The 144,179-nt window shown below is 41.7% G+C and overlaps 1 protein-coding gene across 1 annotated transcript; it reads left to right on the top strand.

Annotated features, from left to right (window-relative positions):
* Positions 1–2,333: 2,333 nt before the first annotated feature.
* On the top strand, positions 2,334–73,500 carry LOC134347590 (coiled-coil domain-containing protein 122-like). The gene is made up of 5 exons (XM_063049942.1): positions 2,334–2,379; positions 10,552–10,670; positions 24,451–24,849; positions 35,155–35,271; positions 73,351–73,500. The coding sequence occupies exons 2-5, from the start codon at positions 10,554–10,556 to the stop codon at positions 73,498–73,500; spliced, it is 783 nt and encodes a 260-aa protein (XP_062906012.1). The 5' UTR covers positions 2,334–2,379; positions 10,552–10,553.
* The last annotated feature ends 70,679 nt before the right edge of the window (positions 73,501–144,179 follow it).

The following is a 144,179-nucleotide window of genomic DNA, read 5'->3' on the forward strand; positions in this document are numbered from 1 at the left end:
TTGCAGAGATATGTTGGAAATGGAAGCAACGTTTTCAGTGCTTTCGTGGCTATCTCAGAATATTCAGCCTTGACTTTGATCCAGAATGCCGGCAGAGATGTTATGTCAAACAGACTTTTCAGCCCACCGTCATTTGCAAGCTCGAGGAGTTGATCTCCTTCCCGCGCTGACATGGATGACGCGCGGGTAATGACCTTGTGTGCGTTCAAGCTCAATAGTGGGCGTGACAGGGAATGAGGAAAGGTGCAGCTGACCCACATCGTTTCCTCGCGGCCTGGTAGCACATGCTTTGCGGCCTGGTGGTTGGTGACCGCTGGCCTACAAGATGTCTTTTTACTGCAGTTTGTCTTTGAGGCTACTAGGGGATCAGCTATACTGGATTGGGTGCTATGTAATCAACTGGAGGCGATTAGGGAGCTTAAGGTAAAGGAGCCTTTAGGAGGCAGTGATTACAATATGATTGAGTTCAACTTGAAATTTGATAGTGATAAAGTAAAAGTCTGATATAGCAGTATTTCAGCAGAGTAAACAAAATTACAGTGGTATGAGAGAAGAGCTGGCCAAGGTAAATTGGAAGGAGATGTTGGCAGGGATGACAGCAGAGCAACAACAGCTTGAGTTTCTAGGGGAAAAAAATGAGAAAGGTGCAGGATAGATGTATTCCAAAAATAAAGAAATACTCAAACGGCAGAATAGTATAACTGTGGCTGACCAGAGACGTCAAAGCTAATGTAAAAGCAAAAGACAGGGCATACAACAAAGTGAAAATTAGCAGAAAGGTAGAGGATTGGGAAGCTTTTAAAAACCTACAGACAGTAACTCAAAGAATCATTAGGAGGGAAAAGATGAAATATAAAAGCAAACCAGCAAACAATATCAAGGTGGATAGAAAAAGCTTTTTCAAGTATATAAAAAGAGAAATGAGAGTGGATATGGGATCATTAGAAAATGATGCTGGAGAAATAACAGAGGACAAGGAGATGGCAGGTGAACCAAATGAATATTTTGCATCAAACTTCACTGTGGAAGACACTAGCAGTGTGCCAGGTGTTGAAGGGTGTAAGGGAAGAGAAGTGATTGCAGTTACAAGGGAGAAGGTGCTGAAAGACCTAATGGTGTGCAAGTCACCCAGACCAGATGAACTGCAGTTTAGGGTTCTGAATGAGGTAGCAGTAGAGATTGTGGAGGCATTAGTAATGATCTTTCAAGAATAATTGGACTCTGGCATGGTTCCAAAGGAATGGAAAATTGCAAATGTCACTCCACTCTTTAAGAAGGGAGGGAGGGAGGCAGCAGAAAGGAAATTTTAGACCAGTTAGCCTGATCTCACTGGTTGGGAAGATGTTGGAGTCAATTGTTAAGGGTGAGGTTATGGAGTACTTTGTGACACAGGACAAAATAGGACAAAGTCAGCATGGCTCCTTAAGGAAAATCTTGCCTGACAAACCTGATGGAATTCTTTGAGATTACAAGTAGGTTAGATAAAGGAGTGTTCGTGTTACCTTCCATATTCCAGAGATGTGCTTGTAGATTAATTGGCTGCTTTAAACTGCACATGATTTAATGACAGGAGGAATCACAGGTGAGTTATGGGCACCTGTGAGAGACAACGGGCAGTAGGTCTGCAGAGAAAGAATGAGGGGAAACGGGATTGTTTCCTTGAAAGCTGGCATCAACTTCCAAGTACCCTTCTTTTATTCTTAATAGGCCTATTGAGAAAAAATGTAAACCAAGATAATTCCCATAGATTTATGCATAAGATCCAAATTTTGGCAAAGAAACCAGCCGACAGGACCAAACATTAATCAGTGAACACGGGTCCACAACAAGCATAACTCCGGTTGCCTCACATTAACAAATAAACATATTTCGACGAAGAAATCAAACCGTGGGAATCAGACAGACAAATACAGTCACCGCCATGAAACAAGTTCACACTATGAAAAGCGGTAACCACTAAGGCGAGTTGAAAAGTACCAGCAATCACTACAACTCAACAACTAGTTTAAACTACAAGAGTTCCTTCCCTCCAAACACGACCCCACCTCCGGCCCCGTCACTCCAACCAAATGCCACTGAAACCACGGCCACCACGCCAGCCCCGTCCCTCCGGCCGCGACACCACACCACTCCGCCCCTCCAACCACGCCTTCCCCCCATCCTCGCACCCGCAACCTCATCCCAGGGAGAGCCTGCATCCCTGAGCAGCAGGCGCGGTGACAAAGCCCCGGCCGTGATTCAGGTAGACGGCAGCAGTGCGCGCCTAAAGGTCGGGACCTTCCCCGTTCCTCTCCCTGCGCCTGCGCACCAGCCACGCCGCGGAGAGGCGGCAAGGACCCGCCGTCCGTCCGATCGCGGAGCGTGTGGGGAAACTCGTTGGTAAGTTATCGTTACCCGAGCAAATTCGCGACTGAAAATTAACTGTTCCCAAACCGACGAAATTGATTAAAGCATGTCCTATTACATGGATTGTCGAGATGGGAATACACATACTAGTGGAATACTTATCATTTTAAACGTGAGCAGTCTTAACTTCCTGATTCGTTATCGTTTCTTATTCTTTGCTTGCGGACTGTTTAATTCCTTCACAGATGCTGCCTGTCCAACTGAGTTTTTGTGGCATTTTCTATCTGATGCCATATTTCCAATGTTGAATTGATGATTCTGAGATCTATCATCTGTTTGCTTTTTACCCCCAGTTGGATAATTCTTAATATATTTCTGTTTATCAGTGTTTATGGTCAGCTTTATGTGCCACCCAACCATCGACATATGGCACCAAGCCACAGAACTCCACTAAAGCAGCTCTCAGAGCCGTTTTCCCCAATGTCCTGAGTCTTAGAGTTGTGACTCCAGTGGGAATCTCCAAAACTTTTCTTACATCAAGGAACAAAACACGGATAATCACCTATACACCAGTGGCAATTTACAGCAGCCTTTGGACAAGAATGTCTTTAGGATGTGGGAGGAAACAGAAGCACGTAGAGAAAACCCACATGGCTATAGAGAACATGTAAACTCTATCTACAGACAGTACTAATGGTCAGGATTTGTGATGCAATGGCTCTACTAGCTGCTTCACTGTTTTGCTTATCTTGGAAATTAATACAGTATATAAAAATGACAACTGTAATCAATCCGTCTAATGCTGCCGCCTTTGAGAACTGCAGTACACACTGGGTACCTTTCCTTAATTCTCAGAAGGCAACATCAGTAAAACTGACAGGCAAGATCTGTTAATCAACAGTTACTTTTAGAAAACCAGTGAACAATGTCTCTGGATGGAATAAGTTGCGACAACAGGGGTAAGTTTTTTACGCAGAGAGTGGTGAGTGTGTGGAATGGGCTGCCAATGACGGTGGTGGAGGCAGATATGATAGGGTCTTCTAAGAGACTCCTGGACAGGTACATGGAGCTCAGAAAAATAGAGGGCTATGGGTAACCCTAGGTAATTTCTAAGGGTTGGACATGTTTGGCACAGCCGAAGGGTCTGTATTCTGCTGTAGGTTTTCTATGTTTCTATATTTAAAAAACACAGTAGTTACCATGGTTCCATGAATTCTTTAGAATAAATTAGCTGCATTCTCCTATATTTTTTTCTGTCTTTCAGGGTAGCAATAATTTTTTTTGGAAAGCACAAGAATTAAAGAGTGAGTTTATTGAAACATTTGAAAGTAGAAAGTGCGATGAAATTCTGTCAGGGCATCCAGGAAACTGTGCAGTTAAGTCTGATATCTTAAGTCAGAGGAGTGCTTGCTTTCTTCTGACTCAGAAGGAGACCAGTTATCAGATCCATGCTAGCTCCCAGCACAGTAATTCTTTCAGTCCCACTTCCCCTTTTCTTGTATCTCTACAACTTAATCTTTCTCAAATCCCTATCAGTTACCTTTTGAATTGTTTGCCACTTTTACTGGAGTGATTTACAGTAGCTAATTAAACTACCTTTGTGATCTGGGAGAAACTTAAAACACTGGGGACATGTGCTATTTCATGAAGAACATCATCATCATCATGTGCCACACTCTGCCAGAGCCTCAGCGACCACTTTTTTCCACTGCGATCTGTCGGCAGTAAAACCTCTTGCATCTCTGGCGGTGAGGCTGGTCCACTTCTTGATGTTGTCGATCCAGGTTGTCCTCTGTCTGCCTCGGGAGCGGCTTCCTTCTACTCTGTCTTCAAGCACAGTGCGTTCCAGTGTGTCATCAGTTTTTGAGATGTGTCCAAAATAGCGAAGTTTCCTTTGGATAATGGCTTCCAGAAGTATTGGTTTTGTGCCAATTTTTTCTAGGATGAAATTGTTGGATCACCTTTCAATGTATGATACCCTGAGGATCCATCTGTATGTCCACATTTCAACTTCTTTTCATCAGCTGCTTTTAGGGTCCATGTTTCACAGCCATATAGGGTTACTGGCCAGATGAGACTCTTGAGGAGGTGTATCTTGGTGTCAGTGCTCACAGATCTGTAGCCTGATTTATACTTCTGCGTGAACTGGACACCGTAACCTACGCAAGTGACTTACGCGCATTGTGAGCATTTATACTTGTGCGTTGGTGGGTCTGCGCCACTCTGCAATTCGCGCACGTCATGCATGTGCACTCACCTGCCCACGCAAGGCTTCATGGTCATGGTAGTCTCGGGGTAAACAAGACGCGAGTGTTTTTTTTTCATAAAAGCAAAATGTGTCCTCCATAATTTCGGAAGTCTGTAAAGCTTTATGGAAAGCATTGCAGCCAGAGTTCCTTCCCTGCCCTTCAGTCGCCCAATGGGAAGCTATTGCAGCGTAGGAGGAAATGCGATGCTACCAAGCGGACCAATCACAGTTGTTGCGTTCTGCATTGCCGCGACGTGCGGTTACATTTTGGGAGAGGTGCGGGTCGCAGCAACGCAAGCTCTCGTGTAGGGTTTGCGGCGACGCGTTGACACAGAAGTATAAATCAGCCTTGTCTTTCCAGATGTTCCAGAGTTTGGGAGTGCTTGTCCGTGCCATTGCTAACCTTGGCCTTATTTCCCTGCTGCATTCATTTGAGTCATTTAGTTCTGCACCAAGGTATATAAAGGAGGACATTGTTCGATCTTGTCATTTCTGATGTAGATGTCAGCTTGAATTGCAGTTTTGCTTATCACCATAACTTTGGTCTTTTTGCCATTTATCAGCAATCCAAATTCAGCAGAGACTTTTGCAACATTATTGAGTAGTGCTTGTAGGTCTTCTGTTGTGGCTGGCAGGGCTGTGTCATCTGCGTATCTTAAGTTACTGATGGTCCTTCCTCCTATTTTAATTCCAGTGTTGTCTGCAATTGCCAGTCTCATGATCATCTCAGTGTAGATGTTAAAAAGGTGTGGAGAAAGGATGCAGCCTAGGCAGACTCCTTTCCCATTGTAGAATGATTCGGTCTCACTAGATGTGGTCCGAAGGCTGGAGGATTGCGTAGCATACAGTGTTTCTAGAAGAGCCACTAGGTGTGGTGCCATGCCCTGTTGAATCATTGTCGTCCACAGTTTGGTGTATTGGACACGGTCAAATGCCTTTGAGTAGTGTATGAAGCAGATGTACGGGGGGGGGGAATGGGGGGGCGGGTGGTATTGACCTCTCTCATTTTCTCCATTATTAGGCGCATGTTGAAGAGCTGGTCCCTGGTACCTCGGCCACTCTTGAAACCAGCCTGTTCGAGTGCAATTTCTCTATTACGTAGTTCTCTAATCTCTCGGAGATGATTATGAGTAGAACCTTGCTGGCGTGTGATATCAGTGCAATTGTTCTGTAATTACTGCACTGCAGGAGGTCTCCTTTCTTGGGAATTGGAATGTAGACAGATCCGCACCAGTCTGTTGGCCATTTGCCAGTCTTCCAAATGGCTCAGACAATGCGATGCAAGATGTGGGCCATTGAGGTACCTGTTGCTTTCAGTAGTTCTGCTGGTATGTTGTCTGCACCAGGTGCTTTACTCTTTTTAATCTTCTCGATTGCTCCTTCTACTTCTGCCAGTAGTGGCTCTGGTTCTAGTGTTGTCCAGTCAATGGCTTTGTCACGGTTTTCATTCTCGTGATTTTCATAAGAGTTTCTTGGTATACTTGAGCCACCTTTCCCTCACATCTGCAACTCCTGTCAGAATTTTTCCTTCGTCATTTTTGATTGCACCAATTCTTGCTGTGAAGGTGCCGGTAAATTCTTTTACTGCAGCATAAACTATCTTGCTGATGCCTTTGTTGGCCTCATTTTCCATGTTGGAGCAGATGCGTTGTAGGTATGCCTCTTTGTCAAGCCTGCAGCGTCGTCGTACTTCACGCTTCAGCTCCTTGTATTCCTTACTTGTTCCTTTCTGACCTTTCACCAATCTCTTCTTTTCTACTGCATACAGCGTTTCATTTGTGATCCATTCTGTGCCTTTGTGCTTGCGTCGCTTTGGAATGTGTTTCTCCGCTGGTGTTGTCAATGCATCTCTTGTTGCGCTCCAAAGTTCTTCTGGTTCGACCTCTTCTTGTAAGTTCAGCAGGGCTTCAAAACTGTTGCAAACCTCTATGCTGAAAGAGTTTGATATGTCTGAGAGGTCATATCTGACTGGTGGTTTTGCTTGTTTTACGTTCTTAACCCTGAGCTTCATCTTGGCCAACAGCAGTTGATGATCAGTATCACAGTCAGCTCCTGGATATGTCCTGTATTTCAGAATATTTGATTTCTAACTTTTGTTGGTGAGGATATAATCAATCTGGTTCCTGGTTTTACCATCAGGAGCTGTCCATGTGTATTTGCGCCAAGGGTATTGATCAAACATTGTGTTCATTATACAGAGGTGGTTTTCTTGACAGAACTCAACTAGCCATGTCCCCCGTTCAACTGCTGTTCCTAAACTGTTGTTTCCCATGACTTCCTTATTCAGAGATGTTTGACCTACTTTTGCATTGAAATCAGCCAGAATGAACACATCAGATTTCAGAGTATCATCAATGAGGCCTTGCAGGTTGTTGTTGTGTCCCTCAAGCTCTTCCTCCTCTGCATCGCTAGTTGGTGAGTAGTTGACAATGAGTGTGATTGGGAAAGCCTTGCATTGTATGCGGATGGACATTTGTCGTTCGTTCAATGGGTTGTAGCCTAGTACTGCTTTAGCTAATGCTTGCTTCAAGATGAATGCAACACCTGCTCTTCCTCCTTTCTCAGATCCAGAGTAGTACATTGTGTAGCTGTTCTTTGTTGTAAAATGACCTATCAGACTATCTGATCTCTGTTATTCCAATGATATCGCAGCCGTCAATGAGAAGGTGAAGTTTCCCTGTGCTTCTTAAAGTGCGAACATTCCAAGTGCCAATATTGATATAATGTTTGTCTTCTTCCAGCACTGTTTGTGTCAGATTCTGGGGTTCCTGGAGGAGAATTTCCCCCAGAGTCGTCATTATGACCAGAGGTACTTGAAGTGCCGTCAGCATCTTCCCCAGTAGCATTGTTACCATGATACAACCTGCGGGTCCCACTGCCCATAGAAAGGTTTTTGTCATTCATTGGTCCTGTCATAGAGTGAAAGTGGTTGTCTTGGAGGAAAGAGGGTTCTGTGAGTGGTCCCCCACGGCCTTCTCACAGCGCAGTGGTCACTCACTGACTAAATTGCCCAGCCATTGATGCCATTATGGCGTTCTTCCACCTGAACAGTTGACATTATTGGCGTTGACCTGCTGAGTTCCTCCACCAATGCTGTCATCCAACACCCTGCTGCCAGTGTCTTCACCCTGGTAAGGGAGGCTGACAGGTGCTAGTCCTTCCCCAAAGGACACCTGGGGGTACCAGCTGCGGTTAGGAGGCACTCCATCATTGTCATAGCCCTTGCAGACCCCTGTGCCTGGATGCAGTTTTACATCTTGCCCAGGAACCATGAAGAACATGCAGATTCCAAATTGAGGATTACACCTGGGTCACTAGAACTGGGAGAAATATGACTGGCATTTTAAGTAGGGACAAAAAGAGCTACTTTTTTGTCCTATAGTAGATTTGAATCAAAATTCATTTGAAAATGAGAGTGAGAGAGATGAGCTGCACATCAGAAATAGATTTCAAATCTTTATCTTCCTTCTTCTTCCAATAGATGCTGCCTGCACAATGAAAATTAAAGATTCCCAGCATCCTCTGTAAAAATTTAGAATTGGGTGTTGACAGTTAGCTGGTAACACAAATCTCAGGAATGTATTAGAACTATGAGAATATGTATTCAAAAGTTTCACTATTTTCGTATCAGAAATTCTAACTTATATTATCTGGTATTTGGAGAAGTTAAATCTCAAAACTTAGTCCAAATTATCCAGAGTGCAAGTATAAAATACAAGGAAGCAAAAATTAGTGGGAAGACAGAGGATTGGGAAGTTTTTAAAACCTTACAAAAGGAAACCAAGAAGGTCATTAAGAGGGAAAAGATTAACTATGAAAGGAAGCTAACAAATAATATCAAAGAGGATATTAAAAGCTTTTTCAAGTATATAAAGAGTAAAAGATAGGTGGGAATAGATATAGGACCGATAGAAAATGATGCTGGAGAAATTGTAATGGGAGATAAGGAGATGGCAGAGGAACTGAATGAGTATTTTGCATCAGTCTTCACTGAGGAAGACATCAGCAGTATACCGGACACTCAAGGGTGGCAGGGAAGAGAAGTGTGCGCAGTCACAATTATGACAGAGAAAGTACTCAGGAAACTGAATAGTCTAAAGGTAGATAAATCTCCTGGACCAGATGGAATGCACCCGCGTGTTCTGAAGGAAGTAGCTGTGGAAATTGCGGAGGCACTAGCGATGATCTTTCAAAAGTGGATAGATTCTGGCATGGTTCCGGAGGACTGGAAGATGGCAAATGTCACTCTGCTATTTAAGAAGGGGGCAAGGAAGCAAAAAGGAAATTATAGACCTGTTAGCTTGACATCGGTGGTTGGGAATGTGTTGGAGTCGATTGTCAAGGATGAGGTTACAGAGTACCTGGAGGCATATGACAAGATGGGCAGAAGGCAGCATGGATTCATTAAAGGAAAATCCTGCCTGACAAACCTATTACAATTTTTTGAGGAAATTACCAGTATGCTAGACGAGGAAGATGCAGTGGATGTTGTATATTTGGATTTTCAGAAGGCCTTTGACAAGGTGCCACACGAGGCTACTTAACAAGATAAGAGCCCATGGAATTACGGGAAAGTTACGTACGTGGATAAAGCATTGGCTGATTGGCAGGAAACAGAGAGTGGGAATAAAGGGATCCTATTCTGGTTGGCTGCCGGTTACCAGTGGTGTTCCACAGGGGTCCGTGTTGGGGCCGCTTCTTTTTACGTTGTACATCAACGATTTAGATTATGGAATAGATGGCTTTGTGGCTAAGTTTGCTGACGATACGAAGATAGGTAGAGGGGCCGGTAGTGCTGAGGAAACGGAGAGTCTGCAGAGAGACTTGGATAGATTGGAAGAATGGGCAGAGAAGTGGCAAATGAAGTACAATGTTGGAAAGTATATGGTTACGCACTTTGGCAGAAGAAATAAATGGGCAGTCTATTATTTAAATGGGGAAAGAATCCTCGTACAGGATACCCTTAAAGTTAACCTCCAGGTTGAGTCAGTAGTGAAGAAGGCGAATGCAATGTTGGCATTCATTTCTAGAGGAATAGAGTATAGGAGCAGGGATGTGATGTTGAGGCTCTATAAGGTGCTGGTGAGACCTCACTTGGAGTACTGTGGGCAGTTTTGGTCTCCTTATTTAAGAAAGGATGTGCTGACATTGGAGAGGGTACAGAGAAGATTCACTAGAATGATTCCGGGAATGAGAGCAATAACATATGAGGAACGTTTGTCCACTCTTGGACTGTATTCCTTGGAGTTTAGAAGAATGAGGGGAGACCACCTGAGAAACATTTCGAATGTTGAAAGGCATGGACAGAGTGGATGTGGCAAAGTTGTTTCCCATGATCGGGGAGTTTAGTACGAGAGGGCATGACTTAAGGATTGAAGGGCGCCCATTCAGGACAGAGATGCGAAGAAATTTTTTTAGTCAGAGGGTGGTGAATCTATGGAATTTGTTGCCACGGGCAGCAGTGGAGGCCAAGTCATTGGGTGTATGTAAGGCAGAGATTGATAGGTATCTGAGTAGCCAGGGCATCAAAGGTTATGGTGAGAAGGCGGGGGAGTGGGACTAGATGGAAGAATGGATCAGCTCATGATAAAATGGCGGAGCAGACTCAATGGGCCAAATGGCCGACTTCTGCTCCTTTGTCTTATGGTCTAAAATGCCTGCAGGTGCCGCACCATTGGTTCTTCAACAAGTACATGAAAATTAAGCTATGCAATAAGCATTTACGGTAAAGTCAGAAACCAAAGAAAAAGTAAAGGAGTGTTTTAAAGGCAAGGTGTGCACATTTTCCAACATGAAATTCATCACCATACAAATCTCCTGTTCTGTTTAACAGTATTAATATACAAAAACTGGAGAGGAAATCAAACCTTTCTTACGAGTTCAGTATTTTGCTTATTGATGAATTTAGCTTAATTTCTAAATACTATTAATATTTGCTATGTCTTTTGCTTTTTAAGGTATGGCTGTCCAGAACACAGAACTTTCTCTTTCAGAAATAGTTAAAGAAGTGACACAACAACAGCAACAACAAGCAGCCGAAGCAGACAAAAATAAGGTCATTCTTAGTCACTTGCAGGTATTGGTTTATTTTGCATTACGAGATCAAGGATATATGTTAATTAAAAGAAAGATGTCAAAAGTACACGCTTTGAATACTGATCATAGTCTTCAGTACTTACTCATTTCTTACATAGAATCATAATCAGAAAACATACTGAGAGGGAAAGGAAAGATGTGCCTGGTCATAGAATCTCATTGAAAGTGTTGGAAATTCTGAAGGATCTGTTGAATGTGGAGGCTGAAGGCATGCAAGGTGAGGATAAGGAAAAGGCTAATCTTGCTCTGGCAGGAAGAAGACAATGTGAGAGCACAGTGCAAGAAATATAGGAGAGAGTTGAGAAATTTTCAACTCCCAAATATCTGGGTATATGCAAGTTCCCATGGACGTTCCTTTGATTCAGACATTTTTAGAGAAAATAAGTGGACATGAAGAAGAAGTTATTGAATGAAAGAACAAATGTAACCAATCAAATGATTATGGTGATAGAGGAGAAATGGTTGGATCTCCATCAAAGGGAGAAATGAAAAGCCCTCAGACCATCCTCATGTGGAATGAAACAGGAATTCGAATATAAAGGACTAAACAATAGGAGAAAGGATTAAGTTAATGTGGTAAAAACAAGCTGACAAGATTACCCACACTAGCTGGCTACTAGATTCTGGGGAGGTGATAGAAATGGGATGTATTTAGTTGTGGAATAAGGGAAGATTTCTAGAGGAGGTAAGGTTAGTGATATGATAGAGTTCCAGAGGAGGTGTGAGAATTATCTGAGGGATGACATTGTGTCTGTGCCAATTTGCCAAGCTATAATGGGTTTGATAACAATACCTGTATTGGAGTTGGATGACCTTTAGTGAACAGTGTGCTGCAAGTTCAGGAGTAGGACTGAGGCAGTCAATTTTATACTGGCAATTAGCAATAAATAGATCAAGTGAGGAAGCCAGGAAGGAGAGAAAGAGACCTCTTGTCTTGAGATGAGAAGGGGTCCACAATCTTGGGGGGAGGAGTCCTGACAAGAAGAAAAGACTGAGTATGGAAGTAAAGGCAGCAAAAATGCTCATTGTCGCATTGACCCCGAGTCCTGCTTGAAGATCCTCCTCCAAGACTGATCTGCCTTGAAGCAGCTTAACACTGCTGTGTACGTACATCTATTGATGCTTCTGGACACATCTTCAGTGATGTTCCTGGAATCATCGGGTGTTTTGGGTCTTTCAACATCATACACCCTCCTCCAGGTGACCCAGCTGGGGCTGATCAGACCCCAGCTTGTGTCCAGATGGCTAGCTACTTATGACTCCATGGCTCCCCTCTTTTGAGCCATTGCCATCTTGAGGCCCTCTTTGCTGCATCGGTGGTACCGGATGGCTCTCCTCTTCCTCTCTCCCTCGATGCCCAAAATGCTGAAGGCTCTAACTAAAGAACGGTCTATGAATCCCCTACAACCAACCTCCACTGGGAGACACCTCGCTCTCCATCCAGCCTGCTGACAGTTGCTGACCAGTCCTGCGTACTTGGAGAGCTTCCTTTCAAAGGCCTCCTCCAAGCTATCTTCCCATGGGACTGTCAGCTCCAGCAGCACCACTTGCTTAGTAGACTCAGACACTAGGATAATGTCTGGTCGCAGGGTGGTGGCTGTGATATGGTTGGGGAACTTCAGCTGCCCTTCGAGGTCCACCAACAGCTGCCAGTCCCTTGCAGAGGTCAGAATGCCTGCAGATGTTCTTTTGGCAGGTGCTGCTCCCCAGCTCTGACAAAGGCAATGGTCTGCTTGGAGGGTCAGGACCGCTTCGCCTACTCAACTCCTGCGCTGACGGCTTCAGCGATGGTCTTCAGGACCAGAGAACCTGAAACAAATTAAGGAAAAACATTGTCTGGGTGAGAAGCCAGAAGGGCAAGATTTCTTCTCCCAACTCACATTTATGTGCCATGACAGTTGCTTTCCCCAGTCCATCTTAATCTCTTTTTGTGTTTTTCTGACCCAGGCTATCTTCAGCCTCGAGCAACCATAATAAAACTAGTGAACTGTTACTAATAAAGAACAGAACTTGGCACAGGAGATTTGAAAAAGCACACCCTGAAGTACTATCAATCATTGACTTCCACTGGCGTTTTTAAAAACAAGTGGAACCTCAATGATGTTTTGACATAAATATGAAACTTTAATTTATTTGGTGCCTTTTGACAGAGACCATTTCATATATACTTCAGAGAGAAATCAGAGGACAATAAGAGATAACTTGTCTCCTAAGACGTGCAACTTTGATAGAGAAATGTACAGCACAAGAACAAGCCTTTTCTGCTCTTCCTGCAGGCTGATTGATGCCTATCTACAATAATCCTATTTGCCCATTTTAGACCCATATCATTCTCTGCCTTTCCAATCCAAGAGTCTGTCCAAAGGCCTTTTAAAAGCTATAATTGTATCAATTTCCACTGGCAGCTCCTAGATATATTCACCATGCTCTCTGTGGGAAATGTACACTTCAGATATCCTTTAAACTTCTCCCTCTCACGGTAAACCTCTGTGCTCTAGTTGTAAACGCTCCTGCCCTGGTTGGGGGGGGGGGAGGAGGGGAGCCTTCTGAGTATCTATCCTCCATGTAAATTTCTGTGACATCACCCCTCAGCAGTGAGCTTTAGAACACCAGCAATTACCGATTTGGTTCAATTTCCACAGCTTTCTGTAAGAAGTTTGTATGTTCTACCTGTAACCACATGGATTTTTCCAGATTTCCTCCCACATTCCAAAGAGTTAGTAAGTTAGAGTTAGTAAGTTCTGGGCAAGTTATGTTGGTGCCAGAGGCATGGCAACTCTTGCAGGCTGCCTCCAGCACATTCTCAGACTATGTTAGTTGTTGTGTTATAAGACCATAAGACATAGGAACAGAATTAGGCCATTTGGCCCATCAAATCTCCTCCGCTATTTCATCATGATTGATCCATTTTTCCTCTCAGCCCAATCTCTTGCCTTCTCCGCATATCCCTTCGTGCCTTGCCCAGTCAAGACCCTGTCAACCCCTGCCTTAAATATACATAAACACTTGTCCTCCACAGCTGCGTATGGCAAAGAATTCCACAGATACACCACTCTCTGGCTAAAGAAGTTCTTCCTCATTTATGTTCTAAAAAAATGCCTCTCTATTCGGAGGCTATATTCTCTGGTGTTAGACTCTCCCACTACAGCAAACATCCCCCTCACGTCCACACTATCAAAGCGTTTCATCGATAGGTTTCAATGAGGTCACCCCTCATTCTCCTGGATTCCAGCGAATACAGGCCCAGAGCCATCAAATGCTCTTCATATAACAAGCCATTCAAACCTGTAATCATTTCGTGAACCTCTTTGAACCTCTCCAATTTCATCACATCCTTTCTAAGATAAGGGACTCAGAACTGCTCACAGTACTCCAAGTGAGGCCTCAGTTTAAACTAGAATTGCTAGGGTTTTGGGAACCGAACTGAAGAAGGAAGATGTGGTTGGCTCACAAATAGAGAAAGCTTGGAGACCGTGCGAAAGGAAGGATAGGCAGATGATAGAGAAGGGACGCGTTCAGGTCCGATGGTTTGAGATGTGTCTATTTTAATACGAGGAGTACCATGAATAAAGCGGATGAGCTTAGAGCGTGGATCAGCACTTGGAGCTATGATGTTGTGGCCATTACAGAGACTTGGATGGTGCAGGGGCAGGAATGGCTACTTCAAGTGCCAGGCTTTAGATGTTTCAGAAAGGACAGGGAGGGAGGCAAAAGAGGTGGGGGCGTGGCACTGTTGATCAGAGATATTGTCACGGCTGCAGAAAAGGAGGAAGTCATGGAGGGGTGGTCTACGGAGTCTCTGGGTGGAAGTTAGGACTAGGAATGGGTCAATAACTCTGCTGGGTGTTTCTTATAGACCACCCAATAGCAACAGGGACATCGAGGAGCAGGTGAGGAGACAGATTCTGGAAAGGAATAATAATAACAGGGCTGTTGTGGTGGGAGATTTTAATTTCCCAGATATAGATTGGCATCTCCCTAGAGTGAGGGGTTTAGATGGGGTAGAGTTTGTTAGGTGTGTTCAGGAAGGTTTCTTGACACAATATATAGATAAGCCTACAAGAGGAGAGGCTGTACTTGATCTGGTATTGGGAATTGAACCTGGTCAGGTGTCAGATCTCAGTGGGAGAGCATTTTGGGGAGAATGATCACAATTCTGTCTCCTTTACCAGAGCATTGGAGACGGATAGGAACAGACAAGTTGGGGAAATGTGTAATTGGAGTAAGAGGAAATATGAGGTTATCAGGCGGGAACTTGGAAGCATAAATTGGAAACATGTTCTCGGGGAAACATACGGAAGAAATGTGGCAAGCGTTCAGGGGATATTTGTGTGGGGTTCTGAATAGGTACGTTCCAATGAGACATGGAAAGGATGGTAGGGTACAAGATCCGTGGTGTACAAAGGCTGTTGTAAATCTAGTCAAGAAGAAAAGAAGAGCTTACAAAAGGTTCAAAAAGCTAGGTAATGATAGGAATCTAGAAGATTATAAGCCTAGCAGGAAGGAGCTTAAGAATGAAATTAGGAGAGCCAGAAGGGTCCTTGGCAGACAGGATTAAGAAAAACCCCAAAGCATTCTACCAGTATGTGAAGAGCAAGAGGATAAGACTTGAGAGAATAGGACCAATCAAGTGTGACAGTGGAAAAGTGCGTATGGAACCAGAGGAAATAACGGAGGTACTTAATGAATACTTTGCTTCAGTATTCACTACAGAAAAAGATCTTGGCAATTGTGGTGATGACTTTCAGTGGACTGAAAAGCTTGAGCATGTAGATATTAAGGGAGAGGATGTGCTGAGCTTTTGGAAAGCATCAAGTTGGATAAGTCACTGGGACTGGACAGGATGTACCCCAGGCTACTGTGGGAAGCAAGGGAGCAGATTGCTGAGCCTCTGGCAATGATTTTTGCACCATCAATGAGGATGGGAGAGGTTCTGGAGGATTGGAGGGTTGCAGATGTTGTTCCCTTATTCAAGAAAGGGAGTAGGGATAGCCCAGGAAATTATAGGCCTGTGAATCTTACTTCAGTGGTTGGTAAGTTGATGGAGAAGATTCTGAGAGGCAGGATTTATGAACATTTGGAAGGCATAGTATGATTAGGAATAGTCAGCAAGGTTTTGTCAAAGGCAGGTCGTGCCTTACAAGCCTGATTGAATTTTTTTGAGGATGTGACTACACACGTTGATGAAAGTAGAGCCATAGATGTATTGTATATGGATTTTAGCAAGGCATTTGACAAGGTACCCCATGCAAGGCTTATTGAGAAAGTAAGGAGGCATGGGATCCAAGGGGACATTGCTTTGTGGATCCAGAACTGGCGTGCCCACAGAAGGCAAAGAGTGGTTGTAGACGGGTCATATTCTGCATGGAAGTCAATGGCCAGTGGTATGCCTCAGGGATCTGTTCTGGGTTCCCTACCCTTTGTGATTTTTATAAATGACTTGGGTGAGGAAGTGGAAGGATGTGTTAGTAAATTTGCCGATGACACAAAGGTTGGGGTGTTGTGGATAGTGTGGAGGGCTGTCAGAGGTTACAACGGGACATTGATAGGATGCAAAACTGGGCTGAGAAGTGGCAGATGGAGTTCAACCCAGAAGCGTGAGGTGGTTCATTTTGGTAGGTCAAATATGATGGTAGACTATAGCATTAATGGTAAAACTTTTGTCAGTGTGGAGGATCAGAGGGATCTTGGGGTCTGAGTCCATAGGACACTCAAAGCTGCTACGCAGGTTGACTCTGTGATTAAGAAGGCATACATTGGCCTTCATCAATCGTTGGATTGGGTTTAAGAGCCGAGAAGTAATGTTGCAGCTATATTGGACCCTGGTCAGGCCTCACTTGGAGTACTGTGCTCAGTTCTGGTTGCCTCACTACAGGAAGAATGTGGAAACCATAGAAAGGGTGCAGAGGAGATTTACAAGGATGTTGCCTGGATTGGGGAGCATGCCTTATGAGAATAGGTTGAGTGAACTTGACCTTTTTTCCTTGGAGCGCCGGAAGATGAGAGGTGACCTGATAGAGGTGTTCAAAATAATGAGAGGCATTAATCGTGCAGATAGTCAGAGGCTTTTACCCAGGGCTGAAATGGCTAGCACGAGAGGGCATAGTTTTAAGGTGCTTAGAAGTAGGTACAGAGGAGATGTCAGGAGTAAGTTTTTTACGCAGAGAGTGGTGAGTGCGTGGAATGGGCTGCCGGCGGCGGTGGTGGAGGCGGAAACGATAGGGTCTTTTAAGAGACTCCTGGATGGCTACATGGAGCTCAGAAAAACAGAGGGCTATGGGTAAAGCCAAGGTAGTTCTAAGGTCGGGACATGTTCGGCACAGCTTTGTGGGCCAAAGGGCCTGTATTGTGCTGTAGGTTTTCTGTGTTTTTATGTTTCACCGGTGCTCTATAAAGTCTCAACCTTATACCCTTGCTTTTATATTCTAGTCCTCTTGAAGTGAATGCTAAATTCATATTTGCCTTCCTCACCACAGACTCAACCTGCAAATTAACCTCCGGAAAATCCTGCACAAGGACTCTCAAGTCCCTTTGCACCTCAGGTTTTTGTATTTTCTCTCCATTTAGAAAATAGTCAACCCTTTCATTTCTTCAACCAAAGTGCATGACCATACACTTATCAACACTGCATTGCATCTGTCACTGCTTTGCACATTCTTCTAATCTGTTTAAGTCCTCCTGTAGCCTCTCTACTTCCTCAAAACTACCTGCCCCTCCAACTTTCTTCATATCATCTGCAAACTTTGCAACAAAGCCATCAATTCCATCATCTAAATTATTAATGTATAACATTTAAAAATCGGTTCTAACACAGATCCCTGTGGAACACCAACAGTCACTGGCAGCCAATCAGAAAAGGCCCGCTTTATTCCTTCTCTTTGCCTCTTGCCAGTCAGCCACTGCTTTATCCATGTACAGTCTTCCCTGTAATACCATGGGCTTGTTAAGCAGGCTCATGTATGGCATCTTGTCAAAGGTCTGAAAATCCAAACACACAACATCAACCAATTCTCCTTTGTCTATCCTGCTTGTTATTTCTTCAAAGAATTCCAAAGATTTGTCAGGCAAGATTTTCCCTTGAGGAAATCATGCTGACTACCCCCTATTTTATCATGAGCCTCCAATTGAGTGGAGTGACATTTGCAAATTTTCCAGTCTTTCAAAACCATTCCAGAATCTAGTGATTCTTGAAAGATCATTACCAATCCCTCCACAATCTGAGAACGCTGGGGTTTACACCATCTGGTCCAGGTGATTTGTCTACCTTCAGACCTTTCAGTTTCCCAAGAACTTTCTCCAAAGAAATGGTAACTTCACAAACTTCATGGCTCCTAACACCTGGAACTCCACAATACTGCTGGAGTCTTCCACAGTGAAGACTGATGCAAGGTGCTTTTACAGTTTCCGCCATTTCCTTGTCCCCCATTATTGTTTCCAGTATTGTTTTCCAGCAGTCCGATATCCACTCTCACCACTCTTTTACACTTTGTATTTGAAGAAACTTTTGCTATCCTTTTTAATATTATTGGCTAGATGCTGTCGTATTCCATCTTTAGAATCAGAATCAGAATCGGGTTTATTATCAACATGAAATTTGTTAACTTAGCAACAGCAGTTCAATGCAACACATAATATAGAAGAGAAAAAAATAATAAATAAAATAAAAATAATAATTAATAAATCAATTACAGTATACGTATATTGAATAGATTTTTTAAAACGTGCAAAAAACAGAAATGCTGTATATTTTTTAAAAAGTGAGGTAGTGTCCAAGGGTTCAATGTCCATTTAGGAATTGGATAGCAGAGGGGAAGAGGCTGTTTCTGAATTGCTGAGTGTGTGCCTTCAGGCTTCTGTATCTCCTACCTGATGGTAACAGTGAGAAAAGGGCATGCCCTGGGTGCTGGAGGTCTTTAATAATGAACGCTGCCTTTCTGAGACACTGCTCCCTGAAGTTATCCTGAGTGCTTTGTAGGCTAGTGCCCAAGATGGAACTGAGTAGATTTACAACCCTCTGCAGCTTCTTTGGGTCCTGTGCAGCAGCCCCCCCCCTCCATACTAGACAGTTATGCAGCCTATCAGAATGCTCTCCATGGTACATCTATAGAAGTTTTTGAGTATATTTGGTGACATGCCAAATCTCTTAAACTCCTAATGAAGTATAGCCGCTGTCTTGCCTTCTTTATAACTGCATCGATATGTTGGGAATAGGTTAGATCCTCAGAGATCTTGACTCCCAGGAACTTGAAACTGCTCACTGTCTCCACTTCTGATCCCTCTATGAGGATTGGTATGTGTTCCTTCATCTTACCCTTCCTGAAGTCCACAATCAGCTCTTTCATCTTACTGACGTTGCTGCGGCAGCATTTCACTAGTTGGCATATCTCACTCCTGTACACCCTCTCGTCACCACCTGAGATTCTACAAATCGTCAGCAAATTTATAGATGGTATTTGAGCCATGTCTAGCCACACAGTTGTGTGTATATAGAGAGTAGAGCAGTGGGCTAAGCACACGCCCCTCAGGTGCACCAGTGTTGATCGTCAACGAGGAGGATATGTTACCACCAATCTGCACAGATTGTGGTCTTCCGGTTAGGAAGTCGAGGGTCTAATTGCAGAGAGAGGTACAAAGGCCCAGGTTCTTCAACTTCTCAATCAGGATTGTGGGAATGATGGTATTAAATGCTGAGCTATAGTCGATGAACAGCATCCTGACATAGGTGTTTGTATTGTCCAAGTGGTCTAAAGCTGTGTGGAGAGCCATTGAGGTTACGTCTGCCGTTGACTTATTGGAATAGGTCCAGGTCCTTGCTGAGGCAGGAGTTCAGTCTAGTCATGACCAACCTCTCAAAGCATTTCATCACTGTTGATATGAGTGCTACCAGGCAATAGTCATTAAGGCAGCTCACATTATTCTTCTTAGGCACTGGTATAAATGTTTTTACCTTTTTAATGACCTTTTAGTTGCCTCTTATTGGTATTTAAAAGCAGAAATTGCAGCCTTTGCTGCTCTGTTGTCATCCCTGCAAGTGTTCTTTTCCAATCTGTTCTGGCCAACTTCTCACTCATACCTCTGTAATTCCCTTTAATCCACTGTAATATTGATACATCTGACTTCAGCTTCTCCTCAGAATTGAAGGTGAATTCAATCATATTATGATCAGTTGCCCCTCAGGCAAGTGGCTCAACCACGAACTGCTCTAAAAAGCCATCTCATGGGCATTCTAGAAATTCCCTTTCTCCTGGAATCCAGCATCAACCTGATTTTCCCAATCTACCTGCATCTTATCTGGATAAAGCTTTTTTCTTCACTCTTCTATTAAAAAAATGTATTTTTGTAAATTTGCTGCTAATTTCCACCTTTCTCACTTTGTTTTCTGGTCCATAGCTATCTTATTCCTAATTTCCTTTTACTTTCTATTCATTTTTTCAGAATATGTCATCAGTGAATATCTGTTATGAACCCAGACTCCCAGAATTATTTTAATTACTCTTTCCATCCTACTTTCTGTAGAACCCCTTCTTTTATCTCAGTTTCTCCATGTCTATCACAATTGTTCTGACAACTGCACAGTCTGTGCTATTACTTCCAATCTGTTGCTCTCTTGACCTACAGGAGGGTCATTTCACCACACTGGCATTAGCAGGGAAGCATCACTGGAAGCAAGGAAGAAGAGCCAGTGCTTTGGTTAGGTTAAGATAGTGCGAAATTCGGCTGCTACTTCCTAGCAAACTCCTGGCCAACGTACAATCTCTGGACGTCAACCTTTCAGGCTGCCTAGAGAATACACGTCTGTTATTATTACAGCTATGTACATCCCACCACAGGCCGATACCAACCTGGCTCTCAATGAACTTTGTGAAACCGTCAATACCCATGAAACCACACACCCAGAGGCTGCTTTCATCCTTGCCCGAGACTTTAACCAAGCATCACTGACTAGAGTTTACCCAAAGTTCTGCCAACACATCGAGGGGAGCACATGGGGAAGAAGCATACTCGACCACTGCTACTCTCCCTTCCACAAAGCCTACAAAGCACTTCTCCGCCCTCCGTTTGGAGAGTTTGACCTTTCCTCCATCTTGCTCCTGCCCTCCTACAGGCAGAAACTGAAACAGGAAACGGCCGTAGTGAAAACCATCTACTGCTGGTCCAACCAATCAGACCCAATGTTACAAGACTGCTTTGACAGTGTCACCTGGGTGGTATTTCAAGCTGAGAACATCTACGAATACATAGAAGTGGTCACAAGCTTCATTTGGAAGTGCATTGATGATATTGTACCCCAAAACTTGGTCCGGGTCTACCCAAACCACAAGCCTTGGTAAAAAGTTCAGTGTGTGTTGCTCTTGGCACAAGGGATAAGGCCTTCGCCTCCGGAGACCAACAGGAGCTCAAGAGATGCCACTATGATTTACATAGAGCCATCAAGATGGCAAAATGGCAACACAGACAAAATCCAATGACAACTCTGTGACAATGACACATGTAATGTATGGCAAGAACTGCACACCATCATGGGCTTCAAGAGGAAACACAGCAGTACAACCAAAATTGCCGCCTTGCTCCCGGACAAGCTAAATGTTTTTATGCTCGATTTGAAGTTGGTAGGACTGAACCCCTAATGAGAGCCGCTGACAAGACCTGCACCTTGGTCATCTCTGAAGCTGAGGTACATAGAACTCACTCACTCACTGTTACGTACCCCGTAACTGGGTTGCCAAACCAGCAGAAATGGATCACTCAGTTGGAGTCTGGATTACTAGAACTAAGAAAGTTTTATTAAAGAAACAAGCAACACAGTAATCGAAAGGATAATAAATGCAACAGTTCAGCGATGATAAACACACATGTGCACAGAATTAAGATAACAGCATCAATCAAGCTCTATCGTTGTCTAGGGGTAAATGACCAAATTTCAAAGTGACTCAAAGTTCAGTCCAGTTTAGTAGTTCAGTTCGCAGTAATCGTTGCCATGGCGATGTACAACGTGGGGGGAGAGAGAGAGAGAACAGGAACAACTGATCATTCAGACACGGCTTCACTCACAGACCGGCGAGGTGGCTCACAAGCAGCTTTTGGGCGGGTCCTTGGTGATGTCACCTGAGGTCACCGACTGTGACCCCTCCTCCAGATGCGGTCGATCCTCTGCAGTGAACCCAGCACCCAGGCAAGGGCGGACACACACCGGGTTCCTGCTGATCGTACCTTTCCACCCTGGCCGTTGTCTGGTACTTCCCACCAACTCGTGAGAAGCGTACCGCTTCCAGGGTCTCATTACCTCGGGTGGCGTGTGTCCTGCCTTAGCGAACCTGTCCCTTTTTATCCCCCTGCTGGGGTATCGCCTGTCCATCACTTCAAACAGTTCAGGGTTCAAAGGGGGAGCCGCTCCAGACAGCTCTCTCTCCCACGTCCCTTCATTACACATCTCCAGACGCTGCTCCATTGTTCCTTATCTCTCCTTCCCCTGAGGGCAGGTGGCAGACCACTTGCTGATGTCACTGATGCTAACCCAGGCCAGCAAACATCTTAATTTTATGTGTATTCTCGTCACATCACACGTCGCACTCAAATGCTTTGAGAGACTGGTTAAGGACTATATCTGTAGGCATGCTACCACCCACACTGGACCTCCTATAATTTGCCTAATAATGGAACAGATCTACTGATGAAGCCATAGCCACAGCACTACACACCATCCAAATGTGGAGAAGAGGAATGCATACGTTAGAATTCTGTTCCCAGACAACAGTTCAGCATTCAACACCATAATTCCCTCCAGACTCGACAGGAAGCTCAGAGACGTTGGCCTGCACCCTGCCTTGTGCAGCTGGATCCTAGACTCCCTGTTGGATCACTGACACTGATGGGCTCCCTCACCTCTGACCCTCAACACAGGTGCCCCCCAGAGTTGTGTTCTAAGTCCCCTCCCCTACTCCCATTACACCCAAAACTGTGCTACCACATACAGTTCCAACCTGCAGATGACACAGCATTGATTGGCCTTATTTCTAGCGGTGACGAGACAGCCTATGGAGGAGAGATTAACACCCTGACATGGTGGTGCCAAGATAACAAACTCTCCCTCATTTTCCAAAAAGCAAAAGAACTGATCGTGGATTACAGGAGGAACAGAGACAGGCTCACCCTAATCAACATCAATGGAACTGAAGTTTCAAGTTCCTTGGTATGCATGTTACCAAAAATCTCACCTGGATTGTACACACCAGCTGTGTGGCAAAAGAAAAGCACCTCTTCCATCTCAGGCGATTGAAGAAATTTAGCATGGGCCCCCAAATCCTCAAGAACTTCTACAGGGGCACCATTGATAGCATCCTGACTGATTGTATCACCACCTAGTAAGGGAACTGCGCTAACCTTGATCACTGCAGAGAGTGGTATGGACAGCCCAGCACATCTGTGGATATGCACTTGTATGCACTCTGTAGCGGACATTTACAGCAGTAGATGCGTAAAGAAGGCCTGAAAGATCATCCGGGACACCAGTCACCCCAACCATAAACTGTTTCTGCTGCTTCCGTTTGGTAAATGGTACCACAACATTAAAGCCAGGACCAACAGGCTTCAGGATAGCTTTTTGTCTACAAGCCATTAGACTTATAAATTCATATGTCTGTACATTGCGACTGAGTCATAACACAAAGGTTTTTACCCCCTCATGTTGTGGGACAGATGTAAGATTTAAATAAATTCAAATTCAAAATCCTTTCTTTTGCCTTGTCCAGTGATTTTCCTTCACTATGTCTATGTCATTTTCTGTAATTCTACCTTCACTGGTCAGTTCAAGATGGTGTTGGTGAAGCACAGCACTGACTTGCTAGCGGCAAACAAAACTATTAACTACTTTATTAATCACACCTCTCAGAAATGATCGCTGCAATCAATAACCTGTAACTTCCCTTTTAGAGTTGAACTTTTGACCCACCTGTACAACCTGGTATAGTTGTGGTGTGAACTGAAGTCTCAAAGATACAGGACTGTTGTGGCGTGGTAGGTACAAGCTGAATTAAGGTGGCAGAGCCCAAGCCCAAGAGCACGGAATGAGCCAATATTTGGCCATGGCTAGAACTGACTTGGGGGTGGTTTGAAGTGACAGAACTGAGGCAAAGCAGAGTTGAGGTGCCAGGTTCCAATCCCTGCTGTTTGGCTGATTACATTTTCCAACAAATATATGTAATATTGGATAATTTTTCTCGATAAATAACTGAACAAGTACAATGGTTTTTGTGTTATTTATTTAACTGGGTTCTCTTTAACTAGCTTTAGGACTTGTGTGAAGATCTGATCACATTTTAGGTCATCTTTATGCAGAAATAGAGAAAATTCTACAGGGTTCACAATCTTTCTAGCACCACTGCATACTTACTCATGGGGCAGACTTGGGGAGTAAAATCCAGAGCTGGAGTCCCTGAGGTAGTCCTATGTTGACTTCAACACTGAATGTCAACTCCTGCAATACCGCTAGTGCCAAACTTTATCAGTCTCTGCCATTCCTTTGGATTCATTAGCTGTGTGGAGAGGGGAGCCTGGTACATGGGCAACAAACAGCTTGCTCTCCATATCATACTGCCCAGACTTGCATATCACGTAGACAACTGGAACACAACAACTATGGTTGACTCTGACTAACAAAGGGCCTCATTACAAAATAACACTGAAATAATCTAAGGTATGTTTGCTTTGTTGATAACTAAATGGCTGACAATTCAAATATAAATTCACATTTTTTTTCTCAGGCCAAATTGTTTGAAATGGAGAAAGACAATAAATCTATTCTTAAAGAACTTACAGTAACCGAGAATCAGACATGCCAGTTACAAAATGAATTGGAGAATCGCCAACAAAGCTGCGCTGAACTGGAGGCCCAACTCTGGAGTCTTAATGCAAGCAATTTGCAACTTAAGTTTGCTATACAAGAGGAAGAACAAAAATATTTGAAGTTGTTGTCTGAAAATGAAAAATATCGTAAAAAAATGTTGGTTCACAAAGAAATGACAAGTCAGCTAGAAAATAGAACTCCAATCATGATGCAGCTGGAAGAAAAACTACAGATGGTCAAAGATTTAAAAGCAAAGAAAGAAGAACTAATAATAGATCTTATGAATCCTGAAGGGAATACAATAAAACAAGTACAGGTCTGAAAATTTCTTCCAAAATATTAAATAATATATTATACTTTTTTGTTATTTACCTTTTTTATCTTTTGTATATTGCTTTTATAATGAGCCTCTAGACCTCATATCTTTAAATATTGGCTCTTCCTTTGAGATCTAAACTTTCAATAATATTACTAGAAATTGAACTGTTGATGCAATCTGGTAATTACTTTAAGACGCTAGATATACTATATTCTTCTCTCTGAAACTTAGCCATAGTCATTGAAACTAATAGGGCAACATATCAGATTTGTTTTAAGTTTTAAATAGCAAAATATAAGCAGGTATATAGAAAAAGTCATATATCACTGTATCAGACTTCCTTCCAGCTACGTTCTTGAATTAAAAATAAGCTGAAAAGATTGGAGTGACTTCACCCCTTCAACAAAACAGAAATTGGATAGATGTACAATTAAAATCATCAAAGTCACATATTCCTGAGACGAGAAACTGACCTGCCATTATTTAGCCTGCTGCACTGAGCAGGAGCCAAAACACTCAGTTAAATATGACCATGTACTTCTTAGCATTTGTATGTTGAACCTCAAAGAATCATTAAATTCTCTCCTCTACCATCGGGCAGAAGATACAAAAGCCTGAAAGCACGTACCACAGACTCAAGAATGGCTATCACCCTGCTGTTATAAGACTACTGAATGGTTGCTAGTATGATAAAATGAGCTATTGACCTCAGTCGACTGTGTTATGACCTCGCGCCTTATTGTCTACCGGTAGTGGACTTCCTCTGTAAGTGTTACATTTCATTCTGCATTCTGTCATTGCTTTACCCTGTACTATGTCAGTGCACTGCATAATGCATATATCTCTGTAGTGAGTTTGAAAGAGTTGCGACATTCAAGATAAAGTAAGGATGCTTAAACTGGTGTCCATGTTGACACTGCTTCCATAGTACATAGACCATTGCTACAGTAAAGGTCAGTGATTTGTGATCACTGTCTCTGAAATGTTCACCCACCAAGAGATTTGTCACCTGACCAGGTTCATTGCTTAGAACTAGATCCAGTATGGCCTCTCCTTTAATTGTCTTAATTACATATTGTGTCAGGAATCCTTCCTGGACACGCCTAACAAATTCTGCCCCATCCAAAACAGTTGCATTAAGGAAGTACCATTCAATATTAAGGAAATTGAAATCAAATATAACAACAACCTTGTTATTGTTGCACCTTTCCAAAATCATCCTCATGATCTGCTGCTCAGTGTTTCTGTTGCTATGGCGGAAGGATGGCGGGGTTTCCATAGAATACTCTCAATAGGGTAATTGCTTCCTTCCTGCTTCTGGCTTCCACCTATGCTGATTCAGTAGATGATATCTCCATGATATCCTCCCTTTCTGCAGCTGTGATACTATCCCTGATTGGCAATCCACTCCTCCACCCCTCTTACCACTATCCCTGTCTTTTTTGAAACACTTGCACCCCAGAACATTTACCAGCCATTCTTCCCCTTGTGACACCCAAGTCTCTAATGGTAACAGTGTTGTAGTTCCATGTACTGACTCGTGCTCTAAGTTCAGTACCCTTGTTCCTGATCTCTCTCTCTCTGGCTATCCACCCCATAGGATGATGATGGTTCCTTTCAGTCAGTTAGTGGGGTTTGATATGTGCGTCTTGGAGTGGCTGTAAAGGCCGATGCTTCACAGGCACTACTCGCCACATACCTGGTAGGTGAGGCCTGGAGGGGCAGCAGGGGCAGAAGCTCTGTTGTGGCGCTTCCTGTGCTTTTCCTCTGTTGCCTAGTTGAGCTTGTTCTTTTCTGATGGCATCCCTCCACTGTGAGCGATCTTGAGCCAGATCCTCCCACGTTGATGGGGCAATGTCAGCTTTCCTGAGGCTCCTGTGCAGAACATCCTTGTACTGTAGTCGCTGGCATCCTCGTTTTCGGGTACCACTGGATAGTTGGCTGTACAAGATGTCCTTGGGCAGTCGTCCATCAGGCATTCTGACAACATGGCCTGCCCAGCGCAGTTGGGCTGACATCACCTAGGTTGGAACTGCTGGCATTCCGGCTCGAGAGAGGACCTCAGTATTGGAGACCTTGTCTCACCAGGTGATCTTCATCAGAGAATGTAGGTGACACTGCTGCAGTTGGTCAAGCTGGCGTAAGTGTCTCTGACATGTCTCACATCCGTATAACAAGGTTGATATGACAACGGCCCTGTATACCTTGCACTTGGTGGCCAACCTGATGTTCTGTGACCAAACTCGATCTTCCAGCTGACCAAAGGCAAAGCAGACTTTTCTGGTTCTTGACTCAATCTCTACATCCAGAGAGGCTGTGGATGTTATTATGCCGCCCAGGTAGCAAAACTTGTTGACAGCATCGAGGCGACTGTCATCAATGAGGACAGTTGGTTCTTCATAGCTTGAGCCAGGAGCCATTTGGTACAAAACTTCCATCTTTTTCAGGCTGATTGTCAGTCCAAAGCTTTTGGCTGCACTGGCAAAGCAACTGGTGATCTACTGTAAGTCTTCAAGAGAGTGGGCAACCAGTGCACAGTCATCAGCAAACTGTAGCTCATGCGCCACAATGTCCCTGACTTTTATTTTTGCTCTCAATCTTGCGAGGTTGGGGAGCCCGCCATCAACCCTCGTTTGTAGGAAGACCCCTAACTTCAGGTTTGATGTGGCATCCTGAAGAACAGCAGTGAAGAATAGTCCAAACAGAGTAGGAGCCAGAGTCCTGACGAAAGGTCTCGGCCTGAAACGTCGACTGTACCTTCTCCTAGAGATGCTGCCTGGCCTGCTGCGTTCACCAGCAACTTTGCTGTGTGTTGGAGCCAGAACGCAACCCTGTTTTACGCTGTTGCTGATGGAAAATGGGTCTGACAACTCACCACACATGTTGATGCGACCTTCCATGCCTTCGTGGAACTGACGGATTGTCAGACCCTTGTTCCTGATACTAATTGCATTAAAAAAGTCACACTTCAACCCATCCAACTGACTGCAATTATGCCTTTTCTACTGCCTATCTTTCTTTATTGTCTCTACATGCTGCACCAACTGCCTCATCCATTATCCTATCACTCTGGTTCCCTCCCCCTGCCAAACTAGTTTAAACCCTTACAAATAGCTCCAGCAAACCTGCCCACAAGGATTTTGGTCCCCCTCAAGTTCAGATGTAACACTTCCTTTGTAGAAGTCATACCTTTCTCAGAAGATATCCTAATGATCCACAAATCTGAAACCCTGCCTCCTACGCTAAGTTATTACCCACCAATTCATCTGCCAAATCATTCTATTATCCTTAGTGGCATGTGGCACAAACAGCAATCCAGAGATTACAACCCTGGAGGTCCTGCTTTTCAGCTTCCTAACTTGCTCCCTATATTCACTTTTCAGGATCTCCATCTCTTTTCCTGTATATGTCGTTGGTACCAATATGGACCACGACTTCTAGGTATTCACCCTTCCCCTTAAGAATGCTGTGGACCTGATCTGAGATGCCCTGACCCTGGTAGCTGGGAGGCAACATCCAGCAGACTCTTTCATGTCCACAGAAACTCTTGTCTGGTCCCCTAACTATTGAATCCCTTATCACTACCACTTTCCTCTTCCCCTCTCCCCTTCATTTCTGATCCACATAACCAGGCAATGCCAGCTTTCCCCTGGTAGGTAGTTCCCCATCAGTATCCAAAGCAGTATACTTGTTATTGAGGGGAATGACCACAGGGTACTCTGCACTATCTGCTTATTTCCTTTCCCTCTCCTGACAGTCTTGCAGCTACCTTCCTCCTATAACCTTCTGCTACTGCCTGTAAGGAGTTTGTACATTCTCCCCGTGACCGCATCAGTTTCCTCCCACAGTCCAAAGCCATACCGGTTGGCAGGTTAATTGATCATTGTAAATTGTCCCGTGATTGGGCTAAAATTAATATTGGGAGATTGCTGGCCAGCGTGGCTCGAAGGGCTGGAAAGGCTAATTTCACGCTGTATCTCAATAAATAAATAGATGGGTGTGACTGTCTCCCTGCAGCTCTTATCTATCACCACCTCTTTCTCCCATATGAGCTGAAGGTCATCCAGTTCCATCTCAGTTCCCTAACACAGTCTGTAAGGAGTTGCACCTAGGTGCACCTCTTGCAGAAGTAGAGATCATGGTGACTAGAGGTTGCCAGGATCTCCCACATCCTGCATCACCGACCTGGGATCTATTCTCACTACTCTAGCTGGGCATTTATTTAAAAAAAATAACAAAAATCTCAACCTAGCCTCTGCCACTTCTCACCAAAGCCTCAGCTCCCCATACTAATTCTGACACACTCCCACAATGACTGCCTCACTTCTTTTATTGGCCCACGCCAAGTGCTCAGTAACTCAAGCTCCGCAGAAAGTCCTAACAGGCCTCACACACTTTTTGAATGTGGGTCTAAACCCCACAAGCAATAACTTCTGCGATTTCAAGCTCCCTTTGATCATCTATTAATTGCCAGATACAGTACTTTTCCTCAGCATATGGATGAAGAACCTTGCTGCCACTGCAAGGAAGACAAGGCTAAAGGCTAAGCAATATGTCAGAATCTACATCCTGCACTCTGGATTTAGTGCAACAAATGCTTAAACAACCTAACCAGCTAAAATAGTTAAATACAATTTATATTTACCTCTATCCAACTATGCACATTTCCCCATCTTATCGATGTGTTGTCACACATATTTTCTGTACCAGCCCAATCCTCTTTTTGTGAACTTTCTGCAATCATCCTCTCATCAAACCATTCACCACTACGACTACTCTACAAGCAATTGTAAGCATTCTGCTAAGCCAGTGTTATTATACACAGACACCTGTATTCTTGTTGCAGGAGATAAGAGGTAAACATAAGGGAGATAAAGATATCTAGAGGTCCATCTCCTTGCATTTGGAGATCAATGGAGCTTAAGTATCTCCCAGCATTGGTTCTCTGCATTTAGTAATCAGGGAAACAATGTGAATGAGGAGTGGGGGGGTGTCTCTCACTTCCATTATGACACAAACATTCATGACCCGAATGTCAAATAGCACTCAGGTATTAATTTGGCCCACCAAATGGCCCACCATTGTTTAGCATTTTATCTAGCGCACTGTAACCATTCTCGTGATCATAGCTGGGACTACCATGCTGAAACTTGCCCGGTCCCACATTTGGTGGAGATGTAACACTCATATCAGTACTAGTGTTTTTCACTATTGTCATAAGGCATGTCTATATTGTAATTCCCACAAGGGATGTCTACTGTAAATTTGCAGTAAAAACATAGCTGCATGAAAATACTTGTATACACAACTTTGGAGCTTGCACATTTATAGAAACACTCACAGTTGGTGAATGCTCCTTGAGGTTCTAAGGGTGCATAAATTGCAATAAGTCCTGACAATGGAAGACTGACAAAAATTCAAGGCTAAGGATCCCTTAATTTGACCTGAGTACCATCCATAAGCAATTAATATGGGAAGCCCAGAAAGGATTTAGACCACAGAAAGGTAATGGCATTACTTTAAAAGCCAATAATAATGCTTGGACAGTGAGTCCAAGACTATTGCCTGAAGTGATGCCTTGAGACATATTCATATTTCTTTGGGATATCAACCCTCTATCCATACACACTGTTTTTCATGGCTATATAGTTTTCAAGCTGCATCTCTGCTGTTGGCTCCATTTTTGAAATATTAATTTTTCCAAACACAGTCTACTATTTGTTTTTGAACATTGTTTGGAAATAATATTGGATTCCATTATGACTGCACATAAAGCTGAATAATGTAAAATGTTTTGTAGCTATGAAAAATTAGTTTCTGGTCTATATCCACAGGTTACTGGCACAAGGATAGTCATATTTAGCACCTTCAAAACAAGGAGTGAATCAATCACACACACACACACACACACACACACACACACAAAAAACATTGGAGGAACTCAGCAGCCCAGACAGCATCTATGAAAATGAATAAACAGTCAATATTTTAGGCTAAGACTCTTCATCAGGACTGGAAAGGAAGGGGGAGGATGCCAGTATAAAAAAAGTGGGGGAAGGGGAAGGAGGATAGTTGGAAGGTGATAGGTGAAGTTACGTAGGTAGGAAAGGTAAAGGGCTGGAGAAGAAGGAATCTAATCGGAGAAAAGAGTGGACTGTAGGAAAAAGAGAAGGAGGAGGGGACGTCAGAAGAGGTAAGAAGCCTGAGTGGGAAATAGAAGAAGAGGGGAGGGAGAGGAAAATATTTTTTTACCAGAAGGGGAAATTGATTTTCATGCCATCAGGTTGAATAGCACACTCCTGTCATTCTTAAGAGTATGTCTTACAGTGCAAATTGGAAGAGGCTTGCTATAAGGGATTAGAGGCTAGCTTTTTGTTAAAATTATGCTCTGTTTCAACTTCTGAGGTAGTGAAATTGAAAACAGCCCCTTTCTCGAAGTTTTGAGCAGCCTTTAAAAACTGAAAATTCATCAGAGGTACTCCTGGTTTTCCGCTAAAACTTTGTCAGATTTATGACAGAAATTCTAATTATCTGCATACAAAGGATTTTCTACAACGCACTGTACTGTAGCCGCAAAGCACATATTTCATATCACATAAACCCGTTTCTGATTCTGAAGAAATTGCAAGTTGTACGTTCATTCAGAAGTGCTATCTAAAATACTTTAGTAAACATATTTTCCCATAAAGATCATGTGCATTGCATAGTTCTGATCATGTAGATTGCCTGAAGAGTATTTTATCCAATTATAACTCTAACCCATTAACCACGACTTCTGATGGAATTGGAAGGCAAAGGTAGTAAGGCATTGTTGAAGGTATCACCCAGAAAGCAGTATTAATGCATAAGAAAGTTGATCTTATCCTGACAAATATGCATTTTGGATGAACGGAAATAATTAAAAGGAGCATTATTCCTTTTAATAATATCTAAGCACAAGGGCATGAACTTACATTTATTTAATATGTACAGATTATTCTTTGGTTAATTAAATTTGAAATAGTTTGTTGAGATGTGGATTCAGTTCTGCTAGAATTCTGGTGCTGATTACAAAAATTCCCATTTTCGGCTTGCTGATCAGTGGCACTTCCTACAGAACCCAATAATGAGCTAGAAATAGAATGAGAATAGAGAAAATTGAGTTGGCTATTGATTCAGTGACTTTTTTTTGTGTAAGATTGCTGGTGGTACTTTTATTACTCAAGCATTGGTTGTGGGATCTCTTGAAAGACCAGCATTTATTTTCTATACTGTCCTATTTGAAGCTGTTTTTGGTTTGTCAGTCTTATCAATGATGACATCTACAGGTTTGTGTTAGACGAAGTTCAGAGTATTCACAATTCTTTTTGTATAAGACTTTTGATTGATTAAGCTATGCGAAGGTTCACAGAGTTTTGACACCTTGTCAGATATATGTGAGGAGGGTTTTCTTTGGATGACTGGGCTTATTTTTATCTTTCTCACTTTCATTGCCTTCGTCAATATGCCATTGACTCTGATGAAGTTAGTATATTTTGTAGTAGCAGTTTGGTACAACGGATTAGCTTGCTTGGCAAATTCAGAGGCCAGTTGAGAATCATCCACAATGCTGGTTAAACTTAGTACATTTGAACAACAAGCAGCAGACCGAAAGAGAAAATACATTGCATCATATCCAGAAAGATTGTGATATTGCTCATCTACAAGACCATTTATCTGTGCATTACACAAATCACACATATCTGAGGAAGGAGTGGCTGAGTTGTGACTTCTTGTGACTTCAGTAGAAAAGTAATTCAAGTTCAGCACATTTCTGCTCTTGACTCATGAAAGTGATTGTAAAATCAATGGAACTGATTTCAGAAGTCAAGCATGCTGTACGGGTGCCACTTTTAGTGCTGCTGACTGAGGGCAAATTTTCATTTGATGGATTTTTAAGCTTCAGGGTCATTGCAAACTGTCATTGAAAATTCAATGTAAATGTGCCATTCTGTGCTACAACAATATGCCCTTAATGCATATAGGATTCCAGTATGTATCAGTGATTTATATTTGTATGGCACAATCTTAGTGTAATATTTAGAATAAAAGAATTCTATTTATACAGTGCCTAGTATGACCTCAGGATATCACAAAGTGCTTTAGAGCAAGTTAAACTTTTCCAATGTTTTCATTGTCGGGGCACAATAATTATACACAAGTTTTATAAGAAAGAGTACAGGTAGAACAAAAAGAACAGAGTCAATTTTAGTTCAAAGTGGTCAAAGCATTGCTAAGCAGTAGCATCCTCCAGTACTTTCATGATTATTCCTGAAGTGGGACTTAAATTCACACTACGAGGGGTGCATGATAAGTTTGTAGCCTAAGATAGAAGAAGATGAATTATTCAGCTCTCGTTACATGCACATGCAGTTCAACTCTTTGAGTGTTTATGCAGAAAGTTTGAAGTTAATAACTCATCTCCCTCTACCTTAGGCCACGAACTTATTAATCACCCCTCGTATTTTTCATATTTTCCGTTCTAGGGAAACTGAGTTAATTTGGAGTAAAGAAGATGTTTAAGGTCTTTACAACTATTGTCTCATATAGGATAGTATTTCCTCAGGACCTAATTGGAGGTGAGATGAATGACAGTTTGAGTTATAGAGGATTTTTAATGCCAAAGGTAAGTTGAATTACATTTAAATGGTCATTCAATCGCTTTTGCATTTTTGTGGGTGTTGGAGATGGCATTGATCCTCTGCCAGTTCAGTACACATGACTACACAATTCCACCATAAAACATAGAAATTTACAGCAAATTACAGGCCCTTTGGCCCACAATGTTGTGCCAACCATATAACCTACTCTAGAGACTGCCTAGAATTTCCCTAGCACATAGCCCTCTATTTTTCTAGGTTGGGAAATCCAGAGGAGGGTTCCCAATCTGGCTTCCATGAAGCTCTTGGTAAGGGTCCACGGCATAAAAAAGATTGGGATCCCAGCACTAGAGTGCTTTCAGATTTCAGCACATGGTGTCCTCTGCTCCTCAGTTTAACCAGATGTTAATCTTTCAGATACTGCTGCAAGGCCGACATGTGGGCATCCTTCAAAAGGTGAACGGAGTCAGGCAAATTCTCCAGTGAAACTACTATTATTGGATGAATGAATCAGCATACAGAAATGAGAAGGATCTTGGCCAGAAACATTTATTCTCTTCCATAGATGCTGCCTGACCTGCTGAGTTCCTCCAGTACTTTGTGTGTGTTCCTCAAGATTTCCAGAATCTGCAGAATCCCTTCTGGTTGAAAGGTGCCACAACAGCAATATCTCGTGCAGTACAGTAAAACTAAAGAACTGATCGACTTCAGAAAGGGGAAGGAGGATGAAAGAGACAACAGCTTTAAAATCCTTGGCCTTAACATATCAGATGGCCTTCACTGGACTTAGTACATAGGTGCAATGACAAGGGAAGCATTCCAGTACATTTACTTTCCTAGGATATTAAGAAGATTCATTTTATCACTGAACAGTAACAGATTTATATGGCTGTATTCTTGAAAGTATCCTGACTGATTGGGATCTGGTACAGCAATTCAAATATATAGGAGTGTATATATAAGCTGCAGAGAGCAGTGGAGTCTGCCCAATACATCACTGGCACATTCCTCCCCACCAACAGGAGGTGCTGCTTCAAGAAGGCAACATCACTGTCAAAGATCCCCACCATCCAGGCCACACAGCTACCATTGGGCAGGAGGTATAGAAGCCTGAAGTCACACATCATACTTACCTTGGACCATTTGGTTCTAGAACCAACCAGAATAGCTTTGATCCCTTCATTTTAGTAACGCTATGACCACTTTGATCACTTTGCACTCAAAGGACTTTTTGTTTTAATTCTGTTCGATCTTGAAAAAAATTGTGTATAATTTATGTTTTTCTTGTGAATGTTGCTTATTTGACGCTATGTGCCTGTGATGTTCCTCAATAAGTTTCTCACCTGTGCACACAAGCATGTGACAATAACCTCAACTTTCTTCTGCTTGCTACTTAGATAACAATTCAGTGCATGATATTAGCAGTTTGGAATTGCTGGAATGTACAAAGATTCTCAGTTCAAATTCAGGCACTCCTAGTATGCTATGTTTACATTTTGATAGTTGAATGGACAGAATTATTTTCTAAAACAACATAATAGATAGAAACCTTAATAATTGTTGATAGAGTATTTTTATATATGTACTAACTTTTCCCTTGCTGCAAAATTAAAGAAATTGGAATGTTTTAGGATTTTCAAAATTCAATTAATGTCTATTAAAAGGATTTTTTTTATTTAAACAGGGAGAAATTATAGAATTAAAGGCTAAAATATCAGAAATAAAAGTTGTGATTAATGAAAAATCAATTCAATTAAACAAGGAACAAGAAAATCAGATTCATCTTAAGAAAGAAATTGAGGTAAGCTAGGGTACATGGAAACTAATTTTCAGGTTGATGGGTTGGAGCATGTTGAAAGAGTCTGATACAAATTAAACATTGTGAAATGCAGTGCCAGTCTGCCAGTTGTACTCCTTCAGATATGTGTTTGCAGTGGCTGATAATAATATCTGGCCAGGTCCTATTCTCAACAGGTGGGTTACCAAGGACCTCAGGCTTAGTTAGTAATATCTTGTATTTCCAAAGGTTAGCTCGTAGCATTTCTAACACAGGTGATGCTGAAACAAAGTAAAAATATTTAAGATTAAGCAACCACAGCCTGGCCAAATTTGAACTTCCTATGAAACAGAACATAAAGCATTGTAAACATGTTAATATTGGCTCTGATATTCAGTTTTGGAGAGCCCAACATCTTTTTGCCCTTACAACCAAATGTTAAGTTTCCTTTTCTCTTTCTCCGTAAAGTTTATAAACAGTAACTCAAGGATGATGTTCTGTGTGCTAATCAGGCAAAAAATGGGAACGAGGTGCAGTTAAATATGTGGCTTAAGAGCTGATGCAGGAGAGAGGGTTTCAGGTACACAGATCATTGGACTCTCTCACATGACATGTGGAATCTGTAGAAAAAGGACTGGTTGCAACTAAACAAGAAGGACACAAATATCGCTGCAGGGAAGTTCGCGAATGCTGCTTGGGAGGGTTTAAACTAGCATGGCAGAGGTGTGGGAACCAGAGCAACAAGTCAGTAGGTGGAGAGTTTACGGGGAAAGTAGGGGGTTAAATCTGTTCCTGTGCTGTATATTCTTGTAATTTTATAATAAATAATGCCTAACAATGGGGGATATATATTGAATTTGAACATGGTATTTGTATACAGGTGGTAAGTGAGTTGAAGGTTAGCAATCACTATTATAGGTATCTGAAAGCAGAGTTGTGTGTTAATACGTCTTGAATATAAATGAAATATATGCTTACAGAATGCTTAAAAAGATACAAGATATAATCCTGTTTCTTTTGAGATATTTATAATTGGATGCAAATCTTTACAATATGTAAATATGATATTGATGCAACCCATTACACAGAGCCTTCATTCAAGAGCAATAATTAATTGACACCAAAATTATTACAAATTCATAGCAGAGTAGTCTAAAACTTAAGTTATGCTACCTCTTTAGATAGAAATAATAAATAGATCTCTAACTATCATAGCCTAAATAAGGAATAGGGATGGATTTTCAATCAGTTGAGAGAAACCTACACAAATTAGTGACACAAACATGAGAAAATCTGCAGATGCTGGAAATTCAAGTGTTACGAGAATACACATAAAATTAAGATGTTTGCTGGCCTGGGCTAGCATCAGTGGCATCAGCAGTTGGTCTGCCACCTGCCCTCAGGGGAAGGAGAGATAAGGAACAATGGAGCAGCGTCTGGAGATGTGTAATGAAGGGATGTGGGAGGAAGAGATGTCTGGAGCAGCTCCCCCCCTTTGAACCCTGAACTGTTTGAAGTGATGGACAGGCGATACCCCAGCAGGGGGATAAAAAGGGACAGGTTCGCTAAGACAGGCACACACGCCACCCGAGGTAACGAGACCCTGGAAGCGGTACGCTTCTCACGAGTGGGTGAGAAGTGCCAGACAACGACCAGGGTGGAAAGGTACGATCAGCGGGAACCCGGTGTGTGTCCGCCCTTGCCTGGGTGCCGGGTTCACTGCAGAGGATCGACCGCATCTGGAGGAGGGGTCACAGTCGGTGACCTCAGGTGACATCACCAAGGACCTGCCCAAAAAGCTGTTTGTGAGCCATCTCGCTGGTCTGTGAGCCATCTTGCTGGTCTGTGAGTGAAGCCGTTCTGAATGATGAGTTGTTCCTATTCTATCTCTCTCTTCCCCCACGTTGTCCACCGCCATGGCAACGATTACTGCGAACTGAACTACTAAACTGGACTGAACTTTGAGTCATTTTGAAATTGGTCATTTACCCCTAGACAACGATAGAGCTTGATTGATGCTGTTATCTTAATTCTGTGCACATGTGTGTTTATCATCACTGAACTGTTGCATTTATTATCCTTTCGATTACTGTGTTGCTTGTTTCTTTAATAAAACTTTCTTAGTTTTCTAGTACTCCAGACTCCAACTGAGTGATCCATTTCTGCTGGTTTGGCAACCCAGTTACGGGGTACGTAACATAAGTGGGGTTCTCGTCCGCGATTTTGAACGCTAAATTTGGGACGGAGTAAATTGATTGGGTTAAAATTCCCGAAAGAAAGAAAAGACAAACAGCAGAAATGGAGGTTGAGGAATTTATAAAGGCGCCGACCTTGGAGGCATTAGAGGATGCCAGGAAATCGGAATTGATAGCTGTGGCCAAACGGGTGAATCTTGCCAAGGTGAAGTCGACAATGAGGAGAGAGGAGATACACAGAGCTATTGTAGAGCACTATGTATCTAAAGGTGTGTTTCCCCAAGGTGAGCTGGGGGTGGTGTCTATTGAAAAACCTGCTGGAGACGCGGTACAGGTACAGCTTGAAAAACTGAGACTCGAGCACGAGTTCCGGGTACGGCAGTTAGAACACGAAGAGAAGCAGTTAGAAAGGCAGGAGAGAGAGTTAGAAAGGCGGGAGAAAGAGAGAGAGTTAGAAAGGCAGGAGAAAGAGAGAGAGTTAGAAAGGCAGGAGAGAGAGAGTTAGAAAGGCGGGAGAAAGAGAGAGAGTTAGAAAGGCGGGAGAAAGAGAGAGAGTTAGAAAGGCGGGAGAAAGAGAGAGAGTTAGAAAGGCAGGAGAAAGAGAGAGAGTTAGAAAGGCGGGAGAGAGAGAAAGAGTTAGAAAGGCGGGAGAGAGAGAAAGAGGTAGAAAGGCAAGAGAGAGAAAGACAGTTGGAGAGAGAAGAGAGAGAGAGGGACAGGCAGTTGGAGAGAGAGGAGAAACAGAGGGAAAGGGAATTTGAGCTGGAGAAGTTAAAGATAAGGGCCGAGCAGGGGCTCGTGCCGAACCAAGGTGGAGGGTTCCGGGCGACCCAGGAGGTTAGGCTGGTTCCCCCTTTTGACGATACCGATGTGGATCGGTACTTTCTCCACTTCGAAAAAGTAGCTATAAGTCAGGACTGGCCGAGGGATAAGTGGGTTGTTTTACTTCAGAGTGTACTGAAAGGGAAAGCCCAACAAGCTTACTCCGCTTTATCCGCGGAAGATGCCCAGAAGTATGAGGTGGTGAAGGAGGCCATCCTCAGGATTTATGAGTTGGTCCCGGAGGCATACCGGCAGAGGTTCCGGAATGCGAGGAAGCGGTGGGACCGCACGTATTTGGAGTTTGCTCGTGAGATGCAAACATATTGTGAGCGTTGGTGCGCCTCGAAAGGGGTAGAGGGGGATTATGACAGACTGCTGCAACTGATTCTGATTGAGCAGTTTAAAGGTTGTGTCCCTGAGGGTATGAGACCCTACCTCGATGAGAAAGAGGCAGCCACGTTAGCCGCAACTGCTAAGTTAGCGGATGAGTATGCGTTGACGCATAAAATGAAGGTTGCCCCGAGTAAAGGCTACCAGAAGGGTAGTCAGGACGGAGGGGAGAGTCCGCCGGAAAAGTCAGAAAGTAAGCCGGGGACTAGTGAAAAGGATAAGGTAGACCGGGAGCAGTCTGGTAGGAAGTCTCCTGGGGTCGTCTGTTATAATTGTGGGAAAGTCGGACACTTTGCGTCCAGGTGCTTTGCCCCAAGGAAGGAGACGGGGAAAGGAAAAGCGGAAATTTTGAATGGCTGTATTGAGCTGTTAAGCGAACCGCTAGGGAAGGACAGGTCTGAAAAAGTCCAGGAAGGGCGCGAGAGGTTTATCTCGGCCGGACTGGTGTCAGTGAAAAAGAGGTTAAAACCAGTTCCAGTGCGGATCTGGAGAGACACGGGAGCGTGTCAGTCACTAATACTGAAGAGTGTATTAGAGTTTAGCTCAGAGACCCAGACTGGGGAGGTAGAGGTCAAAGGTGTTGGGGAAGGGACAGAGTCAGTCCCTTTGCACCAGATACATTTACAGAGCAACCTGGTCTCTGGACTAGTCACGATTGGGGTGAGGTCCGAATTACCGATGAAAGACGTGGAAGTCTTGCTCAGTAATGACATCGCCGGAGGAATCGTGTTCCCAGTCGTGAGATTGACGGGTCAGCCTGCCAGCATGGAGGCCCCGCCCGCGATGGTGAATTTGGCTGAAACATTTCTGCCAACCTTGTATGAGACAGGGTGTAGTGAGATAAGAGGTAGTGAGGGAGCTGGGACGGACGTAGCAGTAGCCAGGAAAGAATTTGTGCAGACGCAGGAGCGAGACGAGGGGCTGATGGTTTTTGCCGAGACCGCTCTCTCTGACACAGCCTTGACAAGCTATTGTGCGGAGGAGGAAGTGCTAAGGAAGAAAGGGAAATCAAGTACAGTACCCGCAGATGAGGAATGGGGGGTGGTGCAAAAGAGTTATGGGGATGAGGTTTTTAACATGGCCCACGAGGTACCCCCCGGTGGACATTTTGCGGTGCTGGAGGAAACAGTTGGTGGAATCATGAAAGAGATTTACCGGCTGCCCAGGGGGAAGAATGTTATTGATCATGACCGACGCGAACTGAGACGGTCACCGGCTTTTGATATGCTAACAAACCTAGTCGGTGTTAGCGTGGAAATCAATGATGCTAGGGGCCCCTTGATAAGAGGAAAAAACCATTTTGAAAAGATTAGGATGGGATCGGTCAGATGGGAGAAGGCTATTGTTTTGGCCAGGTCTACTGATAAGGTCTCTCCCTTAATCCCCGAAGGAGTAATTAAACGACTCGCACCCATGTGTTTGATTGTCCCGAGGAAATGCAAAGAACTGGGACGTTGGGTGATTGTGGTTACAATAGGGCGGCCAAGTAAACAACACCCATATTTTTTGAGTAATTCAGTGAGTAAAGGGCTGATGAACACAGAGGTGTGTATTGGCAATTTAACACGGCTGTCTGAAGCCAGTTTGATAGTGAACCTTGAAAAAAATGAATTCGGCCACACGAGAGTCACTTACCTGGGAATTGTGGTGACACAGGGGCAGCTGGCAGTGATGCAAGCTACAGAGCAGGCTATCGCTGACCTCCCAACCCCGACAGACAAGAGGGCCCTCAGAAGGCTTTTGGAGATGGTGGGGTACTGCAGGAAGTTTTGCAATAACTCTGCGGTCAATACCCGTCCCCCTCCTACTAAGCCCTTGCGAGAGAAAATTGAGTCGGAATGGGACGACCCTTGTTATTGTGGTCCGGGACAAAAACCAAATGAGAGGTTACATTGGTCGCAATTCATCAGTGTTTTTGGCCACTATGAAGTTTGCTGAGTTGGAGCCTGGTCTAAGGGATTATTAATAACACGTGTAAAAGGAACAGAAAATGTGATGACTGTCTGTCAAGGTGTTGACAGCTTCAAATTCTCTGTATTAGCTAAATAACTGTTAACGATGTATATGGTGTATGTATCAGATAATGTAGTCATGTTTGTAATTTTTACCTCCCGGTAAAAATCCTTAAAGGGGGGAAGTGTTACGAGAATACACATAAAATTAAGATGTTTGCTGGCCTGGGCTAGCATCAGTGGCATCAGCAGTTGGTCTGCCACCTGCCCTCAGGGGAAGGAGAGATAAGGAACAATGGAGCAGCGTCTGGAGATGTGTAATGAAGGGATGTGGGAGGAAGAGCTGTCTGGAGCGGCTCCCCCCCTTTGAACCCTGAACTGTTTGAAGTGATGGACAGGCGATACCCCAGCAGGGGGATAAAAAGGGACAGGTTCGCTAAGACAGGCACACACGCCACCCGAGGTAACGAGACCCTGGAAGCGGTACGCTTCTCACGAGTGGGTGAGAAGTGCCAGACAACGACCAGGGTGGAAAGGTACGATCAGCGGGAACCCGGTGTGTGTCCACCCTTGCCTGGGTGCCGGGTTCACTGCAGAGGATCGACCGCATCTGGAGGAGGGGTCACAGTCGGTGACCTCAGGTGACATCACCAAGGACCCGCCCAAAAGCTGTTTGTGAGCCATCTCGCTGGTCTGTGAGCCATCTTGCTGGTCTGTGAGTGAAGCCGTTCTGAATGATGAGTTGTTCCTATTCTATCTCTCTCTTCCCCCACGTTGTCCACCGCCATGGCAACGATTACTGCGAACTGAACTACTAAACTGGACTGAACTTTGAGTCATTTTGAAATTGGTCATTTACCCCTAGACAACGATAGAGCTTGATTGATGCTGTTATCTTAATTCTGTGCACATGTGTGTTTATCATCACTGAACTGTTGCATTTATTATCCTTTCGATTACTGTGTTGCTTGTTTCTTTAATAAAACTTACTTAGTTCTAGTACTCCAGACTCCAACTGAGTGATCCATTTCTGCTGGTTTGGCAACCCAGTTACGGGGTACGTAACACAAGCAACACACACAAAATGCTGGTGGAACGCAGCAGGCCAGGCAGCATCTCTAGGAAGAAGTACAGTCGACATTTTGGGCTGAGACCTTTCATCAGGACTAACTTAGTACTTCAAATTAATGACATGTGTCTCTTAGCACTGTAGAGTAACTTCATGTAAATTTACGTGCATACTTTTAAAAAGTTTCTAAACCTACTAAATATAATCAAAACAGATTTCAGTTTCAAGCAATTAAAAATGCTCATTGAATGTGCTCTTAAAGCGTACAAAAATGGTATTTAATAATTTGACATAGGAATATATTCAACAAAATAAAGAAGCATCAGATACTGATAGTCCTGTTGTGAAAGCTGTTGTACGGATCTACTGCTCTACGTGAATCTAAAGCCTTTCCATGCAAATAGATGACTGAAGATTTCTATCATTATGATAACCTTGCAATAAGATGACATTATCCACAGAAATGCCTGGGTATGTAAACTCAGCATTTGGTATGATCAACTCCTAACAACAGCAAGGTACCAGTAGAAATTTATTGATCTCTACACACTTCAAAAAGAACTCAACTTTCCAGTCGATAATCCTCAGATAGGTACCATGGTAAACAAACCATGGAAACCAAACTAAGATTGTAAAGTTAACTTATTTATTCAAAATTACATTACAGAGAATACTTCACATCCAAATGAACAGAATGCCTGGCATTGGCTCTTAAAATATTTTTTTCATTAAAATTATCCTTGGATCAATTAAAACATCAAGGCAAGTGCTTTTGATTAATTCCGGTGCCTAACTATTGCAGTTTGTAGGTGATGATTGGCAAGGATTATCATTTCAACCACTGTGATCTTTTAGCAAGACAGAGATCCTAAAAATACAATATTTATAATACTTCCATCATTAAGTGCACAAGAGAGTATTAACTGTGGATAATTAGTTTACACTTGTATTTTCTGTCTTGGCTGACTATCTGTAGTGCTGTCACTGAGTCGAGTAAGATGTTCTCCTAAGGGGCTGTGTACTGGTGGGTTCTAGGGTGGCTGTAAAGACCGATCGGGTATCCACATATTCTGGTGCAGAATGGACATAAATAATTGTGGCTGTGGTTAGTGGTCAAGTCTTCTGGTTGTTCAATCTCTCCTTTCGCAACTGCCATTTGTTCTCTGCAGCACAGCGGAGGTTGCTGTCATAGCACAGCTCCCACTTGAAAAGATTTCATCCAGGTTCATCTATTGAGTGCAATATCTTCCCAGTTTTTAGATGTAATGTTGAAATTCTACAAGCTGATTTTGATGTTATCTTTGAAGTGTTTCCTCTGCCCACCAGGAGTTTGCTGATCTTAAACTCAGAGTAAAGAATTTGTTTGGGAAGACGTAAGTTAGTCTTCCGAGTTATGTGACCTATCCATCAAAGTTGGTGTTGCTTTATGTGGTGGAAATGCTGTTCCTGGTGGCCTCCTCCAGTTTGATAGTATTAATGCATCTGTCCTTCCAGCTGATTTTCAAAACCTTTCATAAGGTTCTTTGGTGGTATTGTTTCAGGGCTTTCAGAAGTCTACTGTAGGTGGTCCATAACTCAGCTCCATACAGTAATACAGTATAGGAAGGAGAGCTGCTCTATAGACCAAAAGTTTTGTTTGGATCTGTAGGCCCTGGTCTTTGAAGACTCTTTTTCTTAATCTTGCATAGGCTCCACCAGCACTACTCAAGTGGCGGTTAATCTCTGAGTCGATGTCTGCTTTTGAGGAGAGAATGCTGCCAAAGTAGGGAAAGTGGTCTATATTTTCAAGGGCAATATCTATCTTTTATGGAGGTACGGATAGATGGCTGGTTGAGTTGAGGCTGAGATAGGACCTTTGTCTTTTTTATATCCACAAGACCCAGAGCACAATATGCCTTGGGAAATGTATTCAGGATATATTGGAGATCTTCTACAGAGTGTGCTGCAATGGCATCATCCACATACTGAAGCTTCATGATGGTGATTGTTTTGTATTTGAGTAGTGTTGTAAGTATATTGTTTAATTGAATTAAATAATTCATTACAGCTTATATGTAAAGTTTCAAAAATTACATATGTCATGATGGTATCACGTGATACAAGTGCACCTCACTTAAAGGAAAAATAAACTAAGTTAGAATCTCATTCCCTGCTCTCTTGTTTTCCTTTTAATTAGCTTAATGTTTTGGAGTAACAAAACCTAACAGTAGTGGTGCTAACCTAGTTCTTGGCCTTGAACTGGTTGAGGTTGAAAAGCCTGTTGTCCATTCAGTACACGATTGGGATATCCTGTGGCTAATTAGGTGAAAGATGGCAGAAATAAAGATGACAAATAAGGTGGGTGCAATGATACAGCCCCCCGTTTGACTCCTGTCTTTACGGTGAAGGATTCTGATTGCTGAGTACTGTGGTTGACATGCCACTGTGCAATAGCCTCAGAGAGGAAAACTGCAATCATTGCCAGAGATCTAAGGAGATGCCAGATTGACCTAGCTGCTCTTTCTGTAACCTGTCTGGCAGATGAAGGGCAACTGAGGGAGGAGAAGGGCCTTCTTCTTCTGGAAAGGGAAGATAACTAAAGTGCCCAGGATCCATGATGTTGGGCTTGCAATAAAGAATCAACTTGTCAGTCAACTCTCTGAGTTTCCCATGGGGATCAGTGAACATCTCATAACAATCTGCTTAGTGCTTACCAACAACCAGATGGCAATCATCGTGAGCGCTAATGCATCAATTCTGGACTTACATGAGTATGAAAAAGAGGCCTTCTATACTTGCCTAGACATGAAGGTATCAAGCATTCCCAAGGAGGATAAGATTTTTTACTCCTCATGTATGTAAAGGATGTAAGAAAAAAAGTCAATTCAATTCAATTCAATTCTTAGGGGACATCAGTGCCAGGGTCTGTTGAGACTTCAAATATTGGAAGAAGAGTACAATAGGAAAGGAAAGCATAAGCAAGATCAACTCATATGGAGTACAGACTACTTCTCAATATATGTGCTGAGCACAATCTTATCATCACGAACACTCTCTTCCGCCAGATAAGCTCTCTGGTGTATACTATCAAGGCTGACTACGTATGAATGCAATGACTGTACAAAATGGTAATTAGGTACATTTAATAGATGTATTGCCTAGAAGTGTTAGTTAGTCTTAAGGGTTAACTCTTGATCTACCTGCATCTGCAATATGATTCTTAGGTAGTTGCCATGATGCTTTTATCTGGTGAATTTTAAGTAAAGTTAGAGGAACATATCCCAGCTGTGACTGGTTTATATTTGTCCTCTCAGTTTTGGATTCCCCGGGGAACTCATTTTCAGTACCTTTCTTAAGGTAGGATACATTCTTGTACTCCAAACAGTGCAAGGAAGGCACGCTAGATTGATCACAGGAAGATCATAAGATATAGGAGAAGAATTAGCTCATCCAGCCAATTGAATCTGCTCTGTCATTCAAAAATGGCTGATTTTTTGAACTCATTCTTCCACCTCCCCATAACACTTAACTCCCTTACCAATTAAGAAGTAATCAATCTCTGAATTAAATGCATCCAATGACTCGGCCTCCATAATCCACTGTGGTGAATTCCCAGATTCACTACCCTCTGGATGAAATCCTCCCATGTTGGATCTGGTTTTTGGCTTTAATAAACATAATAGTTGTTATAAACACAAGATATTATGCAGATGCTAGGAATTTAAAGCTACACACACAAAATGCAGGAGGAATTCAGCAGGTCTGGCAGCATCTATGGAAATTAAAACAGCATAGATGTTTTGGCCCAAGACCCTTCTTCAAGAATAGAAAGGAAGGAGGAAGATGCCTGAATAAAAAGGTGGGAGAGAGGGGAAGGAGGATTAAGTAGAAGCTGATAGGTGAAGCCAAGTGAGTGGGAAAGGATCAGTTCATTCCAAAGAGGAAGAAAGGTCCTAAGGGGAGTAATGGACAGTATAAAAATAAAAGAGAAGAAGTATAACATAGCAAAGACGAGTGGGAAGAAGGAGGATTGGGAAACTTTAAAAGAGCAACAGAATGTAACTAAAAGGCAATACGTGGAGAAAAAATGAGGTACGAAGGTAAACTAGCCAAGAATATAAAGGAAGATAGTAAAAGCTTCTTTAGGTATGTGAAAAGGAAAAAAAATAGTTAAGACCAAAATTGGGCCCTTGAAGACAGAAACGGGTGAATTTATTGTGGGGAACAAGGAAATGGCAGACGAGTTGAACAGGTATTTTGGATCTGTCTTCACTAGGGAAGACACAAACAATCTCCCAGATGTAATAGTGGCCAAAAGACCTAGGGTAATGGATGAATTGAAGGAAATTTATATTAGGCAGGAAATGGTGTTGGATAGACTGTTGGGTCTGAAGGCTGGTAAGTCCCCGGGACCTGATGGTCTGCATCCCAGGGTACTTAAGTAGGTGGCTTTAGAAATCGTGGACGCATTGGTAATCATCTTCCAGTGTTCTATAGATTCAGGATCAGTTCCTGTGGATTGGAGGGTGGCTAATGTTGTCCTCTCTTCAAGAAGAGAGTGTGACGAATACACATAGATAAGATGTTAGCTGTCCTGTGTGATCAGCAGTTGGTCTGCCACCTGTCTTCAAGAGAGAGATAAGGGACACAATGAAACAGCACCTGGAGATGTGTAGAGAGCTGTCTGGAGCGGCTCCCCCTTTGAACCCTGAACTGTTTGAAGTGATGGACAGGCGATACCCCAGCAGGGGGATAAAAAGGGACAGGTTCGCTAAGGCAGGACACACACGACACCCGAGGTAACGAGACCCTGGAAGCGGTGCGCCTCTCACGAGTCGGTGGGAAGTATCGGACAACGCACAGGGTGGAAAGGTACGATCAGCGGGAACCCGGTGTGTGTCCGCCTTGCTTGGGTGCCGGGTTCACTGCAGAGGATCGACCGCATCTGGAGGAGGGGTCACAGTCGGTGACCTCAGGTGACATCACCAAGGACCTGCCCAAAAGCTGCTTGTGAGCCATATCGCCGGTCTGTGAGTGGAAGCCGTGTCTGAATGATCAGTCGTTCCCATTCTCTCTCTCTCTCTCCCCCCCACGTTGTCCATCGCCATGGCAATGATTACTGCGAACTGAACTAAATTGGACTGAACTTTTGTGTCACTTTGAAATTTGGTCATTTACCCCTAGACAATGATAGAGCTTGATTGATGCTGTTATCTTAATTCTGTGCACAGTGTGTTTATCATTGCTGAACTGTTGCATTTATTATCCTTTCGATTACTGTGTTGCTTGTTTCTTTAATAAAACTTCCTTAGTTCTAGTAATCCAGACTCCAACTGAGTGATCCATTTCTGCTGGTTTGGCAACCCAGTTACGGGGTACGTAACAGGAGGAAGAGAGAAAACAGGAATTATAGACCGGTTAGCCTGACGTCGGTGGTGGGAAAGATGCTGGAGTCAATTATGAAAGATGAAATTACGACACATCTGGATAGCAGTAACAGGATCAATCCAAGTCAGCTTGGATTTACGAAGGGGACTTTGTGCTTGACTAATCTGGAATTTTTTGAGGATGTAACTATAAAAATGGACAAGGGAGAGTCAGTGGATGTAGTGTACCTGGACTTTCAGAAAGCCTTTGATAAAGTCCCACAGAGGAGAATAGTGGGCAAAATTAGGGCACATGGTATTGGGGGCAGAGTACTGACATGGATTGAAAATTGGCTGGCTGACAAAAAACAAAGAGTAGTGATTAATGGGTCCCTTTTGGAATGGCAGGCGGTGACCAGTGAGGTACCACAGGGTTCAGTGCTGGGACCGCAGCTGTTTACAATATATATTAATGATTTAGATGAGGGAGTTAAAAGTAACATTAGCAAATTTGCCGATGACACAAAGCTGGGTGGCAGTGTGAAATGTGAGGAGGATGTTATGAGAATGCAGGGTGACTTGGACAGGCTGGGTGAGTGGGCAGATGCATGGCAGATGCAGTTTAATGTGGATAAATGTGAGGTTATCCACTTTGGTGGTAAGAACAGGAAGGCAGATTATTATCTAAATGGAGTCAAGTTAGGAAAAGGGGAAGTACAACGAGATATAGGTGTTCTTGTACATCAGTCACTGAAAGCAAGCATGCAAGTACAGCAGGCAGTGAAGAAAGCTAATGGCATGCTGGCCTTCATAACAAGGGGAATTGAGTATAAGAGCAGAGAGGTCCTTCTGCAGCTGTACAGGGCCTTGGTGAGACCACACCTGGAGTACTGTGTGCAGTTTTGGTCTCCGAATTTGAGGAAGGACATTCTTGCTATTGAGGGAGTGCAGCGTAGGTTCACGAGGTTAATTCCCGGGATGGTGGGACTGTGATATGTTGAAAGATTGGAGCGATTGGGCTTGTATCCTCTGGAATTTAGAAGGCTGAGAGGGGATCTTATTGAAACATATAAGATTATTAAGGGATTGGACGCACTGGAAGCAGGTACATGTTCCCGCTGATGGGTGAGTCCAGAACCAGAGGCCACAGTTTAAGAATAAGGGGTAGGCCATTTAGAACAGAGTTGAGAAAAAACTTTTTCACCCAGAGAGTGGTGGATATATGGAATGCTCTGCCCTGGAAGGCTGTGGAGGCCAAGTCTCTGGATGCTTTCAAGAAAGAGATGGATAGAGCTCTTAAAGATAGCAGAATCAAAGGTTATGGGGATAAGGCAGGAACTGGATACTGATAGTGGATGATCAGCCATGATCACAGTGAATGGTGGTGCTGGCTCAAAGGGCCAAATGGCCTACTCCTGCACCTATTGTCTATTCTAAAGGGCTGGTAAAGAAGGAATCTGATTGGGGAGCAGAATGGACCATGGGAGAAAGGGAGGAAGGAGAGGTGCCCATGGGGGGTGATACATTGGTGAGGAAAAGAGGTAAGAGGCCAGAGTGGGGAATAAAAGAAGAGAGAAGGGAGAGGGGGATAAAAAAGGGAAAAGAAATTAATTTTTATGCCAACAGGTTGGAGGCTACCCAGATGGAATATGAGATGTTGCTCTTCCGCTCAGAGAGTGGCCTCATTGTGGCAAAGGACGAGATGTAGATCAATATGCTGGAACGGGAAAAGGGATAGGAATTAAAATGGTTGGCCACTGGAAAATTCCACTTTTGGCAGATGCAACAGAAGTGCTTCGTAGTATGTTGGGTCTCACCAATATAGATAGAGAAGGCCACATCTGGAGCACCAGACACAATAGATGACCCCAACAGATTCCCAGGTGAAGTGTTGCCTCACCTGGAAGGAGTCTTTGGGATCCTGAAGGAGCTGAGAGGAGACAAATGGGCAGGGATGTGTGCTGTGAGGAAGAAGATGGTGCCAGTAAACAAAGCAAACAAGGGCCATGTCCTTCAGATGATTCACTAAACTACTCCTTTTACATCTTTTTCTTTCAAATGTGCTTCTGCTACTATTGGAGCCTGATACCTACATTTTGGTGGTGTGTTTTTGACTTCCATAGCTGCCTATGGCAAAGAAATCCACAGCTTTACCACTCTGGCTGAAGAAATTCCACCTCATCTCCCTTCTAAAAGAACTCTGCCCTATTCTGAGTCTGTGTCCTCTGGTTTTAGACTCTCCCACCATAGGTAACATTCTCTCCACGTCCACTCTATCAAGGCTTTTCACCATTCAATAGGTTTCAATGTGGTCACCCCTCGTTCTTCTGAATTCCAGTGAATACAGACCCAAAGCCATCAAACACTCTTCATATTTGTGAACCTCATTTGAACCCTCTCCAGTTTTAACACATCCTTTCTAAGATATGGGCCCAAAACTGCTCACAATACCATAAGTGAGGCCTCTCCAGTGCTTTATAAAGTCTCAACATTACATCCTTGCTTTTATATTCTAGTCCTCTTGAAATGAATGCTCACATTGCATTTGCCTTCCTCACCACAGACTCCACCTGCAAATGAACCTTTAGGGAATCCTGCACAAAGACTCCCAAGTCCCTTTGCACATCAATTTTTGTACCTTCTCTCCATTTGGAAAATAGTCAACCCTTTCATTTCTTCTACCAAAGTGCATGACCATACACTTCCTGACACTGTAATCCATCTTCCATTACCTTGCCCATTCTCCTAATCTGTCTAAGTCCTTCTGTAGCCTCTCTACTTTCTCAAAACTATCTGCCCCTCCACTTATCTTCATATAGTCTGAAAACCTTGCAAACAAAGCCATCAATTCCATTATCCAAATCATTGACATATACGTAAAAAGGATCAGTACTGACTCAGACCCCTGTGGAACGCCACTAGTCACTGGCAGCCAACAAGAAAAAGGTTCCTTTATTCCCACTCTTTGTCTCCTGCTAATTAACCACTGCTTTATCTATACTAGAATCTTTCCTGTTATACCACAGGCTGGTAACTTGTTAAGCGGCCTCATTTGTGGTACCTTGTCAAAGGCTTTCTGAAAATCCAAATATACAACATCAACTGATTCTCCATTGTCTATCCTGCCTGTTATTTCTTCAAAGAATTCCAACAGATTTGTCAGGCAGGATTTTCCCTTGAGGAAACCACACTGACTACAGCATATTTTATCTTGTGCCTCCAAATACCCTAGACCTTAGAACCACAGAACACTACAGCACAGAAAACAGGCTATTCGGCCCTTTGAGTCTGTGCTGAAACTTTATTCCACTAGTCCCATTGACCTGCACCCAGTCCATAACCTTTCAGACCTCTCCCATCCATGTATCTATCCAACTTATTCTTCAAACTTAAGAGTGAGCCCGCATTTACCACGTCAGATGGCAGCTCATTCCACACTCCCACCACTCTCTGAGTGAAAAAGTTCCCCCTAAACCTTTCCCCTTTCACCCTAAAGCCATGTCCTCTCGTATTTATCTCTCCTAATCTAAGTGAAAAGAGCCTACTCGCATTTACTCTGTCTATACCCCTCATAATTTTGTAAACCTCTATCAAATCCTCCCTCATTCTTCTACGCTCCAAGGAATAAAGACCTGATTTGTTCACTCTTTCCCTGTAACTCAACTCCTGAAGACCTGGCAACATCCTACTAAATCTTCTCTGCACTCTTTCAATCGTACCGATATCCTTCCTATAGTTAGGTGACCAGAACTGCACACAATACTCCAAATTTGGCCTCACCAATGTCTTATACAACCTCACCATAACATCCCAGCTCCTATACTCAATACTTTGATTTATGAATCCCAGGATACCAAAAGCCTTCTTTACCACCCTGTCCACCTGTGACACCACTTTCAGGGAATTACGTATCTGAACTCCCAGATCCCTTTGTTCCGCCGCACTCCTCAGTGCCCTACCATTTACTGTGTATGTCCTACCTTGATTTGTCCTTCCAAAATGCAACACCTCACACTTGTCTGCGTTAAATTCCATCTGCCATTTTCTGGCCCATTTTTTCAGTTGGTCCAGATCTCTCTGCAAGCTTTGAAAGCCTTCCTTGCTATTCACAACGCCTCCAATCTTAGTGTCATCAGCAAACTTGCTGATCCAATTTACCACATTATCATCTGGGTCATTGATATAGACAACAAACAACAATGGTCCCAGCACAGATCCCTGAGGCACACCACTAGTCACAGGCCTCCAGTCTGAGAAGCAGTCATCCACTACCACTTTCTGTCTTCTCCCACACAGCCAATTTTGAATCCAGTTTACAACCTCTCCATGGATACATGGTGTCTGAACCTTCTGAACTAACCTCCCATGTGGGACCTTGTCAAAAACCTTACTAAAGTCCATGTAGACAACATCCACAGCCTTTCCTTCATCTACTTTCTTGGTAACTTCCTCGAAAAACTGTGCAAGATTCATTAAACACGATCTACCATGCACAAAGCCATGCTGACTATCCTTAATCAGCCCTTGGCTGTCCAAATACTTGTATACCCGATCTCTCAGAACAGCTTCCAATGATTTACTGACTGATGTCAGGCTCACCGGCCTGTAATTACCTGGTTTACTTTTGGAGTTTTTTTAAACAACGGAGCAACATGAGCTACCCTCCAATCCTCTGGCACCGCACCCGTGGCTAAAGTCATTTTAAATATTTCTGCCAGGGCACCTGCAATTTCTATACTAGTCTCTGACAAAGTCCGAGGAATTATCTTGTCAGGCCCAGGGGACTTATCCACCTTTGTCCATTGTAGGGCAGCAAGCACCTCCTCCTCTTTAATTTCTATATGTTCCATGACACTACTGCTTATTTCCCTTCCTTCCATATACACTATGCCAGTTTCCTGAGTAAATACTGATGCAAAAAAACTGTTTAAGATCTCCCCCATCTCGTGAGGCCCCAAACATAGATGACCACTCTGATCTTCTAGTTTTGTCCCTTACTATCCTTTTACTCTTAATATACTTGTAGAAACCCTTCGGGTTTACCTTCACATTATCTGCCAAAGCAGCCTCATGTCTTTTTGCCCTTCCTGGTTTCCTTCTTTAGTATTTTCTTAATTTTCTATACTCTTCAAGTACCTCATCTGTTCCTTGTTGCCTATACCTGCTAGACACCTGTCTCTTTTTCTTAACCAGATCGCCAATATCCCTTGAAAACCCATGTTCCCTATGCCTGTTAACTTTATCTTTAATCCTGGCAGGAACATGCAAACTCTGCACTCTCAAAATTTCGTCTTTGAAGGGCTTCCACTTACTGAACACATCCTTGCCAGAAGACAACTTATCCAAATCTACTCTTCCTAGATCCTTTCTCATTTCCTCAGAATTGGCCCTCCTCCAATTTAGAAACTCAACTTGAGGACTAGACCTATCCTTATCCATAATTAACTTGAAACTAATGACATTATGGTTACTGGACTTAAAATGTTCGCCTACACATACTTCTGTCACCTGACCTGTCTGGTTCCCTAATAGGAGATCAAGTATTGAATCCTCTCTCGTAGGTACCTCTATATGTTGATTTAGAAAACTTTCCTGAACACATTTGACAAACTCCAAGTTATCTAGCCCTTTCACAGTGTGGCAATCCCAATCAATATATGGAAAGTTAAAATCCCCTACTATTACAACTTTCTGTTTCTTACATCGGTCTGCTATCTCTCTACAGATTTGCTCTTCTAATTCTCTCTGATTATTGGGTGGTCTGTAATACAACACTATTAGTGTGATCACACCTTTCCTGTTCCTCAGCTTCACCTATATGGCCTCTGTAGACAAGCCCTCCAGGCTGTCCTGTCTTCACACAGCTATGATATTTTCCCTGACTAGTAATGCCCCTCCTCCCCCTTTCATCCCTCTCCCTCTCATCCCTCCCCCTCTATCACGTCTGAAACAACGGAACCCCAGAACATTAAGCTGCCAGTCCTGCCCCTCCTGCAACCAAGTCTCACTAATAGCAATAATATCGTAACCCCACATGCCAATCCACACCCTAAGCTCATCTGCCTTACCTACAATACTCTTTGCATTGAAATAGATGCACCTGAGAACATTTCTATCACGTACAAACCTTTGATTTCTGTCTATACATGAAGTCTTCGCGTGACCTTTATCCTCCTCCACCTCACTTTATACGTAATAATTGACTCCAACATCTAACCACTGAGGTAAGACTAACTGGCCTATAGTTTCCTTTCTTCTGCCTCTCTCCCTTCTTTAAAGTGCAGTGACATTTGCAATTTTCCAGTCCTCCAGAATCATTCCAAAATCTAATGATTCCTGAAAGATCATTACAAATCTGTTCAGCCACCTCTTTCAGAACTCTGAGGTGTACATCATCTGGTCCAAGTGACTTATCTACCTTCAAACCTTTCAGTTTCCCAAGAACCTCCTCTCTAGTTATGGTATCTTCACAAACTTCATAACCCATGAATACTGATGCAAAATACCTACTCAGTTTGTCCGCCATTTTGTTGTCCACAATTATTACCTGTCTAGCATCATTTTCCAGCAGTCTTTGCAGCACATGGAAAATGCTGGAGGAACTTATCAGGCCAGGCAGCATCTATGGAAAAGAGTACAGTCGACATTTCAAGCCGAGACCCTTCAGCAGGACTGGAGAAAAAAAGAGATGAGGAGTAGAGTTAAAAGTGGGGGAGGGGAGGGAGAAATACGAAGTGATAGATGAAGCCAGGAGGGGAAGGGATGAAGTGAAGAGCTGGGAAGTTGACTCATGAAGGAGGTACAGGGCTGGAGAAGAGGGGAATCTAACAGCAGAGGATAGAAGACCATGGAAGAAAGAAAAGGGGAAGGAGCACCAGAGGGAGGCGATGGGCAGGCAAGGAGATAAGATGAGAGAGGGAAGAGCGGATAGAAAATGCTGAAGGGAGTTTGAGAAATTGATGTTCATGCCATCCGGTTAGAGGCTACCCACAGAAAATATAAAGTGTTGTTCATCCAACCTGAGTGTGGCCTCATCACGACAGTGGAGGAGGCCAAGGATAGACGTATTGGAATGGGAATGGGAAATGGAATTAAAATAGATGGTCACTGTGAGATCTCAGTTTTTCTGACAGACGGAGCATAGGTGCTCAGTGAAACAGTCTCCCAATCTACGTCGGGTCTCACCAATATACAGGAGATCACACCGGGTGCACCAGACACAGTACATGACCCCAACAGACTCACAGGTGAAGTGTCGCCTCACCTGGAAGAAATGTTTGGGACAGGTGTAGCACTTGTTCCGATTGCAAGGATAAGTGCCAGGAGGATGATCACTGGGGAGGGACGAATGGACAGGGAGTCACATAGACCCCTGTGGAAAGCAAAAAGTGCGGAGGGGGGTTTGCGGGAGATGTGCTTGGTGGTGGGGTCCCACTGGAGATGGCGGAAGTTGCAGAGATTATGTGCTGGACATGGAGGCGGTGGTAGGAGAGGACATGAGGAACTTTTACAGTTAGGTAAAAAATTCTCTAAATGGGGATAAGCTAGTTAATAGGCTACATAATTAAAACAATTACCTCATGGGGGAATGTGCTAATACCTTGCCAATGAAAAATGAGAAAGGTGATAAACCGTTAGTTTAGCTGCTATACCGCTTTCTGTCAGTGAGTGGGGATGAACCATCACATACTGTGAAAAATACATGTTTCTTAAGAAGTACAAATTTTATAAAAAGTATTATTAAAGAAAATAGTGGTTTCCAACAAGAGCATGCCCTGGGTGATGGGCTGTCCAATGATGGATGCTTCTTTCCTGCGACAGTGTTTCACGTACATGTGCTTAATTGTGGGGAGGGCTGGGATGGACTGGGCCATATCCACTACTTTTTGTAGGATTTTTGTTCAAGGGTATTGGTATTTCCACACCAGGCTGTAATGCAGCCAATCAGTATACTCTCCACTACACATCTATAGAAGTTTATCAAGGTTTTAGATGCCATGCCAATTCTCTGCAAACTCCTAAAGTTTAGAGGTGCTGCTGTGCTCTCTTCATAATTGCACTTGTATGCTGGTCCCAGGACAGACCCTCCAAAATAATAACATCGAGGAATTTAAAGTTGCTGACCCTCTGCACCTCTGATGACGACTGGCTCATGGACTTCTGTTTTCCTTCTCCTGAAGTCAATAATCAACTCCTTGGTCTTGCTGACATTGAGTAAGAGATTGTTGTTATGACACCACTAAGCCACATTTTCAATCTCCCTCCTACGTGCTGGTTCATCACCACCTTTGATTTGGCCTATGACAGTAGTGTCATCAGCAAACTTGAAGATGGCATTGGAGTTGTGCTTAGCCACACAGTCATAAGTGTAATGTGAGTAGAGCAGGGGTCTAAGCACACAGCCTTGTGGTGCACTTGTGCTGATGGATATCGTAGAGGAGATGTTGTTGCTAATCTAAACAGACTGGGGTCTGCAAGTGAGGAAATCGAAGATCCTGTTGCAGAAGGAGGTATTGAGGCCAAAGTCTTGAATGGTTTTGAGGGAATGATGCAATTGAATGCTGAGCTGTAGTTGATAAGAGCATCCTGATGTATGCACCTTTACTATCCAGTTGTCCCAAGGTTGAGTGAAGAGCCAACGAGATGGCACCTGCTGTGGACCTGTTGTTCTGATAGGCAAATTGGAACAGATGGACGTCACTTCTCAGGCAAGAGTTGATATGCTTCATCATCAAGCTCTCAAAACACTCCATCACCATGGATGTAGGTACTACTGGGTGATGGTCATTGAGACAGGTCACCACACTCTTCTTAGGCACTGGTATAATTGAAGCCTGCTTGAAGCAGGTCGGTACCTCAGATTGCTGAAGGAAGAGGTTAAATAGCTCAGTGAATACTCCAGCCAGAGGATCAGCAGCTTTAAATTTCCGTGTCTTAACATATGCGATGATTGTCCTGGGCCAAGTACATAGATCCAATCATAAGGAAAATGTGCTCGCGTACTTACTGTCTTAAAAAGTAAAGGAGGTTCAGCATGTCACCGACTACTCTAACAAACTTCTACGGATGTGCTATTTAAAGTATCCTGATTAGTTGCATCATTGTCTAGTACAGCAGTTCAAGTGCTTAGGAACATAAGATAGTGCAGAGAGTAGTGGATGCAGCCAATAAATGACTAACATCCCTTCCCACCATTCGTAGTACCTATGTGAGGCATAGTCTGAAAAGATAACATCCGTCATCAAAATTCCCCAACATCCAGGCCGCACAAGCTTCTCACAGCTACCATTGGTCAGGAGATATAGAAGCCTGAAGTCCCACACATCCAGGTTCAATAACAGCTACTTCCCTTCAACCATACAGTTCTTAAACCAACATGCATAACTCTAACCACTATCTCAGTATAATAACACTTTCGCCACATTGCTAGCGCTGCATTCCATTGGAGTTTTTTGTTTGTTATTTAATTATTATTTTTTCTTGCTTAATTAATGTTTAATTTATGTTTTGCTAGTGAATGTTGTGCATCAGATACCACATGCCTGTGATGCTGCTATAAGCAAGTTTTGCAATTTAGTATGAATATATGTACTTGTGCATACGAGAATAAATGTAACTTTGATTTTAACATAGTAAATAACTTCAATAGTAATTAAGGTCAACGAATGTGGTTTTGACTACCATTTATTAACCATTTATTGGGTATCCCTCTTTGCCATGAGTAGCTTGCTAGCCCATTTCAGAGGGGCAGTTAAGCATCAACCACATTTATGTATGTATAGAGTCACATATAGGCAAGGCCAGTAAAGATCAGCTGATTTTCTTCCTTAAAGATAAGTTCTTACCACCATATTTAATTGGTCATCATTACTAATGACTAGTTTTTGTTGAAATTATTAACTGAATTTAAATTCTACAGGTGCCATGGTACAATTTGAGCTCTGGTCTTTCGATCATTAGTCTAGGCACCTGGGTTATCAGTCCAGTAATTTATTCAATCAACCACTATCCCACCCATATAACATGAAAGGGTCACATTCAGATCTTTAAATTTGCAAACAGTTGCAGCTGTCCAAAAATCTGGAAGAAGCAGATTGTTCTGGTCATTATGGAGGAAACAGTGCTGACTTCTGTCCATAGATTCATTGCTTATACTTTGGCCAAAGACAGGATTAAAACCATTGAAGATGATGCACCCAAACATCTTTTTCCATTCCAATTCCTTATCATTTCAATCTTTTCTTCTACTGTTGATGTAAACATGGATATCTTCTTCCACTCATCAACAACCACAAATGAACCAATATCTAGGGATTGCCAAGCCATGATGGAATTTCAAGAAGTCATTAGATTTCCCGTTGACAGGCACCAAGTCAAATACAAACACTAGATGTATCCAAGAGATAGATATTTGGCAGAATCTTATGCCAACCAATTCAAACTGGTTCTCAGATTTTGAGAAGTTACAGTTCATCGAGAAGGGAATCTGTTCCTCTGCACAGCTAATAACCTTATTACATGATAGAACATGTAATATGAGTAACACACAAAATGCTGGACAAACTCATCAGATCAGGCAGCATTTATGGAGGGAAATGGATAGTTGATGATTCGAGCTGAGACCTTTTATCTAGATTACTGAAAGCCTTCAACTTGGAACGTTGACTGTCCTTTTCTCTCCATAGATGCTGCCTGATCCATTGAGTTTCTCCAGCATCTTTTACGTTACTCCAAATTCCTGCATCGGCAGCCTCTTGTTTCTCTGTGTAATATGAGTGGCAATTTTTGTGCCGTTGGCGCTGACAGTGATGTTCCGACATTGTTACTGCTCATGTTGATGTTGATATTGATTTGCTTGTCTACCAATGGATTTAGAGGATTTTTGGTGAATTTCAACTTGAACAATATCTTTCCCATGATCTTGAGGTGCTTACACTGGAGTACATGGATCACTGCTGTCTGATAAACTCTGAGTATTCTTTATGATTTATGATTTCACATATTTTTTCTTAGACTGGAAAAGGATGTGCTGGTGTACCAAAGGCAATGGTGAACTTTAGCAAAGGTTTTGAGGGAGTTAGATATGGCCCTTGTGGCTAAAGGGATCAGGGGGTATGGAGAGAAGGCAGGTACAGGGTTCTGAATTGGATAATCATACTGAATGGCGGTGCAGGCTCGAAGGGCCTAATGGCCTACTCCTGCACCTTTTTCTATGTTTCTATGTTTGTTTCTGAGTTATGAGAATTTCCCCATGTTTTCCAGGATTTTTTCTTGGGGGGCACTTGTATACTGCGGGAGAAATTAGTAGATGACCTTTGTTTCGCAAATGTTAGGGGTAAGACTTATTTACTGTTCTGCTTTACTGAATGGGTAAACAATGGAGGCTAACCTCCCAACATGACTGTAAGTAAGTGTTGTCTGTATACTTCAGCTTGATGCTTGATGTTGAGGTGACCTTGCTTCTAGAATGGAGACAGTATAGGTTGAATAGTTTCCTGATTTGTCCTGCAGAGGGGGGCCTTTTGGAGATGAGGTGCAGAAAGACTGAGAAAAGTGTTTAGGTAGTGCTGTATCTGTACCAGTTTTCCCTGAGATTTGGTTTGGTTGAGCCAGTTGAGTAAGATCATAGCCTGCTTGCCATATTGAAGCGGATATAAGATGGAGATTAAGTTCTGTGGACAGCCAAATTTGCAAGGCCTTCTTTGTGTTGTGGTCAAAAAAGCTGTATATAGTGATAGATGCTGATCCCTGCATTTCTCTTCACATAAAGATCATGTGATTCTAGATTAATAAAACTGCACTGTGGTTGGAAGAACATCAGTCAACACAACACAATGGGCTGCTGCCAGGATAAACTCAAGCATTTTACTACAGTTATGGTCAATTTTTATCCATCAACTAGAATAATAATATATTATCTGATTGTTATCTCATTGCTGCTGTGAGTTGTATAAGTTAACTGTCTTGTTTTCCTGTGATAATGATTACATTTCAAAAGTTACATATGCTCACCAACCTCTGAATGAAGATGTTCACCCTTGGGTTCCCCTTGAGTATTTCACCTTTCACCCTTAACATATGACCTCTACTTCTAGTCTCATCCAACTTCGGTAAAAAAAGCCTGCTTGCATTTACCCTAACTATACCTCCTTATAATTTTGTATACCTCTATCAAATATCCTATCATTCTCCTATGTTCCAAGGAATAATATCCTAACTTTTCAACCTTTCCCTGTAACTTAAATCTGAAAGTCCTTGTAAATTTTCTTTGTAGTATTTCAATCTTAATAATAACTTCCCTGTGGATAGGTGACCAGAACTGCACACAATACTCAAATTTGGCCTCACCAAAGTCTTATACAACTTCAATATAACATCCCAACTCCTGGACTCACTATTCTGCTTTATGAAAGGCAATATGCCAAGAGCTCTCTTTATGAGCCTGTGATACCACTTTCAAGGAATGATGGATCTGTATTCCTAGATCCCTTTGCACTCCCCCACAATTCACAGTGTAAGCCCTACCCTGGTTTGTCCTCATACTTCTCTGTGTTAATTGCTAACTATTATTTTTCTAGCTGGTCGAAAGCCTTGCTAAAGTCCATGTAGACAATATCCATGGCCTCTCTTTCATCAATTTTCCTGGCAACTTTCTCAAAAATTGCGATAAGAAGATTGGATAGACATGGCCTACCAAACACAGAACCATGTTGATTATTGATTATTCCTAATCAGGCCCTGACTATCCAAATATTTATATTTCCAGTCCCTTAGAATAGCTTTGAATAATTTACTCACTACTGACATCAAGCTCACCAGACAGAATTTCCAAGCTTATTCTTAGAGCTTTTCTTACACAACAATACCTATTCTCCAGTCCTCTCACTAGTGGCTAAGGCCATTTTAAATACCTCTGCCAGGGCCCCTGCAATTTCTGCATTTGTCTCCCACTAGGTCCAATGGGAAACCTTGTCAATCCCTGGGGACTTATCCATCCTAGTTTGCCTCAAAACAGCAAGCACCACCTCTTCTATAATCTAGGTACTCTCTGTGACCTCACTACTGTTTTCCCTCAGTTCAGTAGAATCTGTGACCATCTCAGACCCATTTCAGATCTTCCCCAGCTCTTTAGGCTCCATGCATAGGTGACCACACTGAGCTACAAGTGGACCAATTTTGTCCCTTTTGCTCTTAATATATCCGTAGAAAACCTTGGGATTCTCCTTCATCACAAGGAGCAACCTCATGCCTTCTTTTAGCCCTCCTGATTTATCCCTTAGCTGTTCTCTTATATTTCTATGCTCAAGCACATTGTTTGTTCCTTGCCGCCTATACCTGTCATGCACCTTGTTCTTCCTAATCAGGGCCTCAATATTCCTCGAAAACCAAAATTCCCTAAAACTGTTAGCCTTGACCTTTATTTTAACAGGAACATATAGACTCTGTGCTCTCAATATTTCACTTTTGAAGGTCACTTACTAAGCATCCCTTTGCCAGAAAACAACCTATCCCAATCCGCACCTAACAGACCCTTTCTGATCCTATCAAAATTGGCCTTTCTCTAATTTGAAATCTCGAAGTGAGTATCTGCCCTATCCTTCTCCACAATTATGTTGAAACAAATGAAATTATGATCACTGGACATAAAAGCACAGTAGAGGCCCTTTGGCCCAAGATGTTGTGTTGACCTTTTAACCTACTCTAAAATCAATCTAATCCTTTCCTCCTGTATAGCACACTTTGTTTTTTCAATAGTCCATATACCTATATAAAAGCTTCTTCAATGTCCCTAATGTATCTGCCTCTACCACCACCACTGGCAGTGCATTCCATGCAGTCACCACCCTCTATGTAAAAAAAAAACTTACCTCTGGCATCCCCCTATATTTTCATCCAGTCATCTGAAGATTATTGCACACAATGTTGTGGAGGAGTTCAGCAGGTCAGGCAGCATCTATGGATCAACAGTCAACATTTTGGGCCAAAACCCTTCATTAGGATTATACCCCCTTGTATTAGCAATTTCTGCCCTGGGCAAAAGTCTCTGGCTATCCACTCAATTTGTGCCTCTTAACATCTTCTACACCTCTATAACATCATCTCTCATCATCTCTCACTCCAAAGAGAAAAGCCCTGGCTAGCACAATTTATCCCCCAAATCTCCTCCGAGAGATAAATCTCCTCTGCACCCTCTAAAGTTTCCACATCCTTCCTATAATGAGGTGACAGGAACTTTGAATAATATTCTAAGTGTGGTATAACCAGGGTTTTATAGAGTTGCAACATTACTTTACAGCTCTTAAGCTCAATCATCCCACTAATGAAAGCCAACACACCATATTGTCAGCATCTGCAGAATCTCTTGTGTTTACAACATACCATAAGCCTTCTTAACAACCCTACAACTTACACTGCAACTTTGAAGGATATATCGACATGGACCCCAAGATCCCTCTATTCCTCCACACTACTAAGAATACTGCCTTTCAAAGTAAGTGAGTCACTTCACCCTATTCTGGGTTGAACTCCATCTGTCAGTTCTCAACCCATCCCTACATCCTGTCAATATCCCATTGTAACCTATGACATCCTTCTAATCTATCCACAACTCCACCAACCTTCATGTCACCTGGAAATATACTAACCCACCCTTCCATTTCTTTATCCAAATACTTTATAAAATCACAGAGCAGGGGCCCCAAAACAGATCCCTGCAGAACAGCACTGGTCCAGGCAGAAAAAAAATATACACCATCTAAAACTACCCTTTGCCTTCTATGTGCAAGCCAATTCTGAATCCACACAGCCAAGTTTCCCCGGATCCCATGTCTCCTGTCTCTCCGAATGAGCCTTTCATGGCAAACTTATCCAACGTCTTACTAAAATCTATACACATCACATCTACTGCTCTATCTTCATCAATGTGCTTTGTCACATCCTCAAAAAATTCTATCAGTCTCCTGAAATATAACTTACCCCTCACAAAATCATGCTAACTATCTTTAATTAGACTATGATTTTCCAAGTGCTTATAAATCCTGTCTCTAACAATCTTTTCCAATATTTTGCCCACCACTGAAGTCAGACTAGGTCCAAATTGTTCTTGGCAGCTCTAATGTAAAATCAAGTTGCTATAGAGAGTGTTCCCATTCATCTTGAGAAGGAAAGAATCTTTATATATTTATCAGTAAATATTATTCACTTTTATTAGCTGATTATCTTTTGCTGTTGCTCCTAATCACCACAATGAAGGTGTTGTTGCTACACCAGACTTTGTGGGATAAAATGACACACTATTCCTTTCTCGCTCCTTTTGTGCCCCAATATTCAGATCACTCTTCTTAGTGAAAGAATGAATGAATGAATAAATAATAAGCAGCTTTTCTCATATCTAGGCATTTTATGATGATCAATTCCAAGACTGTTTATTTGAAAATATATATTTCCCACGGCAGTTTATTTACCAAGACCACCAGATGACACTTGAATAAAGCAACTCCAATAGTTATACAAATACAATGGATTCTGGTTAATTGGGACACATCTGAACCAATGCATTTTAGTCCAATTAAGTAGCTGTCCCAATTTGCCAAAGCTTCATGGAAATAGTTGAAAAGGTATAAAAAAGACAAACAGTCACTAACAATACTACTACAGTACTATAAAACTGTGTATTAGTTCCTAACGTTTATTGATGAAGGAATTCATTCAGTGTATGCTGCCATGTTCTTTTGATTGACTGTAAATGAACAAAATCAGTGCCAATAATGAACTGCCTTCATTCAATGCTTTCAACAATTGTATCCTCCAAATCTTCATTTTCACTCCTGACCATTTCTGGGATCTCCAAGCCTGAATGCTTGAAACCGCAGTGAATAAAACAGTTCCGAATTGTCTTGATGCTTATTTCGCGCCAACTATCTGAGGCAAAAACCACTGGTTTTTGAACACAAATGCACACAACTGATGCTATTTAAAAATTGTTTGCTCTAAGCACGGTGTAATGTCTAACAAGTGCACAGGACTGACGCTAGTTAGAAACTGTTTGGTAACAGTCTCCTGTCCTAATTAAGCAGTGTAATGTCCCAAATAAGTGTCTGTCCTGATTAACCAATGGCCCAATTAACTAGAATCCATTGTATAAATAGTCCAAATTTGAAAATGTTACTGATGGGGCAAAATCTAAAAGATAACATTAGAATGTAAATAGGGATAAAATAATGGTCTGATTTTACCAACATAGGCACCCCACCCAAGATCTCCACTTCCATAAACTTAAATGAGCTGAGTTCAGAAAAATTATCTTACTTGTCTAGCCAGAACTGGAGTCAAGCAGTAAGACTCTTAAGCAACAACAGGGTGCTGACAATGTAATGAATTGCTGTGGAAGCTTTGACAACCAGTCAAGCTCAGTCCCCAATTTTACCATTTGTTAAAATTATAAGGGTACTTAAATGTTTCTGCAAAAAATTCAAAGTTAGTTGATAATTTTTTAAAAATTATAAAGGAATATTTGCAACTGTTCTTAAAAGTTGTATTAAACAATCAAAAAATTATATAAAAAAGGAACTTCATCCTTTTTTTCCTGAAGACCTACATTGTAAGCTTATAGATCCAAGAACATTGTCATACTGTAAGTACTGATCCCACTCTTCTGCTAGTGCCACGGGCATATGAAAGCTGAAGTGGTCTTCAAACCTCAGTCAAAAGTTTGAGGCTATTCTATTCATGCACTAGTGCATGCTAAATATGTGTACACCATAGAATTTCATTCACACTATCACTTCCTACAAGGTGGAATGGGATAGCACAAGTGGAAATGACATATCATTTTCTGCATGTTTTGAAAGGGAAAAAGCTGACACTCCGACAGAACCCCAACAGGTTCTCACAGCCCTAATATTTCTGTATTTGAGACCAACATCAGAGCATACTTCAAGAGAGTGAATCCATGAAAAATGTTTAACATAGTCAATTTCCCTGACAGAGCACTGAAGATCTGTGCAGACCAACTGACTGGTATATTGAAGGACATCTTCAGCCTCTCTCTTTTTTGTGGTCTGAGGCTCCACCTGCTTCAAGAGGGAGAAAATATTGATAACTAAGAAGAGCATGGTGACCTGCCTCACTGACTACCATCCCTTACTATTTACACCCAAAGTAACGAAATGCTTCAAGGGATTGTTTATGGAATGAATCAACTCCAGCCACAGCAGTGACCCAGATAACCTTCAATTTTCTTATCACCACAAAAGGTCAAATGCAAATGCTATTTCACTGGCTCTCCACTCAGTTTTGGTCAACAGTAATGCATATATCAGGATGATGTTCAAAACCTACAGCTCAACGCCCAACAAAATCACCCCTCCCATCTCACCACCAAGCACCAAAACCTGGACCTTTGGGCTTCCCTTTCAAACTGGATCCTTGTGTTGGCTGAATGATGGGTAGTAATGAGTCAGGCCAGAGCAATGAGGCAGAATACCTGGTTGAATGGTGCCATGACAACAATTTCACAATCAATAGCAATAAAATCTAGAAGCTAACCAAAGACTTAAAAAATAAGCCAGGAGATCACATGCCCATTCTCACAGGTGGAGAGGGTAGGCAGGTTCAGATTCCTTGGTGTTAACGTCTCAGATGAACTGTCATGAGCTCAGCACGTAGATATAATCACAAAGAAGGCACACCAGCGCCTTTGCTTCATTAGAAGTTCAGGAAGATTTGGTGTGTCACCAAATATGCAAACAAACTTCTGAAGGTGCACTGTTGGAATTATCCTTACTAGTTGCATCATGGTCTGGTTAAGCACTTGCAATGCAAAAGAACCAAAGAAGCTGAAGTGTGTAGTGGACACAGTTCATCACAGATAAAATAAGAACTCTGAATATATTGAACAAGAATAACAGTGATAATCCATCCAGCTGAAATAGTGCATGGAATTGCATTAAGTGCATCTTTCCTTTTGAGCTGAGTTCCTATTATAGACATGCTCCATGAGTCATACGTGCAGAGAAAGCTTCTCTTCTCTAGTGGTTACCTTCTGAAGTTGAATTGTTAAGGGATTCAGAAAAAAAGAAACTCAAGCAGAAATGTGCTGATCACAGACCCATTGCACATTAATTGAATTATACCTTTTCTGTTGACAAAGGCTGTTATTGATGTTAGATGGCTTAATGTTACTGTGCACAGCTTCTAATGTCAAGAAAATTACAGCTTTTCCTGCTAACATTCATAATAAAACAGATGCTGTTATTAACTCTGGTAGAAGACAGAGCAGCTTTACTTTTGTACAACACAGTATACTCATTGCTACAACTGCAGAAACTTGAGCAAGAAGTCTCAGAGAGTAACCTTTAGATAGATATTGCATATATCAACTGCCTCCATGGAAATGGCAAATTCTTACATACACCCATAATTTTAAACAAAGGCATTCAACCCTCATATTCTCTGTACAATGATGGGGATTAACAAGATGCAAGAAAGGAGTACCGAGTGTGATAGGAGAAAATCACCAAAGTTCAAGGTGATATAATTTTTCCTTGATATGAACTGAGGGCTTGGAGTGCCATGCTCAGTAATAATGCAGATTAAACAATGTGATGTATGTTGTATATACTGACAAAGACCAGTTATCTCTTCCCTTGTTCAAAGTTTAAAGTAAATATGTCACCACATACTACCCTGAGATTTATTTTCTTCAAGACATTCACAGTATAACAAAGAAATACAATAGAATCAATGAAAAACTACACACAAAGAATTCTGACAAGCAGCCAATATGCAAAAGACAAACCATAAATACAAAAAAAATTGTTATAATAATAAATTATTTAATATTGAGACCATGAGTTGTAAAGTCCTTGAAAGTAAGTCCATAGGTTGTAGCAAAAACAGGAGAAAATCTGCAGATGCTGGAAATCCAAGCAACACACACAAAATGCTGGAGAAACTCAGCAGGCCGGGCAGCATCTATGGAAAAGAGTAAACAGCTGATGTTTACTTTCTCTTCCCTTTTCCTTTCTTCCATGATCTTTTACCCTCTCCTATCAGATTTCCCCCTTATCTAGCCCTTTATCTCTTTCGCCAATCAACTTCCCAGCACTTTACTTCACCCTCCCCCACTTCTGGTTTCACCTATCATCCACCACCTTGTATTTCTTCCTCCCCTCCTGCAACCTTATTGCTCTGACTTTTCATCTTTTTTCCAGTCCTGATGAAGGGTTTTGGCCCGAAACGTCGACTATTTACTCTTTCCCATAGATGCAGCCTGGCCTGTTGAGTTCCTGCAGCATTTTGTGTATGGTCCATTGGTTGTAGAATCAGTTCAGCGTTGAGGTGAGTGAAGTTATCCATGCTGGTTCAGGAGCCTGATGGTTGAAGGGAATAACGCTGAACCTGGTGGAGGCTCCTGTACCTCCTTCCTGATGACAGCAGCAAGAAGAGAGCTTTGCGTGACTGTTGAGAGTCCCTGATGCTGCTTTCTTGTGGCAGCGCTCCTTGTAGATGTGCTTAGTGGTGGGGAGGGTTTTTCCTGTGATGGACTTGACTGGACCATTACATTCTGTAGGCTTTTCCATTCTTGGGCATTAGCATTTCCATACCAAGCTGTGGTGCAACCAGTCAGGATACCCTCCACTGTGCATCTATAAAAGTTTGCCAAAATTTTAAATGCTGAATCTATGCAAATTTCTAAGAAAATAGAGGCCCTGTCCGTGCCTTCTTTGTAATGGCACTTAAAACTTTAAGGTAAATTTCTTTCTTTTTAAATCTTTTTATTGAGTAAGTATACAAAAAAGGTAAGCCATATAAACATTAATACAATGTTAAAGTATAATAAAATTCCAAAAGATAACAATACCAAAAAGAAAATACTACAAACAATGTAATTTAAGCATAAGAAACCAAAATAACATAATAGTATACTAGATTTTATATATATCAATGGAAAAAAAGAAAAAAAAAACCCCAAAAAAAAACCCACCGTGCAACTAACTAAAAGCAAAGCAAAGCAATGGGCTAACTTGAAACCAAACAGAGTTAAACTTAAAATCACGTCCTCAATCCCGACCTCCATTAAAACAGTGAAAAAAAAAACAAGAAGGGTAAATATTACATTAAATGAAAATATCGAATAAAAGGTCCCCAAATCTGTTCAAATTTAAATGAAGAATCATGAAGGTTACTTCTAATTTTCTCCAGATTCAAACATAAAATCGTCTGAGAAAACCAAAAAAAGGTAGTTGGAGCATTAAGCTCTTTCCAATGTTGTAAAATACATCTTTTCGCCATTAAAGTAAGAAATGCAATCATTCTACGGGCTGAAGGGGAAAGATTACTAGAAATTTTAGGTAGTCCAAAGATAGCAGTAATAGGGTGAGGAGAGATATCTATATTTAATACCTTAGAAATAATATTGAAAATATCTCTCCAAAAAGTTTCCAAAGTAGGGCAAGACCAAAACATATGAGTTAAAGAGGCTATCTGCCCCGAACATCTATCACAGAAAGGATTAATATGCGAGTAAAAACGCGCTAACTTATCTTTGGACATATGTGCTCTATGCACCACTTTAAATTGAATTAGGGAATGTTTAGCACAAATAGAAGAAGTATTAACTAATTGTAAAATCTGCCCCCAATCATCCACAGAAATGGTAAGCCCCAATTCCTGTTCCCAATCTACCCTAATCTTATCAAATGGAGCTTTCCTGAGTTTCATAATAATATTATAAATCATAGCCGATGCACCTTTCTGACATGGATTAAGGTTAATTATCGAATCTAAAATATATATAGGAGGAAGCATTGGAAAGGAAGGAAGTATAGTACTTAGAAAATTTCTAACTTGTAAATATCTAAAAAAATGTATTCTTGATAGGTTATATTTATTAGATAATTGTTCAAAAGACATAAGGGAACCATCTAAAAATAAATCCAAAAACCGTAAAATACCCTTAGTCTTCCAAGTTTGAAAAGCGCGATCCGTAAAAGAGGGAGGAAAAAATATGTTACCTAAAATAGGAATCGCTAACCCGAATTGATTAAGATCAAAAAATTTTCTGAATTGAAACCAAATACGCAAAGCATATTTAACGATTGGGTTAGAGACCTGCTTAAGGCGTTTCGAATCAAAAGGAAGAGATGAACCTAAAATAGAACCAAGTGTATAACCCTGAACAGATTGTAATTCCAATGCTACCCATTTAGGAATAGATAGTATATCCCGGTCAAGTAACCAAAATTTCATATGTCGAATATTAATAGCCCAATAATAAAATCTAAAGTTAGGTAATGCTAAACCTCCATCTCTCTTAGCTTTCTGTAAATGTATTTTACCCAGTCTCGGATTCTTATTCTGCCAAATAAATGAAGAAATTTTAGAGTCGACTTTATCAAAAAAAGATTTAGGAACGAAAATTGGTAATGCCTGAAACACATATAAAAATTTTGGCAAAAAAAACATCTTAACTGCATTAATACGACCAATCAAAGTTAAATATAAAGGAAACCATTTAGATGAAAGTTGAGTAATATGGTCTATTAATGGTAAAAAGTTAGTCTTAAATAAATCTTTATGTTTACAAGTAATTTTAATCCCAAGATATGAAAGGTAATTATTAATCAATTTAAATGGAAATTTATAATATAAGGGAAGATGTTTATTAATCGGAAAAAGTTCACTCTTACTAAGATTTAATTTATAACCTGAGAAAAGACCAAATTGTGCTAATAACTCTAAAACAGCAGGAATAGATCTCTCAGGATTAGAAATATATAAAAGTAAATCATCAGCATAGAGTGATAATTTATGGGACTTTAATCCCCGAGTTATCCCAGTAATATTTGAAGATTCTCGAATAGCAATTGCAAGAGGTTCTAATGCAATATCAAATAATAGGGGACTAAGAGGACAGCCTTGTCGAGTACCACGAAAGAGAGGAAAAAAAGGTGAGTTTAAAGAGTTAGTACGAACCGAGGCTACAGGGGAGTGATATAACAGTTTAATCCAGGATATAAATTTCAGGCTAAAATTAAACATTTCAAGCACCTGAAATAAATAAGGCCATTCTACTCTATCAAAAGCTTTCTCGGCATCTAAAGAAATAACACACTCAGGAACATTTTGTGAGGGAGTATAAACGATATTTAACAATGTACGAATATTATAAAAAGAGTAACGACCTTTAATAAAACCCGTTTGGTCTTACGAAATAATAGAAGGAAGTACTTTTTCTAGTCTATTTGCTAATAACTTAGAAAAGACTTTAGAATCAACATTTAATAAAGATATTGGTCTATAAGATGCACATTGAGCAGGGTCTTTATCCTTCTTTAGTATTAAAGAAATTGATGCTCTGTTAAAAGATTCCGGAAGTTTACCAAGTTTCAAAGAAGCCTCAAAAACCTTATAGAGCCAGGGAATCAATAAAGAAGCAAAACATTTATAAAATTCAACGGTAAACCCATCAGGGCCAGGAGCTTTCCCCAGATTCATAGAAAAAATAACATTCTTAATCTCATCCGTTGTAATGGAAGTATCTAATAAAGAAGACATATCCTGTGAAATCTGAGGAAAGTCTAACTTATCTAGAAAATCATTCATATATTTAGAATCTCGAGGAGACTCTGATTGATATAAAGAAGAATAAAAATCACAAAAGGTATGATTAATCCCCACATGATCCAATATCAATCGATCATTTTGGTTATAAATCTGATTGATTTGAGATTTAACATAATTAGATTTCAATTGATTAGCCAGCAGCTTGCCAATTTTATCACTGTGAACATAAAAATCACTTCTTGTTTTCTTTAATTGGTTTACAATCGAGGACGAGAGTAGTAAACTGTGTTCCATTTGAAGTTCAGTTCTTTGTTTGTATAGCTCCTCAGAAGGAGCCATAACATATTTCTTATCAATTTCTTTAATCTTGTCCACAATTGCCATCTCCTCCTGCTTCTGTTTTTTTTTTCACATGTTCATCATTCCTATTCAAGAATTGATTATTTTTTTATTGATTCTCGTCTCATTCCTTCAGTGATTAAATGTGATTATGATTCTATAACCATTTCGGATCATGCTCCACTTAAGCTTTCTATTAAAATTATGGCCAATATACCCAACAATAGACAATGGCGTTTTAATTCGCTGTTGCTTCAGGACTCGGAGTTTGTTAATTTTATGAATGAACAGATTGAGCTTTTTTTTATAATTAACCATACAGAAGATATTTCGGTTAACACTCTTTGGGACACTTTTAAAGCCTATATTCGGGGTCAGATTATTTCGTATTCCGTTGCTTTGAGGAAGAAAACTTTAAGGTAAATTTATTATCAAACTACAGATATGTCACCATATACAACCCTGAGATTCATTTTCTTGCAGGCATTCACAGTAAATACAAAGCAACAAATAAAATCAATGAAAAACTGCACACAACAGCAAATCATCAAACTGCAAATACAAAAAAAAAATGATAATAATATGTAAGCAATAATTGTCAAGAATATGAGATGAAGAGTTCCTGAAAATGAGTCCACAGGTTGTGGGAACATTTCAGTGTTGAGGTGAGTGAAGTCAAGTGAATTTATTCCCTCTGGTTCTAGAGCCTGGTGGTTGAGGGGTAATAACTGTTCCTGAACTTGGTGGTGTTGGTCCTGGGTCTCCTGTACCTCCTTCCAGATGGCAGCAGTCAGAAGAGAGCAGACCTGGTTGATGGGGGTCCTTAATGATGTATACTGCTTCCCTGCAACAGTACTCCTTGAAGATGTGCTCAATGATGGGGAGGGCTTTACCCATAATGGACTGGACTGTATCCACGACTCTTTGTGAAATTTTCTGTTCCAAGGGCATTGGTTTCCATACCAGGTTGTGATGAAGCCAGAAGTTTGACAAAATTTTAGATGATTTACCAAGTTTTCGCAATCTTCTAAGAAAATAGAGGCGCTGCTGTGCTTTCTTTGTAATGACTCATGGACCTTCTGTTTCCTCCTCCTTCAGTCAATAAGAATCTCTTTAGTTCTGCTGACATTGAGTGAGAGGCTGTTGTGGCACTAATCAACCAGATTTTCAATCTCCTTCCTTTATGACAATTCATCACCACTTTTGATTTGGGTGACACAGTGGTGTCATCAACAAATTTAAATATGGCATTGGAGCTGTACTTAGCTTCACAGTCATGAGTATAAAGTGAGTACAGCATGGGGGCTAAGCACACAACCTTGTGCAGCACCTCAACTGGTGGTGCTCAGCCCGTACTTCAAACTGATAGGATGATAATACTCCCACAATATTTGCCACATGTCTCTCTGTACAACTTTAATGTGGAAATTGAGATTGCAGAGACAGTTGATTGCGCAGTTTGAGTACCAGATTTTAAAAGTGAGCGGGGCCTGTCAGAACATTCTGCCAAGATTGAGATAGTTTTTGGTTAATAGGCATTTGGCAAAAGCCAATAGAAAAAAGTTTAATTTAAGGGTTAGAGTGGGGAACTGAGGGTTTGGCAAAAGGAGATGGAGGCTAAAGTGAAGTTTCTGTCAGATTGCTCTTTTTTTGTTAGTGCCTAGCTAGGGTAGTGACAATAAATCCTAGGTCAGCATTGTGCTCCTCGTACAAGATGTGGGAGATCTCCAATCTTCCTAATTCCTACATCTGCGATAAGTACATCTACGTGCAGCTCCTTACAGACCGTGTTTCGGGAACTGTAGCTGGATAACCTTCGGCTCTTTCAGAAGGATGAGGATTTCATAGATAAGGGCTACAGGGAAGCAGTCACACCTAAGTTGCAGGAGGCATGCAGCTGTGTGACTGTCAGAAGAAGGGAAAGGGTATAAGCAGATAGTGCAATTTCCCTCAATAACAAATATACTGCTTTGGATGTTGTTGGGGAGGGGGGGGGTGTAGGAAAATGACCTACCAGGGGAAAGCCACAACATCTGGGTCTATTACACTGTCTGGCTCTGTGGTTCAGAATGGAAGAGGGAGAATAGAAGAGTGGTGCTGAAAGAAGATTCAATAGTTGGTGAACTAAGCAGGCGACTTTGTGTGCGTGACAGAGATTCCCTGAAGGTATGTTGCTTCCCAACTGTCTGGGCCAGGGACATCTCAGGTCAGATCCACAGCATTCTTAAGGGGAAGAGGTAGCAGCCAGAAATCATAGTACAAAGTTCGTATCAACAACATAAGTAGATAAAAGAATTAGGTCCTGAAGAGAGCATTGAGGAAGCTAAAAATAATGACCTCCAGGGGGCTAATCTCTGGACTGCTGCCTGTGCTATGCACTAGTTTGGGTAAGAATAGAATGAATTGCCAGATGAATGTGTGGCTCTTTGCGGCAAGGTATGACCTGTACAAAAGGGACAGGTTACAGCTAAATTTGAGGGAATTTTTGCAAGATTTGTTGGGGAGAGTTTAACCTAGTTGGTGACAGGGGAATGGGAGCCAGAGTGATAGGTCAGAGGCACTTACTGTGTTCAGTTATAATCACCTCATTATAGAAAGGATGTGGAAGCTTTATGGAGGGTGGAGATGATATTTACCAGGATGCTGCCCTGGACTAGAGAGCATGTCTTAGGAGGATAGGTTGAGTGAGCAGCGTTATTTCCTTTTTGGAGAGAGAGAAGATGAGAAGTGACTTGACAGAAGTGTACAAGATGATAAGAGGCACAGATAGAGTGGAAAGTCAGAGACATTTTCCAGGGGTAGGAATGGCTAATGTGACAGGAGAAAAATTCAGGGGGGCTAGCCAAGATAGGTGTTTTACACAGAGAGTGGTAGGGATGTGGAATGCGCTGTCAGGGGTAGTGGTAGAGGCAGATACTTACTTTATGTGTATTTCCAGTAATTTTTGTTTTTATGTCACATTTCCAGCATCCTTAGTAAACGGCTTTTGTATTTTAGATTAGCAATAAATGTCAGATGACATGTATGTATATTTAGGAGTGGCGGGTTTCTTATTACTTTGTTGTTCAAATTCCCATCTGTCATAGGAATAGAAGAATTATGGCAGAAGTATGTTGACATCCAGCAGCAAAGAAGATATTCTTAAATACAGAATTGCCTTTCTAACCAACCATTTGATTGCAGTGATTTATTTATAACATATTTTGCACAGTTTATTTGTGGAGTAAATGGAAACACTAAGTAAGAGATAAGGTCCACGTAATCAAGCTATTTAACCAATAGTCAAGTGAGGAATCATCATCTTTTCCTTGGGCCTTATATCCTACCAAAAAATTTCCTAGAAGATGCTCTTCACTTAGTAATCAAAGGATTTTATTTCTTTTGAATGGATTAAAGAATTAATTTTCATTTAATTTCCCCAGGTGCAGAACAAAAGATGTGAAGCGATACTTAAGCGTTTATATTCTCAGTTGAATAAAATTCAGTCCAACAAACGTCAGTTAACTTGGGAGATTCAGCAGATGGAAAAGAATGCAGCACACCTGAGAAGTTGTCTAGGAATAACACAGTAAAAACTTTTAATGTTGAAGATTTAAATATTGTACTGAATTAAAATCCAATGTAAGAAAACATATATTGTTTAAACTTGTTGGTATTGTGAATAAGCTTCATATAGGACTGAAATTTCAGAGGATGATAGAGACAAATGCACCATTGTCAGTTATTTTAGCAATTTGTTTTGCAGTGTGTTCTTTAAAATGGTGGATAAAGGGATCTCAAGGATTTAGTTCTAAAATCGAATGGTAGTATTTCAGTCCAAATATATTTTTAACATTAATGCATGAATCTATTGTAACTTCTTTCATTTGCAAGACTGTCAAAATTTATATCTTTTTGATTGACATAAACCTTTAAAAATATCTCAAAGTATACACTTGATAACCTTTTAAAATTTTATTTGGAGTTTTAGAGTTATTCGGAAATTTTAGAGTTAAGAGATGTCATTTTTATTCTAGTTCAGGGCGTTTCGTTTTATTAGTTTTGTTTACAACCTTTTAATTTACATAGAAAAACCATAGAAAAACTACAGCACAGAAACAGGCCTTTTGGCCCTTCTTGGCTGTGCCGAACTATTTTCTGCCTAGTCCCACTGACCTGCACACGGACCATATCCCTCCATACACCTCCCATCCATGTATCTGTCCAATTTATTCTTAAATGTTAAAAAAGAACCCGCATTTACCACCTCATCTGGCAGCTCATTCCATACTCCCACCACCCTCTGTGTGAAGAAGCCCCCCATAATGTTCCCTTTAAACTTCCCCCCCCTCACCCTTAACCCATGTCCTCTGGTTTTTTTCTCCCCTTGCCTCAGTGGAAAAAGCCTGCTTGCATTCACTCCATTTATACTCACCATAAATTTATATACCTCTATCAAATCTCCCCTCATTCTTCTACACTCCAGGGAATAAAGTTCTAACCTATTCAACCTTTCTCTGTAACTGAGTTTCTCAAGTCCCGGCAACATCCTTGTAAACCTTCTCTGCACTCTTTCCACCTTATTAGTATTCTTCCTGTAATTTGGTGACCAAAACTGAACACAGTACTCCAGATTCGGCTTCACCAATGCCTTATACAACCTCACCATAACATTCCAGCTTTTATACTCAATACTTTGATTAATAAAGGCCAATGTACCAAAAGCTCTCTTTACGACCCTGTGATGCCACTTTTAGGGAATTTTGTATCTGTATTCCCAGATCTCTCTGTTCCACTGCACTCCTCAGTGCCTTACCATTTATCTTGTATGTTCTACCTTGGTTTGTCCTTCCAAAGTGCAATACCTCACACTTGTCTGTATTAAACTCCATCTGCCACTTTTCAGTCCATTTTTCCAGCTGGTCCAAGTCCCTCTGCAGGCTCTGAAAATCTTTCTCACTGTCCACTACACCTCCAATCTTTGTATCATCAGCAAATTTGCTGATCCAATTTACCACATTATCATCCAGATCATTGATATAGATGACAAGTAACAATGGACCCAGCACTGATCCCTGTGGCACACCACTAGTCACAGGCCTCCACTCTGAGAAGCAATTCTCTACTACCACTCTTTGGCTTCTTCCATTGAGCCAATGTCTAACCCAATTTACCACCTCTCCATGTATACCTAGCGACTGAATTTTCCTAACTAACCTCCCATGCGGGACATTGTCATAGGCCTTACTGAAGTCCATGTAGACAGCATCCACTGCCTTCCCTTCATCCACTTTCCTGGTAATCTCCTCGAAAAACTCCAATAGATTGGTCAAACATGACCTACCATGCACAAAGCCATGTTGACTCTCCCTAATAAGTCCCTGTCTATCCAAATGCTTGTAGATTCTGTCTCTTAGTACTCCCTCCAATAACTTACCCACTACTGACATCAAACTTACCGGCCTATAATTTCCCAGATTACTTTTCGATCCTTTTTTGAACAACGGAACAACATGAGCTACTCTCCAATCCTCTGGCACCTCACCCGTAGACACCGACATTTTAAATATATCTGCCAGGGCCCCTGCAATTTCAACACTAGTCTCCTTCAAGGTCCGAGGGAATACCCTGTCAGGTTCTGGGGATTTATCCACTTTAATTTGCCTCAAGATAGCAAGCACCTCCTCCTTTTCAATCTGTACAGTTTCCATGATCTCACTACTTATTTCCCTTAATTCCATAGACTTCATGCCAGTTTCCTTAGTAAATACAGACGCAAAAAACCCATTTAAGATCTCCCCCATTTCTTTTGGTTCCGCACACAGCCGACCACTCTGATCTTCAAGAAAACCAATTTTATCCCTTACAATCCTTTTGCGCTTAATATATCTGTAAAAGCTCTTTGGATTATCCTTCACTTTGACTGCCAAGGCAACCTCATGTCTTCTTTCAGCCCTCCTGATTTCTTCCTTAAGTATTTTCTTGCACTTTTTATACTCCTCAAGCACCTTATTTACTCCCTGTTTCCTATACATGTCATACAACTCTCTCTTCTTCTTTATCAGAGTTGGAATATCCCTTGAGAACCAAGGTTCCTTATTCCTATTCACTTTGCCTTTAATCCTGACCAGAACATACAAGCTCTGCACTCTCAAAATTTCTCCTTTGAAGGCTTCCCACTTACCAATCACATCCTTGCCAGAGAACAATCTGTCCCAATCCACGCTTTTTAGATCCTTTCTTATTTCTTCAAATTTGGCCTTCTTCCAGTTCAGAACCTCAACCCTAGGACCAGATCTATCCTTGTCCATGATCAAGTTGAAACTAATGGTGTTATGATCACTGGAACCAAAGTGCTCCCCTACACCCACTTCCGTCATTTGTCCTAACTCGCTTCCTAACAGGAGATCCAATATTGCATCCCCTCTAGTTGGTACCTCTATATATTGATTTAGAAAACTTTCCTGAACACATTTTACAAACTCTGAACCATCTAGACCCCTAACAGTATGGGAGTCCCAATCAATATATGGAAAATTAAAATCCCCTACCACCACAACTTTATGTTTCCTGCAGTTGCCTGCTATCTCTCTGCAGATTTGCTCCTCCAATTCTCGCTGACTATTGGGTGGTCTATAACACAACTCCACTAATGTGGCCATACCTTTCCTGTTTCTCAGCTCCACCCATAAGGACTCAATAGACAAGCCCTCTAATCTGTCCTGCCTGAGCACTGCTGTAACATTTTCCCTGACAAGCAATGCTACTCCCCCACCTCTCATTCCTCTGCCTCGATCACATCTGAAACATCGGAACCCCGGAATATTAAGCTGCCAGTCCTGCCCTTCCTGTAGCCAAGTTTCACTAATTGCTATAACGTCATAATTCCACGTGTCAATCCATGCCCTCAGCTCATCCGCCTTCCCCGCAATACTCCAAGCATTGAAATATATACACCTCAGAAGATTTTTACCACCACTCACAACCTTTCTATTTGTGGCTTTGCTTGTACTTTTAACATTTGTTGAGCTTCACAAAAACAATGAAATAGAAATTCATCTGCAATTTTAATAAATATTTAATAAATACTCTTGTGACAGTGCACAAGTACATTGGAGAACATAGTGACTATATTTCTTTATTTTTGTTTCTGTTGAAATTACCCTTTTACACTTTTTATTGCATCCTGTTCTCTGATGCTTCCTCTTTTAATTGTTTTTGCTCCTCTTTATCTCCACACCTGCTTTATCTTTTTCTTTTTTTACAGCAGGGAAATGAACCATTACTAGCTGCAGTTAGATAGATATCACTGGAAAGTTACAACTTGCAATGGCTCCTTTCTCATTTCTTTCATGTCATGCGCTTCCATCACTCCCTTTATGTTCCATCCCTCTATACTCATACCATAACATTCATTATTTTCACTATTCATTTTTGCTTTCCACTTAACACATCCATGGCTGCATTTTTACTAAGTCTGGCCTAAACCTTGCATCCACTCTCCCTCCCCTCCTTCCCTTAAGGATGGTGGTGAGAAACAAGACGTTATTCACCCTCAGCATTTTATGCCATATTTTTTCATAGCTGATTAATTTCATAAGACATAGGAGCAGAATAGGCCATTTAACCCATTGAGTCTGCTCTGCCATTCAATCGTGGCTATTTATTATTCCATCTCAACCTCCTTTTCCTGCCTTCTCCCTGTAACCTTTGAATTTCCAGAAGTGGCATTGGCCATCAGCATTTGTGGTAAGGGTTTTGGTTGGCAGGCATTTTACATTATTACAAAGCATAACCACTCGTGGCTATCTTAGCACCACATTTGACTACTCTGACAATAGCAGCTGCTGAACCACAGTGGATTTTTTTGTTGTCTCATCTGCATTATGCTATTAGTGTACATCGAAGCAGAATGCTCTGAGAACACAACTGCCCATTGCAAAGGCAATAGTTGCTCTTAAAAAAGGATATTCTTTACAATTGTAACTTGGTAGAGGTGGTTTTTAATCACAGACAATAAGACTACCAAAGCCACTTTACTGATGCTCCCTGTGGTAGGTGTATGAATATACTGTGTCAGGATGGAGTGAACCAGAAATGAAAGTGAGTGATAAGATCAGACCCTTCTGGTGAAGAAGGCATAAACTGCTGGTGTGTCAAAGCTGCCTTTGGAGGAGCCCAGAGTAATAATTCCAAATGAGCACATACTGAAGGACAAAGATGCACAGGACATGAATGTGATGCATGTGATAGTGGTGGCCAGAGAGTAGATATATTATTCTGAGGTGGGATTAGAATTTTGAAGATCTGGGAAAGTCCCTCATGATTTGTTAAGATTGTGTACCATACTTGCCTACTGCTCTGGTCCAAACTTGGAGCTTCCTGGGTTGTCTCATCTATTTGGTACATATCAACTTCCTTCAGCTGGAATTAAACCACATTCTTTTGCTAGAAAAAGCTGGATACAATCAGTAAGTCAGGTAGTATCTGCAATTGAAGGGTCTCCAGCCTGATACAGTAAAACAGATAATGCCAGAGTGTTTCCAGCATTTTCTGCTTTTATTTCAGAAATGCAGCACCTGCACTTTTTTATCTGATTTTAATTTTCTTTTGCTGTTTGACAACCATTCAGTGATTATTAGTATTCCCATTTAATTGTGTACCTCTGCAGAACATACCACTGAAGCTCAGATTTTGTAGCACATGACCTCCCAGGGGAACTGCTTTCCACTGATGATCAGAAAGTTTATTAGCATTTTGTTTCTAATTATTACCACTCACTATCCACCACAGGATACTCCCCAGCTGAAATGGAGATGTGTTTGATGCAGCCTAACTTGGAAAGACAAGTGTGGGAAGTGAAGGGAAGCTGGAAAGGGCCACACAGGTTACAAGATTGGGAGAGAGGATGGCGGGTGGGGGGGGGGGGGGAGGGATAGACTGCAAGCCCAAATATCAGGTATGGAGGCGAGGATCAGGCTGATTTTGCTTGCTCTCCTGTGAGTGTTTATTCCTTTCACCGCAGTGCCGAGGCTGTGAACTGATCCGGCTACTGTGCAATTCTGCTCCATTGGTTTGAAGTACTGGAAACTGAGACTTGGGCCTACTCTGGCTGCTCCAGGAATGGATCTGGGACTCAGTCTGGTTCAGGGTGCTGTTGGCTTGCTTCTATTATTTACATGATGTGTGTGTGTGTGTTTTTTCTCTCTTTTCCATGGAGTGGTTTTTGTTTTTTTTTTAATTGGGTTATTCCGGTTTCTTGCTTTGCGGCTGCCTGTAAGCAGACAAATCTCAAGGTGTATAATTTATACATTCTTTGATAATGAATGTGCTTTGAATCTTTGAATAGAGGATTGTTAATATGGAACGATTGGAAGATTGTAGAAGTCCTGGGAGTCAGGAGGTCCATGGTGAAATTATGAAATATGTACCGAAAATTTGTCCCGTTAATATAACGCTCAGGAGGATTGTAATCAAGAATGTGTTAGGGAAGAAGACCTTGAATTTAAGTTACAGATTGGTTCTCTGATGCAGCATCTGATGCACGGAATGAGTCAGAAGACCGAAAATCTAGTAAATGCCACGCAGAATAAAATATTTATTTGGAAATGTGCCAAGGGTGAACAATGTTACCAAACACAGATATCCTTTAGAGTATCACAGAGTTTCAAAAAATCTATAATTTGTAACTTGTATGACTATAATTACTGGAGTATTATTGCAATATGTAATATTTATTTGATACTGTATTTTTGATGATTAAGAACATGGAAGAGTACAGCATTGGAACTTTTATAGGCCTTTGAGTACCAGTCAAATATTTTGGACCAAAATCCAGTTAGTAATGGGCAAAACCAAAAGGTGTGTGACAATGTGGCTTCCGTCCCTTGGCATCTATCACACACTGGTGAGACAGAAGGGTGTGCAGATTCCTGTGCAATCTAAGGTTAGAGTAGAAGAGACGGTGGACAACTTTAAACTGGATCAGTTGGTGCCTGCTGTTAACAGAGCAAGCCTGCATCATAGACAAACACTTATCCTAGGCAGCTTCAGATAATTCAATGCCCAATTCCTCTCTCCAGGCGTCTCTAATCTTTCCAGTAGACACTACAGTGCAATTATCAAACAAATGTACAAACTTAGAAATGAGATGCCTGGAGTCGGGAGGGTTCTTTAAAATATCAAAAAAACATATGTTTCCCTGGAAGGATTTCAAAATTACAAATTTTAGATTGAATGTAGTGTCTAATTTGTAAGTAACGAATAAAGTGAGAATGAGGCAGCTCAAAATTCTCTTTCAGCAGACTAAATGTTGCAAACCATCCCTCTATGTACAGGTCTTCAATAGAAACTAGACATTTCTCCCTCCAAGCATGGTAGGTTTTATCTGACCATGAGGGTAGAAAGGAGTGATTGAAACAGATTTGTATTTGTACAGAGGTTTCTGGTAAATTCAGAACAGCCCTAATCTGATTTAAAACTCTGATGCAATTTTTCAAAACAAAACTCAAACTTTTTGAAGTCCCAGGCTTCTCTAACTTAGAGAACAGCATGGGTGGCAAGGAGGAATTGACAACAGAGCTAGACTCCATACATAGCCACAAGGGAGCCCCAGGGGCTAGGTAATCCGGAGCCCCCTGTTGCCAAAACATTAAAGCCCTAGCATTGACAGCCCAAAAATAGTGTCTAAATACAGGTAATCCCAGCCCTCCTTCAGACTTGGGCTTTTGTAAATGAATTTTCAAAATCCTGTGATTCTTATAATTCCAGATATAAGACAATATTATGGATTCCAATTCTTTAAAGAAAGCTGATGTAAGAAAAATGGGAAGATTTTGGCAAAGGTAGAGAAACCTAGGAAGGGAAACCATTTTAATTGAATTTATACGACCAATCATGGACAGAGGTAGGGTTTTCCAACTTGCTATATTCTGTTTAAGTTTTGAAATGAACTCCGCAAAGTTTAATTTGAATATTAATTTAGGATCTTTGGGGATTGTCAAGCCAAGATAAGTAAAATGATCTTTAACTACTTTGAACGGGATACTTTCCAAAAAACACTGCATGTAGTTGTTGGAGAGGGGCACAAAGTCACTTATTGTCCAATTGATTGAGTATCCTGACAGCCTGCCAAAAGAGGTGATTAAATCTAGAAGAAGAGGGACTGACTTTTCTGAGTTTTGTAAGTAGAGTATCACATCGTCAGCATATAAACTAATAAGTGTTTCAATACCTCCCACTTTCAAACCCAGAATATTTGGGTGACTTCTTATTTTTAAGGCAAGGGGCTCTACCGCAACGGCAAAAGGGGCCGGCAAGAGAGGGCACCCCTGCTGGATTGAACAGTGTAGGGGAAACAGAGTTGACTTGTCACCATTAGTTATAATAGAACACATTGGGCTGGCATATATCAGTTTTACTCAAGATACAAATGACTCGCCGAACCCAAACCTGTACAGTGACTCAAACATGTAAGGCCACTCCATCAAAAGCCTCCTGTGCATCAAGGGACAAAATTGCTGCCCAATTAGCTTTCCCTGGATCAGCATATATAGTATTAAGGAAGCATCTGACATTGGAAAAAGAGAACCTACCCGGGACAAATCCTGTCTGATCAGGATGAACGATAGATGACAAATACTTATTTAGTCAGTTAGCAGCATTTTAGTAATTACCTTTCTATCAAAATTCTGAACTGCAATGGGCCTATAGCTGGTCGGGTCTCTTTCCTCTTTACCTTTATTTAAAATGAGGGAAATGTTAGCCTCGTACAATGTTCTAGGCAAGGCTTTATCTCTCTTAGAGCAAGATATCATTCTGAGGAGAAGTGGGGCAAGGATATCACAGAATTTCTTATAAAATTCACAGCCAAATCCATCCAGCCCAGCTGCCTTGCCAAACAGAAATGACTTAATGGCAGAAGTTATTTCTTCCAATGTGAAGTCAGAATCTAAGTCCTCCCTAGCAGCATCACTAAGTTTCGGCATTACAAGAGAATCAAAGAAGTCATTCAAATCAGATTGAGTGATATTACATTTAGAGATGTAGAGTTCGCTGTAAAATTCTTTAGAACAGTCATTTATCTCTTTGGGCTTAGTTAACAGGGTACCCACCCTCTATCTAATGCAATGAATTGACCTTAGGGCCTGGGCACCCCTGAGCTGCCAAGCCAGGAATCCCCTAGGCTTGTCCCCACCTCGAAATGCTTTTGTCTTAATTTTCAGAGGAGGTTATTTATTTGTCTACCCAAGATACAATTGTACTCATATTCAAGCTTCATTATTTTATTATAATCTTCAGAGGATTTCGAAGCCTGGTATGTCGCTTCGAGGGTTGGGAGAGTATTCTCAATCTCTATTAATCACCCTTCTCTCTCTCTCTTAGCAGTGGATTCATATGAAATCATATACCCACGAATTACAACTATTAATATCTCCCAGAGTGTGGCATCTGACACCTCGCCGTTACCGTTAATTTCCATAAAATCGTTTAATCTGGTGGTGATACTTTCTATAAATTTCTTAGTGGCGAGAAGAGAGGGGTTAAAACACCAGGAATAGATTCATTTGGAAAGGGAGAAATTTAGGGACATTGTCAAGGGGCTATGGTCAGAAATTAATCTATTATGATCTTTTGTATTGGTACACAAGATATTAAATGAGAATCAACCAAAAAATAGTCTATTCTACTATAAGATTTGTGTATGTGAGAATACTAAGAATAGTCCTTGTCGGTGGGATGTTGAACTCACCAAATATCTATTAAATTCCTAGATCTAATCAAATTATTTAGGACCTGCACTGACACGATATTTGAGGGTGGGCGGGAGGACAATCTATCTAAATATGGATCCAGGTAGCAATTCAAGTCACTACCGATTATTATATTTGAATTACTGGCATCCGGAAGTAAATTAAAAACTTTCCCCAAAAAAATTTGACTCGTTTGTGTTTGGACCATAAATATTAAGGAAGGTTAGCGGAAATGAATTAATGGTGCCAGAGATCATAATAAACCTGCCGAGAGGATCTATGGTCATGGAAGTGAGTTGAAATGGAATATTTTTCCTAAAGAGGATAGACACACCACAGACATGAGAAGTAAATGGTGACTGGTAAACCTACGATATCCAGCTAGATCTCAATCTGTGTTGCTCAGTTACTTTGATATGGGTTTCCTGTAGAAAAATTACATCTGCAGATAGAGATTTGAGATGTCTAAAAACTTTATCCCTCTTAACAACATGACCAAGGCCCTTAACATTCCACGAGACTATTGTAATATCTTTACCCCCCAGCTGCGTTCCACCACAAGGCCTCTGCATATGAGAATAAAAAAGAGATTATTAGAGTTGAGCACAAACATAGTAAACAATGCAAAATAACTGGCAGCCTCATAAGAACACAACATACACAAAAAAATACATGCCTGAGCTATAAACGGGAATAATACACACCCTAACCCACACCCCTTCGTGTCTCCCTAAACCAGACACATAGTTTCCCATTTCCATCCCAAAAGGAGCTGCTGGGCAAGTAACTAACATTACACAATTATCTCAAACCCCCTGTCCGAGAAAATTTATTACACAAATTATATAATACCGTTAAATAGATGCTATTAGGGCCGGGGAGAATTATCCAATGTCTGCACCTGAAGCTGAACATTCATGACACCAACTCAAATTTAACCCTTATAATAACAAAAATATTTAGAACATTCTCTGCAATTAAATCCCAGTGCAGCATACAGCATTACAAAACTACATGTAACAAGCAAGTCCCTCCCCTTATCCCAACATGGAAACCGGCACAAATATAAGCTGAATAAACAGTGTCAATATATCTACTCCCTTTCTCGTGCATTATTCCTTTCCAAGAATTGTGCTGCTTCTATTGGGTCATCATATACTTTAGGCGCTCTTTCATCTTGATGATAAATATAGAGCCTAGCTGGATACCGCAGGGTGTGCTTGATTCCTCCATCACGCAGAGTTTGCAGCACATCACGAAAGGCACAACATTGAGTCATCACCTCATTAGTATAGTCCAGGAAAATCAAGACCTTATTCCCTTGTACTCCATGGGTTGTAGTCTGCTGCGGCGCAGGATCAGCTCCTTCACTTGAAAGTGATGGATACGTGCCAAGATGGTGCGTGGCTTAGCGCCGGCTTCGGCTGGAGAGAGCGATGCGCGTGATTGACTTTAACCAGATACGGGAAATGCATTAGGTTTCCAAATGCTCATATATCCTATCCCTCAGAATTTTCTCCAGCAATTTCCCTACAACTAATGTGAGACTCGCCAGTCTATAGTTCCCAGGATTTTCCCTAATTCCCTTCTTAAATAGAGGTACAACATTAGCCACTCAGCAGTCTTCTGTGACTTCTCCTGTGGCCAGAGAGGATACAGGTGAATTGATTATGGGGAGCAAGGACATGGCAGACCAATTGAATAATTACTTTGGTTCTGTCTTCACTAAGGAGGACATAAATAATCTTCCAGAAATAGTAGGGGACAGAGAGTCCAGTGAGATGGAGGAACTGAGCGAAATACTGTTAGTAGGGAAGTGGTGTTAGGTAAATTGAAGGGATTAAAGGCAGATAAATCCCAAGGGCCAGATGGTCTGCATCCCAGAGTGCTTAGGGAAGTAGCCCAAGAAATACTGGATGCATTGGTGATAATTTTTCAAAACTCATTAGATTCTGGACTAATTCCTGAGGATTGGAGGGTGGCTAATGTAACCCCACTTTTTAAAAAAGGAGGGAGAGAGAAACCGGGGAATTATAGACCGGTTAGCCTAATGTCGGTGGTGGGGTAACTGCTGGAGTCAGTTATCAAAGATGTGATAACAGCACATTTGGAAAGCGGTGAAATCATCGGACAAAGTCAGCATGGATTTGTGAAAGGAAAATCATGTCTGACGAATCTCATAGAATTTTTTGAGGATGTAACTAGTAGAGTGGATCGGGGAGAACCAGTGGATGTGGTATATTTGGATTTTCAAAAGGCTTTTGACAAGGTCCCCCACAGGAGATTAGTGTGCAAACTTAAAGCACATGGTATTGGGGGTAAGGTATTGATGTGGATAGAGAATTGGTTAGCAGACAGGAAGCAAAGAGTGGGAATAAACGGGACCTTTTCAGAATGGCAGGCAGTGACTAGTGGGGTACCGCAAGGCTCAGAGCTGGGACCCCAGTTGTTTACAATATATATTAATGACTTGGATGAAGGAATTAAATGCAGCATCTCCAAGTTTGCGGATGACACGAAGCTGGGCGGCAGTGTTAGCTGTGAGGAGGATGCTAAGAGGATGCAGGGTGACTTGGATAGGTTGGGTGAGTGGGCAAATTCATGGCAGATGCAATTTAATGTGGATAAATGTGAAGTTATCCACTTTGGTGGCAAAAATAGGAAAACAGATTATTATCTGAATGGTGGCCGATTAGGAAAAGGGGAGGTGCAACGAGACCTGGGTGTCATTATACACCAGTCATTGAAAGTGGGCATGCAGGTACAGCAGGCGGTGAAAAAGCGAATGGTATGCTGGCATTTATAGCGAGAGGATTCGAGTACAGGAGCAGGGAGGTACTACTGCAGTTGTACAAGGCCTTGGTGAGACCACACCTGGAGTATTGTGTGCAGTTTTGGTCCCCTAATCTGAGGGAAGACATCCTTGCCATAGAGGGAGTACAAAGAAGGTTCACCAGATTGATTCCTGGGATGGCAGGACTTTCATATGAAGAAAGACTGGATGAACTAGGCTTGTACTCGTTGGAATTTAGAAGATTGAGGGGGGATCTGATTGAAACGTATAAAATCCTAAAGGGATTGGACAGGCTAGATGCAGGAAGATTGTTCCCGATGTTGGGGAAGTCCAGAACGAGGGGTCACAGTTTGAGGATAAAGGGGAAGCCTTTTAGGACTGAGATTAGGAAAAACTTCTTCACACAGAGAGTGGTGAATCTGTGGAATTCTCTGCCACAGGAAACAGTTGAGGCCGGTTCATTGGCTATACTTAAGAGGGAGTTAGATATGGCCCTTGTGGCTACAGGGATCAGGGGGTATGGAGGGAAGGCTGGTGCAGGGTTCTGAGTTGGATGATCAGCCATGATCATAATAAATGGCGGTGCAGGCTCAAAGGGCCGAATGGCCTACTCCTGCACCTATTTTCTATGTTTCTATGTTTCTATGATACTGGTCACGGTCCCAGAAATCTCGTCTTTTACCTCCTGCAATAACCTGGCGTAAATCTCATCAGGACGTTGGGACTTAACCATCTTAATACTCATTATGAGAGTCAATACTTCCTCCTCCTAAAATATTTAAAAACTCAGCATTGATCTCCCGGTCCCCCATATCCTTTTCCTTGGTGAATACTGAAGCAAAATACTCATTAAGTATCTCATTCGCATTCTCCATATCCAAACGAATGTTCCCCCCTTTGTCCTTGAGTGGCCCAACCCTCTCCCTAGTTATCCTTTTACTCTAGATGTACGTATAAAATGCCTTGGGATTCACCTTAATCGTACTTGCCGATCCTCTGGGATACTTTTAAAGGATATATTCGTGGACAAATTCTTTCATACACTGCTGGATTAAAAAAGCAAACTAACAAGGAAATACTTAAACTGGTTAACAAGATTAAAGAAGTTGATAAGAAATATTCTATAGCTCCGAATCAAGAACTTTATAAACAGAGAGTTGAACTTCAAATGGAACATAAGCTTTTATTATCATCTTCAATTAAAAGTCAATTAATTAAAACTAAGAGTCAATTTTATGTACATGGTGTTAAAACTGGGAAACTTTTAGCTAATCAATTGAAATCTGCCTCGGTTAAACGACAGATTCTTAAAATTCGTAAACAAGATGGCACTTTGACAGTTGACCATGACGAGATTAATAAATCCTTTCAAGAATTTTATACCTCTCTTTATCAATCAGAATTTCCTGATGACTCCACTATAATGTATGAATTTGTTAAGAAATTGAATATTCCAAAATTATCATCTAATGAACGTTCAAAACTAGATGTACCTATTACTGTAGAGGAAATAAAGAATGCTATTTTTTCAATGAATTCAGGTAAAGCACCTGGTCCAGATGGATTTACAGTAGAATTTTTTAAATTTTTCTCAATTACACTAACTCCTTGGCTATGTAACGTGTTTAGGGATGCAGTTTCAATAGGTAAATTACCACAATCTTTCTATCGAGCTTCTATTTCCCTAATTCTTAAAAAAGATAAGGATCCTACGGAATGTGCATCTTATAGGCCTATATCTTTGCTGAATGTGGATTCTAAGATTTTTTCTAAAATATTGGCAACGAGATTGGAGAATGTATTACCCCAAATTATTTCTGCTGATCAAACTGAATTTATTAAAAATCGTTACTCTTTTTTTAATATTAGGAGATCAATGAATATCGTTTATTCGCCTTCACCCAAAATTCCAGAATGTGTCGTTTCATTGGATGCTGAAAAAGCTTTTGATAGAGTTGAATGGGTATATTTATTTAGTACCCTTGAGAAATTCAATTTTAGTCCGATATTCATTTCCTGGATTAAACTGATATATTTTACCCCTTTAGCCTCGGTATTTACTAACAATCAAAGATCCCCTTTCTTTCATTTATTCCGTGGTACTAGGCAGGGTTGGCCTCTTAGTCCATTACTATTTGATATTGCTTTGGAACTGTTAGCTATTGCCATTCGTGACTCCCCTAATATATTTGGCATTACTCGTGGAAATGAGACTCATAAATTATCACTATATGCAGATGATCTACTATTATATATTTCTAACCCAGGAAAATCTATTCCGGCAGTATTAACTTTGCTTGCTCAGTTTAGTAGCTTTTCTGGTTATAAACTGAACCTAAGTAAGAGTGAACTCTTTCCATTAAATATGCAGGTTCCTATTTATAGAAATTCTCCATTTAGATTGATTACTGATTATTTTACTTATTTGGGAGTTAAAATTACTAAGAGACATAGAGATCTATTCAATTTCAACCTTTTACTATTAATTAATCAGGTTAAACAACTGATTACCAAGTGGTCCCCTTTGTCTCTATCATTGATTGGCCGTATTAATGCTTTTAAAATGATTATTTTACCCAAATTTTTATACTTATTTCAAGCGATACCGATTTTTATTCCTAAATCTTTTTTTGATATTATTGACTCTAAAATTTCTTCTTATATATGGCAAAATAGAAATCCCAGATTAAGTAAAAACTACTTACAGAAATCTAAGAAAGAAGGTGGTTTGGCATTGCCTGTCCTAAGATTTTATTACTGGGCAATTAATATCCGATACTTAATATTTTGGACACAAGATTGGAATATAACTCCAAGCCCACATTGGGTAAACCTTGAAGGCCATTCTGTACAAGGGTTTTCTTTAGCCTCCATTTCAGGAACTTCATTGCCTTTTGCACTATCTAAATTGAATAAACAAATCTTCAACCCTATAGTTAAACATACATTGCGAATATGGTTTCAATTTCGTAAATTTTTTGGCCTGAATGAATTTATGTTATCAAGTCCTATTATGTCTAATTTTTTTTTCCAACCTTCAGTAATGGACCAAGCCTTTTTGATATGGAAAACGAAAGGCATAATATGTTTTCGCGATTTATTTTTGGATAACTGCTTTATGTCTTTTGAGCAGTTATCTGAGAAATTTGATTTACCTAGATCCCACATTTTTAGATACTTACAAATAAGAAATTTTAAAAATATTACGTTGCCTACTTTTCCGACTTCCAATCCTTCTGGCATTCTTGATAAAATTTTAGGCTTTAATCCTTTGCAGAAGGGATTAATAGCAATAATTTATGATATAATTATGAAATTACAGCCAGATATATCTGAAAAGATTAAAAATGAATGGGAAAGGGAACTTCAACTTTCCCTACCTACAGAGAAATGGGAAAAAATTTTTCAGTTAGTTAGTACTTCTTCTATATGTGCTAAACATACTTTAATAAAATTTAAAGTAGTACACAGAGCTCATATGTCCAAAGATAAACTAGTTCATTTTTATTCCCATATAAACCCTACTTGTGATAGATGTCACTCTGAAGTGGCTTCTTTAACTCATATGTTTTGGTCCTGTCCACTTTTGGAAAAATATTGGAAAGACATTTTTGCTATTATTTCAACAGTTCTATGCTTTGATTTAAAACCCCATCCTATTACGGCAATCTTTGGATTGCCAATGGTAGAACATAGATCTTTGTCTTCTTCAGCCTGTCGAATGATAGCTTTTGTTACTGTAATGGCGAGAAGATCTATTTTGTTGAACTGGAAGGAAACTAATCCTCCAACTACATTCCAATGGCTTTCTCAAACCATATTAAGTTTAAATTTGGAAAAAATTAGAAGTGATATTTTTGACCCTTCAGTTAAATTTGAAGAAATTTGGAAACCTTTTATGCAGAAATTGTAATGGGAGATGAGGAGATGGCAGAGGAACTGAACAAGTATTTTGCATCAGTCTTCACTGAGGAAGACAGCAGGATACCGGACACTCAAGGGTGGCAGGGAAGAGAAGTGTGCGCAGTCACAATTACGACAGAGAAAGTACTCAGGAAGCTGAATAGGCTAAAGTTCGATAAATCTCCCGGACCAGATGGAATGCACCCTCGTGTTCTGAAGGAAGTAGCTGTGGAGATTGCGGTGGCATTAGCGATGATCTTTCAAAAGTCGATAGATTCTGGCATGGTTCCGGAAGACTGGAAGATTGCAAATGTCACTCCGCTATTTAAGAAGGGGGCAAGGAAGCAAAAAGGAAATTATAGTCCTGTTAGCTTGACGTCGGTGGTTGGGAAATTGTTGGAGTCGATTGTCAAGGATGAGGTTACAGAGTACCTGAAGGCATATGACAAGATAGGCAGAACTCAGCATGGATTCCTTAAAGGAAAATCCTGCGTGACAAACCTATTACAATTTTTTGAGGAAATTACCAGTAGACTAGACAAGGGAGATGCAGTGGATGTTGTATATTTGGATTTTCAGAAGGCCTTTGACAAGGTGCCACACATGAGGCTACTTAACAAGATAAGAGCCCATGGATTACAGGAAAGTTACATACGTGGATAGAGCGTTGGCTGATTGGCAGGAAACAGAGAGTGGGAATAAAGGGATCCTATTCTGGTTGGCTTCCAGTTACCAGTGGTGTTCCACAGGGATCAGTGTTGGGGCCACTTCCTTTTACATTGTACATCAACGATTTAGATTATGGAATAGATGGCTTTGTGGCTAAGTTTGCTGTTGATACGAAGATAGGTGGAGGAGCTGGTAGTGCTGAGGAAACGGAGAGTCTGCAGAGAGACTTGGATAGATTGGAAGAATGGGCAGAGAAGTGGCAAATGAAGTACAATGTTGGAAAGTGTATGGTTATGCACTTTGGCAGAAAAAATAAATGGGCAGACTATTACTTAAATGGGGAAAGAATTCAAAGTTCTGAGATGCAACGGGACTTGGGAGTCGTCGTACAGGATTCCCTTAAAGTTAACCTCCAGGTTGAGTCAGTAGTGAAGAAGGCGAATGCAATGTTGGCGTTGGAGAGGGTACAGAGAAGATTCACTAGAATGATTCCGGGAATGAGAGGGTTAACATATGAGGAACGTTTGTCCACTCTTGGACTGTATTTCTTGGAGTTTAGAAGAATGAGGGGAGACCTCCTTAGAAACATTTCGAATGTTAACAGGCATGGACAGAGTGGATGTGGCAAAGTTGTTTCCCATGATGGGGGAGTCTAGTACGAGAGGGCATGACTTCAGGATTGAAGGGCGCCCTTTCAGAACAGAAAGGCGAAGAAATTTTTTTAGTCAGAGGGTGGTGAATCTATGGAATTTGTTGCCACGGGCAGCAGTGGAGGCCAAGTCATTGGGTGTATTTAAGGCAGAGATTGATAGGTATCTGAGTAGCCAGGGCATCAAAGGTTATGCTGAGAAGGCGGGGCAGTGGGACTAAATAGGATAAAATGGATCAGCTCATGATAAAATGGCGGAGCAGACTCGATGGGCCGAATGGCCGACTTCTGCTCCTTTGTCTTATGGTCTTATGGTCCTATGCAACATTTTCATATGATGTAATCTGACCTTTCTGAATCTTTTTTCTAAACTTAAATTATATGAGGAGAGGAGCGGAGTTAACGACATTGTTGAACTTGTTAGATATAAGCTGTTGGTCTAGCCCTGTTTTGTTTTTTTTTCTTTTTTTTCTTTTGGGGCTTTTTTTGTTTATATATATTTTTTCTTTTTATTTCTTTTTTAATGTTTAATCTCATTATGAGTTTGGAAGTCTTTTATATCTGTGTTACTTAAAATTCATTTTATATATGTTGATGAACATTTTTCCAATCTCTGTGTACCAACTTTGTTATTGAGTTTGTAATTTTGAAAAATTAATAAAAAGATTTAAAAAGAAAGAATCCTACTTGCCAAGGAACTTTTAATGGCCCCTCCTGGCTTTCCTAATTTCCTTCTTTAGTTCTTTTCCAGATTCTTTATACTCTTCATGTGCTTCAATTATCTTGACTTCTGGAGCTTTTCATACTTTTCCTTTTTCTTCTTGACTAAATTCATCACCTCTCTAGACATCCAAGTTTCTCTTATCTTTCCACCCCTGTCCTTCCTTCTAACAGGAACACACCTTTCCTGTACTCTGTACAATTAATATTTAAACACCCTCCACATGTCTGATGTGGACTTGCCAGAGAAAAGGTGTTTCCAATTAACTCTTCTTAGTTCCTGCCTAATGCCTTTGTAATTTCCCCTACTCCAATTTAAAAGTCTCCCACAATGACCACACCTGTCCTTATCATAAAAACATAAAATAGACAATTAACAAATACATAGCAAAACATAAAATATGCAATTGAAGACTTAACAAGAGAAAATCTGCAGATGCTGGAAATTTGTTGCCACGGGCAGCAGTGGAGGCCAAGTCATTGGGTGTATTTAAGGCAGAGATTAATAGGTATCTGAGTAGCCAGGGCATCAAAGGTTATGGTGAGAAGGCGGGGGAGTGGGACTAAATGGGAGAATGGATCAGCTCATGATAAAATGGCAGAGCAGACTCAATGGGCCGAATGGCCGATTTCTGCTCCTTTCTCTTATGGTCTTATGGTCTAATCCAAGCAACACACACAAAATGCTGGAGGAACTCAACAGGCCAGACAGCATCTATGGAAAGAAATACAGTCAACGTTTCAGGCTGAAACCCTTTGGCAGGACTGGAGAAAAAAAGCTGAGGAGTAGATTTTAAAGATGGAGAGGGGAGAGAGAACTACCAGGTTATAGATGAAACCTGGAGTGGGAGGGATGAAGTAAAGACTGGGAAGTTGATTGGTGAAAGAGACAGAAGACCATGGAAGAAAGAAAAAGGGGGAAGGAGCACCAGAGAGAGGCGATGAATGGTCAATGAGATATGGTGAGAGAGGGAAAAGGGGATGGGAAATGGAGAAGAATTAGCTTTTATATTTTTGGAGATGAAATACAATTACAGAAATGTGATGATAGTCCACCTATATTTGATAAATGTGGGTTTTCTACATACATGGATAGGTTATGATACCTTAGAAAGAGGATATAAAAGAAGTGTGAAAATACTGTCAGTTTTCAAAGTTCAATGTAAAGTTATTATCGAAGTGCATATACTTATACTACTTTGAGATTCATTTTCTTGCAGGCATTAACAGGAAAACAAAGAAATACAGTAGAATTTATGAAAAACTATACGTAAACAAAGACTGACAAACAACCAATGTGCAAAAGAAGACAATATGTGAAGACATGAGTTGTAGAGTCCTGAAAAGGTAGATTGTGGAATTAGTTCAGAGTTGAGATGAGTGAAGTTGTCCAGACCAGTTCAGAAGCCTGATGGTTGCAGGGTAGTCACTGTTCCTGAACCTGGTGATGTGGGACCTAAGGCTCCTGTATCTGCCCAATGGCAATAGCAAAAAGAGAGCGTGGCTTGGATGCATGCTTCTTTCTTGTGGCAGTGATCCTTGTAAATGTGCACAATGGTGGAGAGGGCTTTGCCTGTGATGGTCTGTATCTGGCACTTTCTGTAGTCTTTTCCATTCCTGGGCATTAGTGTTTTCATATCAGGCCGTGCAATTTTGCAGATATGAGTGGTTAATTGTCAAAAACAATGAGGATCTCCACAAGAGCTAAAGTAGTAAAGTAGGGTCCTGATAAGTAAGGGTTTTCAAGATTTTGAAGGATACATCATGATAAGGTGAACAATTATAAGTACAAGAATTTTTTAAATGACATGATAATCTGGTTCTACTTTATTTGGAGACCAAAGTTCACATGGCAATACAATAAATGTGTTTGGAATTGTGTAAGGGTAATGCAGTACCAGACTATCAGGCTCTTGACGAGTAATGGATGAGGGGTCGCAGATTCTCTATTAGAATAGTGGGGATAACAAGTTCTGCAAAAAAATAGTGAAGTGTGGAGTTTAATTCAAAGCTTATTTGTTAAGACAGAAATTTAGTCAAAGCTGAAGATACAATTTGATAACGCCAACACAAGGAAATCTGCAGGTGCTGGGAATTCAAGCAACACACACAAAATGCTGGTGGAATACAGAAGTTCATCCTGACAAAGGGTCTCGGCCCGAAACGTCGACTGTACTTCTCACTATAGATGCTGCCTGGCCTGCTGCCTTCCCACAGCATTTTGTGTGTGTTGATACGATTTGATAAGTTTGTGAAGAAAGCAAAGGCAGATTTATCAAAGTCACTGTGATCTAAATGGAAGAACAACTAACTAAGTTCAAGGCCCTGAATAGTATTCAACTACATGAGGGGAATTCACAAAAATGACTCACACTAGGAGATATACCAACATGATTGATTAGGTTGAAACCTTTCTGTGTTGTAATTTTGCATATCTTATATGGATCTTTTCCACTGATTAGTGAAAGAAATGTCAAATTTAAAGTAAATATGAAAGGAGCTAAAGGGTAACCATAAAGTAAACATGGAAATTTCCACTACAAATACATGGAATCCAATGACATGCAAGCTCCCAACAACTACCACACAAAATGCTGGAGGAACTCAGAAGGCCAGGCAGCGTCTATGGAAAAGAATAAGCAGTCAACATTTCAGGCCAAGACCTTTCATAGACTGTTTACTCTTTTCCACAGGCGCTGCCTGGCTGGCTGAGTTCCTCCAGCATTTTGTATGTGTTGCGTTGGATTTCCAGCATCTGCAGATTTTCTTGTGTCTGTGGTCTTAGCAACTGCTACTGAGTTCCTACCACCACAGAAGTTATTCTTCTTACTTACTTACTCACTGGCCATTACGCCACTGTAGGTTAGGGCAGCAATGAAGGTCCTCCACCTCTGGTGGTGTTCAGATCTTCCTTCAATACGTCAGTAGTTTCCTCTCAGTATTCACTGCTGTCAGTCATGCAAGTCCTCAGTGTGGACTTAGGAATACCATCACACTCAGATGTAGAAGGATTCTTCATTGCTATTTCCATAACACTTTTGTTTTACCAGTCAGGGTTGTTAGCCCTGAACTGAACCCCCAAACCTGGAGGACTGATGGACCACTCTTAGCCTGGCCTCTACCCTTTGAACTGTTTGGCATTGGTGACCATGCCAAGAGCCAAAGCATAAAGCCCTGACTCCAGCCAACATAGCTCTCTGGGTCATTGAGGCACACAAGCCTCCCAACCATGACAAGGTTGTGATCCTTTCAGAGGAAGTTATTTTTTCAGTCCATTCCAAATGATATGAGGAAGACCATGACAGCATTGGATAATGTAGCTGTTGTGGGAGATAGCACTCCAGAAGTAGCTAAGAGACTGGCACTTTCTCAACAGCATGGAAAATTATATAGGTATGTCTTCAAGCTTTTTGATGGCAGCAATGAGGAGAGGACATGTCCTGGGTAGTGATGGTCCTTCATGATAGATGCTACCTTCTTGAGGCATCACCTTTTGAAAATGCCCTCGATGGTGGGGAGGACAGTGCTTATGATACAGCTGGCTGAGTTTACAATCCTCTGCAGCTTTTTCCAATCCTGTGCATTGGTGCCTCCATACCAGGTGGTGATGTGACTAGTCAGAATATGTTGCACGGTACATCTGTAGAGATTTGCAAGTCTTTGGTGACATAACAAACTTCAAACTCCTAATGAAATATAGCCACTGGCGTGCCTTCTTCATGATTTCTTCAATACGTTGGGCCCAGGGTAGATCTTCAGAGATGTTGGCACCCAAGAACTACTTCCCTAACTTCATAGATTAGAATTGAGGATATATTGCTGACAGGTGCACAGTGTTCAATTCCTTAGAAAGCTTAAAGCTGGAGGTTCCATCATTTGGGTGAATGTCGGTGATGTTTGAAGTTAACAATGAAATACAGTGTTCAGAGGCGGTGCAATCATTGCTTAAAAGAGTTTGGAATGTGCTTTAGTAAACATTGCTGGATTTCAGAAAGGAGGTTTATTACGTTCTTTGTTATAGGGTGATTCATTGGCTGCCAGTCAGAGGTTTTCTTCCAATCTACTGTACTGCACTTAGTGTTCATAATGTGTCCTCGCCATTGGAAAAATGAAAAACAGAATACCTCTGTTCAGGGTTCCCTTTGCAGACTGAATTTCCTTTCGCTTATCACCTTAATTCTCAGTCTTGTACCATCTCTAATCTTGTCTTTTACACTGTTGCAATAAAGCCCAACATAAGCTTGAACAACAGCACTTCATATTCCACTTGGGTGTATTTCAGCCTTTGAGACTCAGTATTGAATTTGGGAAATTTTAGATAATTTACTTTTTACCATTTTTATTGGAACTGGTACGATCTTCAGTAAGATTTCCATCTGTAATATTAACTCAGGTTTTTTCTCTCTCTATCCACAGAAACAGCTTAATCTGTTGGGTGGTATCTCCTTTAGTATCCAGTTCAGCAACAGCGATGACCCAATTCATAGTTTTAATGTCCCCTTCTTTTTCTCTTGCTCTTCTGCCCTCACTAACGTACTAACTAGACACCTTCATAAACACCAGAATCACCTGGGAACCCCGGTCTCACACTGTAGCAGATTCCTGTTGCACTATCTGCAACTCTGCCCTCTCTGCAACTTAAAACTAACTTGCTTACTCAAATCCCCAAGGTTCTTATCAAGGGGCTTTTATTTCCACAGCCTGACCTGTTGAGTATTTATAAGATTTTCTTTTTTTATTTAAGTTGAAAAAAAACAGTACAGCACAAGAAAGGTCCTGTGGTCCACAAGGTCTGACCATTATCCCAATTTAAAGTAATCCTGTCTGGCAACACATGGTCTACATCCCTCCATATCTGTTCATGCACAAATATAAATACCTCTTAAATATTGCTAAGGTACCTGCTTCCACCATTTCCCCTGGCAGCACGCTATTGTAGAAAAAACCTGCGTTACAAATCTCCTTTAAGCTTTCCACTTCTACTTTAAAGCTAAGCCTTTCCAGTAGTTGACATTTCCACTCTAGTATAAAGACTCTTCCTGTACTATCTATGCATCACATGATCGTATATACTTCTATCAGCCTCTGTTTTCTCTTCAGACATCAGGAGTTTCAAAATGGCACCATGGCTGTATTGATCTTACTGCTCCAGAGATGATTCTTATGGTTCCCAGAGACAGAAATCTACACATTTGTGTGGTAGCTTCTGAGCCATTATGAGTAGCTGTACCTGGATTTTGAGTAGGCCAATGCAAGTAGAACTACGCTGAGTCTGAATGTTGACTGTCCTACTCACCTGGGACCTGCCACTTACTTACCCTCCAATGTTCCAGAGGTCTTGCCAAATAGGAAGCTTGCAACTAATGTACCTGTATTTTGTAACTGTAGTATAGATGAGTTTCCAGCCACTGAACTAGAATGCATCTGGTGACCTCCAGTCTGAGAAGTAGGGAAAAGCTGTTTCTGAGGAGGTGAAGGATCTATTTAATTAGGGTTTCTTTGTGGCAGCTAAATTTACCACAATTCCAGCCTGGATCTGAATTTGGCCTCAAACTCAAATTCGATGTGATTTGTAGGAACTACATTATAAACGGGGAGGGTAGGCAGCACTCTTTGAGAGCCCTTGTTGTCATGGATTACTCCCCCTTCCACCTGGAGCGTAAAGGTTTGACTGACCACCTATTCTCCTGCAATGCCGTGGTGCATTGCTCCCAAGTATAATGTTTGCTGTTCTTGTAGTCAGGTACAATAATGGCTGTAACATATTGTCTTTCATTTGTTGCGAAGATATTATGATGGGTCATCTTGTCTATTTTGCTAAGAGCTGGAGCAAGAATCTACGGATTTTGGGTCTTTGACGAGGTCAATCTTGCTTGCCATTGCCCTGATACCTGGGAATGTGGGCGTAGTGGCTGAAGTAATCCGTGGGGTAGTGTTCTTGCAGAGTGACTGTTCACATCCCTTTCAGAGAACCGAGAAAAGTAGCAGGTCTGCTTCCCAACTTTATTGTTTCCAAATGGCCCTGTTTTCTAATGTTTTTTTCTACTTTAAGTGGAAGTGTGGTACTCAGGGATTGGTCACCTTTGTAATGGCTAGGATAGACAGGCCATCAGATTTAATAAATTGCTTTAACCACTGAAAGGCTGTTGCAAAAATCAAAATGCTAGAGGTGTTCAGAGGGCTAGGCAGCATCTGTGGAGGGAAATGAACAGTCGGTGTCTCGAGTCAAGACCCTCCGTCTGGATCTTCCCAGTCGCAACCCAAAATATCAAGAGATCATTTCTCTCCACATATGCTGCCTATCTCACCGTTCATCTGTCACTTTGGTCTTTGCTCCACAATCCAGCTTCTGCAGTCACATGTGTCTCCACTGGAAAGCCATTGATTGCCTCTTAATTCTGTTAATCAGCTCAGCTGTGTGGTATAGTGAGTTCACATTGCTCATCAGTTCCAAAGTAATACAATGTCCCCTGTATTTTTTCTGTTTCTTAATGATTTCACAGCTCCAGACCCCAGCTCAATCATGACCTCTGGAGCTGTCTGTATGGTTTACACAGTAGTACGGAAGCTGCAATGCAGTGGACAGGGGGGCTCTACAGTGGGTAGTTAAAATTGCCCAACGCATCATCTGTCTACATGCCATCAAGGACATGATGTACAGAAAGGTGCTGTATTGATCAACCTCAAGAAAAGGCTGTCTGAGTCAGGGGACTCTGAACATAGAAACATAGAAACATAGAAAATAGGTGCAGGAGTAGGCCATTCGGCCCTTCGAGCCTGCACCGCCATTTATTATGATCATGGCTGATCATCCAACTCAGAACCCCGCCCCAGCCTTCCCTCCATACCCCCTGACCCCCGTAGCCACAAGGGCCATATCTAACTCCCTCTTAAACATAGCCAATGAACTGGCCTCAACAGTTTCCTGTGGCAGAGAATTCCACAGATTCACCACTCTCTGTGTGAAGAAGTTTTTCCTAATCTCGGTCCTAAAAGGCTTCCCCTCTATCCTCAAACTGTGACCTCTCGTTCTGGACTTCCCCAACATCGGGAACAATCTTCCTGCATCTAGCCTGTCCAATCCCTTTAGGATCTTATACGTTTCAATCAGATCCACCCTCAATCTTCTAAATTCCAACGAGTACAAGCCCAGTTCATCCAGTCTTTCTTCATATGAAAGTCCTGCCATCCCAGGAATCAATCTGGTGAACCTTCTTTGTACTCCCTCTATGGCAAAGATGTCTTTCCTCAGATTAGGGGACCAAAACTGCACACAATACTCAAGGTGTGGTCTCACCAAGGCCTTGTACAACTGCAGTAGTACCTCCCTGCTCCTGTACTCGAATCCTCTCACTATAAATGCCAGCATACCATTCGCCTTTTTCACCGCCTGCTGTACCTGCATGCCCACTTTCAATGACCGGTGTATAATGACACCCAGGTCTAGTTGCACCTCCCCTTTTCCTAATCGGCCACCATTCAGATAATAATCTGTTTTCCTATTTTTGCCACCAAAGTGGATAACTTCACATTTATCCACATTAAATTGCATCTGCCATGAGTTTGCCCACTCACCCAACCTATCCAAGTCACCCTGCATCCTCTTAGCATCCTCCTCACTGCTAACACTGCCACCCAGCTTCGTGTCATCCGCAAACTTGGAGATGCTGCATTTAATTCCCTCATCCAAGTCATTAATATATATTGTAAACAACTGGGGTCCCAGCACTGAGCCTTGCAGTACCCCACTAGTCACCGCCAGCCATTCTGAAAAGGTCCCGTTTATTCCCACTCTTTGCTTCCTGTCTGCTAACCAATTCTCCACCCACACCAATACCTTACCCCCAATACCGTGTGCTTTAAGTTTGCACACTAATCTCCTCAAGTATCAAACTCCTCTTGAAGAATAACATGGGGCATTTTACATCTGAAGGACTCCCACGGCAGTTGTTCAGCTGTGTGCAGTTATTGGGCAGGAGTCAAATGGCAGCAGTGAGAGACTGGCCTCCATTCTCCATGATCCTGTTCTCCATGCAAAGCAGTAGTAATGTTATGGCAAGATGACGTACTGCCTCAGAACAAGAGAGAGATGGCCTTAGTGATTCTGGAGGAGAGTCAGTATCTGCAAGGGAGCCAGAAGCACAACACAAGCACAATGTACTACGTCTTGAAGCTTGTGGAAGCCCATAGTCCTTAGATTCACATGTCCAACAGTTTAATTATCTGTGCTCAAGCAAAAGGATACAAAGTCCTTCTTCCTTGAATGCACTCCTAAAAGCTATGATGCACAGCAAGCTGAAATGTAGAATATTTCCCCCACTCCAGGAATGACATTGGCCTCTATGAACAGAGCTATCCAAGCACAAGATCACTGTCACAACAGTAAATAGCGATGGCTTCCCAAATCACCAGCCAGTCGACAGAAAGTCTACAGGATTCTGCAGAAGTGTCAAATGTGAGAGTAGTTGTTTAAAATCCCACAACTACAATGCTAATTGCAGTGTTATGAAAATATTTTCCTTATGATTGATTAAGAATATTTCCCAAGCAGAAAATGTGATCCCATTTTACCAAGTGACAATTGAGTATTCAGCAAATGGCATCCCTGTACATCCCTCTCAGCAAACATATTTAGATCACTCTGTATTCAAAATATTATTGAATTTCCTGATCTACTAACTTCTAGATTAGAAATTTATTCACATTTACACAATATTCTCAAAGACATTATTGCTCACAGAGTGCTTTAAAACTGCACATTTAAAACTCCAAATTCAAGGCATGGTATGACATGGTAAGCTGGGAAATACTGCCATCTGGTGGCTGGAAAATGGGAGTTTGAAATTTGAAAATTGGAAAGTAGTACCTAATAAATGACTGCAAGTAACCTAGACATAAGCAATTGATTCTAAATTAATCAAATCCATTTTGTTAATCATGCAATAATTTAATTATTGAGTAATGAATTGAACTTGTAACCAGAAGGCATGATGGGAAGCTCAGCTAAACAGAATAATGTATGAGTGTGCTTAAAAGTAGACTGATTTGACAATGTTAATACTATTTTACTTCACCTACTAGCGCAACACTAGCTGAAAGAAAATTGCCTTACTAAAAGAAGATTATGGTCAGAAGATCAACTTCATTTACTGTCAGTCTCCAGGGTTTATAAAAAGTGGATTTATTTTATACTTATTCATTTGCAGACTATTTATATTACTGACACAGCCATCATTTGTCAGCTATTCACAGGATATTTAATCATTTGCATTGGTGGGCCTGGAATCACTTATAACTCAGAATGGATAAGAATAGCTGATTTTCTTTCCTGGGCGCAGCAATATATTCAGTCTTGTGCAAAAAAACCCTTACCCTTCTATCATCATACAACTCTTTCTCCATTCTTTACAACCCCTTCCTCACACACAAACTTGATCTGGTTTTCTCCACTATTAAGAGTAAAAATTCTTTTATATCAGTTCATTTAATGTAACACCAAATTAGTCAGGAATAATTAAGTATTAGTCAAATATTAGACTTATTACTGCATGATGGTTTATAACCAGAACATGACACAATATTATCATCCTCCATTTCCTTGGATAATGCAACTCTTTCTTTGGTTAATTTGAATTATTTTGGCTAACATTTACATTTCTCATCCAATAAATCTACATGACATCTCTATTTCTTTATTACTTACCATTTCTTTCCCTAGCTCTCATTTTATATGGCCTTCTGCACATACGTACATATTTACCTTATGACATCAATCTCATCTCTGACTTGTTGTCCCTACAGTGTTGCAATCTATCAAGGTAGACAGAGATCATACTGAATCCTAAGCAAGTTAGCTTCTCCTTTGTTCTGTGTCCAGGGTTGACAGCGGCTGGCTTAACCATAAGAAAAGGAGCAGAATTAGCCATTTGGCCCACTGAGTCTGCTGCGTCATTCGATCATGGCTGATTCATTTTCCCTCTCAACCCCATTCTCATGCCTTCTCCCCATGATCTTTAATGTCCTTGCTGATCAAGACACTATCAACCTCCACTTTAAATATACCCAACAGCTTGGCCTCTATAGGCATCTGTGTCAATGAATTCCACAAACTTGTCACCCTCTTTCAAAAGAACTTTAATACCATCCTTATTCGCAGTGAACAATTCTACTTACGAATTATCCAGATTAAGTGTTTTCTAACTCTTCATTAAGCCAGCTGTTTGTTTCGCTTAACAAATTTTACCCCATTTAGTTTACTGTGGATGACTATAACCACTTCCATTTGGTTTTTAACAAGACAGAACACAAAAATAAGAGTAGGGGGAAGCCATCCAGCCTTTTGAGCCCTCTGCTATTCATAATCACAGTCTCAATACCATATTCTTGTGCTCTCTCTTACTGCATGATGGAATATAAAATATATCTATTTTCTCCTTAAGTACATTCATTAGCAGCCTCCACCATCTATTCTGGTAGCAAATTCTGCAAGTTCTCCACCTCTAAGTAAGGAAATTTCTTCGCAATGTCTTATCCTGTATCCCAAGATTGACACCTAATTCTAGACTAACCTACTTAAAGAAACATGCTCTTTGGATTAACTTGTTGAGTATGTTGACTATGTTTATCCTGTTGACATTTCAGTGAGATCTAACATTCTTCTAAATCCTCATCGATACAGGCCTAGTAAACATTTGCTCTCCTCGTACTATAAAAATATGCCAGGAGACAGTCTGATGAACCAGTGATAAACTCCATCAGGTATATTCTTTCTTAAGTAGGTGGACTAAAACTACACATAACATCCCAGATATAGTTTCATCAAAGCCTTATAAAGTTGTAGTAAGACATTCTAGTTTCCTATACTCAAAGCATCTTGCAGTGAAGGCCAGTGTACCAGTTGCCTTGTTGATTCTTTGCTGCACTTGTGGTGGCTGATGTGCCAGGACACTCTGATCCCATTTTACATCAGCATTTCCCTGCCTTATCAGTGCTGTGAAGACTCATTGCTTGCTCCGCACAGCTCACAATTCCATTCAGTTTTCTCTTCAATGAACATTTAGAATTGTTACATTTGCCTCATGCATCCTGATCATTGACATCTATTGTAAAAATCTGCAGCCCAAACACCAGCCACCAGAAAAATACACCTATTAATTCCTACTCTGTGTCCTACCTCTTAGCAATCAGATGAAGACCATCCATCTTAGAAAAACTCCGTTGCATCATTCAGTTTTCATATAGGGGCATTCTACCAAAAAAAATACTTCCTTCTCTTAACGTGGCGGGACCAAGCGACTAAACATTAAGTGATCTTCATTGGGGATTTTCATGTGTGTTATTTTCATGTCCCTGCACTTGCAAGTGCTCTGTCTTTTTCATCATATTATTATCCCCCACTGTTTTAGACTAAATTGCAGTCTACAGCTTAGCGTAGGTCTTACTACCATGTTTTCAAATAACATCTCATATTACACCAGCACTCAGAGACACACCATATCCACAGTCGCTGTCTCCAGTCTCATCCATCAGTCATAACAACAAATTTCACAATATATGTCAGTAATAATAACTCTGATTCTGATTCAGATCACCCCTACTCCATTATTGGTGAGCTGGATACCTTATTTTTCAAAGTTGGAATTAAATTATATTTTCTTCCATCCTGCCTTTGCAACAGTGATATTACAAATCCTAATGTGTTTTCAGCACTAAGTTATTAAAGAAGCTGGTTAAATAAAATAAAATTCTCAACATGAAACATCCTGGATGATAAATACCATTATTGGTATTGGCAAGTAAGGAGGCCCATTATTGCCCTCCTTACTTGCCATCACTATTTCTGGCTCCCAGATGGACAGAGCACTCTTTTTCTTTAGTGTAAGAGGAGTTGATTTCACAAGTACCCACAGATACATCAATCACCCTTGATAGTGTATGTTTCCTCTGAACAATTTATGGAAGGTGGAATATTCTTGTTAAAAGCCATGTACTGCTGTAGTTCATTTTGTGCACATAAGGATCATGATCTTCCTAGCATATCATGGCCTGGAGATGACCAGTTGACAGCTGTATTGATACCTTACTATTTATACCATGAGTTAGAAGCTTTTGTTCAATCTCTTTCAATATAACTGCAAGCACTTGTATTAAAACCTTAATACAAAGGGTACTTTGAGGTTATGTACACATTTCTTGGTTGTCATCAGTTAATGTGTTTCAAAGTCAAAGTAAAATTTATTCTCAGAATACATGCTGTGATGCTAAGGCCTCACCTTGAGTATTGTGAACAGCTTTGGGCTCCTCATCGAAGAAAAGATGTGCTGGCATTGGAGAGGGTTCAGAGGAGGTCCACAAGGATGATTCTGGGAATCATAAGGTTTATCATACGAGGAACGTTTGATAGCTCTGGGTCTGTACTCACTGGAATTTAGAAGGATGGGGGGGATCTCATTGAAGTCTTTCAAATATTGAAAGGCCTAGACAGAGTAGATGTGGAAAGGATGTTTCCCATGATGAGGGAGTATAGGACAAGAGGGCATAGCCTCAGGATAGAGGAGTGTCCATTTAAAACAGATGCAGAGAAATTTCTTTAATCAGAACATGGTGAATTTGTGGAATTTATTACCACAGGCAGCTGTGGAGGCCAGGTCATTGGGTATAGTTAAGGTAGAGCTTGATAGGTTCTTGATTGGACATGGCATCAAAGGTTACGGGGAGAAGACTGGGGAGTGGGGCTGAGGAGGGGAAAAAAAGGATCAGCCATGATTGAATGGCGGAGCAAACTCGATGGGCCAAATGGCCTAATTCTGCTCTATGTCTTATGGTCTTATGGCCATACATGTCACTACATACAACCCTGAGATTCTTCTTCCTGCAGGCATACTTGGCAAATCTATAGAACAGTAACTGTAAACAGGATCAATGAACAACAGACTGTGCAAAAGCAAATATAAATAAATAGCAATCAATAACAAGAGCATGAAAGAACAATAAAGGGTCCTTAAAGTGAGACCATCGGTTGTGCAAACACCAGAAATAGGAAGAGTTTTGTTCAAGAACCTAAGGGTTGAGGGGTTGTAACTGTTCTTGTGGCAGGTGTGTCTTCTACCTGATGGTAGCAGTGAGAAAAGAGCATGATCTGGGTGGTGAGGATCTTTGATGATGGATGCTTCTTTCTTACAATAGCATTTCATGTAGATGTGCTGAATTGTTAGGAGGGCTTTACATGTGATATACTGGGCCAAATCCACTACCTTTTGTAGGATTTTCCACTCATTGGTGTTCCCATACCAGGCTGTAATACAACCAGTCAGCACACTTTCCACCATACATCTATCGAAATTTGCCAAGGTTTTCGATGACATACTGAATCTCCACAGACTCCTGAGGAAATAGAGGCGCTATCATGCTTTCTTTGCAATTATGTTCATATGAGGGGTCTAGGACAGGTCCTCTGAGACAGGAACACCCGGGAATTTAAAGTTATTGACCCTCTCCACTTCCGATTCTCCGATGAGTACTGGCTCATGGACTTCTGGTTCCCCTCTCCTGAAGTCTACAACCAGTTCCCTGGCCTCATTGACATTGAGTGAGAGGTTGTTGTTATTACACCACTCAGCCAAATTTTCAATCTCCCTCCTGTATGCTGATTCATCACTATCTTTGATACAGCCCGCATCCGCAAACTTGTATGTGGCATTGGAGCTGTACTTAGCCATGCAGTCATAGCTGTAAAGTGAGTGGAGCAGGAGGGTAAGCACACATCCCTGTAGTGCTCCTGTGCTGGTGGAGATTGTGGAGGAGATTTTTTTGCCAATCTGAACTGACTGGCATCTGCATGTGAAGAAATCCAGGATCCAATTACACGAATGGGTATTGGAGTTTAGTGATTAGTTTTGAGAGGATGATAGTATTAACTCCTGAGCTGTAATTGATAAAGAGCATCCTGATGTATGCATCTTTGTTGTCCAGATATTCCAGGGTTGTGTGAAGAGCCAACGAGATGGCATCTGCTGCAGACCTGTTGCTTTGATAAGCAAATTGGAGCTGATCCAAGTCGCCACTCAGACAGGAGCTGATATGCTTCAACACCAGCCTATCAAAACTCATCATGATTGTGGATATAAGTACCACTGGGTGATAGTCATTGAGGCAAGTTTTCACACTCTTCTTGGGCACCAGTATGATTGAAGCCTGCTTGAAGCAGGTGGGTACCACACACTGTCAGTGTGAGAGATTGAAGATATCTGAACACACCAACCAGTTGGTCAGCACAGGTCTTCAGTTCTCAGCTAGGTATTCCATCTGGACCGGATCCTTTCCTTGGATTCACTGTCATGAAGGCAGCCCGCACATCATCTTCAGATACTGAGACCAAAGGAGCATCGGGGAAAATGGGGGTTCCTCCCTGTTCTGGTGGTCAAAGCAAGAATAGAAAGCATTGAGCTCATCTGGAAGTGAAGCTCTGCTGTCTCCAAAGTTGCAAGATCTATCTTTGTAGGAGGTTATGGCACTCAAACCCTGCCACAGCAGTCAAGCATCCCTTGTTAATTTTTGAAAATCATCTCCATACATTTAAGAATAAGGGTTTTGTTCATTGCCAGAAGAAGTGAGGAACATTATGTTCCCTGGATAGTGAAAGAGGAAGAATAATAGCCGGGTTTATCAGGAAGTAGTATATTCCCTTCACAAACTCAGAGAACCAGTCCCACTAGATCAGGGGTTCCCAACCTGTTGTACATGGACATCTTGGTTAATGATAAAGGTCCCTGGCATAAAAAAGGTTGAGACCCCCCTGCACCAGACGATGATGTAGAACAGAAAGATGAGCACAGTATGTGGGACAAGGCCATCTTCCTCGACAGATCTATCCAATATGGAACATGTGGTCTGACCATTCCTATAAATTGCCTTGGTACAGCAAAGACCTGACAGTGTTCTGACAATGAATCTCAGGGTTGTATACGGTGACTTATGTATGTACTTTGATAGGAAGATTTTCTTTGAACTTTAAATTATAATAACATAGATAGTTCCATAAACTCCTTTCATGTTTCAAAGAAGGTGAGAGTGGACATTGCTAAAGACACATTGGTCCGTTGCTGCTGTTCTTTGGTGTGAGTGCTTCACCTTGATTTCATTTATCTGAAGAGAGGACCTTGTTATACTTTTTCTAAATTATCAACTCAGCCATTTTAAAGAAGGGATGAAGAAAAGGTCCTGGTGTTTAAACACCATAAGCTTGATAAAATCTGCCAGGCAACTCAGTCACTACCTTGAATTTCAGCAATAGTGAATCACTTGTAATGATGCTGAGATACATCCTAGAATGCACTGGGACACATCATCAGTGATGTAACCTGGGGTCGCCGGATGTTTTGGGTCTTTCAACATCAGACACACTCACCTCGGCAACACAGCCAGTGTCAATCAGGTCCTGGCTTTTCTCCCAGCAGCAGTGGTCCACGGGTCCCACCTCCTGATCCATAGCCATCTGCGGCTTGCTCAGCAGTCTTTGTGATTATCCTGATGGCTCTTTTCTTTGCAGCCCCCTGTAATGCCAAGGAGAGAGTAGGTTCTGCACAGAGAGCAGCTGGCAAAACCTCTACACCCCATTTCTATAGGCTCATATCATGCCCACCACCCCTGTCTCAGGCACTGTTCTACCACCTTCTGGTATTTGGCCTTCTTATGCTCAAAAGGCTCATCAGTCTGGTCTTCCCAGGGCACTATCAGCTCTACCATGACCACCTGCTTCAAGGTTTCTGACAGAATGACCATGTCAGGCCTCAGTGATGATGATGTAGTGAAGTCTGGGAACTTTAATTGCTGGTCAAAATTGACTTTCAATTGCCAGTTGAGCAAGCCTGCTGGTGATCTGGGCAGAGGCTGTGGTTGGTCTCCAGCTTTGACAAATGCTATAGGCTTTCTGGTTTGGCAGAGGTACTGATTGGTGTTAATGGGCAAGGAGATACTTTCTGCTACCGCTTTCGGCACCTGGTCATGACACCAGCAATAGCAATCTTCTCCCAGGGCTTTTGGGAAGCTGCTGAGGATATGTTCCAGTGTCTTTCTGTAAGGACAAGAGGACATGATGATGCCTCACTTTTGCCTCAAGCAAAAAAGTTCACTGGACTAGGCAAGATGGCTTACAGAGGAACATGAACATGATGTGCTGGGGTTCTGCCTGCCAGATGCTGAACCTGGAGATCTTCCACATCAGCGCACCCTCCTACTTTGTCCAAGCTCCCTGCTGTCCCATTCCTACCACCTCTTTCTGGACAAGTTTGTGTCTGACACTGCCCTAGGCCCTATCCAAGTAGATTGAAGACAAGCTGCCCAGCCCCAGCTGACCTGATGCCACTGCCCCTATCTGATCCCTGTGTCTCAGTCATCTCAGCCATCTCCACTGCAGCCTCGGCCTTCCATTTCCTGCCTGTTTGTAACTCAATGCCAACAACTTAACAAGATTGGTAACACTGTTGTGGACTCCTCTGTTAATAGTGTGTGCCTGCCTGCATCTTATTCAGACCAAGCTCTTAGTTGAATGAAGCTGATAATTGCTGCTTAATTAAAAGCTGCCTGAGGAACACTTCCACTAAGAGCATTTGGTTCCTAAAGAGTCCACCAGAACCAGGAGGAGGTGCCTTTTAACCCAGAAAGGAAAGATACTTCCTGCTCTAGCACTGGAAGTATGACTACCCAATAGTTTCCTACCATAAACATTGCTTCTGAATCTGTCCTCTAATGGCTTCCAGACCATGTGTAAGCAAGGAAATTCTGCAATATCCTATAAGATTGGAAGTAAAAGTTCAGTTGATACAGTTTATAACCTGTTGGGTTTCTATTTTTGGGACCTTGATTCTAAAAAATTAGTAGCAATTGACCTAGGCCTGCAGTTGTCTGCTGCCATATTGTGCTGATCCCTGGCTTTCTATTTGGCAGATGCAATGAGCAGCTGCAGATTTTACTAACATTCTGGGCAAGTTTTGGTAGGTTGAGTCATGATGAGAAAAGAGAGAATCAACTCTGAAAAGTATTGGCTCTGTCCTTTGCCAGTGCTGCTACAAGACCAGATAGACTTTTTGCTCTTTATCCTCTTCAAGGACATGTTCACTGTCAGCCCAGCATCTCCATTCCAGGAAAGTGAATATTGAGAGATATCATTCCAAGGTGGAGGATTAACCCTCCAATATTCAACATCTTCAGATGCAGGCCCCATCACAAAAAGAAGCTTTCAATATCTTCATGCTCCTTAATTCAAGCTGTTGAATGTTGTCTCCCAGGGTCCCCAAAACATCTGGATTAGTGCACCAATGCCAAGCAGAATACAGTTACAAAATAGACTACCTACTGAAGCAAATGTTGCATGAAGAATTCAATCCCAATGAAAGAAAGAAAGAAACCAGATTCCTTCAATAAGAATCTTATCCTCATTGAAGAGGTTGAAATCAAATTCAGGAGAAGGATGCTGGTGTCTGAGTTTGGACCCATACTCCCATATTGGGACTGTTCTGTTTGTAAAGTGATGGGCATTCACATGTGTTCCTTTTCAATGGCATTATAATTCACTTTGGTGGCAAAAATAGGAAAACAGATTATTATCTGAATGGTGGCCGATTAGGAAAAGGGGAGGTGCAACGAGACCTGCGTGTCATTATACACCAGTCATTGAAAGTGGGCATGCAGGTACAGCAGGCGGTGAAAAAGGCGAATGGTATGCTGGCATTTATAGCAAGAGGATTCGAGTACAGGAGCAGGGAGGTACTACTGCAGTTGTACAAGGCCTTGGTGAGACCACACCTGGAGTATTGTGTGCAGTTTTGGTCCCCTAATCTGAGGAAAGACATCTTTGCCATAGAGGGAGTACAAAGAAGGTTCACCAAATTGATTCCTGGGATGGCAGGACTTTCATATGAAGAAAGACTGGATGAACTGGGCTTGTACTCGTTGGAATTTAGAAGATTGAGGGGGGATCTGATTGAAACGTATAAGATCCTACAGGATTGGACAGGCTAGATGCAGGAAGATTGTTCCCGATGTTGGGGAAGTCCAGAACGAGGGGCCACAGTTTGAGGATAGAGGGGAAGCCTTTTAGGACTGAGATTAGGAAAAACTTCTTCACACGGAGAGTGGTGAATCTGTGGAATTCTCTGCCACAGGAAACAGTTGAGGCCAGTTCATTGGCTATATTTAAGAGGGAGTTAGATATGGCCCTTGTGGCTACAGGGGTCAGGGGGTATGGAGGGAAGGCTGGGGCAAGGTTCTGAGTTGGATGATCAGCCATGATCATAATAAATGGCGGTGCAGGCTCGAAGGGCCGAATGGCCTACTCCTGCACCTATTTTCTATGTTTCTATGTTTCTATAATAGAACATGCTTTGGTGATGTTAATCCAGGAGCCAGAAGGTCACTGGGCTGCCTTCTTCACTGAGCAGTTGAAGTTCTGCATTTCACTCAATGGGGGAGACAATAACATCCTGGTAATTAGTTTGCTCACCTGTTTTTTTCATTGAACAGTAGCAGTGAAGATGCTCTGTGCTGAAGCCTGGGCATCATTCAGTCTGGAGTCCCTTGACTGATGGAAAAAATATTTTATGCATTTGTTGACTGCTGTGACTGAAGTACTGCAGACCACAAAGACTTTGTGACAGGTGACAAAAATCCTCATGAACATCACTTAAAGGATTGACGGTGGATATGCAATGGCAAGCATTTAAAGATTGCATGGATGAACTACAACAATTGTTCATCCCAGTTTGGCAAAAGAATAAATCAAGGAAGGTAGTGCACCCGTGGCTGACAAGAGAAATTAGGGATAGTATCAATTCCAAAGAAGAAGCATACAAATTAGCCAGAAAAAGTGGCTCACCTGAGGACTAGGAGAAATTCAGAGTTCAGCAGAGGAGGACAAAGGGCTTAATTAGGAAGGGGAAAAAAGATTATGAGAGAAAACTGGCAGGGAACATAAAAACTGACTGTAAAAGCTTTTATAGATATGTAAAAAGGAAAAGACTGGTAAAGACAAATGTAGGTCCCCTACAGACAGAAACAGGTGAATTGATTATGGGGAGCAAGGACATGGCAGACCAATTGAATAATTACTTTGGTTCTGTCTTCACTAAGGAGGACATAAATAATCTTCCAGAAATAGTAGGGGACAGAGGGTCCAGTGAGATGGAGGAACTGAGCGAAATACATGTTAGTAGGGAAGTGGTGTTAGGTAAATTGAAGGGATTAAAGACAGATAAATCCCCAGGGCCAGATGGTCTGCATCCCAGAGTGCTTAAGGAAGTAGCCCAAGAAATAGTGGATGCATTAGTGATAATTTTTCAAAACTCGTCAGATTCTGGACCTGTTCCTGAGGATTGGAGGGTGGCTAATGTAACCCCACTTTTTAAAAAAGGAGGGAGAGAGAAACCGGGGAATTATAGACTGGTTAGCCTAACGTCGGTGGTGGGGAAACTGCTGGAGTCAGTTATCAAAGATGTGATAACAGCACATTTGGAAAGCAGTGAAATCATCGGACAAAGTCAGCATGGATTTGTGAAAGGAAAATCATGTCTGACGAATCTCATAGAATTTTTTGAGGATGTAACCAGTAGAGTGGATAGGGGAGAACCAGTGGATGTGGTATATTTGGATTTTCAAAAGGCTTTTGACAAGGTCCCACACAGGAGATTAGTGTGCAAACTTAAAGCACACAGTATTGGGGGTAAGGTATTGATGTGGATAGAGAATTGGTTAGCAGACAGGAAGCAAAGAGTGGGAATAAACAGGACCTTTTCAGAATGGCAGACAGTGACTAGTGGGGTACCGCAAGGCTCAGTGCTGGGACCCCAGTTGTTTACAATATATATTAATGACTTGGATGAGGGAATTAAATGCAGCATCTCCAAGTTTGCAGATGACATGAAGCTGGGCGGCAGTGTTAGCTGTGAGGAGGATGCTAAGAGGATGCAGGGTGACTTGGATAGGTTGGGTGAGTGGGCAATTTCATGGCAGATGCAACTTAATGTGGATAAATGTGAAGTTATCCACTTTGGTGGCAAAAATAGGAAAACAGATTATTATCTGAATGGTGGCCGATTAGGAAAAGGGGAGGTGCAACGAGACCTGCGTGTCATTATACACCAGTCATTGAAAGTGGGCATGCAGGTACAGCAGGCGGTGAAAAAGGCGAATGGTATGCTGGCATTTATAGCGAGAGGATTCGAGTACAGGAGCAGGGAGGTACTACTGCAGTTGTACAAGGCCTTGGTGAGACCACACCTGGAGTATTGTGTGCAGCTTTGGTCCCCTAATCTGAGGAAAGACATCCTTGCCATAGAGGGAGTACAAAGAAGGTTCACCAGATTGATTCCTGGGATGGCAGGACTCTCATATGAAGAAAGACTGGATGAACTGGGCTTGTACTCATTGGAATTTAGAAGATTGAGGGGGGATCTGATTGAAATGTATAAGATCCTAAAGGGATTGGACAGGCTAGATGCAGGAAGGTTGTTCCCGATGTTGGGGAAGTCCAGAACGAGGGGCCACAGTTTGAGGATAGAGGGGAAGCCTTTTAGGACCGAGATTAGGAAAAACTTCTTCACACAGAGAGTGGCGAATCTGTGGAATTCTCTGCCACAGGAAACTGTTGAGGCCAGTTCATTGGCTATATTTAAGAGGGAGTTAGATATGGCCCTTGGGGCTACGGGGGTCAGGGGGTATGGAGGGAAGGCTGGGGCGGGGTTCTGAGTTGGATGATCAGCCATGATCATAATATATGGCGGTGCAGGCTCGAAGGGCCGAATGGCCTACTCCTGCACCTATTTTCTATGTTTCTATGTTTCTATATATCACAGGTGAGAATGCCAGCACTCCATTTACAGAGCAAATGGTACTTGAATCTCTCATGAAGCCAAATCTGCTCAAGTTTGTGCGACACTTTCTGGCATTTATGCTCTGGTATATTAACCAAATGTGGATTGGGATATTCAAGGAATTAGTTTATGTAAGCAATGCAATGGAATCTGACCAGTCTGCTGATATATCTTTAACTTTGTACTCATTGCACCTACACGGGTTCACAGAAGATTAGTACAAGTGTTCAAAAGCAATTGGGGAAGGCAAGGTGAAACATGAGGGGCATTTGTCTACCTATTCCTTATGGTTAATCAATAGTTTCTCCAGAATGACTAACAACTAAAATGGTGAACAAACATCCAATATGTGGGGACACACCTGAAGGAAAGCAGGCTTTATTAGCAGCCATTTGTCAGAAATCTTACCAAGGGCCTGACAAAACTTTGTATTCATATGTATTATGCAGCCAATCAACATAAATTCAGACTCATCAATCATCCCAAAATATTTCCGACTGAACAGAAACAGTTCTTTGTTGTAAACATTACTTTAATGTAAACATTACATAGTGGTTTGTGTAATAGTACAGTGCCAGGGACCTGGGTTTAATTCCCACCGCTCTTTGTAAGGAGTTTGTACGTTCTCCCCATGACTGTGTGGGTTTCCTCTAGGTGTTCTGGTTTCCTCCCATATTCCAAAGATGTACAGCTGTCAGTGGAGATGCAAAGAAGCTTAGGGATTTTATATGCCAATAAAAACTATTGAGACTTGGAGGTAGTCTATGTTACACTTGCTTCATTGTTGCTGAATCCTTATGCTGGAACTCCCTACCACTCAGCATCTCGGATGTACCTTCACAAGAAGCATTGCAGAGGCAGCTTGCTGACATCTATTCAAGACAATTAAAGGTGAGCAATAAAAATGAACAATTCTATGCTGTCTGAAGTTTAAATCTTGACTTTGCCAAATCTCAAAAAATGTCATGGGTAATGGTACAGGAAATAATTTAGAAGTGGCATATTGGCTTTTATATCAGGAGCAGGGGTGCAAGTGGCTAAAGATTATGCTAGAGCATACCCTTGGTTAGATAATATCAGAAGTATGGTGAGTTAGAGCAGATGTTCCCAGTATCTCTTTCCGGTAAACAATTCCGCCCCCCACCACTTCCTCTATTCCCCATTCTGACCTTTTACCTCTTCTCACCTGCCTATCACTTCCCCTGGGTCCCCTCCTCCTTCTCCTGCTCTCCTATGGTCCATTCTCCTCCCCTGTCAGATTCCCCCTTCCTGCTATCCTATGGTCCACCCTCCTCTCCTGTCAAATTCCTCCTTCCCGCTCTCCTATGGTCCATTCTCCTCCGCTGTCAGGTTCCTCCTTCTCCTGCTCTCCTATGGTCCATTCTCCTCCCCTGTCAGGTTCCTCCTTCTCCTGCTCTCCTATGGTCCATTCTCCTCTCCTGTCAGATTCCTCCTTCCTGCTCTCCTATGGTCCATTCTCCTCTCCAGTCAGATTCTTCCTTCCTGCTATCCTATAGTCCACTCTCCTCTCCTGTCAGATTCCTCCTTCTTGCTATCCTATGGTCCACCCTCCTCTCCTGTCAGATTCCTCCTCCTTCCTGCTCTCCTATGGTCCATTCTCTTCTCCTGTCAGATTCCTCCTTCCTGCTCTCCTATGGTCCATTCTCTTCTCCTGTCAGATTCCTCCTCCTTCCTGCTCTCCTATGGTCCATTCTCCTCCCCTGTCAGATTCCTCCTTCTCCTGCCCTTGACTTTTCCCACCATCTGGCTTCTCCAATCACCTTCCAGCTAGACTCCTTCCCCTCACCCCATCTTTTTTTATTCTGGCATCTTCCCCCTTTCTCCTCAATCCTAAAGAAGAGTCCTGGCCCAAAACATTGACTGTGTATTCATTTCCATGACCTGCTGAGTTCTTCTGGCATTTTTTGTGTGTTAATCCACCTTACACTTTGAAAGAACTAAAGTTGCCATTGACTATTTTTGCACTGCCTGTATCAATACCCAATTTTAACACTGAATTTTTACCGATAATCAAGGATCTCATATACTCAAATTGCAATTGGTTTGTAACTACAATCAGTAGCTCACGCAGGTCCCAGCAGTTCATAACTCTTACATCTAGTACCAGTCCTACTTAGCATTCCCAGACTTCCTTGAAAAGATGTTGTTGAGTCATCTTCACGAACTGCTGCAGTCCTTCTCTCTTTTGACACATTAAAGGATTTTTTCCTCAGTATCTGTGAACACTTTCTTAGCTGTAACAATGTTGGGGTTAATAGAAAAGACTAGAACTGATTGGAAGTTGCATGACAAAACCTCCATCGTTGCATTAATTGGAGCTGCAAAGTCCTCTGGGCTGAGTAAAACAGGACAGGAGTGTACTCCGTGCTCTATGCACTTGGCAGATCTCCCCATGGTACAAGGTGCAATAGACTGCATTCACATTGCCTTTGGTGCAGCCTATTATCAACTTAGCATCTTTTTCAAATTTCAATTTATTATCGAAGTATGTAAACCATACACAACCTTGAGATTTATTTTCTTGCAGACACCCACAGGAAACCAAAGAAATAAAACAGAATCCACAACAAAACACACACAACAACAACACAACAACAAATATCCAATGTGCAAAAGAGGACAGGTCAAGCAAATAATAAATAAGTAAACAAATAGTACGAGAATGTAAGGTGCCAGATCCTCAGAGATGAGTCCACATGCTGCGGAGTCAGTCCAGCGCTGAGGCAAAAAACGCTGGTCCAGGAGCCTGATGGGCACAGGGCACAACCACTCCCGAACCTGCCGGAGTGAGTCTCAAGATTCCTGCACCTCCTGCCTGATGGTAGTAGTGAGAAGAGAGGGAAACTGGTCAAACACAGGCAGACAGGACAGGCTCAGATGGGGTATCTTGGCTGGCACAGAGCAGAGAGGCTGAATACCAATTCGTTTTCTATTCTTGGGCCTCAACAGTTTCATCTGGCTTGAAATCTGCCCTGGCTATCTCTTCCAGCGATGGTGACTGAATTTTGTATGCTTCAAGGTGCTGTACTTGCACTCCTGAGAGTCAATTTCGCCAAGTATTTCAGGAGATCATAAAATCCCTAGTTCACTTAGACAGTTCGAAAGTATATTTCTTAAAGGGAAATTACAGGCTGCAGATTACCATATTTGCAGTTCAAAGGAAGTACATCTAGTAGTTTTGTGAGCTGCCCACAATACGATGCCATTTCTCATCAGCACCATCTTAATGGAATCGTGCTATCATTTACATGGAAATCTTTCTAAAATTGTCCCATTGCTCTAATTTACATTCATGTAGCTGTTTCCTGTCTATTTTTATAAGTCGTTTTGCAATCTAATAAAACGCACTCCACCCTATTAATATAGACTCAGTGGCCAATTTATTAGTTACTGCATTCTTGTCAGCTTGAAACAATCTGGCCATTCTCCTCTGACCCATAGAACTGCTGTTCACTGGATTTTTTTTTGTTTTTCACATCATTCTCTGTAAACTCTAGAGGCTTTATGTGTGAAAATCCCAGGTGATCAGCAGTTTCTGAGATACTCAAACCACCCTGTCTGGCACCATCAATCATTCCATAGTCAAGTCATATTTCTTCCCCGTTCTGACAGTTGGTCTGAACAACAACTGAACCTCTTGATCATATCTGCATGCTTTTATGTATTGAGTTCCTGCCACATGATTAGCTGATTAGATATTTGCATTAATGGGCAGGTGGTTACTGAGTGTATATTATTGATTTAGTAGTGGGATTGTTGCAGGATGAAACCATTTCAGGGTTAGCAGCAAAATGAGAACAGGAACAGGAAACTGTATGGGAGGGAATGACTTAAAAAAACAGGGGTTACATAAAGGCTTTTCAGGAATTGGCTACTGTCACGTACCCCATGATGGGAATAAAGAACTAGCAGAGTTGGAAAACACTTTGGAGTCCAGTATTGCTATAAACTAATAATATTTATTAGTAACTATGTAATACAGTAATATAAATGTAGATAAATCAAACAGGTTAGCAATGATTATATTATATATATAAGTATATCAGTAAGTATGGAAATATATATGTCTGAAAAAAAACAAGCTTCTTTAAGTCTAGGGGTAAAAAGATACAGTCTTACGATGATGAGTAAAGTTCAGTTCAGTTCATGGTATTGAGTTGAGTAGTGATGGAGAGAGAGGGAGAGATTTGAGTCTTCAGGTGAGCTGACACCGTCAGTCTTCTCGTTGTCCTTCGAAAACCTTTAAAAGTCACCAGCTGTGACTTTAACAAAGGGAACCGGTCTTTCTGTGCTGGAGCTATCACCCAGGTGAGGGTGGACACATGGACAACTCCCCACCAGTCAACCCCTTTCCTTTTTCACTGCAAAAGTGACTGATCGATCTGCTTGATCGATCCTCCAAAACCCACTTTTCCTGCGGGCACAACAATACTCATTCAGTGCCCAAAACTTGTGTCTGAGATCTATCATCTGACCTCCTATTTTATCTTCCCGTGCTGAGCACCAACTGACACTCAAATAACTTCTCCTTCCTCTCTCTGTGTAAGAAATGTACAAGCAGGCGACTGTCCTTGAGAAGTATCAACAACCTGCCGAAAATCAAAACATCGAGTGTCCATTAAATAACGCCACCTTCGGTCACTGTAGCAACATACGAGCTGCTTGGTGCTGTCTCCAACTCAGCAGAAATCCAAAAGTCACTTCTAGTGCCGTAAAGTGACAGTTCAACAGTTAGCCTTTGTCTCTCTATCTCTCTCTCTCTCTCTCTCTTTCAAAACAACATGTCAGTGTTAAATAACTCTCTCTCTCTCTCTTTTCAAAAGCACAGTTCATAGGGGTAATTTAGGACCCCATCACACTCCCCTTCCTCAGAAAAAAAAATTTAACGAAGACGAATTTTTTTGTCTCAATGTAAATTACAGAATTTGAAACAATACAGGTAAAATCATCAGATGACAGAGCAAAAATGTGTACAATTTCCAACTTAATATCTGGATAGCTAATCAACTAAAATATTGTCAGTACCTTTCACATGTTTGATCTTTAGGTCACATTCTTGCAAAATCAGACTCCAATTTAACAGCCTTCTATTCTTATCCTCCATTTTAGTTAGAAACACCAACAAATTATAATCCATGTAAACCACAAGTGGTCTCTGGACAACAGAAGGATTTCGAGGTCTTTTTTTTTTAACATTGGCCTCAAGATGTTGTAAGGCCAGGATAAGTGCTAGTAATTCCTTTTCAACAGTTGAATAATTTTTCTGGTGTACATTAAAGTTCTTTGAGAAATAAGCTACTGGGTGTTCAATGTCACTCACTCCTTCCTGTAACAGTACTGCCCCAGCAGCTTCATCACTAACATCTGTTGCTACAGAAAATGGCCTGGAAAAATCAGGTGTTTTGAGCACAGGATAATAACACAGGATGGTTTTCAGACGTTCAAATGCCTCCTGGCAAAAGTCATTCCATACAAATCTTTGACTCTTCCCCAGGAGTTTTGTTAGGGGGAGAGTGATGTCAGCAAAGTTCTTACATAACTTACAATAATACCTAACCATTCCTAAAAACCTTCTTAAAGCTTCCTTGCCGGTCAGAACAGGAACTTCAGCAATAGCTTGAACCTTGGCCTGTGCAGAAGCCAGGTGGCCCTGGCCTACTACGTAGCCAAGATAAATAACAGTAGCATGACCAAACTTACTTTTAACAAGGTTCACAGTAAGATTGGCCTTGGAAAGTCTGTCAAACCATTTTTCTACAGCTGCAATCTTCTCTTCCCACGTGTCATTCCAGACCACTAAATCATTGATATAATCCCCTGTGATTTCTAACCCTCCAATCACTCTTAAGAGTTGAGTTGAACCATTTCAAGACTCCCTTGGACTATGTGTGATATGTAGATGACATCCTGTGCTTAGCTGCCTCTTCTCTAACTATCCCCTGGAATGTTCTCAAAGTAGAGTTACTACCCCGGTCAAATTGAATTTCTTTGGGCAGACCTACCAGTGTGAAAAACTTACTGAATGCTGTTACCGCAGTCTTGGCCTCGATATTTTCAAAAGACACTGCTTCAGGGGACTTAGACACAGCACACATAATTATTAACACATACTGATAACCAGCTGCAGTCTTTTGCAATGGGCCTACACAATCCACTATGACCCTAGGAAAAAGTTCACTAAAAGCAGATATCGGTTTAAGTAGTGTTACCTGAATAACCCGATTAGATTTCCCCTCAACTTGACAGGTATGCCAAGTCCTGTTACAATTCACAACATCCTTTCTTAAATTAGGCTAGTAAAATTCCTTCATAATCCTGTTCACTGTCTTTCTTACTCCATGATCCACCTAAAGGCATTCTGTGAGCCATGTTTAAAATTTCAGCCCTGTAAACTTTCGGAATCACTACGTGACTTGCAGGCACATTGGCTGGTCTCCACCTCCTCATCAACACCCCATCTTTAAGGTAATGTCCCACTGACTCTCTCTGAACCTCCTCTCCTGTGAGAGCTATCTCCCGTAAAGCCATCTCAGAACCTTGCTTCTGTTCCTCTATAAATTCCTTCCTCAATAAAGACAAACCTTTCTCATACAACTTATTCTCATCAGCTGTACTACCCTCTAAGTCCTGCTGAAATCTGGAAGGTAGAAAAGTCTGTGTCACATCATCATACTTTAAACCTCTGGTTTTGCTATCATAGGCCTCAACAGCAGCTTTGCTCATTAATTGAACAACTATATCAACCTTATCTTGGAGAGGGGTCAACATGCCTCCACTGTTTACTAACTTAGCACCATCATCAGGCTTATAAGAACCATATTTACATTATGGAAGAGACCAAACAGTCCCTTTATGAACTTTTTCTGACCTTCTCTTCGACTTGCTTCCATAACATTATACTGAATAACAGCATGTCCTTGCAGGTGTTCAAATGTTCAAACAAAATTCAACAGAGTAGCACATCCTTTCTCAGCAGGCCTTTGTCCTGCAAGCAGGGTCAAAGGTCGTGCAACCAATCCAACCTTTTGCAACATTTTATCCTAAAGTCCAGGAACAGCACTTTTCCTATTATTTCAGAATTTATAATGACATGATGCACTGCACCTGTGCACCGCTTCAAAATGTCAATTAGTTCTTTCACTTGTTTTTGCGGTCTAGGGTCCAACTAATGGACCTTATCAGTAATATTTTCCTGGAATTCTGACATCTTGGTGAGACTAGATTCAGTGGGTGAACATGTTTTTACACTCCATTATCAGATTCCACGACTCCATTTTGTTCCATAACAATTCTCCCAGCTCCAATTCTAGCAAACAAGTGTTTTATTTTTATTCGACCATTTTGTAAACTTCCCTTGACAAGGACGCAAAGCCTATTAAATCTTTCCCAGAATTTCAAAACATACATAAACACACTGACACATTTTTCTAAATCAGACCGTAGTTCTCTGAGTAGGGTCAAAGGTCCTTTTGGCCTGTAACTGAATACAGGTTTCAACAAACTACCCTCCAATGTCCTCTGAATCAAATCTCCAACAGTAAATAAGAGTAGGGGAACCCCCTCATCCCAATTTTTCCCATTTCTCACACAAAGCACAGGGTTAAATAACTCTCTCTCTCTCTTTTCAAAAGCACAGTTCATAGGGGTAATTCAGGACCCCATCACACTACGCATACAACCTTTATTTGATTAGTGTCTTCATGTTTTATGCTCATCCTATCTCATACAAAGTACACTGAAATCTGACGAAGAAGGACAAATGGCTTAACAGAATAAACTTTGATAACTCTTATCAAAATTGAAGGACAACTTTTAGAACAGTTTTTCACCTTTAAAGTTTGAAATGCTCCTAGTTATTCTTCATTAAGAGTCATAGTACTAATTGTCTGAGCACTAATTGACCTTCAACAGATTGTTGAGTGGTTGTGCAATTTCAGCAAATGAGTCAACCCATGTTCTGTTGTAGTTACGCAAACCCAGAAATGATTGGAGTTGCTGGACTGTGAAAAGTGGCTTTTGCACAATCTTCAGTGATCTCCCACTTACCTTGGGAAATTTTCTGTCTCAAGTAAATTACTTCTTCTTGTAGTTATGCCTTGACCAAGTTTGCTTTATCACCCTTGGAGGATAGATAATTGAGAGAATAAAACACATCATATTCATCACAAACAAGAGAAAATCTGCAGATGCTGGAAATCAAAACAACACACACAGGGCAGGCAACATCTATGGAAGAGAGTACTGTCAACATTTCAGGCCAAAACATCGACTGGTTACTCTTTTCCATTGATGCTGCCTGGCCTGCTGAGTTCCTCCAGCATTTTGTGTGTGTTGCTTGGATTTCCAGTATCTGCAGATTTTCTCTTATTTGTGATAAGACCCTCAGATGGTGTCTCAGAAACACATGGCAGACAATGGGACTGTTGTGGAGCCCTTGAGTGGCCTCATCCACTGGTATTGTTGTCCATTAACTATAAAAGCCAACCACAGTTGACATTCAGGCACCAGTAGTACAGACTACTGATTGTGTAGGCTATATCAATAACTGTAAAGCACTTGTGTAATGGGTTCAGGGCATTGAAAATAATTAAATGATCTGCCACTAGAAGGGTTAGCTTATCAATTCATTGATTAGCAACCTGATAATCCACTGTCAGTCTCCAGGTACCATTTGCTTTCTTAACAGGGAAGATCAGACTGTGAGTTTTAATAAAAACCTGTTGTTCCTCCAGCTGGCTGACAATAGGTAAAACACCTTCTATAGATGCTCTGCTAAGAGATACTGCTTAGTACAAGGTAGCATCTTCCCAGTAAACTCAACAGTATTCACTTCCAGCAGGCCACAGTCATGTTATCTTTCTACCATTTAGGGTGATTGGGTAGTTCAGATTTAACAACCACTTGAGATTCCAGGTGACTTTACCCTCCAGAAACTCGAGGGTAGAGTTTAAAGTTAACGAGACATCCATTCCAAGAAAAGGTTGCAAAATGTCTGCCACCCAGAATTGTATTTCTCATAGGTGAGAACCAAGTTGTACCTTGAATGGTTTGCTTTTGATTAGTGTAATTCTCTGTCCTCCTGCGCACATTTATGGATATCAGTCAGTAATATTCTGCACCTTTAGGCAATTGTTCAGCTCAGTTCTTGTATTCAATAAGAATTCAGCACCATCATTTCTAATCAATAAATTAGCATATAAGCCATCTGTTTTTCACTCTATCAAGGCAAGCAAGGGCTGTGGGGAAGAGGTTCGTCATTTTTTTTTGCACTAAGAAGGTCCCAGTTTATATTAGGGCAAATGCAAGGAGACTGTACGCTGTTACGGGGAAAATCCATGCAGTGTTTGTTACAAACTGTAATGTTTTAGAAACAAACCAGCAGCACGGGATTTCACACTGAGTCAGGTTTTAATGTTAAAACCACTATCTTTATTAGTATCTACTTATAATATAGTAACTCAACCAAGGTAAACAAAAGTTAACAGTGCATACACGAGGAAATCTGCAGATGCTGGAATTTCAAGCAACACATTTAAAAGTTGCTGGTGAACGCAGCAGGCCAGGCAACATCTATAGAAAGAGGTACAGTTGATGTTTCGAGCTGAGACCTTTCGTCCTGAAACGTTGACTGTAACTCTTTCTATAGATGCTGCCTGGCCTGCTGCATTGACCAGCAACTTTTTAAAAAGTTAACAGTGTCATGTGTATATATGCGCGTAAATATAACTCCCAAACTATTGAGCTTGGGGAAATAAAGCTTAGAGTCTTGAGGTGGTAAAGTAGGAAAGTTCAGTAATCCATGAAATAAATGATGGGAGAGAGATATTTGTAATCTAAGGTAAAAGGTAGAGAAAAAGTAAATACGAAGTATTCCACAGGTTCCACGCTGGTAAAACGAGATAACAGTCGCTGTAGATCTTGTCCATCATGACGTTCCAAATCCACATACGAATTAACACCGAAAGTGACCTGTCACAGGAATATCGTCTTCCAGAGGTGACCACACAACATACCCAGGCAGGGGTTACACAAGTAGTCCCACAAGATATCCCCAAAGTATCCACTCCTAGGATTATATGAAGTGACAGTCACACATTCATTGCGTACCCACCCTTGTGGGCATAGGAGAGTTCCAAGCATCAGCTGCGACAAGCTGAATCTACCGGCTTCTCTCTTACTCTCTCTGTGTAAAAATCTAAAGCAAACTCCTTCAGCCTATGACTGATGTCATAGTCCTGCCTCACTCAGGCACTTAAAATGACAGTCCACAGTAAACTAAACTTGTGGGTTCGTAACACTTCCCCACAAAAAGGAAAATTTTGATCTGCAAGAGCAAAATTTTAACTGCAAACTACAATATATAAAACAATACATTTGCGATTACCATATAACATATTGCAGAAGCGTATACAAATACCAGATTCTACTCCACTATTAAAAATACATTGCCAGCTTAACATCTGGAAAGGCAATCAGCAATTATACTATCTTTGCCTTTAATGTGAGTTATCATAAGATCATATTCTTGCAATATCAAACTTTGTTGTTGAATTGGAGTCTGATTAACCATTTTCCTTAACCATGTCTATATAATCATACACCCTAGGGATGGGATAAGCAACTGTTTTCGTTACAGCATTCACCTTTCTATAGTCAGTGCAAAACCTACTACCATCTGGTTTAGATACCATAACATAAGGTGAGATCCAATCTAAAGTTGAAGGCCTAATAATACTATTTTCTAACATATGCTCAACTTCTTGTTCAGCCAGTTTACATTTTTCTATGTTCATGTGATATGGGTGTTGTTTCATGGGCTTAGCATGACCGACATCGACATCATCTAATGCGACTTGGAACATCCGGAAATAAGTCTTTAAACTTTAAACTTCAGAACTAATTCCTTCATTTGTTGTTGTTACTGTGGCTGTAAATGAGCCAACTTGTTATCAATGTTTTCTAGAACAGTCAAGTTTGTTAGTCTAACTGGGACAATGTTTGATTTAGAATAAACCTCAGATGGGTCAATCAGTTTGTTCCCAGGGTTGCCAGACTCATTTGTTTTGATAACAACACTCACAGATGGTGCCTGCTCTTCAAAATATGGTTTCAACATGTTTATATGTACCAACTGTGTTGACTTTCGTCGATCGGGTGCTTTGACCACAAAATTTACACCATTAACTTGAGACACTATTTCATACAGTCCATGGAATTTCGCTTGAAGTGGGTTTGTCAATATTGGAAATACCACCAGCACCTTATCTCCCACTTGGAATTTTCTCATACGAGCCTGTTTGTCATACCAACATTTCATTTTGTCCTGAGAAACCTTTAAGTTTTGTCTTGCTAGGCTACAGGCTTTGTGTAATCTGTCTTTGAATTTCAAAACATAATCTAACAAATTGATATGCATGTCCTCATTAATCCATTGTTCCTTTAACAGGGTCAAAGGTCCTTGAACCATATGACCAAATGCAAGTTCAAATGGACTAAACCCTAGTGATACCTGTACTGATTCTCTTACTGCAAATAAAAGCAAATGAACTCCTTCATCCCAATCCTTCTCATTTTCAACACAGAATGTCTTAATCATTGTTTTGAGGGTAGAATGGAATCTTTCTAAAGCCCCTTGCAATTCTGGATGATACGCAGATGACGTAATTTGTTTGGCTCCCAGTTCATAAAATACTTGCTGAAATAATCCTGGCATAAAATTACTTCCTTGATCAGGCTAGATTTCTTTAGGCAAACAAAATAAAATAAAAAAACTTTATGAGAGCCTTTGAGACAGTTTTAGCCTTTGTATTCCTGAGAGGTATTGCTTCAGGAAATCTAGATGCTGTACTCATGATAGTTAGCAAATACTGATGGCCAGCTTTAGTCTTTGGCAATGGGCTAACACAATCCACAATAACTTTGGAAAAGGGTTCACCAAATACAGGAATAGGCTGCAGTGAGGCCACTGGTGTGACTTGATTAGGTTTACCCCAACCTGACAAGTGTGACAGGTCCAACAAAAGGTCACAACATCTTTCCTCAGACTAGACCAGAAAAAAATTTTCACAATCTTGTTCACAGTTTTATTTACACCAAGATGGCCACCTAAGGGTACACTATGGGCCAAAATTAAAATCTCGTTCCCATAGACTTTAGGAACTACAACTTGGTGAACAATTGCCCATTCCTCTCTTGCAGGTATCTCAGGTGGTCTCCACTTCTTCGTTAACACTCCATCTTTGATACTGGCACTTTCTTAATCTCATGATCTGAGAGAGCTTTTTTTTAAAGCTTCAATCTCAGGGTCTCGGTTCTGTTCTGCTATAAACTCCTTCCTAGACAGAGATAAATCTTCCTCGTCAGATTTAATACTTGGATCCTGGTGAAACAATGAAGGCAGAAAAGTCCCTGACAAGTCATCAAAACCTGAATCCCAATTTTGGCTATCACGAGTAACAGAATTATGCTGCACAGAACTATCTGCATCGGCTGACTTCTTAGCCATACTTTGAGTTACTGCGCAGGAGGGAAAAAATCCATCTGTGGGTCATCAGTGTTTGGCTTAGTTGTCAGCTGCACTGCAGAAACAACTTTACCATCTGCTAGGTCATCCCCTAACAACAAAGAAATACCTTCCACCAGTAAACTAGGTTGTAGTCCTATCTTAACAAGTCCTGAAGCTAACCCCAACTTCAAGATCACCTTATGCAGAGGTACAGAAACAATGTCACCTCCAATACCTTTGATAAGGTTTACTTCACCAATGTCAGTCTCATCACTAAACTCTAAAACACTGTCTAACAATAGTGACTGAGAAGGCCCAGTATCCTGAAGAATTTTCACTGGCACCAGGGTTGACCCTTCCTTCACTGACACAAACCCATCTGACATAAAATGATCGAATCCCTTCCTAACTCGGTCAGACCTCTCAGCCCCTGACAGAACTTCATCAGAATGTCCAGAAGCCTGTGGGTTCACAGGTGTTTCAACATTTTAAATACAGGCATCTGGGAGTGCCTCCTTGTCCTCCTTTTTCTTTAAGAGGGAACAGTTAGCCATAATGTGACCAGCTTTCCTACAATAGTGACAGGTAAGACCAGAATATTTCTCCTTCACTTGCTTCCCTTCATCTTTACTTTCGTCACTAGACCCAGATTTAATTTCCAGTTTACCCTAACTATCCATGCTATTCTTTTGGAAGTTCTTACTCAGGGTAATCTTAGCCTTGTGGGTTAAAGCAAACTCATCTGCTAATCTAGCAGACTCCTGCAAAGTGTCAGCATCCTTTTCATCTAAACATGCCTTTATATCATTAGGGATGCACCTCTTAAATTCTTCAATTATAACCAACTCTTTCAAGCTGTTAAAATCATCATTCACATTTTTAGATGTCCACCAGCGGTCAAAACACACAAACTTCTCATAAGCAAATTCCACATAAGTCTGGTTCACAGATTTCCTCAAATTTCTAAACCTTTGCCTATAGGCTTCTGGAACCAGTTCATAGGCTTTAAGCACAGCCTGTTTCACAGTCTCATATTTAGCTGCATCTTCAATTGATAAGGCAGAATAAGCCTGTTGAGCTTTTCCTTTAATTACACTTTGTAAGATAAGAGGCCAACTCTTTTTTGGCCACTGTAAACTCTGAGCAGCTTTCTCAGAATGCTGGAAGTATTTATCAACCTCAGCCTCATCAAATGGAGGGACCAGTTTAACTTCCTGGCTGGCAATAAACGGTACAACCAGTTCCCTAGAGCCAGCAACTTCTTTCTTGAGCCTTAACTTATCCATTTCAAACGCCTCTGTTTGCCTGCTTCTTCCTTCTGCTTGTCTGCTTCTCTAGCATCAAATTGCCTTTGTCTTTCTTTATCCTCAGTCTCTAATTTAAATATATCATATTTCATTTGTTCCAGTCATAACTGGATCTCCTCTTTACTTACAGGAAACCTCTTTAACACCTCCTCATCAAACACCTGCGTAGATATATAGTGCTCAACTATTTTCCTCTAAATCTCTGGCTTTCTCATAGCCCACTTTATCTCAGTAAGGTTCAGCTCACTATCAATGGCCAACAATTCATCCTTTTTGGCTTTCTCCAATGCCTCAGAGGTTGGCGCTTCCAGAAATGCCTCAATATCCATTGCTCTGATTTCCACACACAAGTCAAACAAAAGAGAAGTAGCCAATGAGATTGATAATCAATCGATCAATAAGCTCCAATTTTGTTCATGTCATGGACGAGCCCACAATTTGCTATGAACTGTAATGTTTTGGAAACAAACCAGCAACAAGAGATTTCACATTGAGTCAGGTTTTAATGTTAAAACCACTATCTTTATTGGTATCTACTTATAATATAGTAACTCAACCAAGGTAAACAAAAGTTAATAGTGTTATGTGTATATATGTGTGTAAATATAACTCCCAAACTATTGAGCGTGGGGAAATAAGGCTTAGAGTCCTGAGATGGTAAAGTAGGAAAATTCAATAATCCACGAAATAAATGATGAGAGAGAGATATTTGTAATCCAAGGTAAAATGTAGAATAAAGGTAAATACGAATATTCCACAGGTTCTGTGCTGGTAAAACGAGATAACAGTCGCCATAGATCTTGTCCATCGTGACGTTCCAAATCCACAAAGGAATTATCACCGAAAGTGACCTGTCACAGGAATACTGTCTTCCAGAGGTGACCACACAACATACCCAGGCAAGGGTTACACAAGCGGTCCCACAAGATATCCCCAAAAAATCCACTCCTATAGATTATACAAAGTGACAGTCACACGTTCATTGTGCACCCACCCCTGTGGGCATAGGAGAGTTCCAAGCATCAGCTGCGACAAGCTGAAGCTACCGGCTTCCCCCAGTCTCTCTCTGACACTCTCTCTCTCTCTCTCTGTAAAAATCTGAAGCAAACTCCTTCAGCCTATGACTGAGGTCATAGTCCTGCCTCACTCAGGCACTTAAAGCGACATTCCACAGTAAACGAAACTTGTGGGCTCCTTACATGTTGCTGAGCTTGACCAAAGATAACTTGGGATCCGAGTTCATAGCTCCTTGAAAGTGGCTACACAGGTCGATAAGGTGGTTAGCGAATGCTTGCTTTTATTAGTTAAAGCACTGAGTTAAAAAGTCAAGAATTATGTTGTAACTTTACAAAACTCTGGTTAGGCCACATCTGCAGTTTTGCATACAGTTCTGGTCACCTCACCATAGGAAGGATGTTGAGACTTTGGAAAGGGTTCAGAAGAGATGTACTATCATGAGAGGCTGAATAAACTCAAATTGTTTTCTCTGAAGCGCTGGAGGCTGAGGGGAGATCTGATAGAGGTTTACAAGATTATGAGAGACATAGATAGATAGAGTGGACAGAGAATATCTGTTTCCCAGAGTTGAGAGGGGCTATGTTCAAGGAGGATGTGAGGGGTAAGATTTTTATTCAGAGAGTGGTTAATGCCTGGAATGTGCTGCCTGGTATGGTGGTAGAGGCAAATATATTAGAGGATTTTAAGAGACGTTTGGATAGGTATATGGATGTAAGAAAGATGGAGTGATATGGACATTGTGTAGGTAGGAGCATAAGTGTTTAGTTGTTTTTGATTTGCTTTTTAGCTGGTTCGGCACAACATTATGAGTTGAGTGCGCTGTCCTTGTGTTGTACTGGTCTATGTTTTATGTTCTATTTTTTTTAATTCAGCAATACATCCATTACTTCCAAACAACATACACAGAAAATGCTGGTGGAATGCAGCAGGCCAGGCAGCATCTATAGGAAGATGTACAGTCGACGTTTTGGGCCGGGACCCTTCGTCAGGACTAACTGAAAGAAGAGATAGTGAGAGATTTGAGAGGGGGAGGGGGAGATCCGAAATGATAGGAGAAGACAGGAAGGGAGGGGTGGATCTAAGAGCTGGAAAGTTGATTGACAAAATGGATACTAGACTGGAGAAGGGAGAGGATCATGGGAGGGTGGAGACCAGGCAAGGAGTTATAGTGAGAGGGACAAAGGGAGAAAAAAGAGAGAGAAAAAAACAAAAAAAAGGGGAGAAAATAAAAAATATATTAAATAAATAAATAAGGGATGGGGTGTGAAGGGGAGGAGGGGCATTAACAGAAGTTAGCAAGTCAGTATTCATGCCATCAGGTTGGAGGCTACCCAGACGGAATGTTCCTCCAACCTGAGTGTGGCTTCATCTTGACAGTAGAGGAGGCCGTGGATAGACATATCAGAATGGGAATGGAACATGGAATTAAAATGTGTGGCCACTGGGAGATCTTGCTTTCTCTGGCGGACAGAGCGTAGGTGTTCAGCGAAACGGTCTCCCGGCCTGTGTTGGGTCTCACCAGTATATAGAAGGCCACACCGGGAGCAACGGATGCAGTATATCACCCTAGCTGAATCACAGGTGAAGTGTTGCCTCACCTGGAAGGACTGTCTGGGGCCCTGAATGGTGGTGAGGGAGGAAGTGTAAAGGCATGTGTAGCACTTGTTCCGCTTACAAAGGTAAGTGCTGAGAGCACATCTTTCCCTCCACCCGCTTTCTGCTTTCCGCAGGGATCACTCCCTACATGACTCCCTTGTCCATTTGTCCCCCCCATCCCTTCCCATTTATCTCCCTCCCAGCACTTATCCACCAGCATTTTTTGTGTGTGTTGCTTGAATTTCCAGCATCTGCAGATTTCCTCGTGTCTGCATTACTTCCAAAATTCCTTTTTGAAACCATGTTGTCAGTTCACAGTCTCTGGACATTTGTGGAGTAGAAGATTGGACTCATTATTGGGTTCGCTTCTGTTGTCCACCTCATCTTTTATGCCAACAAATCTTAGCTCAATGTCCCCTTTTAGCACAATAGTGACATTTTGTTTTAGGAGGTTGGCTTTGGCAATGTTGTTCAGACTGAGGTTTCTGGGATGCACACAGTTCCACTTTTTCTGTTGGTCATTGAGCGCTGAGTGTTGACTCACCTGCAGTAGTTGTAGCTGTTGACTAGCAAGCAATAATTTGACCCATGGTCAGTGGCTGTTGGTCAAAAGACAATAGCCCCACCTGTAATAATGTTACTCATATTTCGATACCTCGTTCCACTTGTTTGGTGGCCCCTACTAGCTCGCCATATTGAACACCAGCTTCACTCCAATTCCTTTTTGTCAGCTTCACCATTATGGCAATGTCTGGATTTAAGTCATCCATAAAAGATGATTTCAAGGGAACATATGTAACATATGTCTACGGTATCTTCGTTTACTCCCAGAACTCCTGAGTAACTTACCCAAGCTGTGCAATAGTGTTCCTCATATTCAGAAAATCCACAGAAATTCTTTCCTTGCCTTGCAATCAACCACTTTTCTCCAATCAGTCTGAATTGGAGCCTGTTCTTCCAATCACCTCTTCATAGCATTGTGTCCACCTTAGAGATTTTGGTTATCATCTTCTATGTTGTCATCAGTTCTATGAGCCAACTTGCGGAGAAGACAACATCATAGCCAATATTTGAATACCTTCATATGAGTGCAATTTGTATTTGCTCTTAATACATTGAAGTTCAATGCAAGTCTTTAAACTTCCTTTACTGGGATATGGAACTTCTTTGGACCATTTATCAATCTTTTCCTGTTCAGGTGGTTGATGAAAAACCATCTGTCTCTTTTCATAGGTTCCATCTCCAGTCATGCACGTCCTCACTTCCTTAGTCTTTATTGGGGCAAATTGTGACATGGCTGCCAATCCTCTTGTTTCATTATCATCCTTACTTGAGTTGCCAGAGGTCACACTGCAGAGTCATGTCATGTCCGTGCCATAATTCCCCGGAGTTCGGATAGTGGTGGTAACTCAGACAACAGTCCATTGCAGGGTGTGTTTCCCAAGAAGGAGTGGCACTGGGTCGCTGTAGAGTCATGCTATGCCCATACCGTAATTCCTCAGAATTCAGATGGTGGCACTGACTCGGAGGACACTCCAATGTAAGGGGCATTTCCCAAGGATGAGTGTCACTGGCAGGATTACCCACTTGAGATCCCTGCTGGGTTTTCTGATACTGCTTCAGTTTACGTCAAAGCACCATACAATGCACTTTGATCTGATTACACTTATGGTGTTGTATATTTCAGCTATTCAGTTAATGCAAAGGTTTGCTCTTTAGACTTGTTACTGCCTCTGTCATACTGTTTTTGTAGTTTATCACCGTTTTCCTTTTCCTTTTCCACTTGCTCTGTTAAGTTCTTCACTTGTCCCCTTAACTCATATTCACCTGTCCAACTCATCACGTGTTTGTTTCTTTAACTGTAATAAGACTGCTTATAATTGAAGGCTTAAGGCATTGATTTGAATTTCCATCATTAAGATTACATTCTATTCTGGCCTTCTAAAATCAAAATGGATATCTGACATTACTGAAACCTACTAGCCATAGTTACATCCATCCACTTGATCAATAACTTTTATTACAATTGAATGTTTTTGTTTATAATGCTTACAGTACTACTTACTGCATCTTGGTCCATTTCAGGGAGTGTAGCATCCCATCTGTCATTTCTAAATAGATTATCCAAGGACATCATGACTAACATAGTGAAGAATGCCATTAAACATCAGAGAAAGTAATATTGTTGACCTTAAGTCCTTCAGCTTGTGGACCAATCGGCAATTCACAAAATCAAGGGGTTTTTGTTGGTCCTAAAAGGCATTGCACATGAGTAGCGGGAAGGGGTGGAAAAGGGATTTTTTTGTAGTGATGTTAGTGGTGATTGAGGGTGTGGAGAACTGGAGATGTGGACAGGGATTTTAGGGGTGAGGAGGAAGTAGGTTTCTCAGTTAATTATTTAATCTGAGAAACCAATTCCCTCCTCACCACTAAATTGTTAATAGGAATTGGGGTTTTACAGACTGAGCTTAAGCATTTATAGAAACATAGAAAACATATAGCACAATACAGGCCCTTTGGCCCACAAAGTTGTGCCGAACATGTCCCTACCTTAGAGCTATCTAGGTTTTACCTATAGCCCTCTATTTTCCTAAGCTCCGTGTAGCCATCCAGGAGTCTCTTAAAAGACCCTATCATTCTGTGACGAGGGGTCACAGTTTGAGGATAGAGGGGAAGCCTTTTAGGACTGAGATTAGGAAAAACTTCTTCACACAGAGAGTGGTGAATCTGTGGAATTCTCTGCCACAGGAAACTGTTGAGGCCAGTTCATTGGCTATGTTTAAGAGGGAGTTAGATATGGCCCTTGTGGCTACAGGGGTCAGGGGGTATGGAGGGAAGGCTGGGGCGGGGTTCTGAGTTGGATGATCAGCCATGATCATAATAAATGGCGGTGCAGGCTCGAAGGGCCGAGTGGCCTACTCCTGCACCTATTTTCTATGTTTCTATGTTTCTATTTACACCTCCTCCACCACCGCCACCGGCAGCCCATTCCATGCACTCACCACTCTCTGCATAAAAAAACTTACATCTGACATCTCCTCTGTACCTACTTCCAAGCACTTTAAAACTATGCCCTCTCATGCTAGCCATTTCAGCCCTGGGGAAAAGCTTCTGACTATCCACATGATCAATGCCTCTCATTATCTTGTACACCTTTATCAGGTCACCTGTCATCCTCCGCTACTCCAAGGAGAAAATGTCGAGTTCACTCAACCTATTCTCATAAGGCATGCTGCCCAATCCAGACAACATCCTTGTAAATCTCCTCTGCACCCTTTCTATGGTTTCCACATCCTTCCTGTAGTGAGGCGACCAGAATTGAGCAAAGTACTCCAAGTGGGGTCTGACCAGGGTCCTATATAGCTGCAACATTACCTCTCGGCTCTTAAACTCAAACCCACGACTGATGAAGGCCAATGCACCGTATGCCTTCTTAACCACAGAGTCAACCTGCATAGCAGCTTTGAGTGTCCTATGGACTGGGACCCCAAGATCCCTCTGATCCTTCACACTGCCAAGAGTCTTACCATTAATACTATACTCTGCCATCATATTTGACCTACCAAAATGAACCACCTCACACCTATCTGGGTTGAACTCTATCTGCCACTTCTCAGCCCAGTTTGGCATCCTATCAATGTCCTGTTGTAACCTCTGACAGCCCTCCGCACTATCCACAACATCCCCAACCTTTTTGTCATCAGCAAATTTATGAACCCATCCCTCCACTTCCTCATTCAGGTCATTCATAAAACTCTTGAAGAGTAGGGGTCCTAGAACAGATCCCTGAGGCACACCACTGGTCACTGGCCTCCATGCAGAATATGACCCATCTACAACCACTCTTTGCCTTCTGTGGGCAAGCCAGTTCTGGATCCACTAAGCAATGTCCCCTTGGATCCCATGCCTCCTTACTTTCTCAATAAGCCTTGCATGGGGTACCTTATCAAATGCCTTGCTAAAATCCATATACACTACATCTACAGATCTACCATTATCAATGTGTTTAGTCACATCCTCAAAAAATTCAATCAGGCTCGTAAGGCACAACCTGCCCTTGACAAAGCCATGCTGACTATTCCTAATCATATTATGCCTCTCCAAATGTTCATAAATCTTCCACCTCAGGATCTTCTCCATCAACTTACCAACCACTGAAGTAAGACCCACTGGTCTATAATTTCCTGGGCTATCTCTACTCCCTTTCTTGAATAAGGGAACAACATCTGCAATCCTCCAATCCTCCGGAACCTCTCCCGTCCCCATTGATGATGCAAAAATCATTGCCAGAGGCTCAGCAATCTCCTCCCTCGCTTCCCACAGTAGCCTGGGGTACATCCCGTCCGGTGCCGGTGACTTATCCAACTTAATGCTTTCCAAAAGCTCCAGCACATCCTCTTCCTTAATATCTACATTTTCAAGGTTTTCAGTCCACTGCAAGTCATCCCTATAATCGCCAAGGTCCTTTTCCATAGTGAATACTGAAGTATTAATTAAGTACCCCCACTATCTCCTCCGGTTCCATACACACTTTTCCACTGTCACACTTGATTGGTCCTATTCTCTCACGTCTTATCCTCTTGCTCTTCACATACTTGTATAATGCCTTGGGGTTTTCCTTAATCCTGTCCACCAATGCCTTCTCGTGGCCCCTTCTGGCTCTCCTAATTTCATTTTTAAACTCCTTCCTGCTAGCCTTATAATCTTCTAGATTCATATCGTTACCCAGTTTTACAAACCTTTCGTAAGCTCTTCTTTTCTTCTTGACTGGATTTACAACAGCCTTTGTACACTACGGATCTTGTAACCTACCATCCTTTCCACGTCTCGTTGGAATGTACCTACTCAGAACCCCACGCAAATATCCCCTGAACATTTGCCATATTTCTGCTGTACGTTTCCCTGAAAATATCTGTTTCCAGTTTATGCTTCCAAGTTCCTGCCTGATAGCCTCATATTTCCCCTTACTCCAATTAAACATTTCCCTAACTTGTCTGTTCCTATCCCTCTCCAATGCTGTGGTAAAGGAGATAGCATTGTGATCACTATCTCCAAAATGCTCTCCCACTGACAGACCTGACACCTGACCAGGTTCATTTCCAAATACCAGATCAAGTACAGCCTCTCCTCTTGTAGGCTTATCTACATACTGTGTCAAGAAACCTTTCTGAACACACCTAACAAACTTTACCCCATCGAAACCCCTCACTCTAGGGCAATGCCAATCAATATTTGGGAAATTAAAATCTCTCACAACAACCCTGTTATTATTACACCTTTGCAGAATATGTCTACCTATCGGCTCCTAGATGTCCCTATTACTATGGGGTGGTCTATAAAAAACACCCAGTGGAGTTATTGACCCCTTCCTATTCCTAACTTCCACCACAGAGACTCCGTAGACAACCCCTCCATGACCTCCTCCTTTTCTGCAGCCATGACACTATTTCTGATCAACAGTACCACGCCCCCACCTCTTTTGCCTCCCTCCCTGTCCTTTCTGAAACATCTAAAGCCTGGCACTTGAAGTAGCCATTCCTGCCCCTGCACCATCCAAGTCTCTGTAATGGCCACAACATCATAGCTCCAAGTGCTGATCCACGCTCTAAGCTCATCCGCTTTATTCATGATACTCCTTGCATTAAAATAGACACATCTCAAACCATCAGTCTGAGTGCGTCCCTCCTCTATCACCTGCCTATCCTCTCTTTCACACTGTCTCCAAGCTTTCTCTATATGTGAGCCAAACTCCCTTTCCTCCATCACTTTAGTTTGGTTCCCACCCCCCAGCAACTCTAGTTTAAACTCTCCCCAATAGCCTTAGCAAACCTTCCAGCTAGGATATTGGTCCCCCTCGGATTCAAGTGCGACCCATCCTTTTTGTACAGGTCACACCTGCCCCAGAAGAGGTCCCAATGATCCAGAAATCTGAATCCCTGCCCCCCGCTCCAATCCCTCAGCCACGCATTTATCCTCCACCTTATTCTATTCCTATACTCACTGTCACATGGCACAGGCAGTAATTCTGAGATTAGTACCTTTGAGGTCCTGCTTTTCAACTTCATTCCTAACTCCCTGTAGTCTATTTTCAGGACCTCCTCCCTTTTCCTACCTATGTCATTGGTACCTTTATTTACCACGACCTCTGGCTGTTATCCTTCCCACTTCAAGATATCGTGGACGCGATCAGAAGCATCACAGACCCTGGCACCTGGGAGGCAAACTACCATCCGTGTTTCTTTCCTGCATCCACAGAATCGCCTATCTGACCCCCTAACTATAGAGTCCCCTATCACTACTGCCATCCTCTTCCTTTCCCTACCCTCCTGATCCACAGCGCCAGACTCTTATAATCAAGAGCGATTTGGAAGAAAAGCTGTTATGGGGGTGGGGCCATGTTTGGATGTCAATTGCATGGAGGAATGGAAGTGGAAGAGGGATGAGTGGTTCAGAAGAGGAAATAGGGAGTTGAAGAACCAAATCCTGGAACCAAAGGTTTGCAAGGAGAGTTGGGTGGCTCAGGAGGAACATGGTTTGGTTTTGTGCAGCATGGGGCCTGGATATAAATGTGACTCAAGGGTCTCACATGATACGGGAGCTTTTTCAAATACAATGTTAATAAAATCGAGTTGTTATGGGAGTGACCAGTAGTTACCAGCCATCCCAGGTTTGATTTATGATTCAATTCCAACACAACATTCCAGACCTCATTTTGCACTTGAAATGTTATCAAACTACACCAATTACAAGATCAGCTGAAAAGTAAAACATACAATTGCACTTTGGGGAAAATTGCAGAACTTGTGTTGAAATAAACCGTAAAAAAAAAAGACCAAAATTTATATCCTAAATTACTGTGGGAAATCCAGTGCCATTACCAAATTTTTCAAAACAGCTTGTAAGCAAAAAATCAACCCTGTAGTATATTTTCATACAAATACAAGTTTTTCACCCAGTCTCCTGCTCTGTGTCAACGTCACCAGAAGTTACAAGTCATTATATTAACACAACACACATCAAAGTTGCTGGTGAACGCAGCAGGCCAGGCAGCATCTCTAGGAAGAGGTACAGTCGACGTTTCAGGCTGAGACCGTTCGTCAGGACTGACGAAGGGTCTCGGCCTGAAACGTCGACTGTACCTCTTCCTAGAGATGCTGCCTGACCTGCTGCATTCACTGGCAACTTTGATGTGTGTTGCTTGAATTTCCAGCATCTGCAGAATTCCTGTTGTTTGCGTTTTTAAAGTCATCATATTGATTACTCGATGGTTCAGGTGTGGCTGGGTCTACCTTTAGTGATAGTTTGCAAGCACAATCACTGAGTAAAAACTCTTAACAACTTTTAGATTGCTGATTATCTCCAACTTTTACCTCAACTAAAACATTTCTATTATGCTAATGATCTTGCAGCAAGCAAACAGGGTCAAGGTGGTATCATCAAAATCGAAGGTTGTGTCAGTGAATATTTTGCAGGTGTGACTTGGATTATCAGGTAAGGAAAACTCAAGGGAGATATTTTGGAGACAAGGAGCTGGAGAATGAACAGCTCCAAATTCTGAGTTGTCACTGCTGCGAACTCTGTGCTCAATCACCTTGAGTTTAGGGATAAGTGAAATTTAGATAGCTTGTAAGGAAACCATAAACAGAGTTGACCAAGGAGTAAAGTCTACACCATAGATTACACCTCAAGGTTAAAAGCTGTGCTACATACAGAATACAGAGCTTGAGATAGAGTATTTGATTTATAGTATTTTTCATCATACCCTCAACAATTTCATCCAGCATTTTATGACATTTGAAATGATTATATATTGATTTTGTGGACTTTGATTGGCTTCTTAAAAAAGTTTGGATTTGTGCCACTCTGTTGAGACTTTACAAATTTTCTCACCAGGGTGGAGTCAGGCTGAGGTCAGAAAATAGATATTAAAAGAATCATATACAAAGACCAACAGAAGCAGCCAGTTGAAGTTCTACAACAGTAATAATGTGAAAAGAAATGCAGCAGCTGCAGTACGTGTAATCAGGACAACAAAGTGACAGCCTAACAATTTGATTTGCTTATTATTCATGTTCTCTTTCCCCACCTTTCAGCCACCTTAGCTAAACGAAAAGCACTGGACAACAAAGATTTCACTTCCTGAATACCTTTGAGTGTATATTATGCATTTTGAGCTGTTGATCATGGAAATCACCACGAACTTTCCCTATCACACACCGTTTTAAGCTGCATTTATTTGTTATCTCCATTCATAATTCAAGTCAATATTAACTGATGCCAAGATTTGGAAAAGCATTTTTGTTGGTCCACAAATCAAACTGCTCGTCAATGACAGGCAATTCAGAAGGAGGAGAAGATGGCAGCGCAACACAGCTCGCAGTGGCCACTCCAGTGGTGGTGTCTGTTACTTGTCAAGTAGGGTGCCGTGCACAATCCTGATTTGATGGAGACGGACGTGACAGCACCGAGGAACATCTGGTGAAACTTCTGAAATGCCTGCTTCACTGCTGCTGCTACTGTGTGGTCCAAAATCTCCGGAGAAGGCCCCGAGTCCTCGGCTTTGTTTGTTGCTCGGCGGCCGGGGCGGAGTCTAAGCACTCGACCGAGGATGGTGCTCGGAGAGGCTGTGTCAGAGGGGCTGGTCGGAGGCTCGGAGGCTTGAAGTTTTCGGACGGACTCAGGGTCGGCTGCAGTCGGGTGCTTCCAATGTTGCTGCATCGGCAAGTTTGCAGCGCTTGGAGGTTCAAAGCAGGGAGAGTTTCTCCCTTCTGCTGCCTGCATGAGATGATGAGGCTATTGGGACTTTGAGACTTTTTTTTACCATGCCCATGGTCTGCTCTTTATCAAATTACAGTATTGCTTTGCACTGTTGTAATTATATGTTATAATTATGTGGTTTTGTCAGTTTTAGTCTTGGTTTGTCCTGTGTTTTCTTGTGATATCATTCTGGAGGAACGTTGTATCATTTTTTAATGCATGCATTTCTAAATGACAATAAATGAGGACTGAGTGTCCTCATAATCTAATCTAATTCGAAGGACTTCTAGTAGGGCCGGAGAAAATTGCATGAAATGCATTTAAGGATGCTGTTGAAAAGTTTCTTGGCAACTATAGAGCAGAAAACTATATGCAGCAGGTTGAAACATGCTTCAAGCATACAGAACCATGAAATGCAACATATCACTAAAGATTCATTTTCTACTTTCCCCGCAAATCTCAGTGCAGCCAGTGATAAGCATGGTGAAAGATATCACCAGGACATCGTGGTCATGGAGAAAGGGTATCAGGGCAACTGGAATCTATCAGTGTTGGCTGATTATTGTTGGACACTGAAGTGAGAAACCTCAGACACTGAGCACAAACAAAAATTATCAACAAAACATTTTTAGCTTAATTGAACTATTGCAAAGCATCAGCACGACTATGCAATTAAACACATTATATTCAATAAAAGTTAATTTCTTGTTTCTCCAAATTCCTATGTGAGACTAGTAATCTGAAATTATATTTATCTTCAGCTTCAAGCGGTCTATCATAAACAAAAAACATTTCTGAGGAAGCAAGACCAAAAAATATTGTTGTTTAGTGTAATTTTTCTTTGATTCCACTAACTTTGACAAAAAGTCATCTATTGTTTGACCTATCTGTCTTCACGATCAGGGCAGCCTGGAGAGGCCAGGATTTATTGCACATTCTTAACTCTTCTTGAGTAGGTGACATAGAGGCACCTTCTTGAACTGCTGCAATTTCTTTTGATACATTAAAAGACTATTTCCAATATCTCTGATGACTTTTATTCCTTAGTTGTAACAATATCAGAGATGGTGGGAAAGATCAGAACTGTTCTGAAGTCACATGATAAAACCTCCAGTCCATTCCTCAGAGCTGGAAAGTCCTGTGGTCTAAGTAAAACAGGAAGGGAGCATACTCTGAGCTTCATGGTTTCCCCATGACACTTGGTGTAATAGACTGCACTGGCATTGCCTTTGGTCCTGCTTATTATCGCTTGACACCTCTTTTAAAAGTTATTATTAAATCTGTTCCCAAAATGTTCCCAATTTTTTTGGTGGTGAGACAGGTGGCGAGGCAGCAGTGTTGCCTCAGTTGTAGGGAGGACTGGGCCTCAAGCCGTGTGCTTGTGTTGTAGTGTGGCATCTGGGCTCGATTGGAGTTGGCCTCTCCCATGGGTGCTGCCCTCCAGTGTTGGATTGGTGAAAGTGCAAGCTGAACTGCCAGGATCCATAAATTTGCAGGATTTGCCACTTAGGGTTTTGGACTAAAAATGTACTTTTTTATGTGACTATATACTTTGTTTTTTCCTTTCTCATTATTTTGAATGCACATGTATGTTTTCGCACCTTGGCCCCGGAGGAATACTGTCTCATTCAGCTGTATCCATGTATGTTTTGAATGACAATTAAACGTGATTTGATTTGAATATCCTTTCAAATCATAACAACTTCCTGCAGAAAATCTCCATTCTGCTTCTTTTGGAATAAAAATTGGAACTGCTGGAAATACTCAGCTGGTCACACAGCATACGTAGAAGGAGAAGCAGTTAATGGTTCAAGTTTGAGCTCTTCTCAGAATAAAGAAAGAGATTTAAACAAGTTAGTTTTTAGTACAGAGGAAGGCATAGGTAGAACGGAGGAATTATCTCTTAATAGGGTGAATCAAGGTGGATTAATTTGGTATTTACTAGCACATTATGCTTCTTAGTCTGCATAATGCATTAGATTAGATTAGATTATGAGGACACGCAGTCCTCGTTTATTGTCATTTAGAAATGCATGCATTTCTAAGGGTGTGTTGGCAAGTTTGCAGATGACACAAAGGTTGGTGGTGTTGTGGATGGTGTAGAGGATTGTCAAAGATTGCAGAGAGACATTGATAGGATGCAGAAGTGGGCTGAGAAGTGGCAGATGGAGTTCAACCCAGAGAAGTGTGAGGTGGTACACTTTGGAAGGACAAACTCCAAGGCAGAGTACAAAGTAAATGGCAGGATACTTGGTAGTGTGGAGGAGCAGAGGGATCTCAGGGTACATGTCCACAGATCCCTGAAAGTTGCCTCACAGGTGGATAGGGTAGTTAAGAAAGCTTATGGGGTGTTAGCTTTCATAAATCGAGGGATAGAGTTTAAGAGTCGCGATGTAATGATGCAGCTCTATAAAACTCTGGTTAGGCCACACTTGGAGTACTGTGTCCAGTTCTCGTCACCTCACTATAGGAAGGATGTGGAAGCATTGGAAAGGGTACAGAGGAGATTTACCAGGATGCTGCCTGGTTTAGAAAGTATGCATTATGATCAGAGATTAAGGGAGAGAAGGAGGATGAGAGGAAACATGATAGAGGTATACAAGATAATAAGAGGAATAGATAGAGTGGATAGCCAGCGCCTCTTCCCCAGGGCACCACTGCTCAATACACGAGGACATGGCTTTAAGGTAAGGGGTGGGAAGTTCAAGGGGGATATTAGAGGAAGGTTTTTTACTCAGAGAGTGGTTGGTGCATGGAATGCACTGCCTGAGTCAGTGGTAGAGGCAGATACACTAGTGAAGTCTAAGAGACTACTAGACAGGTATATGGAGGAATCTAAGGTGGGGGCTTATATGGGAGGCAGAGTTTGAGGGTCGGCACAGCATTGTGGGCCGAAGGGCCTGTACTGTGCTGTACTATTCTATGTTCTATGTTAAAAATGATACAACATTCATACAGAATGATATCACAAGAAAGCACAGGACAAACCAAGACTAAAACTGACAAAACCACATAATTATAGTATATAGTTACAACAGTGCAAAGCAATACCGTAATTTGATCAAGAGCAGACCATGGACATGGTAAAAAAAAGTCTCAAAGACCTGATAGCCTCATCATTTCACGCAGGTGGCAGAAGGGAGGAACTCTCTCTGCCATGAAGCTCCAAGTGCCACCAACTTGCCGATGCAGCACCATTGGGATCACCCTGCCGCAGCGGACTCTGAGCCTCTGACCAGCCCCTCTGACACAGCCTCTCCGAGCACCATCCTCTGCTGAGCGCTTCGACCCCGCCCCGACAACCGAGCAACAAGCAAAGCCGAGGCTCGGGTCCTTCTCCTCCGGAGATTCTGGACTACACAGTAGCAGCAGCAGCGAAGCAGGCATTAATAGTAATGCTGTGGGACACACAGTGGGCACTGGGATATAACTACAGTCAGAACACCATGCAGGCATGTGCCTAGCATCTGGGCAGTGGTTGTGACTCCTTCACTCCATACCTGTTTTCCCTTTGCACTTATTCCAACCAATCAGTCCAGTTGCAGGCTGCAGCTAAATGCTTAGAAATATAGAGCACCAGGCATTGCCTGTGATTCTGTAAGGCAGAGCACTCATCACCCCATATGCAGCATCATTTTATCTGACTCACGCAAGGATAGGAGCTTCCTTATTCTCAGCAGCTAGAATGAGAAAAGGGAAGAAGGGTTAACTAGTGATGTAAAGGGACCACAGAAAAAAGGATCTACAATTTGTCATTGTGTGTGTGTGTGTGTGTGTGTGTGTGTGTGTGTGTGTGTGTGTGCACATGCACGCATGGGAGAAGTGCAAATGGACAAGTCTCATGCCAGCCATAATTTCCTCAAACCTGTCACATTACCATGAGTACAGTAGTACAGAGATTAAGTTATAGCACTACAGACAAGTGTGAATACCACTGTAATAGCTGAATTCAAAGTTCAAAGAAAATTTATTATCAAAGTACATATAAAGTACATATATGTCACCATATACAACCCTGAGATTCATTTCCTTGTGGCCATACTCAATAAATCTATAACATAATAACCATAACAGAATCAGTGAAAGACCACTCAACCAGGGCATTCAATCAAAGTGCAGAAGACAACAAACTATGCAAATACAATAGAAGAAATAATAGTAATAATAATAATAATAATAATAATAAATAAATCAATAAGCAATAAATATCAAGAACATGAGATGAAGAATCATTGAAAGTGAGTCCATTGGTTGCGGGAACATTTCGATGATGGGGAAAGTGAAGTTGAGTGAAGTTATCACCTTTGGTTCAGGACCCTGATGGTTGAGGGGTTCTGTTCCTGAACCTGGAGGTTTGATTCCTGAGGCTCTTGTATCTTCTTTCTGATGGCAGCTGTGAGAAGAGAGCATGTCCTGTGTAGTGGGGGCCTTGATGATGGATACTGCTTTCCTATGAAAGCAGTTCATGTAGATGTGCTCAATGGTTGGGAGGGAGGGGCTATACCCATGATGGACTGGGTCATGTTCACAACTTAGAGAAACATAGAAAACCTACAGCACAATACAGGCCCTTTGGCCCACAAAGCTGTGTCGAACATGTCCTTACCTTAGAAGTTACCTAGGGTTACCCATAGCCCTCTATTTTTCTAAGCTCCATGTACCTATCCAGGAGTCTCTTAAAAGACTGTATCGTATCCACCCATTCCACGCACTCACCACTCTCTGCATAAGAAACTTACCCCTGACTTTTTGTAGGATTTTCTGTTCAAGGGCATTGGTGTTTCCATACCAGCCTGTGATGCAGCCAGTCAATATGCTCTCCACCACACATCAACAGAAATTTGTCAGATTTTTAGATCTCATGCCAAATCTCTGCAAACTCCTAAGGGAATAGAGGTGCTGCCATGCTTTCTTCATAATTGGACTTATGTGCTGGGCCCAGGACAGGTCATCCAAAATAATAACAGCTAGGAATTTAAAGTTGCTAACTCTCTCCATCTCTGATCCTCTGATGAGGACCGGCTCGTGGACCTCAGATTTCCTTCTCCTGAAGTCTATAATCAGTTCCTTGATCTTGCTGACATTGATTAAGAGGCTGCTGTTGTGGCACCACTCAGCCAGATTTTCAAACACCATCCCCAGGAATGGATCACAGGATCTCCCACCACAAGTCAGCATCTACCACTTTACCAGCGAGTTACAAAAGCACTCACTTCTGATTAGTCACTGGATATTTAGAAAACACAAAATCAGAACTATTAGAATTGCACCCCAGATGCTTAATTCCCTTCAGAATGTGGGTATATCTGGAATCAAGTTACTCAAATTTCATGTGGCCAGTATGAAATGTTGGTCATCCCTAAGAACAATACATGGGGAAACAAGTAACAAATAAAAACATAATTAACATGTAACAGATTTAAAAAACAAGAAACAAAGTAACTGACTAAATAAACACAAGAAACAAAGTAACAGCTTAGAACACAAAACAGAAAGTCCATGCTGTACTCATTTTCTTTAAAATTTCCTTTGGAACAGCAGAAATTTCTCACAGAGAAACAGCAAACAACTGAAGGAAAAAGCAACTGGGTGAAGCCCAAAACATTCACAGGGTCTCTTAAAGGCAAAACTGACACACACAGCAAGCTGACATGCATTTCCACATCTCACATCACCGCCCATTCACACTCTATTAAGGGGGTGCAGGTCGAATGACCCCCTCCCTACAATGAGGTGAGAATGTTCTAGCCACTTCCCGATTCTGGCTGCTGCCAAACATTAGCTGATATCCTTTGCAGGGAACGCTGAATGGAATGTGAGGAATCTGGCAGAAAACAAAAGAAGCCTTTATTTGCAGAGGGCCTGAAGAATGACCCTTCCCCTCAACAGCCTCCCTCTCTTGCTTCCCCGGATAGTGCTTCCTCCGCATTTTATAGAGGGTTGGGGTGGGAAGCTCATTTACTGGCTCCTCTGGGACACCAGCTTTGAGCAATGCGAAAAGCATTTCTTTATAGGACGTGTGCGATCCCCCATTCCCTGTCTGCTTATTCAACATCCATACCTGTCTACACACACCCTCTTCTACATACCATAAACCTCATAATAATTGAATCACTGTACTTATAAGATGACCAACAGCTGGTGCTACTAAAGACATTTATTGTAAAAACCACTGAAGTAGTCAAGTGTCCTATCATTCCAGAAGTTAATTCAGTATCCTCTGGTAGCCTACCACTATCGCGGTATAGTTAGAAACATAGAAACATAGAAAACCTACAGCACAATGCGGGACCATTGCCCACAAAGCAGTGCCGAACATGTCCTTACCTTAGAAATTACCGAGGGTTACCCATAGCCCTCCATTTTTCTGAGCTCCATATACCTGTCCAGGAGTCTCTTAAAAGACCCTATCGTATCCGCCTCCACCACCGTTGCCGGCAGCCCATTCCACACACTCACCACTCTCTACGTAAAAAACTTACCTGATATCTCCTCTGTACATTCTTCCAAGCATCTTAAAACTGTGCCCTTTCGTGCTAGCCATTTCTGCCCTTGGAAAAAGCCTCTAACTATCCACATGACCAATGCCTCTCATCATCTTATGTATCTCTATCAGGTCACCTCTCATCCCCCGTCGCTCCAAAGAGAAAAGGCCGAGTTCACTCAACCTATTCTCATAAGGCATGCTCCCCAATCCAGGCAACGTCCTTGTAAATCT

Source organism: Mobula hypostoma, chromosome 6 (genome assembly GCF_963921235.1).
Source record: "Mobula hypostoma chromosome 6, sMobHyp1.1, whole genome shotgun sequence".
Taxonomy (NCBI): domain Eukaryota; kingdom Metazoa; phylum Chordata; class Chondrichthyes; order Myliobatiformes; family Myliobatidae; genus Mobula; species Mobula hypostoma.

What these genes read in the sequence shown, in the direction of transcription:
- LOC134347590 (XM_063049942.1), top strand. Translation starts at nt 10,554, where the DNA reads ATGGCTGTCCAGAACACAGAACTTTCTCTTTCAGAAATAGTTAAAGAA. An exon ending in ATACAATAAAACAAGTACAG is followed by an intron (nt 24,850 to 35,154) that starts GTCTGAAAATTT and finishes TTATTTAAACAG; the next exon opens with GGAGAAATTATAGAATTAAA. An exon ending in ATCTTAAGAAAGAAATTGAG is followed by an intron (nt 35,272 to 73,350) that starts GTAAGCTAGGGT and finishes TAATTTCCCCAG; the next exon opens with GTGCAGAACAAAAGATGTGA.